The following is a 124,005-nucleotide window of genomic DNA, read 5'->3' as shown; positions in this document are numbered from 1 at the left end:
GCAGCAGGAAATCCATAACTGGGCCTGAGGCAGGGAAAGGGATTTGCAAAGAAAATTCTATTCATGGAGTAGTTCCTTCTGATCGCAGCAAAGAGTCAGCCAAAGACGTCTTGCTCTGTGTTAAAACCCTGCTGTCCTTTCAGAGGCACACACAGACACCCTGCATCATGTCTGCCATTGGACATAGGCGGTGGGGGGAAGGTGGGGGTCACACCCCCCACTCACAAACAGGGCCTGAGCCATCTGAGGGCCCACACTCCAGTGATGGGTAATCCTAGGACATGTGACTCAGGATAAATGCCACCCCTTTTTCTTTTAAAGACATTTTTATTTATCTTATCGTTATCATATAGCAGCGAACATGGCTCATTATTCCTTCGGTGAATGGTTCTGTGAATTTCTACCCATGTACAGGTCCACATAACCACTGCTGGATCAGGTCACGTGACAGCTCCATCACCGCCTCCCTGGCAAAATCTCCCTCCGCCCCCTCTTTGTACTTGAGCCCTCACCCACCCCACTGCCCCAGCCATCAGCACCGTGTGTGTCTGACAAGCGGAAAGGTGGCCTGTAGCCTCCGACGCTGCTTTCTCACTTGTTGTGTTTGGGCGAGAAGCCCACCAGATTCCTGTTCCAGCAGCTTCCGCTTGGTCTGTCTGCTTGGCAGTGTCCCGGGGGATAGACCAGAACTTGCTCCGCTCGCCTCTGGGTCCACTTCATCCTTCGTTCGATCCTCACATGGTGGGCAGAGGAAGAAGGGAAGACCCCTGGACTTTCCATCTCTCTCCCTGAGAGGGTGTGGGCTGGGATCCCGTGGGTAAGCACACCCTGTGACTCGGGGCGCAGACAAACTGAATAGTGACCCTATGAATGGACAACGTGGGGCATTAAAGGGGCTGGGTGCTGCGGGGGCAGAACAGAAAGGGGCAGGAGCGGTGAGCAGTGTGGGCAGGGGCCGAGCTGAGAGATGGAGAAGGAGACGTATGGGCCAAGACTTGCAGGAAGGAGAGGAGCCTCGTGATTTCTGAAGGCTGAGCAGCCTGGCGAGGAGACAAGGATCCCTGCTGGAGCAGTGCTCATGATATAGGATGGCTGGGGGAGGGACATGCCCTCAGGGGCTGGAGTTCAGCCTCCACCTGGGGCCATGATATTTCGAGACATCCTGGGGGGCCAGTTGTGGAAGGGCACCTGAAGTCCGCCAAGGATGTGCTCATGGGGGGAGCAGTCTCCCCGAGTCACACCACAGCTGCACACCACCACCCCCACCAACAGTCCTGACCCAAGACCATTCTGCTGCCAGGGAGGTGGCCTTCCCGTCACACTCTGCCAGAGCACAAGCAGGAAGACACTGGGGCCAGATGTGGCCCTAGAACTGGGGGCTCAGGCTTCGCTGGGCCGAGGTCACAGAGGCCAGAGTCCACAGGCCTCCGGGAGAGCCTTGTTAAGCCCTCTGAAGGCTGGCAGAAGGGCGTTAATCCTCGCCTGTGCCGCTGGCCAGAGTTCCAGATCTCATTAGCATTTACAGAAGTTGAATTAATCCTCCCTTGATAATCTGGTGCTTATTGATTTTCATTTTTAACTCTTATTTGATGAAGACAAATTGTCTTCCAAAGTACAGATTTTCCCAGGGAGGCCAAGGAAGGGGAGATAGGGAACATGGGCATTCAGAGGGCACCAAAGACTCTTGTGGCCAAGTTAGCGGGTCCTGGGAGAAGGACAGGACATCAAAGTGGCCAGAGTCAATTCAACTGAGACAGAGGGGAGCCCCACAGGGGACCCAGAGGCCTAAATCCCTAAGGCCCTGGTTAGGACCACCTGAGCTCGTGGGGGCAGTTCTGATTCATCTTTATCACAAGCAAGTTAAAAACAATGTCAGTAGCCCATGGCCTGCAGAGAGGAGGGGACATTTTGAGAAGCGAACGAAGGGTGACGTACCAAAGACTGGCAGGAGGTGCAGCTCCTAAACCAGGAGCAAGTCTGGCCCAAGACCTTGGGGGTCAGGGGTATGCCCCGTCCCCTTACCTCTCAGGACCTGCCACAATGGAGCTGCCTGTTCTCAAGACCAGAGCCACAGTGGCCACAGCAGCCAGTGCCCCACGGTCAACAATGATGCAGTGGACAGGCTTGGTGCTAGACGATGTGGTTCCAACTAGAGCTCAGGCATGTCCCAGTGGCAGGAGCTGGATGCTTTGCAGGCCACGGGGCCTTGGCTAAGGTGTGTCACGGGTACAGTGAGCTTCCCTGGTGGCTTAGCTGGTAACGAATCCACCTGCAAGGCAGGAGACCTGGGTTCGATCCCTGGGTTAGAAAGATCCCCTGGTAAAGGGAAAGGCTACTCATTCCAGTATTCTGGCCTGGAGAATTCCATGGACTGTATAGTCCATGGGGTTGAAAGAGTTGGACATGACTGAGCGACTTTCAGGTACAGCAGGCGGTGAGGACCTGCACAGGTCAGGTCTCAGCAATTCAGCCACCATCATCTTCTTCCTTTGTTCCTTCATCATCTGCTTCCCTCAGAAGATAAGATTCACTGGGTAGAGAAATTGGTTTAAATTATGATAGTTCAAACTGTTGACTGGACATTTCATCTAAAGTGTTGAAATGTTAGTGGCTCAATAGTGTCTGACTCTTTGCGAACCCATGAACTATATAGCCCACCAGGCTCCTCTGTCCATGAGATTCTTCAGGCAAGAATACTGGAGTGGGTTGCCATTTCCTTCTCTGGGGGACCTTCCTGACCCGGGGATCGAACCCGGGTGTCCTGCATTACAGGCAGATTCTATACTGTCTGAGCCACCAGGGAATCCCCATCTCATCTAAATCAGGTGCCCTTATTCTGCAGAAATATCTGGGGTCCTTGGAATATATATTAAATTCCCAATTCTTACCCACACAGAGCTTGAAAACCAAGGAGGGCTGTTACAAACACTGAGGAAGCAGAAGATGGACTCTCATCCACGTGCATGGCCCAGACTCAGTCCTTCCAGGAGCAGAGGCCAGATGGGAGGATGAAGTCTGCCATCCTGCATCTTCTGCCCAGATGAGGAAACCGGAATTCAGGTGAGCCAGATGACTTGGCCCTGCCTGGACCCGGCTAGGGTTCTAAGCATGCCCATTGCTATTGGCCCAGGGCCCTGGTGGCTGCTCCTCAGCCCGGACATGCAGCGGGAAGACCTCAGTCCAGCAAAGAGGCTGGACCAGAGGCCTCACTGAGTCACCCAGTGGCTGGGCCCCTCGAGACCATGCTCTTGGCTCCAGCTTCTCTGAGTCCACCGACTTGCTTATTAGCACAGATTCCACCTACTCCTCACCTGTGCCCCTCAGCCTTCAGCCCCAGGCCAGGCAGGCTCCAGGGAGGGCAGGACCTTTCTCCACAAGAAAATCATCACCTCTTACTCCTGGTGAGGGGACCAGCTGATGGGGAAGGCTGCTTCAACCCCCCAGTCAAAACAGCTCTGTAAAACGAGCTGTGACAAAATTGTCACATTAGATGTATCTGAATAAAGCCAGCCAGGCAGCTGGCAGAACACAATTTTACATCATTTTGACAGCCTGCATTAAGAAGCTGCAGGCGCCACTGGGAAATTACCTCCAAACTCAGCCCAAATTATAGCCACTGCAGTACGCTCAGCCTTTGAGGGGCGAGAGGCTGCCCAGGACAGGGACAGCAGAGGACAGACATCTTCCTCTCCTGTCCCTCTACACGGCTGGGCGTGGATGGAGCCGTGCTGCCTGGTGGGGAGAAATATGGGAAAAGAGGCCTTAGTGCAGTTTGGGGCATTTAAAACACAAAATACAACTCAGTGAATGTCGAAGCTCTTATTGGCTTGATTCAAAGATTCATGAATCAGCTGCATCCATCTAGCAGACAGAAAGAGGCTCCGAGAAGCAAAATGAAGGACTTCTGCAGGCAGGAGGCAGGGAAGACAGTCACCAGAACACATGTTGGCTGGGGCAAGATCACCCTCCTTTGGGGGTAGGGTGCAAGGGTCCACCCAGCAGACTGCCTCCCGAGTGCTGACCAGGTCACTCCAGATGCACTGGGTCAAGAGTCCACTCCCAGAGAGGCTGAAACGTTAGTGAGGTATGAAGGCTCGGTTTGGTGATGGGGCGTAAGCACAGGAGACTCCACTCCAGGCCTGTCGTCCTGTTTCTGACAGGGGAGACTGTCTTCCTTTCACCTCACCAGGGGCCTCTGGGCTTGCACTTCTGTCTGGTCTCCTAGGTGAGCTGCCCAGTAAACACAGTGGATAAGGGAGGGAAAGAAAGAAGCAAGGAAGGAAGGAGGGAAGAGAGGGAGGGAGGGAGAGTGGGAGTCACCAACATCCAGGAGCAACCAGATTTATTAACTGCTCCAACAGCCTGTGCTTAACGGTCCAGGATGGCCTTCTCCAGAAGTAACCATTCTTACAGGCTTAAAGTCAAGTAAGGGAATCTGTGCGTTTTGTATTTTCCCGAGGGGGAACTCTGATGGCCAGAGCCTTCTGGCCCCTGGAAAGGGGAGGAAGTGACAGCTAGAATCTCAGACTTCCTGTGGATGCCCAGCCTTGAAATGAGGCAGCAGGGTGGGTGGGGTGGGGTGGGGGTGGGAGAGGCAGGCTGGGCCTGGAGAGACTTGGGGAGGGGGGCTGAAGGGTGTGTGGCTCTGAATATTCATGGCACTAATTAAGCAACAGCTAATTGGAAAATGCTGGATTTTATTAAGACCTCAGACTTATATCATTGGAACAGTCACCGACATTGTAACAATCATCTAATGGGCACTTTGGGTTCTTTCCAGAGTTTCTTCCCTCTCTCCCCGGCTGTTAATGTGCAGGAGAGAACTCGGCTGTGAGCAGACTAAGCAGAGGGAGCCGGCTTTATGGCTGGAGAGAAGGCTGGTCCTTCCCCCTCCCCCACCACAGAGTCCTGAGATGCGGGAGGCAGGGAGGTACACAGAAGGAAGAGGTTGTGGGGAGGAGTCCAGACCCAGCGAAACTGTTTGCACTCAGCAGTCAATAAAGATTGGTGCCAATGGTCATACAAAATGGCCTTGGGGTGGAGTCACACTGGACCCAGCCACATCCCTGCCCCTGGGAGGGAGCTTCTCACAGCCAGTGTCAAGCCAAAGCCCAGAAAACAGCTCGGTATTTGGGGCAAACTCCTGTCTACTAGTTTAATTTCCCTACTCTGCAGACAGAAAGAGATGCCGCTCAGAGGGAAACTGTAAAGACAGGGAAGAGTGCCTGTAGCCTCTGGGTGATGCTACATTAGGGATAAGGCACAATTACACCTGCTCTCGGTGACACTCGAGGGGACTGGGCAGTGGAGGAAGCAGCCCAAAGGGCACAGTCCCACAAGCCCCTTCCTGGTCATTTATGAGAGTGTCAGAGCTCAAACTCATTCTGAGGTCACATCACGGGGCTGCTACTGCTGCTGCTAAGTCACTTCAGTCATGTCTGACTGTGCGACCCCATAGATGGCAGCCCACCAGGCTCCCACATCCCTGGGATTCTCCAGGCAAGAACACTGGAGTGGGTTGCCATTTCCTTCTCCAATGCATGAAAGTGAAAAGTGAAAATGAAGTCGTTCAGTCGTGTCCGACTCTTAGCAACCCCATGGACTGCAGCCTACCAGGCTCCTCCATCCATGGGATTCTCCAAGCAAGAACACTGGAGTGTGTTGCCATTTCCTTCTCCAATGCATGAAAGTGAAAAGTGAAAGTGAAGTCGCTCAGTTGTATCTGACTCTTAGCAACCCCATGGACTGCAGCCTACCAGGCTCCTCCATCCATGGGATTTTCCAGGCAAGAGTACTGGAGTGGAGTGCCATTGTAATAAATGTCTAGTTAGAGAACCAAAAATGGACATCAGAGTCAGGGAAAACACCTCAAACACCCTGCAGAGCAGAACAGTCTTGGTCCCCAGCAGCCCTGGCCCCTAACACACAGCGAGCAGCTGAAGGACCCTGAGATGTGAGAGGGCGCGGGGCTGCTCCAAGGACGTTCCCTTAGCCTGCGTGCCGCCAGGGCCCTCATCCACAGCCCCACCGGCCCGGCCCAGCCCAGCCCAGCCCAGCACAGTCCACGGGCCCCTCACACTCGGCCTGCGGGTGAGTCCTCTCAGGGTGGGAGGTCTCCCCTGGCAGGCAGGAAGGCCCTGTGAGGATGAGATGGACCCCAGCTCCCCTCTCAGGCAAGGTGCTCCCAACCAGGGGACAAAGTCAGGCAGGACAGCAAGCGTCTCAGGAAGGACTCTGTGTCTTGTTTTGTTTGTGATCATTTGCTCAGTCATGTCCGACTCTTTGCCACCCTTTGGACTGTATCCTGCCAAGCTCCTCTGTCTTTCAGGCAAGAATACTGGAGAGGGTAAGGGGACTTTTTCACGGGTAAAGGAACACGAGAGGCCTGAATTCTGATAACACCCCATTGGTTTGCTTTAAAAAAAAAAAAAACTGTTAAGAAAAGGTTTCTTTTTATTGACAAGGGAAAATGTTTGTTACATTTAGTCAGAAAAGGCAAGTTGGAGAGCTGCATATTTTTTTTTTTTTTGGTGCAGATTAAAAGTAAATAATACATTCATTTAAGCTTTCTCCCATCTATTTGCTCTTAGGAAACTCTTAATTCTCGTTTGGGAGAAAACTTTTATGTTCGTCCTATGGAATCTAGATTCAAGGCGCTGCTATCTCTGGCTCTCTGCCCAGGTGCCTTCACCCTCTAGAACCAAAGGGAGCTTGTTGGTGAGGACACGGAGCAAAGGGAACCCTCGTGCACTGTGGGTGGGGATGTAAGTTGGTGCAGCCACTGTGGAAAACAGAATGGAGGTTCTTCAGAGAATTGAAAATAAAATCGCTATACAATCCAGCAGTTCCGCTTCTGGGTATTTACCCAAAGAAAACAAAAACACTAACAGGCTTCCCTGGTGGCTCAGCTGATAAAGAATCCACCCGCAGTGAGGGAGACCTGGGTTGGATCCCTGCATTGGGAAAATTCCCTGGAGGAGGGAAAGGTTACCCACACTCCAGTTTTCTGGGCTGGAGAATTCCATGGACTATATAGTCCGTGGGGTCACAAAGAGTCGGACACGACTGAGTGACTTTCACTTCAAAATGAAAAAAAAAAAGTCTGCACATCTATGTCTATTGCAGCATTATTTACAGTAGCCAAGACATGGAAGCAACCTAAATATTCATCTATGGGTGAAAAAATAAAGATGTGGCATATATATGTATACACACACACACAATGGAATATTATTCAGCAATAAAAAGCAGTAAATTTCCCATTTGCAGCAACACAGATGGTCCTTAAGGTCATTATGCTCAGTGAAATGTCAGAGAAAGATAATACTGTGTGATCTCATTTATATATAGAATTGAAAAAAAACAAGTTCATACATTCAGAGAACAGACGTGATTACTAGAGTTGGGGGAAGGGAAGGGGGTGAGGAGTTGTGAAACAGGTAAAGAACATCAAAAGATACAAACTTCCAGTTATAAGTCATGGAGATGTGCAGAATGGCAACTATAGTTAATAACATTATTTTTCATATTTGAAAGTTGCTAAAAGAGTAAATTTTTAAAGTTCTCATCACAGGAAAAAACTTTTTTGTAGTGATGCATGGTGACAGAGGTTAACTAGGCTGGCTGTGTAAACATTTTGCGATGTACACAAATATCAAATCATTATGCTGTACACCTGAAACTAATATAATGTTATACATCAATTATAATTAACTTTGCAAAGGATAACAAATGATGGCTAGATGGGTTGATGGATGGATGGGTATAGAGACCATCATGAATAGGGGTGATTGATGCAGAGACACAGTGCAAGGTGGAGCCTGTGAGGCGCTGAGCTGATGCACAACACTGAACTGACGGGAAAGTAAGGCCTCGCTGCAGTGAGGACTCAGGCTGTAGGCCCAGTAGCAGGTCAGTGACACTGGCCAGGAAATGAGGGCTTTCTCTGCCCCTGAGCCCAGTGCCAGAAAGATAGTTGGGGAGGAGCCCCATCAGAGAAGGCGGCCACCTGGACGGCGCGCAGAGCAGCGGAGCAGCTGCGGCACCTGGCACGGCTGGTGCAGGTCCAGCTCCGGGGGGCACCCAGACCCACATCCACGCCATCCTCACTTCGGGCCTCCACCCAGAGCCAGTGCCCCCGGCCAGCAGGCCGCCTCTGAGAGCCCTATGCAGAGAAAAGCCATTGTTTTCCAAACTTCTTCCTCCGTCCTGCATGTGACCTCACTTCCCTGAGAGGAGGTGGCTTTGTGGGTGCAGGACTGCTAGGAGACCAGCCTCCCTGCAGCCTCGCTCCTGGCCTCCCACCCAGGCTCTGCCGTGGCCATGAACCTGCTCCTGGGCACAGGCAGCCTTGCCCACGGTGGGGCTCGCTGTGACCCCTGAGCAGCAAGGACCTCTGAGTCAGCTGTCCTCCCCTATGCAGCGAGGAGAGCCCCGAGGACAGCCCCGCCCCCGGCTCCTAACCACCCCTCACCCCAATCCCTGCAGTAGGCAGGCATCAAGGGACCCCAGGTACCATGCAGGGGTCCAACATGACATGATGCCCAAAAGGAACTGAGGTGGGGTGGGGTGGGCATGAAGCCATAGCTGGCCCACTTCTCTGTGAGTTGACCATCAACCCTGAAAGGCCTGGGCAGCCTCCTCCAGACTCCCTGAGTCAGAGCAACCCACCCAGGGGGGAGAACAGGGCGGGCAACAGTGCCCAGAAGGGGGCTGTGAGATACAGCTGCCCGTGTCCGCCCCCGCCCCCTGACCCCCTGCGCTGTCCTCCATCTCCCTGGTCTCTTCCTCTGAGTTTTTCACGTGGCAGGTTTTGGCTGCTCACCTCACTGTCTGGCCACCTCCCCACAAGCCTGAGTCACCATGACCCAGCTGCCCCCTCCGGCAGGCTCTGTCCCCACAGCCACCTCTCCCTGGAAGTGACAGCTCTGCTACATCACCGTATGCAGCTCAGGCAGCACTGGCGTCCTTGAAGAACTTCTCTTGCTGCAGTGCACGCATGGCTGTCCCCCACCCTCTGCAGCTCCCTCCAGGCTCTGTGGCCACCCAGCTCATCCACCCACATCCCCAGCATCAGCGGGGAGCCCTGTGTCACCCCAGCCGTGGTGCACCACATGTACAACCTTGGCAAACTTCTGACCCTCCCTGGGGCTGCCCTCTCATCTGTAAAACAGCCGTGATAGTGCATCTTTTTTGGCTAGCCTCATGAGGCTACCAGAAGTGAAATGAGATCGTGTGTAGATTTGCTAAGCATCATTAAAAAATGGTTTTTACTGTATGACAATGCACCCCACATCTGATCACCACCAGGTGGAGTGGGGGCAGTTTTATGCCTCAGGACTGTCACCTCCCACTTTCCCCATGACTTACTCCAACAAACTCAGCTTCAGCATGACTTACCCCAACATGACTTACCCCAACAAGCTCAGCTCCACATGGGTCCCGACCCAGGGGAAGAATATCAGGACCCTACATGACTGTGATGCTTAACTCTGTGTCAACTTGCCTGGGCACAGGATGCCCAGGTATTTGGACAACATTATTTTGGGTGTGTCCGTGACGTGTTCAGATGAGATAAACATGTGAATCTGCAGACTGAGTAAAGCAGATTGCCCTTCCCCTAGGAGTGGGCCTCACCCAATGGAAAACGATTGGTGTCATTACAGGGGCTCTGAAGAGCTCCAGTACCCAACCTTTATGTCTCAGTGCACAGAAGAATTCAGTGAGAGCAGTGTGGTTGATGAGAGCTGATTTATTAGACTAGGGCACTTTTGAGGCTTACAAGTGAACGGGCAAGAAATGCTACCTGCTGAGAACTTACTGAGCTATAGTTTTATAATCCAAGGAAAAGTGGGGAGGGGAGAAGACCTTCTTTGTCTTTCGAGTAGGCGTCATGCTTCCATCATCAACTTCTCCTCCAGGTTGGGCAGGGGAGTTTTCTTGTCTCTACATGGTCAAGCTAGGTCCACAGATTATTATTATTATTATTATTTTATGTATTCAGAGAGCATGTCCCAGGGATCATGAACTCACTGAGCTCATTGGGCAGGATGTAGGTCTCACGTCACCGTTGCTTTTATTGTTTGGGGGCATGTCCTGTGCTTCTGTGGCGTGGTTTTGTTGTTGAGCAAGCCTACTTTCTCCAGTAATCATTAACTTACACGGGTCTCCTGTATTTTTCTACTTACAATTCCCTAGTGGGATTAACTGTTTAATCACCTATTCTGTCTCTTCATTCTGTCTCTACCATTCCTCCCTCCAGGTGTTTACCCTTTTATGCTTAGAAGGGGATAAGGGGTAAAATTCTTTCAGTCATTAGCAGCTTTCAGCTGAGATGGGGCATAGACTGCCTGGGGAAGGAGTGAACACCTGGCTGATTACCCCTTCTCTACTGGGAGAAGCTCCAATACTTTTTCCACCTGATGCAAAGAGCCGACTCATTGGAAAAGACCCTGATTCTGGGAAAGATTGAAAGCAGGAGGAGAAGGGGACAACAGAGGATGAGAAGGTTGGGTGGCATCACTGACTCAGTGGATATGAGTTTGAGCAAGCTCCGGGAGATGGTGAAGAACAGGGAAGCCTGGTGTGTTGCAGTCCATGGGGTCACAAAGAGTTGGACCTGACTGAACAACTGAACAATAGCAACTGTTGGGAGAATTTTAGTCCATGTCATTCTGGCTAGCAGAATCCTTTTAGCTCTCTTAGGTGTTGAGCATTGGAGGATGAGTCTACAAAGCATTATAAATTAAAAGAAATAAAACAGTAAGCCTCAGAAAAGTCATTAGAAGAGATTATAACCAAAATTTTGAAGATCCAAACCATTTCCTTTCCCCAAACAGTTTCCAAGTGTGGAAGAGGATCACTTAAAGCTTCAATCTGTTTGCATTTAGTTAGGCCCAGAAACTCAGTGTTTTATATTTTAGGGTCCATTGAGTCCTTCATCTCAGTTATAGATTTAATCTGTTCCTTCATTCTTCTGTTAATATCATTTGGTGATGAGGGTGGTTTCCTTGTCCCTTGAAACACAGAGTGGCCCCTAATTTAGTTAATAAGTCCCTTTCATTGAAGAACTAGGACAACCAGTCACAAAGAGAGAGCAATGTAGAAACAACCAGCTGTTGATGTTTCGAAAAAGGGGTCTCAGGAAAGTATGCCCTGTCTCTTTCCTGACACTCCCATTACTTGCAATTGTTAAAGTTTTCTTAACAACTTTATTAAGTATAAATATTCTTTAAATATTTCTTACAGTTGTTAACCAATCCTCTGGGTTAAAACCAATAAGTTTGCACCAGTGTATATGAGAAATTCTATCAATTTGCTCGCCATTTCAATGACAACCCGAGGCTCGGCCTTCCTTATATAGAGGCCATTTCTACACAAGGCCACTTCTGGCCTTGGGCCCTGTCAGTCTCCTGATTGTGAAACCGTCAATGGCTAAGGGGCCCCCACCGCTCACTGGCATCTGGGGCATTCCCTCTGCCAATGGCTTGGCTGTTTGCAAAGGACACATCAGTCAGTCTTTCCTCCAGTGTCCCTTCTGTCCACACAGGGCACACTGATTCTGTGTGGGTACCCATGAGCCTTGTGGTCCCCCATGGCCAGATTAGCCCAGAAAGCCTGGGTTCGCCTTTGGTGGTCTCTGAGTGGACGAAGTCATTGCGGTCATTTGAGCCTTTTGTTTGCCTCTCTGAGTGCATTCAGCCTTTTTGGCCATGCCCTTATTATTGAAAATCAAATAAGCAAATTGGAACAAATCGCTCACTGGGGTCTGAGGACCAGCAGTTGTTTTTTGAATTTTGTGCCTGATGTCTGGGGCAGACTGGGCTCTGAAATGTATAACCAAAAGGGCTTGTCCCACGGGGGAGAAGGGATCCACATTCGTTTACTTTTTAAAAACTTCTGTTAATCTCCTTTGGAAAACTACAGGATTTTCATCTTGCCCCTCTTGGACTTCTTTTATTTTTTCCATAATTAACAGGCTCTATTGTGAGCTTTTCTACACCCTCTATTAATCAATCATATGGTCCCATCTACCTCTATCAATAACATTTATCTGGCGATTCCACTGTGGATGTGTGTCAGGAACAGTGTCACTCCCCACCCGGTGCCCCGTATGGTCTTCTTGGGCTGGGCTGCCATTTGGTCTGCACGGGCTCTGGCTGTAACAGCCTCGACTGCAGACTTGGCTTCTGCCTGTGAGACAGCTTTGTTGGGGCAGCCATTTCCAAGGATATAGTAGCTTTCACTGGGGTAAGAGTGATCCAAGAGTTTTCTTCCCGTGTCCTTCCATGTAATTAAGATTTGTACTTACAACTTTAGATGTTATCCCTTCTAAAGCAGTCTCCCAACCAGGTGTTAAAGTCCAAGAAACTGCCACAAAGGAGTCCCCAGCACTGTTGACAGTGAGCAAGGGCTGGTCTGGCTGCAAGTTGGAAGTGATCAGCATTTTTAAGGGTTGGAGTAAGGGAAAGACTGACATCAAGGCTCAGGACATCCTTTGTTGGGCACTTTTAGCAATTAGGGGGAAAGTACCTTAAGTCTTGGAAGTCCATTCCCTTCAGTTTTTTGCGGCATAGTGTACTTAAGAATACCAATAAGAGGTCATTTATCTAGGTGGGACACAGTCCTTCAAATGATTTTTTAAACATATATCCCCTCATTGTAGATTATAAGCATTTGGTCTTTATCCAAAGAGAGATTACAGTGATCAGCTTCAGAAACAAGCTTATAATATCTTCTTAATAACTCAACTAAGTTTTACTATAACAAAAAATAGCCGTTTTGGAAAGTGTTTTAAACAGTAAATATGGACCTCAAGTAACAAAATGAAAATTTCATATTTATTAAAATAATTTTCTCACTGAATTACCCTCACTTTTCCCAAATATAGCCAAATTAAGTTTGATTTGTTTGCCAAATAAGTCTGGTTAATTGATCACATAGGCTTGTATATTTTGTCCAATAAAGAAGATGCCTTGGTCACTAAAAACTGTAAAAGTCTACTCCAAATGAAAAACACATTTTTAACCATTCTTTTTTGTCTGAGAGCATTAGTTTTATAGTCAAGAAAGCTTTAATGCAGTAAATAAAAAAAATGGGATTTATCAGGGAGCCAGAAAGAGCCAAGCGGCTGTCTTGGACCTCCCTGACTGTTTAATTTACAGATTAATTTTTTTAATTTAGGACTGAAACCATAAAACCCAGATTAGGACTTGAACCCAGGGTCTTTTAATTGAGACTGCACACCTGGGTTCAGGACTTGATGAAGTTCAGGTTTTTGATGTCTCATCACAGAAAAAAATCAGCAAGAAACCAAGTGAGGGGTATTTGTTTAGAGAGAAACACATTTCATAGTCAGAGCTGTGGGCCATCTCGAAAGGCAAGAGGCCTTGTGAGAAACACATAGTCTTTTGAGTTTTAATCAGGGATAGAAGAAAAGTCTCAGAATTAAGCTGTTTTCTTGTCAAATAAACTGAGAAGAGAGAATGAATTGTTCTAGTGAATGCAGTAAAAATCTTCTGGAGTTAAAAAGGAAAGAAACAGAACAGAAGCAGATGTAGAGCATAGAAGGAAAACCTCAGAGTGAAAGAGTGTGGATTATGAAATCCTGTAACATTCTACAGCAGCTTGTTTTATCCCTGGCTTGCTGTTGGATGCACACAGCAAAGCCTTTCTATAACCTTTTTACGTTTCTCTGCAGCCAGGACTTGAACCTGGCCAAAGTCACCAGACAGTGAAATTCTTCCTTTTCCTATACCATTTCGCTTGTCTGCTGCACCAGCAATAAGATCCCTTCCCCATCTCCATGCATGTGCATGCTCACTTGCTTCCATCCTGTCCAACTCTTTCTGACCCCATGGACTGTAGCCTGCCAGGCTCCTCTGTCCATGGGATTCTCCAGGTAAGAATACTGGAGTGGGTTGCCATACCCTCCTCCAGGAGATCTTCCTGACCCAGGGATGGAACCTGTGTCTCCTGCATCTCCTGCATTGCAGGCGAATTCTTTACTGCTGAGTCACCAGGGAAATCCCCCTCATCTCCATACCAGCTTTCTGTAGCAACCCATGCCAATTGTCAACGTTCTTCCAATTCCCTGTCTTTAAGCACTCATATCTTTTTGTTCCCTTGGCCTGTCCTAGGCACCCCATCAGAGCTCCAAGGCATTCAGTGTTGATCAGCTTGACTGAAACGGGCTGTCATTGGTGGAGCCTCCTCCCTGAACTCCTGGCCCACGGCATCCCATAGCCCTGCTAGGACCCGTCCCCAGACATTCTTATCTTACCATTGTCTTGCCGCAGTCGCCAGCTAAAACCGATTGGTGTCATTTCAGGGGGGCTCCAAAGAGCTCTGGTATCAGTCTCTTATGTCTCAGCACGGAGAAGAATTCAGCAAGAGCAACATGGTAGATAAGAAGTGATTTATTAGAATAGGACACTTGTGAGGTTTACAAGTGGGTGAGTGAGAAATGCTACGCCCCAAGAACTTACTGGGCTACATTTTTATAATCAAAGGAGAAGTGGGGAGGGAGAGAAGACCTTCTTTGCCTTTCTTGAGTAGACGTCATGTTTCCATCTTCAGCTCCTCCTCCAGGATAAGCAGGGGAGTTATCTTGTTCCTGCATGGTCAAGCTGGGTTCACAATTTACTGTTTTTCATGTGTGCAGAGAGCATGTCCTAGGAATCACTAATTTACTGAGCCCACTGGACAGGATGTGGGTCTCATGCCACGTTGTTTTATTGTTTGGGGGCATGTCTCGTGCTTCCGTGGCATGGTTTTGTTGTTAAGCAGGCCTGCTTAATTTTGTGGTTAAACAAATCTGCTTTCTCGAGTAATCATTAACTTCACAGGGTCTCCCATATTTTTCTACTTACAGTCCCCTAGTGCAATTAACTATTAATCTGTCTCTTCATTCTGTCCCTGTCACAATCAGTTGAAGGGCTGAGCAGAACAAAAGGGATGATCCTCCCGTAAGTTTGAGGCATCTCCCCCCGCCTGACAGCCTTGAGCTGGGACAGTGGTCTTTTCCTCTCTTTGGACTCAAACTAAAACATCAGTTCTTCCTGGGCCTTGAACCTGCTGGCCTTCAGACTGGACCTCACACCCATCAGCTCTCCTGGGTCCAACTGGCTGACTGCAGATCTTGGGACTTGTCAACCTCCATAATTGCATGAGCCAGTTCCATATGATTAATATTCTCCTATACACACATCCTCAGAGAAGGCAATGGCACCCCACTCCAGTACTCTTGCCTGGAAAATCCCATGGACGGAAGAGCCTGGAAGGCTGCAGTCCATGGGGTCGCTGAGGGTCGAACACGACTGAGCGACTTCACTTTCACTTTTCGATTTCATGCATTGGAGAAGGAAATGGCAACCCACTCCAGTGTTCTTGCCTGGAGAATCCCAGGGATGCGGGAGCCTGGTGGGCTGCGGTCTATGGGGTGGCACAGAATCGGACACGACTGAAGCGACTTAGCAGCAGCAGCAGCATACACACATCCTGCTGGTGCTGTTTCTCTGAGAACCCTGATGAACACACTTATATTACCTGATAGGCAGCGTGTGGCAATGGAAATGCCCTGGGGCATTTTCGGTTGTCAGAATGACCTGGGAGATGAGTCACTACTAACAGAGGGCCGATGCTCAATGCCATCTAACAACGTGCTCACTTCACCCCAAATGCCAACAGTACTGCTTTAAGAAGGAGCCATGGTGGATCCATGCCCGCCAACCTCTCCAAGCTCGTCAGCTCCGCCAAAGCCACACTGGCCTCTTTTCTGCTTCTCAAACTGGGCCAGCTTGCTGCTGTCCAGGAATTTTGCCCTGGCTACCTCCTGTGCCTGGAGCCACCTCCCCCACCCCACCCAACTCCACCCCACCCCCAGATGGTTGCCTGGCTCTTCTTTTGTCCTTCATGTATCACCACCAGATCCCACGTGGTCCTTCTGTCACCAAAAAAAGTATGGTATGGCTGCTCGCTGATCAAAACCCAATAAACAGGCCAGGTTGGTGGAGAGGAAAGTTTGCTTTATTTCAGATGCCAGCAACTGGGAGAGGGGGGTCAGACATCTGTCCAAAGGCTGAGTGCCCCCACTCCCCGCCCACTGGCAACCAGTAGGGCAAGAGCTTTTATAGACAGAAGTAAGGGGGCTACATGCAGAAAAACAGCACAGTCAGCTGACAGTCATCTGGTCAGACTGGTGGTCTGACCAGAGTCATCTTGGTCGTTTTAGGTACAGTTAAGCTTCAGTTCCAGGGTCAGTTTGTTTCCATTTCTTTGAGAACAATTTTCAGAATTGTGACAGCTTATGTCATGGATAGAGTCTGGTCATCATGTAGTTAAATTCTTCCACCTAGTGTTTCAGTATCTATAAGACAGCTCACAGGACATGGCTCAGAATATGATCTATAGTCCTTGAGAATGAGCAATAGGTCCTTGACTATGTTTAATGGCTACATTATTATTATTTGGTCTCTTCTGACTACTTTCCTTTGTTTTTATATGTTCTCATTTCCCTGATTAAACTTATTCTTTGACTAAAGGCGAAGGGCAGGTAGAGGACATGGGGAAAGGGCCATAGGGTCTTATTCTATTTCGCCTCCACCTGGATGTGCTCCAGTTCTCTGTTCTACTCACCAGAGCCCTCGGAAATCATCGTGTCCGTCACATCATGCTTCACCGCTGTCCACCCACTTGTGTGGGGGCAGGATTGTCATGTCAGTCTCCCCCATATTCCCAGAACACAGTGGGAGCTCAGTAAGTACTGATTAGACCTAGACTAGGAATTTATAATGAGCCAGACTCTGTGCTTGGCATGTACAATTCAAAGTAGAATAAGGCCTCCCACCCATGGGGGAAGGGAGGGACAGGCTCTGGCTCTCGTTCAGCAAAAGCAATCATGCCCTGGGGGTTCTGGGTGAAGGCCCAGCACCCACATGTTCACTAGGTGTTCACATAGCCAGGTTTTGGCCTCAGCCCACAGGAATGCTGGCGCCCCTTCACCTCCAAGCTGCTTGACTGCAGACACCCCTTGATCTCCTTCTGCTCCCAGAGCCCTCCAGACCCAAGCTGCCTCCAGATGTCAGACCTCACCTGCCCCAGGCCCCCCTCACCTCCCCAGTCTAATGCTGCCCTCTAGGGCCAGTTGTAGGCACAGTGTGGGCTGCACTTTACCCAGCCCTGTACTGTCTAGACCTGGTTTCCCTCAGTCCTCCTCCAGTTCAGGTTTCCAGGACCCCAGCCTACCTTCTGCACAAACCCACTCAGGTCAGACCAGCAGACTACCCACCCAGGACCGGGTGCCAACTGGCCTTTGACCTGGGCCTCACTGGACCCCTGCACATCAGGTTGGCTGAGTCCCAGGGGCACATTGGCAAACCTCTAACCTGACAGATGGCACGTCTAGAAGCCTAGTTCTAGGCTGCGTGTGGACAGATAGATGGCAAAGCAGGACAGATGTAACAATCTTCTGTGCAGACTGCGGCCGACTCCACAGCCAGACACCCACAGATGGGGCTCCAGGTATTGGTTACCTGACTGTAGTCCAACGCAGTCTCCAGAAGTTTTTTGGTAAAAATGTACAGGTTATTGTTGTTCAGTCGCTCAGTCGTGTCTGACTCTGGAAACCATGGACTGCAGCACCCCAGGCTTCCCTGTCCTTCACCGTCTCCCAGAGTTTGCTCAAACTCATGTCGATTGAGTTGATGATGCCATCCAGCCATCTCATCCTCTGTCGTCCCCTTCTCCTCCCACCGTCAATCTTTCCCAGCATCAGGGTCTTTTCCAATGAGTCGGCTCTTCGCAACAGGTGGACAAAGTACTGGAGCTTCAGTTTCAGCCTCAGTCTTTCCAATGAATATTCAGGGTTGATATCCTTTAGGATTGACTGGTTTGATCTCCTTACAGTCCAAGGGATTCTAGCACCACAGTTCTTCTCCTTTATGGTCCAACTCTCACATCCTTAACAAGACTACTGGAAAAACCATAGCTTTGATTATACAGATGTTATTATTAATATGAAAACCTAGAGGCATGGAACAGCAGTATTACCCAGCTCTCATTGTATCGTAAGAACACATCAAACACTAGCCGGGAGCCAGAATAGGGTGCCAGAAAAGAAGGAGGTGCTGAGACAAAGGCTTTTGTTTCCAAATTTCGCCTCGGGTCACCCCTTGGAGAGGTTCTCCTGGGAAGGGAGCACTCCAGGCAGGCGGGGGTCGCCAGGTGTCACTGCCTGTCACAGTCTGCTCTCCAGTGGCAGCAGCAGTGGGAACAATTACCTGTTTCCTTTCGATTGGTTGCATTCATGGTTGAAATTATTCAAAGGGAACTCTGGAAATGTTAAGTGGAGAAAAGCAAGAGGGAAATCAGAAAACCAGCCACTGCTCCCTCCCAGGGCATCTTTTGCTACAGCTGGCTATGGCCTTGCTTAGGGAGAGAACTGCCAAGTATCCTCAGGATTTGAGATTTCTGTTCATTAAAAATAATAGCAGAGGACTTCCTTGGGGGTCCAGTGGTTAAGACTTTGCCTTCCAATGCAGAATCGCAAGCTAAGATTTCACATGCCTCACAGCCAAAAAAAAACAAAATATGAAACAGAAGCAAGATTGTAACAAATTCAATAAAGACTTTAAAAATGGTCCACATCAAAAAAAAAAATCTTAAAAAAATAATATCACATCTGTAAATGCCCCATTTTCCTTCAACTGAGTTTTATTATCTTCTGATAAAGCTCACACAACAGCAATGCACTCTAATAAATAATATAATTTGCAATATAGACTGTAGTCTAACTTTCAAATATTGCATGTTTTCATTTGATCTATAAATTTTTATCGGGGATATTTGACATATTTTTTGATACCACCTGGCAGTGGGGAATAGGGTCCTCACCCGGGCCTCCAATCTTTACTTTTGCCAAGTCCTGCAGAGGGGCCCCCGGGCACCTGGTCAGGCAAGGCTGCTCTCTGCCGCCCAGCTGCCACCCCCAGGCCTGCTCTTCACCCCCAAGCTGAGAGACAGGTGGGCAGGGCTGTGTCTGTCTGTGTCTTGGGCTCAAGGAAGGAACTTTCAGGGCAGGACTAGTCTGTCTAGAAACTGAACTGGGGTAAGGAATTCAGAGGTGGGTGAGAAACCAGAGGCCTGAGCCATTTTATTAATGAAAAATCACCCACTTGTTTACAGAGCTGGGCCCAGCCCCTCAAAGTCTCCCCCTGGGAACTGCAGGTACCTACTTCCTGGCTGTACCTGAGAAGGTGGTGGGATTCTGCTGACAGATCTGGCAGAAACAGGTTGCATTTAGACGCAGCAGCAAGGCAGTCGCCTCCTCTCTGGGTATGTGTCCAGGGGTTCCCTTCTGCCCCCTCCCCAAGGGAGCTGAGCACCAGGACGAGGGCTCAACGGCTTCGGTCAGAACCTTGGGTCTAAGGATCTAAGATGTTTCCTACTTTTACAGCCCATTTATGTCTTTCTAACTGCTATAGTCCTTACCCTCATTTCATTTTTTTTTTTTCAGAAGAGATTTATTTATTTTTCCAGCTTTACTGAGATGTGACTGACTTTAAAGGTTGTGTAAGTCAACTCATCATGTAGTACACTTTGACGACATTACCCCTTGACCCCACTCAGCCACCTGAGTTTCGGGTCCCTCCTGAGCTGCACCAGGTCCAGCCTGTCTGTCTGTTCTTCCTATCATTGAACAAGGCCGGCCAGGCTCCAGAGTGGCCCAGGCAGGCAAGGAGAAAGTGACAGCCACGTCCTGATGGGCAAAGCCACAGGCACCAGTGACCTGAGATGCGGCCCAGATGTCCCTGTCCCCAGGGGCTCCACTTTATCCCTCCCAGCCAGGCCTGAAACCAGAGGAAATACCTTTCAGGACAGACTGTACCTGCAGAGCTGTCAGCAAGAACGCTGCAGGTCTCCAAATGCCCTGTTCGTACACACAGATACTAAAATATAACAGAGGTGTCAGCTTGTTTAAAGCTTCATCTTCTGTAGTTTTCTCAAGTTAAAGGAGCTTTCAGCCACGTCACATCCTCTGGTGATTGCCTGCAAAGGAGGGGTGTAAAACACACACACACACACACACATACACACCAGCGTTGAGGATGGTGGGGTCCGGTGCTTCCCACAGTTCTGCTAAGTCTCCAGCTCTGATGGAGGGACAGATGTTAGAGGGGCTAATGCACAGACCCAGGCTTGCCCCCACCCCCAGTCAATTCCCATGTCCTTCTTTGAATCAGAATAGTTCTTATTCCAAACAGGAAATACAAGTCTTTAGGGCAAATGGGAAGTCAGATCAGCAGAACTCAAGCCACACCCCCAGCATTGTCTTCAGAGCCAGGCCATCAGATTCACGTTCCTCCTCTGACCTGCTGGGTGGCCTGGGCACTCAGCTACTCTGTGCCTCAGGTGTCCTCACTGGAGATGGGAGTCCTCCACATGCCCACAAGAGGAGAGGGACAATGCAGCCTCTCAGAAGGGCACCAGAAGCAGCCCTGAATCTTGGGCCTTATGACCACTCTGAGCACAGCCCACCAACAAGGCACTCATGGGAACTTGACTGTGTCCCTTTGTTAAATGCTTTTTAAAAAGCCTTGGAACACACGGTTTTAAGCCCTATTATCCAAATGAGGGAATAGCAACTTCCAGAGGTTGTGGGGAAACTAGGGTTGCATACACTGTGAGACAGCCAAAGATGGAGTTTGCTTTCAAAAATACAAACCCTGCTTGAAGCTTCTATGGATTCTCGCACCCTGAGATTGAGTCCTGAAGCCATGTGAAGCTGACAAGGCCCCGCTCCAAGCTCGTTCACACCTATCCATGCCACCCTCCTGTCACCCTGCCACACACCTACTGGCACCTCCTCAGGGCCACCTGCCACACCAATGGGCAACTGTGAGAATGAGGAAGAGGTGTCCGCCCTGGGTGGTGCTCGCCATGCGGGCCCTCAGCCTGGAGAGCAGCCTGGATTTGGCTGCCTTGCACCACCTCACTAACCTCCACAACCACAGAAAGTGGCCCCCAAGCTCAAGGATTCCTCACAGATGTTCCTGACCCCTAGGGCTTATAAGCCATGATTTATGTTTTTACATGTTTATATGTTGCTATTTGTCATCGGCCTCTAGATTCAATGAGAACAGGAACTGTACTTGACTTATGCCCCTGGCACATACTAGATACTAAATACATATGAATTACATGAACAACTGAATGAGTGAATGCTTAGATGAACTAGGTCACCTATTAGATTCTGAGATTATCTACCATCAGGATATAAGACTCTGATGAGAGACAGAACAGAGGTCCAGCCCATCTGGACCTTCTCATGGTACTCCCTAATATAAGCTGAATTTCTAGAACAGCTCTACTTCCGCAGGATCATTTCCCCAGTGACGACCACAGTCACTGCCACAGTAGGTGCTGAATACATTTTCATTAAATAAACAAATGTTTCTAGTAAGTGTGGTTTCGAAGCAGTCACATTTCTGTGTTTAAGCCGGAGTCCTATTTCCTTGATCAAATGTTCAGGGGAAAAACATATATTCTGGAAATTATCAGGAAGATCTCTAGAAAATTCACGGTCTGAGCATCAAACATCAGGATATTATACAGGCAAATGTTGCTGTCATGGTCTCTTTACAAATAACAGTAATACAATGAGCACAGTAAGTACAATCTCCAACCCAGTCATCTCCACCATTTCCCGTTGTATGTCCTTGGAAAAGTATCTTCACTGAGCCTCAACTTTCTCACCTGTAGATGTGGAAACAAGGATTTCCTGGGCTTTCCAGGTGACTCGGTGGTAAAGAATCCACCTGCCAACGCTAGAGATGGAGGTTCAGTCCCTGGGTCGGAAAGATTCCCTGGAGAAGGAAATGGCTATCCACTCCAGTATTCTTACCTGGGAAATCCATGGACAAAGGAGCCTGGCTACAGTCCATAGGGTCACAAAGAGTCAGATGTGACTTAGCAACTAAACAACAACAAAAAGGATGCCTACCACCTAGAGGCACTGTGAGCATGATACCAGGTTTCACTTGGCACATGTAAGAAATTATTATTTTAATTACTTAAACAGAGGCATCGTTTCAAAAGGAAGCTGTTTAAAGCTCTGAGAAAGTACTGTACAAAAGTTTTCCCGACATCATTCTATATGTCGACTAAAAATACCGTCATACCCAGAAAGCAGAGTTATTTTATTTGGTGGGAATGTTTAGGATGCTGAGCCTGAGAGATGGCATCTCAATAGCTCTGAGAAAACTGCTCCTAAGAGTCAGGAGAGGGAGTCAGGCTGTCAGTCGCTCATATCTGACTCTTTGTGACCCCATGGACTGCAGCACCCCAGGCTTCCCTGTCCACCACCAACTCCTGGAGCTTGCTCAAACTCAAGTCTGTCAAGTCAGTGATGCCATCCAACCATCTCATCCTCTGTTGTCCCCTTCTTCTCCTGTCTTCAACCTTTCCCAGCATCAAGGTCTTTCCAATGAGTCAGCTCTTTGCATGAGGTGGCCAAAGTATTGGAGTTTCAGCTTCAACATCAGTCCTTCCAATGAACACCCAGGACTGATCTCCTTTAAGATGGACTGGTTGGATCTCCTTGCAGTCCAAGGGACTCTCAAGAGTCTTCTCCAACACCACTGTTCAAAAGCATCAATTCTTCCACACTCAGCTTTCTTTATAGTACAACTCTTACATCCATACATGACTACTGGAAAAACCATAGCTTTGACTAGACGGACCTTTGTTGGCAAAGTAATGTCTCTGCTTTCTAGTATGCTGTCTAGGTTTGTCATAGCTTTTCTTTCAAGGAGCAAGAATCTTTTAATTTCATGGCTGCAGTCACCATCTGCAGTGATATTGGAGTCCTCAAAAATAAAGTCTCTCACTGCTTCCATTGTTTCCCCGTCTATTTGCCATGAAGTGATGGGACCAGATGCCATGATCTTAGTTTTTTGAATGTTGAGTTGTAAGGCAACTTCTTCACTCTCCTCTTTCACTTTCATCAAGAGGCTCTTTAGTTTTTCTTCGCTTTCTGCCGTAAGGGTGGTGTCATTGGCATATCTGAGGTTATTGATATTTCTCCTGGTAATCTTGCTTTCAGCTTGTGCTTCATCCAGCCCAGCATTTCACATGATGTACTCTGCATAGAAGTTAAATAAGCAGGATGACAATATACATCATTGAAGTACTCCTTTGCCAATTTGGAACCAGTTTGTTCTTTCTTGTCCGGTTCTAATTGCTGCTTCTTGATCTGCATACAGATGTCTCAGGAGACAGGAAAGATGGTCTGGTATTCCTATCTCTTGAAAAATTTTCTACAGTTTATCGTGATCCACACAGTCAAAAGCTTTGGCGTAGTCAATGAAGCAGAGTAGATGTTTTTCTGGTATTGTCTTGCTTTTTCGATGATCCAACGAATGTTGGCAATTTGATCTCTGGTTCCTTTGCCTTTTCTAAATCCAGTTTGAACATTTGCAAGTTCTCATTTTATGTACTGTTGAAGCCTGACTTGGAGAATTTTGACCATTACTTTGCTAGCATGTGAGATGAGTGCAATTGTGTGGTAGTTCGAGCATTCTTTGGCATTCCCTTTCTTTGGGATTGGAATGAAAACTGACCTTTTCCAGTCCTGTGGCCACTGCTAACTTTTCCAAATTTGCTGGCATATTGAGTGCAGCACTTTAGCAGCAGCATCTTTTAGGATTTGAGATAGCTCAACTGGAATTCCATCACCTCCACTAGCTTTGTTCTTAGCGATGTTTCCTAAGGCCTACTTGACTGTGCATTCCAGGATGTCTGGCTTTAGGTAAGTGATCACACTATCATGATTATCTGGGTAATGAAGATCTTTTTTTTATAGTTCTTCTGTGTGTTCTTGCCACCTCTTCTTAATATCTTCTGCTTCTGTTAGGTCCATACCATTTTTGTCCTTTATTGTGCCCATCTTTGCATGAAATGTTCCCTTGGTATCTCTAATTTTCTTGAAGAGATCTTTAGTCTTTCCCATTCCTCTACTTCTTTGCATTGATCATTGAGGAAGGCTTTCTTATCTCTCCTTGCTATTCTTTGGAACTCTGCATTCAAATGGGTATATCTTTCCTTTTCTCCTTTGCCTTTAGCTTCTCTTCTTTTCACAGCTATTTGTAAGGCCTCCTCAGAAAACCATTTGGCCTTTTTGCATCTCTTTTTCTTGGGGATGGTCTTGATCACTGCCTCTTGTACAATGTCATGAACCTCCACGCATAGTTCTTCAGGTGGTCTATCAGATCTAATCCCTTGAATCTATTTGTCACTTCCACTGTATAGTCATAAGGGATTTGATTTAGGTCATACCTGAATGGCCTAGTGGTTTTCCATACTTTCTTCAATTTAAGTCTGAATTTTGAAATAAGGAGTTCATGATTTTGCAATAGAAGCCACAGTCAGCTCCTGGTCTTGTTTTTGCTGACTTTATAGAGCTTCTCCCTCTTTGGCCGCAAAGAATATAATCAATCTGATTTTGGTATTGATCATCTGGTGATGTCCATGTTTAGAGTCTTCTCTTGTGTTGTTGGAAGAGGGTGTTTGCTATGACCCTTGGAAAAACTCTGTTATTCTTTGCCCTGCTTCATTTTGTACTCCAAGGCCAAACTTGCCTGTTACTCCAGGTACCTCTTGACTCCCTACTTTTGCATTCTAGTCCACTATGATGGTGTTAGTGTTTTTTTGTGTGTGTTAGTTCTAGAAGGTCTTGTAGGTCTTCATAGAACCATTCAACTTCAGCTTCTTCAGCATTAGTGGTTGGGGCATAGACTTGGATTACCATGATATTGAATGGTTGCATATAACCAGGCTATATACAAGTTTGCAACAAAGGGGGCAGGAAGTTTGAACATCAAATATTATTGTTAAGTAATAAAGAAAGCCAGATATCAAGCTAAGGAATTCAGCATTCTTCTATATATGGGAAGATGCAACCCTCTGTGCTCACTGAATTCATTCTTTTCACGTGTACCTCAGCTGTGCTGTGCTTAGTCACTCAGTCGTGTCCGACTCTTTGCAACCCCATGGACAGTAGCTCTGTCTCCTCTCCCCACCAGTCTCCTCTGTCCTTGGGATTCTCCAGCAAGAATACTGGAGTGGGTTGCCATGCCCTCCTGCAAGGGACCTTCCCAACCTAGGGATCGAACCCAGGTCTCCTGGATTGCAGGTGGATTCTTTACCATTTGAGTCACCAGGGAACCCCAAGAATACTATCTGGGGCCAAATCCTGTTTCTTAATTGTTTACATCCTTAATTCCTTGTTCACCACAAGGAGTGGAAGGTGTGGCAGATGGCTGCTTCTTGCATTACCCCCCAACCACAGCTCCTTAACAATCACTGTGTGTAGGGGAAGGGTAGCGGGAGGGAGGGCAGGTGGCATCTGCTGGATCACAGGCTTTGGGTTACCTTTTGGGAATCCTCATTCACATTTGGAGGCCTAAATCACTGATAGCTGTGACATTTCTTGCCCAAGGATATGGCAGGAAATATTGCATGTGTATACAGAAAAAAGTCAGGAAACTCCTTGAAAGGTGCTGTCCTATTGAGAGTATTCCCTCCTAATGCCACTTCTCCAGCATCACCAATCCAGTTTGAGATGGACTCTGATTGAAATTCCCCCCCAAAAATCTTGGCAACAAGAATGTATATTGCAAAACAAAATGTGTTGCTCTTAAAGTGATTTTGGAGCTTCCGTAATTAGTCTAGCAAGTTCCAAAGATACATTCTGTAGCCGTCATTCAGTATTTGTTTCCTCTGGTAATCTGCCTTTCTTTTAAAATGAATAAATAAATAAAAATAAGCTGGGGAAACCTCTGTTCTGAAGCTGCCTGGACTAGCAGGGCCCCAGTCCCAATGGGCTCCATTTCAGAGGGACCCCCCTCCCACTTGGATCCCACCCTCCATCTTCCTGGCAGGCTGCTCTTGGGTCATTTCTCAGTTCTGGTGGCTGCTGAAACAAGACAGATGCTGCTGTACAAAATAACTCAAGAACATACCAGGGCCTGTTGCTTCCAGCACTTGGAGAATTTGACATTCAAATATGCAAATATTTTATGGCACGGAGAGAAAAAAAGGAGAGAGAAGGAGCTGGAAAGTCACATTTGAAATGAAACACACTAGAAATATAAGCAAACTGGAATTTACACTCTGGACTGTAATTAAACTGGTGTTATTATCAGAGAAGACCTCAGAATTGGCTGTGATCCTCCTGAGCATCTCCTAGGCCTGCGAAGCTACCTGGCTGATCCTCAGCCCCTCCGGGAACAGCGGGGTGGCCCTCATGGAGCCAGGTGCACCTTCTTCTCACCGGTACACAGGGCAGCCGGGAAATGAAAATGCTGTCTTCCTCCATTATCAATAGTCTGATATTTTGGCTTATTTTTAAAAGTAGGAGGTCTTCAGGATGTGGATTAAAACTCTGTCACTCTTCCGAGTCCTCATGAACCCTGAGTAGTCGTCCAGGAGCTGTGGGGGACAAACACAGCAGATCTTATCCTCCAATGGTGGTGTGAAAAGAAAAACACACCGGAAGTCCAAAACCAATCTGGTCACACTGTCAAAGGCTGAGCCATTCTATCAGTCTCAAGACCTCTTAGTGTCCACTTCCTCAAGTGTGTTGCTGCTGCTGCTGCTGCTAAGTCGCTTCAGTCGTGTCTGACTCTGTGTGACCCCATAGATGGCAGCCCACCAGGCTCCCCCGTCCCTGGGATTTTCCAGGCAAGAACACTGGAGTGGGTCGCCATTTCCTTCTCCAATGCATGAAAGTGAAAAGTGAAAATGAAGTCGCTCAGTCATGTCTGACTCTTCGCGACCCCATGGACTGTAGCCCGCCAGGCTCCTCCATCCATGGGATTTTCCAGGCAAGAGTACTGGAGTGGGGTGCCATTGTGTTAGAGGAGCTCTTCTAGAAATTCCGAAGTCACTTCCCAATCTTGGATTCTGTGAATGATAGTAGTGGGAATGTAACCAAGCAGGACCCCATGGGGCTTCCTGGGACAGACCCCTCCCCCCTCATTTCCTCTCTTACTTACTCAGATAACAGTGTCTGCTGCACTTTTCCTGAGCTGTTTTTCAGATGCTAAAACCACCACCAAATGGAAGAAATGAACTTCTTAACAACCAAGAGTTCATAGCCCCCAGGCCTCCCAAAGCTTGAGGATTGATAATGTTAACACCTGTGACTCTGCCCTATAACCTCAAAAACCTCATCATAGTGAAGTGAAAATCACTCAGTCATATCCAACTCTGGAATTCTCCAGCCCAGAATACTGGAGTGGATCACCTTTTCCCTTCTCCAAGGGATCTTCCCAACCTGGCATCAAACCCAGGTCTCCCGCAGTGCAGGCGGATTCTTTACCAGCTGAGCCACCAAGGAAGCCCAAGAATACTGGAGTAGGTAGGTAGCCTATCACTTCTCCAGCAGATCTTCCCGACCCAGGAATCGAACTGGCTCTCTTGCATTGCTGCTGCTGCTAAGTCACTTCAGTCATGTCCGACTCTGTGCGACCCCATGGACAGCAGCCCACCAGGCTCCCCCATCCCTGGGATTCTCCAGGCAAGAACACTGGAATGGATTGCCATTTCCTTCTCTAATGCATGAAAGTGAAAAGTGAAAGTGAAGTCGCTCAGTTGTGTCTGACTCTTAGCGACCCCATGGACTGCAGCCTTCCAGGCTCCTCCGTCCATGGGATTTTCCAGGCAAGAGTACTGGAGTGGGGTGCCATTGCTTTCTCCGCTCTTGCATTGCAGGTGGATTCTTTAGCAACTGAGCTATGAGGGAAGCCCTAATCTCGCAATAAGCCAGTTAGAATTGTGCACAGCTGATACAACCCTGTACCACCCCTCCCTCTCCTGGCTTTAAAAAACCACTTTGCTGTCCACCTTCCAGGAGTTCGAGGGTCTGTGGGTCCTTTAACAGCCTTTCTGGTCTCTGCTGCTGACACTGCACATCCTTGGGACCTGTTGGACACAGGATTTGTGTTTGTTAACAGGAGGCCTGGAAGCAGGCAACACTGCTCTCAGTGATGGTCTTGCATGTCCTTGTTTTGTGAGCCTGGCACGTTGCTTAAGAGAATGGACCCTGTTCTCATCTCCCTCAGTCGTACCCGATTCTTCACAACCCCGGGGACTGTAACCAGCCAGGGTCCTCTGTTCACAGGATTCTCCAGGCAAGAATACTAGGGTGGGTTGCCATTCCCTTCTCCAGGGGATCTTCCCAACCTAGGGACTGAACCCCAGTCTCCAGCATTGGAGGAAGATTCTTTACCATCTGAGCCACCCGGGAAGCCTGTAAATGGGGGTGATAATAGCTTGCCTCTCACAAGGTCGCCATCAAGTTTAAATGCAGCTATATAAGCAGCACACTTGCCATGGAGTAAATTCTGGTTTTAAGACAAGCTGGGACCTGGGCCGTTTGTGAAGTGTTTGCACCTGGACAAACTTCTTCCCAAGCAACAGATACAAAAAAACTATAAGGGACTAAAAATAACTGCATACACAGTCGGGGCAAATTCTCAACAAGATACAGAGAGCCAAAACCCAGCTGCCTCTTCTGAGGTGCCAGGGGCAAAACCAGGGTTCTGTGCCTGATCCCTGCACACGGTACTAACAAGGGGGCAGGCAGACCACCTAATCCTCATGCCAGCATAACCCCTGGAACAATCCTGAACTCCACCCTAATTAAGGGAGCAGCTCACCACCTCAAGGAACAGCAAGGACACCTGTTACTTGTTTTCTCTCTGCTGCAGCAGAGGCCCCTGCTTTATTAAACCTTCCCTGAATTCAGTCCTCTGCCTTCTGATCAATTCCTATTGATTAAAGAGTCCAAGGACCCTGCTTGGTAGCAGTCTTATTTCTTCTTTCTAAGATGGTCTTGTCCTTTCTCATGGGAGGCGAGGAAATCAACTACTGAGAGGAGTGAGAGTTTGCAGCTGGGGACCTGCAACATAGGTCCTGGGGTTTCAAGAAAAGGCCTTGAGAAGGTCCATCCTGGAGTGTCTGGATTACTCCTTGATAAGGTCAGCCCAGGGGAGCTTGGAAAAAGGTTCGGTGAGGTCATTCACAAGTTTTCTGGGAAAAGACTTTATGAGATCAGTCCTCAGGTGTCTGTAATAAGGCTTGATGAGGTCATTCCTGGGTGTCTGGAAAAAGGCTTGATGAGGTCACTACGGGGGTGTTAGGAAATGGCTTGATGAGGTCAGTCCTTGTGTCTGAAACACAGATTGTTGAGGTCATTCCTGTAGCATCTGGAGACTTGATGAAGTCAGTCCTGAGGTGTCTGGAGAAGGCTTGATGAGGTCAATCCTGGGGTGTCTTTTCACGCTTAAGGAGGAAAGTCTTGGGTTGTATGGAACACCCATTGAGGAGGTTAGTCCTGGGGTGTCTAGAGAAAGGTTTGATGAGGTCTATCATGGGGTGTCTGGAAAAAGGCATGATGAGGTCAATACTGGGGTGTCTGAAACACCTCTTGAAGAGGCTGTTTCCTGGTGTATCTGGAAAAAGGTATGAGGTAATTACTGGATGTCAGGAAATGGTTTGATGAGGTCAGTCCTTGTGTCTGAAACACAAATTGATGAGGTCAGTCCTGGGGTGTCTGGAGGAAGGGTTGATGGGATCAGTCCTGGAGTGTTTGGAACATGTTCCAGAGACTGAAACAATAAGCATATATAGTTCCACACAGTTTGTGGAACCCAGGAGGAAGCAGACAGTGGCTCTGCTGGAAGGCCCCTGCTCAGGGTATCTCACGAGGCTGCAGGCAGGTGTCAGCCTGGGCGGTGTCACGGCAGGCTTGACTGGGGCTAGAGGACCCACCTCCAAGTGGCTCAGTCACCCTGGCAAAGTTCCCCAGGTTTCTGGCTGGAGCTTGTCCCGGGGAGACCTCCGCCTGGGGTTGCTCCACATCCTCATGGTGTGGCAGCTGGCTCCAAGCACAAGCCTCGGTTCCTCTGCAGTTTCCAAGTGGGCACCCAGGGGTTGGCAGGAATGACAGTGACAAAGCTCGCCTCCCAAGGTGAGGATAAGCTGCCCAGCAGTGCATCACTCTCTGTCCAGCCACCACAGAGATCAGCCGTGAGCCTGGGCCCCCAGCTCTGCAGGGCAGTGAATCTCAGCCCAGAGATCTCGGTTCTGACTGACCCCCTTTACCCTGAAACTGTAAATGTTAGTCATTCAGTCGTGTCCAACTCTTCACCACCCCATTCCTGGACTGTAGCACACCAGGGCCCTCTGTCCATGGAATTCTCCAGGCAGCAATACTGGACCGTGTTGCCATGCCCTCCTCCAGGGGATCTTCCCAACCCAGGGATCGACCTGGGGTCTCCTGCATTGCAGGCAGATTCTTTACTGTCTGAGTCACCAGCGCTTTACCCTGGTGAGTAATGAAGTCAGGGCCCATGTGCTCAGATGCTTTGTCCCTCGAGGGAGAACCAGGGGCACGGAAGGCTAATTGTAAGGAGGAAGGGCAGCTGGGACCATGGGGTGATGCCATTTGACAGGACAAGGCTGCAGAGACCTCTGACTTTGCACCCCCTCGCGTGAGCGTCTCCCTTGGCTCCAACGTCCTTGAGGGCCCAAGGAAGACAAGGTAGGTGTCGGGATCCCCGCCAGGATACGGCAAATCTGGCCAGGATCACATTATGCAAACAGGGGACCTGCCAGAGGAAGAGTGGAGATGCAGATAAAACAGTTTCCCTGAGCCCTTGGCTCAGCACAAGGACAGCTCACAGACCTGTGTTATTTGCCCGGAGAAGCCCCCCAGCCTCCCCCCACCGTCACTGTAGACTCCTTGGGAGGGGCTTAGCCACTGAGTCCTCCCCTCTCTAGTAACACCCTGCAGCAGAGCCCCAAGCGCACACCTGTTTTCTCGCCGAGGCTGCCATGGCTGGGCTCGTGTGCGGGGACTTTACAGGGCTCTGTTATCAATCCGACTACTGTTCAAGGTGCTCTGGTACTAATAGAAATTTCCCAAAGAGCAACACTTCAGGGAGGATGCTTGGTGGGAGCTGACCACAACCTTCCTCACCTGCTCACTGCCTCCCTCTGTGCCGAGGAGCCCACAGGAGATCTTGGGGATCTTGGCTCCAGGAAAAGCAGAGCTGCTTCAGTGCCCGGGATTCCAGCCCCTAAGGAACTTACTATTTCTCCATCCACAAAACTTGAAGCCCTTCAGAGTTTCTAGGCAAAGCAAAATCTACCTATCTCCAAGGTAAACTCAAGTATCCACTTGTAAGGCCATGCGTCCAGTGTGGCTGGGGTATTTCCACACAGCACTCACAAGGAAAGTTAAACAAATGGGTCAAGGCTGGACAAGTGAAAACAAGTATTTTACATTTTTGAAAACCTATTGAAAGTTCATCAATAGCACTCACGCTCTCTTGAGTCACCTCATGACCTCTTGCTCCATCCATCTCACAAATGACAGACAAGTCAGCGGCAAGATGCTAGAGCCAGAAGGGGTGCATGGCTCTGCACCTCTGTCCTCTAAAAGGAATAGTCTTCAAACATAATTTAGGATATGAGGGAGAAAGCATTTCCTGCTGGAACAGCCAGGGACAGAGTAACCAAATTATATCAGAGTGCAAACATGCTTACCTTGATCTGTGCAAGATATAAATGCTAATGCCTCCTGTTACTTTTTTAAAGTTTGTTCTTTGAGTCCTGTGGATGGTTGCCCATAGCAGGACATCTATCTTTAGACTACTGATTCCTCAAAGACAAGGCTTTGTCTCTAATAACAATTGTCATTTTAAAATATGGGGAGCAAGACTGCCCCTTACTCATCTGTCCTCCCCCTCCACCCCTCACTCCTCAAGTTAAGAGCACCTTGAGCGGGGGCCTATGAGATTTGGCCATAGCTCCAGCAAAAAGGTTGAGGGAAGTGGGTCCTGCTGCCCAGAGACCATGAAACTGCTGATGGAGCCCCTAGCAGTGGTTGGGGGAGGGGAGGCCGCTGCGCGGATGGTAAAATGTTCCAAATAATCAGGAACAGACTGTTCGTAGAAGCAGACTAGAGAAAATATTCATCAGGGACACATGATTAAGTGTTAGAAGAAGTAGATCCTGAAACTGGGATGCAGAGAGCCAGAAGCCACAAAAGCCAAGTTACACTTGTCACCAAGGGCGACAACAGGTTTCAGAGTTCATGTCCTCAAGGAGTGGCGTTTTCTCCACTTTCAGTTCTAGGCACATGGTGGGTGCTCGTGAGACATGTGCATGACAACTACCTGATTCCACAATAAAAGGGTCTAAAGCCAGAAGCATTTGTCCCTTCACTCTCCATCAGGCTGAGTCCCAGGGCGGTCCCCTCAACGAGAGCCTGAGGTGTGCATGGCAGGCTGGCCCCTGCTTGAGTCTCACACCTTCCAGGGGAGTCATGCCCAGCTCTGTATTTCTCCTTGATTGCGCTGCTCTGTGGTATTTTTAGCTTGGCATCTTAGCAGTTTCTCAGATGCTGTTCAAGATGCTCATGGCTACATCTTGAGAACTACATGGTACAAAACTGGGGAGAGCTCTCCCGAGACCCACCCACAGCATCTTTATTCCATAGCTCCACCTATGAGGGTCTCTGTGGGCTTTTTTGTTTTTTGTTTTGCTGCAGAGGGTTGTGGCACACAGGATTTTTAGTTGCAGCATGTGGGCTCTTAGTTGTAACATGTGGGATCTAGTTCCCTGACCAGGGATTGAGCCTGGGTCCCCTGCACTGGGAGCAAGGAGTGTTAACAACTGGACCATCAGGAAGTCCCAGTGGTCTTATGCTAGTTTTCCTCTTTGACAAGCTTGGGTGCCAGAAGCCCAGGCTGGATCTAGCCTATAAATCAACCTGAACTTTGGCAGGAAATAAAAGAGAAAGCTTTTAAAGATATTACCTTTCTGTCATTAGGCAGAGTCAGTTCTCCAAGGGACTAACGAACGACCTTCATTTGACTTTAGGTGGTTAAGCAGCTAGATGGCTTATGAGCAAGGAAGCTCTCTTGTGTTAACCTCAACAAGAGGCCGCAGCAAGGCCCCTGGGAGGGCAGATCTGTCTATTTGACACCCATGGAAAAATACATAAGGGGCTTCCCTGGTGGTCCAGTGGTTAAGAATCTGCCTGCCAATGCAGGGGGCACATGTTCAATCCCTGGTCTGGGAAGATTCTACATGCCGGGGCTACTAAGCCCGTGTGCCACAACTACTGAAGCCCGCATACCCTAGAGAAAGTGCCCCACGACAAGATAAGCCTTCACGATGAGAAGTCCGTGTGCCACAGGAGAGTAGACCCCGCTCACCATAACTAGAGAAAGCCTGTGAGCAGCAATGAAGACCCAGTGCAGCCAAAAAGAATTTTTTAGTATCCTTCACTTTTTTTTTTTAATATTTAAGGGTGGGATCCCTTTTCTATTTACTGAAAAAGTTTAGGAAATATAGCAGCAAACAAATGAAAGTGAGATGGAAAGTCTACTGATATTAGGATGGCGTGTCCTGTCTTAGAGATTTAGAGGTGTCTGGATCATCTTCTGTATGAGCTTAAAAACACTTTCTCGTATAAGAAGTTTAGGAAGAGGAGAGGTGGCTTTAAAGCCATTACACCTAAAGGTAAGGGCAGGTGAACTACAGGTGAATTGGGGTAGGGGGAAGAAATTGAGGAAGCCCTATGTCACCTCTGGATTTCAGATTCTTCTCCTTGTAAAGAAGGAGTCAAGGTAAAAATCATTTAGACCTCTTCCGCCTCTATTAGGATGTCTAAAGGTCTGTAAAAATCAAAGCTATGGATTTTCCAGTAGTCATGTACAGATAGATGTGAGAGTTGGACCATAAAGACGGCTGAGCGCCGAAGACTTGAAGCTTTCAAACTATGGTGCTGGAAAAGACTCCTGAGAGTCCCTTGGACTGCAAGGAGATCCAGTCAGTCAACCCTCAAGAAAATCAATCCTGAATATTCATTGGAAGGACTGATTCTGAAGTGGAAGCTCCGATACTTTGGTCACCTGATGCGAAGAGCCGACTCATTGGAAAAGACCCTGATGCTGGGAAAGAATGAAGGCGAGAGGAGAAGGGGACGACAGAGGATGAGATGGTTGGATGGCATCATCCACTCAATGGACATGAGTTTGAGCAAACTCCTGGAGATGGTAAAGGATAGGAAAGCCTGGCATGCTGCAGTCCATGGGGCATGGTCATGACCACGTTCCTCTCCTGGTGGAAGGAGACATGGCATCATGTGGGGTGAGGGGGACTTGGTGTGACCCTCCCCCTCCAGAATCTGGATGACCTGCTGCTTTTGTTGTTAGAAAGTCTACACATTCTTCTTTGCTCATTTGAACTTGGCAAGGCCGTCTTGTCCCCCATTGCCTCAGCCTCCTGATGCATAGCTGAGTTCACAGAACCATCCAGAAGCCACTGCCTCGGCCCACACACCAAGAAGAGTCACGACATGGTAGAAAGAAAATGAGCCTGGGGTCAATGTTCCAACTCAATTGTGTCACTGCCGACTGGCCCTGGGAAAGGAACAAAAAGAGCCAAGTGATAACAGATGTCAGCCTTCCAGCCATACACACCTTTTGGAGGATTTTTTTTTTTTCCAATGAGTTGGTTTAATTTCAGGTGGTACAGAAATCAGAATAGAACATAGACTTAAGAATACACTTTGGCAGGATTCTGGACTGGGTTTATATGGATCTCATAGCTAAGGTAGAAATGGCTGAGAAGAAATGAAGACAAATGAGCCAGTGTATGATTTTTGTTTTTGTTTTTTTTTTTACGAAAGTTTATTCTTAAATGTACAATAAGTTCCAAGACAAGACTTCATCCTAGCTAGAGGATGCAAAGGGCTGTTATGGCAGGGAATGCCGGTGTTTGCAGAGGAATGGAACTAAGGATCATCACTGTCTTAGGTCCACGGAACAGCTTATTTTTTTGCCAGATTTCTTAATTCCACCTGTGGCCAGGGGGCCTTTCCCCCGGCCTTCACTTTTAGCTCCTCAAGTTTCTTCAGCTCCTCCTTCTGTTTCTGCTTGAATGCCTTATCTTCCTCATCCATCTCCTTGTCTTGCTTCTTGGGCTGCTTCAGGGGCTTCTTCTTGCCACCTTCACAGCCTGGCACCTGCTTCCCCTTCCCCCGGTGATATTTTTATATACAATTTATATTATTTATTTATTTTTGGCTGGACTGGATCTTCGTTGCTGCATGGGCTCTTCTCTAGTGCAGCCTTCTCTCCAGTTATGTTTTGGTGGCTTCTCTTGTCGTGGAGCACAGGCTGTAGGCACACAGTCTTCAGTAGCCACTGCATGTGGGCTTCGGTATTCACAGCACACGATCTTAGCCGCCCAGGGCATGTGGGATATTCCCAGAACCAGGGACCGAAATTGTGTCCCCTGCCTTGCAACATGGATTCTTAACCACTGGACCACCGAGGAAGCCCTCCTGGAAGATTTTAATGAGAGATACTACAACTTATGCTGTGTATGTAGGTCTATGAGGAAATTGGCCTAGGATGCTAAGACTCCTATGTTCTGACAGTTCAAAATTCCAATTCTTTAATAAACTCATGAACTCTGAGACTGGGGTTATAATCGTTTGCAATAAGAAAATCAGTTAATTACTGAAAACTTACTATGTATCACTTTGCTCTTTCCCTTGAAAGACTTGAAATACAGACGGGCTGTGTTTCATAAAATCACTAAAATATACATCCACATATGCCAAGTGACAAATGACGGCACCGTGCAGGCAGAACATCTCCTGGGTCCTGAGGAGGGAGCGATTACCCAGCATGCCTCGGTGACACGTCTGCCCAGCCCAGCCCCCACACGACCTTCACCAGTTTCCATCTCAGCCAGGAGAAGCCAAGCACAATGGATTATTGGGAGGGTGTTTTAAACTCCAGGGTTTATGTCTCAAGGACACAGCAGGTGGTCCCAGACCCTGCCTTCTGTGACAGCATCTCTCCTGCCAGCCCCACAGTACTGGAGCGGTGCTAATGGGGATCCCCACAGTGGCCCCTGGAGAAGGGGCACAACCCAGAGCTGTGTCCATCCTCCTGGGATGGGGAGCACCAGCCACCAGGGGAGAGAGCACCCAGCTGGAACTCAAGTCTTTGCTTGTCCCCAGGTTCCTAAAAGGGAAACTGTCTTCTCAGAATTTTCCTCCATGTTTCAGAGGTGAGGAACCCACAGCTCCAAGAATGACATTCACCCAGGTTTCAAATGCATTAGAGCAGCACCGGGCAGGCAGCACCGCTGGTCGGAGCCATTAACGTCCAGTGTCCGGGAGGACATAGCAGGGACATAGCCCCCCTGCCCAGCCCTGCCATCACCCCCACCCACCCCAAGAATGAGCTTGAATCAAGCACAGCAGACACAGTAGGCTGGGGAGGCGGCTCACAGGGCGGGGGGGAACCTCTCCCTAGGGAGCCAGTTGCTCAGTTTATGTTTTTGGAATAAATCACTGGTGTAATAATAGAAGTGAAGGCACTGGAGTGGAACATCGTGACAGAAAAGCTCCCACTAGCATGTCCATCAGATGTAAGTTTCTTGCCCCAACATCCTCCTGCCCACAGGAGGAGGGGGCCTGCCTGACCAAAAAGGTGAGCCCCCTACTTCCCCTGCAGCCCTATTGCTCCATCCTCACCTGCCTTCCTGGGAGGAGGTCTTAGTGTCGGTGAACCTTATTTGCTCTGTCTGGGGTTTCTAGAGTGGTCTAGGGGGAGAAGGCAGCTCTGGGGCTGGAAAGGACTTGAGAGACCGTCTTATCTAGTCCTCTCGTGTTCCATGAGGTGTAGGTCAGTGACTTGCCCTGGCCCACACCTGTGTCTGACTTTCTTGCCAGGGGAGCCCTTCCCACCATGATAGCCTGCTCCGGGTGAGGAGTGGAGAGATTTCCAGTGGATTCCAGCAGCTGAACACCTGCCTGGTATATGTCCCGTTTGCGTTTTCCCTTCCTGAACGCCCTTCCCCTGGTTGACCCCCCAGGCATCCTCCAGGGATCCAGCCAAGCCCCACCCTCTCTGGGCACCTCCTGCTTCCCAGGTTGATGTAACCATCCGTCTGTTTTGTTTTGAAACTCCTTTGGCCTGGGCCTGTCATGGCCAAACATGGGTCACATCGTGCTGCCGCGAAGCCACCGATTGACTAGGCAGCTTCCTCACTCACCTGACCACTGCTTGGGGCAGAGATCCCGTCACATGTGATGTGCACTCCGCCATCCAGCACGTGGCAAGTGTGCAAGAGATGGTGTCGAGTGTGTGTGGCCGTGTGTGCAGTGGCACTCACATCACCAGCAGGAGCCTGGTCTGCAGATCTGGGTGTTCCTCCCCAGGCAGGAACAGCTGTTCACAGAGCAGCACATGGAGAGAAGTAGGAGGAGGGAGTACACAGGGTCAGGTGCAGGAGTGGTGACAACCACGAATCCCAGTGTCACTAGGAAAGCCATGAGCCCCCTGGAAGCAGGAGACATTCAGGAGACAGGGGAGGCGTGGAGGCCGCAGCAGACACTGCAGGACTCCACTCAGAGCTTTGATTCCCACAGGGTCTGGAGGTTTATCCAGGCATAACACCTCTAAAAGGTCATTCCTCCCAAGTGTGCCCCCAGGATGCATGTAACCCCTGGTGCAAGGCAGGGACATCTGGAAGGGGTCGAGGTTACACAGGGATGCCCCTCTGCTCCCAGAGCTGTGCCACCCGTCATCACCTGAGCCACTGCTGGATGGGATAGGCTCCACAGCTGCAGGAAGGCTCGGGTGTCCAATGACCTGAGCGTAGTCTTGCTCTCCCATCAATGAGCACAAGCTCTTGGTAAACAAACCGTTTCATCTCACGAGGCATCAGCTCCCTCGTCTGGACTCCCAAGTGTGTAATCTGAGTCTACCTGCCCCTCCAGCTTCCCACCAAGCATCATCCTGGGCTCCAATCCAGCCCTGCCACCTGCCTCCCGCCCTTCCACCGGGGTGGGGGAAACTAACATTGCATCTTAAATGCCTTGTGGTCACAGACTCAGCAAAGGTCTGCTTGTGGCCAAGATTCAAAGGAGAATCAAGACCCAGTATGGAAAGTAGAGACTGGACAGGGAGATCCTTCAGCAAGCAGGACGTGTCGGGCTGATGGCCTGGGACTGACAGTGGGGGTGCAGAGACACGCCAGCCCTGCTTCCTGCCCCTTCCTCTGCCCCTATGGGGGAGGGGCCAGGCATTGTGATGACCCCCTTATTCAGACTCTCCCCTTCTCCTTGGCGAGGTGGCAGAAGCAGCTGGTTGACCCCTCATCTCAGAAACCACCTTCCCCCAGAAAAGCCCACCTCAGCTCTGTAAGCCCCCTCCCTTTTCACTCTGTTCTTCCTGTGTTAACAGCTCAATCTATATGCTGATGGCTGTGGTCCGTGCTTTCAATGGCAAGAGGCTGCAGCCCATGCATGGCAAGTGAGGAGGGAAGTTCCTAGGAGAGTTGTCTGTGTGGCTGGTGGAGGCCGGGCATGTATAAGAAGCGGGGCTTTGGGAGCAGAAAAGGACGCTTCATGGGTTGTCAGGCCCCTCCCACCAGTGGGTGCAGGAACCAACCGAGATCTTGGTTACCTGGCTCCCAATTTGATGGTTAAGTGACCCTGACTGTGGAGCTCTTGTGGCTGTGGGAACATTCTGGATGCATCTGTGGCTAGAATTCAGACAAGCCCAAAACCCATTCCTGCCAAGGAGAAAATGGCTTTGACTCTTCCCAAGGTCATAATAAACCCCGGGAAACAGCAGGAAAGCTATGTGTGAGCAGCTCACACCGGCTGAACAGGCGGCTCTTGGCAGAGCCCAGAACGGTCAGGTGGTGGGAGTGGTACCAGGCAGGAGGGAGCCCGTGGACAGCAGGATGGAGGGTGTGTCTCCGGGTGAGCCCCAGCCGAGACCTGGCCCCTTGGGTGCATGTTGTCAGCTGCCAGGCTCACAGGGGCTCTGGGCATGGGTGCCCTGCACAGCTGGAATCACCCTGCGGGCTCTGGGCAATGCATCCTGGAGGTCAAACAAGTGACCTCCCTGACTTGCTTGTTTGCACCTCATGTCAGCCATCCTGTCTTTGCAAGCTGGCTGCTCTTGCTGGTCAAAGATTCTTCCTTCTCCTTTGGGATAAAGAAAAATTGGAAGAGAATTAGACTCACTCTGAAGGCACATGTTTGGTGTCACCCAGCCCGACATGGGGCATTTGACGAACCCTCCAAGGTTTAGGGTCTTGATTATTCTATATTCAGCCCTTCCAAAAGCTTAGTTTTCTGACTTTTTGTCTTTGAGACTCTGAACCCAAAACACAAGGAGCACCATCTCAGTCTCCTTGGACACCCACCAACCAGATCCGTGCACCTTTAGCACCTTCCCAGAGGGGGTCGCCAATAATAAAGCAGCGTCTTTCAGTAAATGTTTATTGTATTTGAGGGTAATTTGCATCACTGAATTACCCATCTTACTGTTCTGTTGTGACCACAGCGTGTGATATCAATCAGGATGTCTTACTTCTCTTCGGAATAGGAGAGAGAAACTGAAGAGAAGTTACTGCTTCTTCATTTAGGGCTGCACCGGTGCTGCCCTGCCCTCTCCCCTCCCAGTCTGGTACCCAGGAATTCTAGTCTCTTCCTATGGATGAGAAAACAGACCTGGGGTTGCCGTGGAGTTGGAGGGAGTGGTCACTGCCCAGAGCTAGTGAGTCCAGACTGGGCTCACATCCCAGGCCCTTAACTAGCCAGCCGGCAGCCTCCCTCAAACACACCCCACTCAGAGCTAGGGGGCACATGGCTGCTTCGCCTGTCCAGGCCCCCAGCTGTGTCCACCCTGGGCTCTGTCCCTAGTTCTCAGAAAAGACTCCAACCTCCTCACATTGGAAAATTAAAGGAAAAAAAAGTCTGATTCAGTCTCAGAAGCTCGTCAGCTTAAGAAGCGCTGCTTTTTAAAGTGCCTCTGAATCACTCACCTTTTCAACCAGCCTCCCCACTCCAGCCTGCGAGTGAGCGGGCAGGTGAGGCGAGAACAGAGCAGCAGCCTCATCCCTGAGTCAGCGATGACTCCCCGGCTTTCTCCTCCACAGCTTAATCACCTCCTGACTGGGTGTGAGGCACTCCCAGCGTCACCTCCTTTGTCTGACCCTCGCCTCCCTGCCATCCGGCCACCAATTTGTCCGCGATGATGGAGCATGCTGTACTTGCCAGCACCCCCAAAAGGAAGCCCGGCAGACAAGTGACTCAGGAATCGGGACCCACCCTCCTCCCCCTCACCATCTGCTCTCAGCACTGCGCCTCTGGGGCAAAAAGAGGGGCCGAGAGATTGCTCCCACAGAAGCCTGCAGATGACGGAGACCCCCACTCCCACTTGCGGATCGGATGGTACCTTGTGTTTCTGCTCAGCAGTGACGAACACAGCGTCCCTGTCATCCTCTGCTAGGATGCCAACAGCCCACGTGGCCTGGGGGTGTTCCAAGCCTCTCACCTCCCTCTCAGGCCCCTCATGAACACCTGCCCGCCCCCCACATGCCACTGAAGTGTGGGGCATCTGGTCTTTTCTGCTCCCTCTGTGGAACCTTCAAAATCCCTCACCTAGACTGTTGACCCAGGCACCTGGTAGCCAGAGACACTGTGCCATCTGCCCGCCCAAGGGTACCACCCAGGGTACCCAGGGGTACCTGACCTGCGGGCATGGGCAATTCTCTGTAGCAGAGGTCAGTCTACAGGGATGTCCCGAGGTCACTTCCTTTGATCTGCATGTAGCCAACAGTGGAGATTGCACAGTGTCCCCCGAGAAAATATGGTGCCCTGTGACTCCTGCTCCTCGGGGACAGGGAAACCCACTGCATCGACTTGGCAGATAGCTCACTTTATCTGTTGTTTCAAAGTTCTCATCTCTAAATGGCAGTGGTGAGTGAACATCCCCGCTGGTCAGTGTGCAGGTTGCTGGGACACTGTAGAGGGTGTGTAGGACACGGGACTCAGGGGCTGGGCACAGGAAACACAGATGGTTTGCACGGCTGACTTCGGGGCAGAGCTGCAAGCCGGGGCAGATGAGAAGGATGGACCATCTAAGGTGGTCAGGAGGGAGACGCCAGCCCCTGTTCCCAAAGGACCCCAGGGGGCACCCCTGAGGGGTCCCTGAGTAGCACGCCTCCTGCCTCCACCTTTCCCCTGTGCTTATCTCCGAAGCCTGGGGATCAACCAGTCCCTGAGATGATTCTGACTCTGAAAGCAAAAGTGTCCATGACTGTGGCTCTTACTCACTGGGGACCTTGGTCTTCTTTGAGAGTTGGATAAAAACTCTAAACTCTTTCTCCAGAAAAACCCACATACACCAAGATACACAAACACATCCTTAGGAGTCTATAGTCAGGAAGGAGCCTGTGGCCACTGAGGCAAAGCGGCCCAGGTTTTCCCTTCCTACCTCATAAGTACCTCGACTCTGCCAGGCACATACTCCCCGCCTCCTCCTAGAACATCCCTGGACACTGCCCCCTCCCCCACTCTAGCCGCCAGTGCAGAAGCTGCAGCGTGGTTGCGATGGCAATGGTGACAGCAGTTGCTAAGGAGCCAGGAGGCCGGGTGGGGGTAGGCGAGTGGGCAGCAGCCCAGCAGGGCAGCCCCCCGTGCAGGTCTTAGCGCCTCGGGCCCTGGAAATGGTGTTCCCAGCTGGCTGCCATGGCAACAGCAGGCTTGGGAAACTATTCATCAGGGTCTGGACAGATTTCTCCAGCTCCCCTTGCTCTTTCTCCTCCCTAAGTGGCTAAATGAGGTGTGGACGGATCCGCCGGGAGTGGACCAGGGCACTGAGGGTCTAGGGCTAGTCGCATGTCCCTCACGGCAGGCTCCTCAGGAGGCTGAGTGGCCAGAGATGGGCCTGAGCCAGCTCCCAAGTGGAGGCCCAAACCCAGAACCATTCCTCTTCCTGGGGCCCTGGCCCCTCCTGCTGGGGAACGCTGGCTCCTGGCTCAAGGAGTTGTCCTGGGAGGGAGACCTACCTGCTGATCCCAGGTGAGCCAGGGTCAGATGGGATGGGTCACTTCCAGCAGGGCTATTCTGAAGATGTGGGGACCATGGAGGGTCAGGCTGATGGGAGGGGTCAAAGATCAGGACTTGATGGCACTGGATCTGATTCAAGTGAAGCAAAGAAGCAGAAGAGGTTCAGGACAGAACAGAAAGGAGCAGAACAGTGCAGTGTCAGGACCACCGGTCACTGGTCTGAAGCACCGTCAAGTCACCTCCACTGGGTGGTGGTTAAATGGTGTGCCTCTCTCAAGCTGTTCTTCCGGGCAGCCTTCCGAATGAACTGGCATCCTCCTTTTCACACAAGGGAGCAGACCTTAGAGAGGTCAAACCCGTTGTCATGCAGCTGGAAAGGAATACAGCTGAGATTTGAACTGGCGTCTGTCTGCCTGCAAATGCATCTCTTACTGATGTGCCTGCAGAGTGGCAGAGGATCCGAGGGCTCTCCAGACAAGGACAAGCCCCTCCTAGCCGGCTCTGGGGTTCAGAGCCCACGTGGCCAAAGTCCCCCCTCACTGTGCATTGATGATGTATGGCTTTAGACCAGCAGTTCCATCTCTCTTGAATTCTGGGATCTAGTATGCTGATCGCTTTGTATCTATGTCTAAAGACACGCATCCGAGAACCTTTGTCCAGGGCTCTGGAGCCTGGCGGTGCCTGGCAGTAACTCTGGGAAGCTCCATAGGAAGAAGACCCTGGTCTGGGATCAGTGGACCCTCCGCTGCCAGGACAGCCTGAGCGTCTAGAGGACATTGCCTTCTCTGCTTTCAGAACCTTGGAGCACCAAGCGAAGTGGTGGGGCTGGCTGGGTTTGTGGGAGGAAGGGAGTGAGCCATGAGAAGCGCCTGCTACGTTCAGATTCTAGCACACGTACTAGAGTCTTGTAGTTGTTGGTGGTATGATTAAGTCTTTACTGGGGACCAGATAGGGCACGCAGGAACCACACAGGGAAGCATGGCCCCCACACTAGCCAAGTCAGGTCTTCAGGGCAGAGCTCTCTGGGACGGGGGTCTGGTGGACTCCTCAGGGCAGAAGCAACCATGGAAAGGAAGGACGGTCTGGTTGAGCTTTAGTGCAGGAGGAAGAACATGGGGGTGGGGGAGGAAATTTGTTGAAGAAAAACGGGAGCTAAAGCTTTAAAGGAAGGATGGGAAGGGAGTTGGGAGGGAGACAAGGGGGCTGTGAAGGCATCTAGAGTGGCCAGAAGGAGAAAGGAAAGGACAGGTGGTTCTGGGGGCAGGGAGGTCCGGCTGCTCTTGAGGGCACCGGCTCCTCACTCCATCTGGTTAGAAGGTCCCACCTGCTGCCCCACAGGGCAGTCTCCAGAAACAGAGGCCCTGGGCAGAAGCGACTGGGCTTCAGGGGCAGAGATCCTCAGGCCCTCAACATGGGAAAGGCAGTCTTCCAGGTTTGGGATTCATCCAGGCACTTGGGCTCAAACATGGCGGTGCCAATCAAGGATGTCATAATCCAGGGAGTCCAGCTAGGTGAGCTTGGCCCCTGCAAGCCAAGGCCTCTTCCCCAGAAAGTCTGAGAAGAACCTCACCTTCTCAGGGATCTCCTTCAAGTAACCGGGCTCCAGTTGCTCAAAGTCGGATCTGTAGCAGATCCTGACGGCGGCGTACATACAGACGTCCATAACCTGGTTCTCCAACACATGCCCAGTACCTTCTCCCCCTCTGTCTCCCCTCATGTCCCTGCGAAGGATGGCATTGCTCTGGCCAAGCTTGTGAACCCATCGATTAAGTACAGTGGATTGGGGAAGTCGAGACCCAGCGTGGACTTTGGGCTCAGCCGCTGGCTTCTGTCACTGTGGGAGAACCTGCATCCTTTCCTCGTTTTCCTCTTGGTCTGAGTGTGTGAACTCCAGGAGCAGGTGGATGGCGGGAGCCAGCCCGCAGGCACCCCAGGAACCCAGGACCACGGCCATCGTGCTGGCTTCTGTGCTAGGAGCTGGGCTGGAGCTTCATTGTTGAATCTTCACTCTAAGTCTTTAAGGTCAGCAGGGTCGCCTATACCGTGGAGTGACGCTCAGAGCTCATGCTGCTGCTGCTGCTAAGTCGCTTCAGTCGTGTCCAACTCTGTGCGACCTCATAGACGGCAGCCCACCGGCTCCGCCATCCCTGGGATTCTCAAGGCAAGAACACTGGAGTAGGTTTCCATTTCCTTCTCCAATGCATGAAAGTGAAGTCGCTCAGTCATGTCTGACTCTTCGCAACCCCATGGACTGCAGCCTACCAGGCTCCTCCGTCCATGGGATTTTCCAGGCAAGAGTACTGGAGTGGGGTGCCATTGCCTTCTCTGCTCAGAACTCAAGGAGGTTGGCAATTTGACGCAGAGCAGCAGGTCTTCAGCCCAGATTCAACTGGCTCCAAGTCTGTCGCTTTCTGACCTCCCACAGGCACTGGCTGTTCCTCGGGCCTGTGGATGCCAGGGAACCCTAATTGAGCCTCTTGGCTGGGGGCCCGCATGCCTCCTTCCTCCTCAGGCCCCTCCACCACACAGCAGATGGGCATCCTGCATCCTCTAGCTGCTTTCCTTTCTCTTCCTGTTCTTCTTACCCTCCTGCTCCATCCAGGCAGACCAGGAGTCACAGCCAACCAGCAGAAGCCACAGCGAGGCTCGTTGGCTCTGTCCCCTCCTCTGACCCCAGCAGGCGGGCAGCCTGGGGTCCTCACCAGGCCTGAGCACAAAGGAGAGTCATCAGAGAAGCCTGGGGACAGGGTGACCCAAAGCTGCAGCCCGTGCCTCCCCAAATTTCCCCCATTTTTCTGCCTCCTGGGGAAGCCGTCATGTCTGCAGGCTGTGCCAGGCTCATGGGGAGCCCTCAGTTTCCCCTCTCTCTGTGGTAGACACCCTCCAAATGACAGAAGCAGACCAAGCTCAGCCGTCTCTGGCGCCATGACTCCTTTTGGAATCATTTCTTAGGGGGCAGTTTGCAGTCCTGGGAAGCTCAAGATTGGGGGTCAGAAGACCTCTGTGCTCTGCCCACTTCTGCCACCAACAGGCTGGGTGATCTTGAGCGTCTGGGCCTTGGCTTCCCCTCCTGTAGCCACTGGACCATCTGGCCCTTCCTAACCTTCTGCACTGTCCTGTGAGCTCTGCAGCTTCTCCACACGTCCCAATCTGGCAATACCTCCACCTCCAGCAGCCAGGGGCCTCTGTCCTACCCAGACCTGCCAACATACAGAACATGCGAGACAGTCATTTTGTTGGTGCTGTGGTTTCTTTCGAGGGGAAGTCAAATTTAAACCATGCCTCAATCAGCACAAAAGCCGGGAGCTGGGCCCTTCCACACAATGGGTTATAAAAACAGCTTGACTCTCCCGCCTTTATTTCCCTCTCTTTGTTCCTGCTCTTTCCCAATCTCCCCATCAAGTGCGTGTATGAGTGCTCAGTCGCTTCAATCATGTCTGACTCTTTGTGACCCTATGAACTGTAGCCCACTGGGCTCCTCTGTCCATGGGATTCTCCAGGCAAGAGTACTGGAGTGGGTTGCAGTGCCCTCCTCCTAGGGGATCTTCCCAACCCAGGGATCAAACCCATATCTCCTGCATTGCAGGCAGATTCTTTACCGCTGAACTACCAGGGAAGACCACCCAGTCAAGTAACCCCTGCTAAGTGGATGTGTCTGCAAGGCTCGGTGAAGCCATGGAACCCAAGACAACGTGCTGTCCTGAGGACTTGCGGTTCCACATGAACACGGCACAGAACTCGGAAGGACCAAGGGTTTCTCGGTGCCTCTGCTGCGTCCCTTACCCACGTTAATTTTATAGCCAGATCATGTTTTCCATACCTGCCTGCTGTCTCATCAAGGCAGGAAATCAGGCTGCTCTCCTGCCGGGGCCTCACCTCCGAACTTGAGTGGGTTGACCTAGTTCCCACATCTCTGGCACCAAGGGCAAAGGGTTTGAAGACTGTGACATGCTGGTCATGCCTGTCCAGGCAGACAACAGGATGCAGATGGAGGTGGTGGAGGCAGTGAGGTTGCCAGCCTCTCCCAAGGCCCCGGGGCATCTGTGGGGCTTCTCTGAGACCTCTCTGAGGCCGGGGGCTGCCTGCTGCCGGTCTCCCCGGCAAACCTGATGCCTCGATGTTCCATACCCGCTTCTCTGGAACTCCATACACGTACCTAGCGCTTACACTCCTGCTTCTGCATTTAATCTTCTCAACAAAGCCATAGGGCAGGGTTTTACTGCTCCTTCCTCACAGACAAGGACCTGAGCTCAGAGGGGCGTATGAGTGCCCCAGACCACTCAACTGGACTCAGCTCTCATAGCACCAGCTGCTGCCTCAGAAACCGCCCTGGGGAGTTGGAGGGGCCCCAGCTCATGGTTCTCCTAAAACTGACATCACCTTTAGCCCCAGGACAGGCGGCCTGGAGCTCGCGAGCCTCAGCTCTGACTCCACCTCCCAAAGCAGCTGGGGGGTCAGCATGGAAGGGGTGCTGATGAAGGGAGCCAGGGGCACAGGTGACCCCCCTACCTGATGGAATCTCTTTGGTGGCATACAGTGTGGGTTTTGAAGGGTTTGTTAGATTTGTTCTTCTTTTCAGGACAGAAGTGAAAGAAACTATAAGGGAAGTTAGGACACTGGCCTAGCAGTCACTCTGAAAACTGAAGAATCACATGCTTGTGGAGGAAAAGTTAGAGGTAGGCTTCTGGGGTGTAACCACCATCTTTAGCTAATTGAGATGGGGGGAGGATCTGGAGGGGGCAGGTTTCGGGAGTCGTCCCCAGAGAAGAGCAGTTCTGTCTGCCCAAGGCCCCACCACGGGCCTCGAGGTGAGTCCGCGTGACTGGGTGCATGTCATGTGGGGGTTGAGTGGACAGCCCCCAGGGGTTCAAAAACGAAGGGTACACGGGGTTCAGCCTGGGAGTTTAGACCGGAGTCAGGAACTCTAGGGAAGGGATGTGATCTACCAGCCCCTGGGCTGTCCAGCCACTTTGAGGCTACACTGATGACACTGTTGCTGAGAGACAGATGCTGGGGAGCTGATGTGGAGGCAGTCAGGGGGCAAAAGGAGGTGAGGAATAGGGAAGATGGAAGAGAAAGGGAGCAAAGGATAGTGGCAGACCCCAAGGATGCAGGGAAAGACGGGCAGGGGCAGAAGAATCAAGCAGAAAAGGAGTCACAAGGCCAGATGATAAAAAAAAAGGCAGAGAAAGGAGCCGGGAACAACGGGGCTGGGGAACCGCGAACCCGTTCCCACCTCCTGTGCAGTGGCCTGGCTGGGTCTGCCTCCCCCTCCTCCTCCTGCTCAGCCTCCCACCCTCCCCAGGAGGGTGGGGTGTGGCTCAGTGTCACACCCCCTCCTCCCTTAACCACCACTCCCCCACGTCTGTCTGGATCTTTCTGTTCACCTGCCACGGTCAAGGGCTGGAACCTGAGCCCATCTGATGCCAGCTGTTTGTCCAGCACTGCTGGTGCCAGAAACTTCCTTCGTTTCTGAACCTCCTACAGGAGTTGGAAGGGGATAACAGGGCAAGTGTGAACGGGCTGTAAATCACAAAGGTTCAGACGCTCGGAGCATACATTTCCAGGACTAAAATCTTCAAATCCCTCCAGGGCAGGGGGGCTGCCCCCGAGGCACAGGACTGTGTGTCTCTGGACGTCATTGTCCTTCTGGTCCCAGGTCGGAAGAGGAGGCACTGAGGGAGTAAGTGCGTCTGTGTGGAAAAGCATACGGCTTCACCAACACTAGCCAGGTGGCTGATCCCGGCCCATGTCCAGAGATAGGGACGCAGATTCACAGGGTGAGAAGCTTTATTCTTTATTCCTGAAGTGGATCTAAGCTTCTAGCACTAGAATGATCCAGGTGGATTTTCAAGGAGCTGCTGAATATGTATGAGAGAGAGAATCTGAACACGAGAAACAGCAGAGGCGCAAGAGGAAGCTGGATGGATGAAGGCCGAGGGGAGGAAGGCCTGGGACCGCGGCACGGACGGACCCGGCCGGACAGAGATGGGAAGCGAGGCAGGAGAAAGGAGGCTCAGGAGGAAGGAAGAAGATTAGAGGCCAAGGGAGCGGGCCAGGAGCCGGCAGAGCGGGCAGATGGAGCGGCACGCGGCGAGGCCTGGCCGCCAAGCCCTGCGGCTTCCGAGGGAAGCAGTCGCTTCCAGGGAGCATGTGGAAGATCCTTGTTGACTCGGGCCCAGCGCGGCCTCCACCAGCAGGAGCAGCCCCAGTCCCCGCCCTGATCTTCCTTTCCGTCCTCCTCCAGGCTCCACCAGCCCCTCATGTGTGAGTCCCGGGGAAGCGGGAAGCCACTGCATCTTACCCGGGAGATGCTGTGTGTGCTGGGGTGTGGAAGCAGGTGGGAGGTGGGGGGAGGGAGCAGTGATTGGGCCATTGGCTAGAGTGGGACGGATCTGGTGGTTGAGGGGAGGCCAGAGTGGGACGGATCTAGTGGTTGAGGGGAGGCCAACCCTAACCCACCCGCCTCGTGCCCACTGGAAGCATCCTGCAGCTTCTCCCTGGCCTCTTGCCCAGACCACCAGATTGCCACAGTCCCCCTCCGCAGGGAGAAGCAGGGTGCACTCCAGGTTCTTGGTCAGAAGAATCCTGGGGCCTCCCTGACCTCATTCTCTCTACTGCTACTCACAGGTCACTCTCATACAGCTGCTGCAGGCAGAGGGCAGTGTCTCCATGGCCCTACCCCAACAAAGCCCCCTGATGGGAAGGAAGCTCAGAAGGACCCAGTGAAGCAGGACTCCCCCCAGCCCCAGACCCTGCCCCACCAAGTCCCAGGCCCCTCACATGCTACCCTCTATCACCCATTTCAACCTCCCTCCCCAAGGGCGGCCAGAACACTGCAGGGACTCCGACGCAGCTCACTGCCCCTAGATCCAAGGTCAAGGGCTCCGGTGGTGGCCCAGACTGGATGAGAGCCAGGCCCCAGGAGGGAAGTGGTGGAGGAGGACTGCGGGGCAGGAATGCAGTGTCGCATGGAGGCGCCCGCGAGAAAGACAGGTACCAGGGAGCCAGATGGGCCAGGCGGGAACAGAAGTTAAGTGGGAAGAGACGGATAAACAGCAGACACGCAGCAGCCAGCCAAGCATATGCTCCACAAACAGGCACCACCAGCACTCAGTTGGTGGGGGGGGAGGGGGCGGAGAGAGTGGCATGGACCTGCGGCAAGGGGATGGTAGGTTTGCTGCGGCTGACTGCTGCCCGGCTCGAACCAGGGGTTGATTCCCCCTCAGAACTATGGAGCAGCCCGTGCGGGCCAAGTCAGGGAGGAGCGCCTGACCACCTGCCCCAGGCATGGTCTCTGGTGGAAGACCCGAGCCCCAGACTTGGACATCTGAAAAGCAAGTTGCCAGCTCTAGGACCCCCAGAGCAGAAATCCCGGGGCCGAAGGGGGATTCAGATGAGTAGCGGAGAAGCAGGCCCGGCCACCCCAGGAAGTCCTGGATCCCTTTGGAGCCAGCTTCCACAAGCCCAGCCCATCCAGGTCAGAGCCCTCAGCCTGGTGATGTCATCCCTTTGAGCCCTGGGAAGGGAGGGGCGGAGCCAGGCTGGAGCTCCGCGACTTGACAGGCTCCACCCCCAGACCAGCTCAGCTTTGGGCCCTGTCTGCCCAGCTCCAGCCAGGCCTCCAGGCCAGCCTCCCTGCAGAAAAAGGCAGGCAGGAGGGTCCCACTCACCCACCCCAGCAGAAGGCTTACCTGCGGCCCTTGTCCATTACATCTGCATCCACCTAGGAGAGCCTGTTTCCTGGCACCCCAGCCTCAGCCTGCCTCTCCCCACAGCAAGTCCAGAAATGTTCGTCTGCTCTGCAAAGTACCAGGTGTCCCAGTGGAATTTCTTCTCTAAATAGTGCTGCGGGAGGCCAACAGCAAGCCAGGCACTACCCTGGGATTGCAGTGCCGAGCTAAAGGAATAAAGACTCTGAGCTGAATCTGGGACTGTTCTGAGCCCTAGGGCCAGACAGCACCCCCACAGGGTGGCCCCGTCGCTGCTCACGTGCTCCTGGGGACAAAAACCTGCTCAAGGCCAGTTGCTGGCCTTCTCTCAAAGCTGACATCAGCCCCAGCACCCTGCCCACCTCTTCTCACTACCCCTGGCTGTACCAGCCACCATGGCTCAGGGCCCTGAGGCAGGCTGGGCAGAATCTGGCCTTCCCACACCAGGCTCAGAGGTCGAGGTGCTGTTGGGGGCTGCCTCGGGGCCACGGAGCTGGAGTGGCACAGAGGCAATAGCAGCCCAGCCCAGTGGGCAGGACTCCTCACGCCACAGGGCCTCTTGTTCTGGACTCAGCTGCTTGGCATGGCCCCAGGACCCAGGGGCTGAAAGGAGCTCTCCCAGGCACAAGCCCTCAGTAGCCTCGGAGCCAGGACCACAGCAACCCACGTGCCAGGACAGATGCTGGGCTCCATGCCAGGCCCTCCTGGCCCTTCTAAGCCCTTGGCTCCATAGCCAGGACCTGTCTGTGGCAGACAAGAGTGAAGACGAGAGTGAAATCAGCAGGAAGGAAGGATGACTAGAAATGAAATTTCTGCTTTGTTCACTGAGCCCTGGACCAGCGGCCCTGGGCAAGCCGGCTCTGGGACCCACTCACGTTGGGAAAATGCTTGGCCGGATCTCGGAATGGACTTCACTTGTGGGACCACCCATGGGTCACGCGTGTCACACTTGCCAGGCTGCTTCCTCGCATATCAGGTTTGGTTCCCGTAACATTGCCATGCAACATTTATCTCATTGCCATGAGATAAAGCAATGTTTTAATGCACTTTATGGATGAGGAAAGTGAGACTGGATTTAAGAGTCTGTTTATTGATGGCCTCACAAGGCACATGAGGTTGCCCAGAGATAAATGAGCAATGGAACTCATTATGAGTGGGCTGAGCAGAGAGCCCAGGCTCCCAGCCTCCTTCCCCATATTCACTGCTTCCCGTCCTCAGCTCCACGGGAAGAGACTCAACAGGAAGATGCTAGGAAAGACCTGTGACCCAGGGATGCTGCTTGAGGAAAGAGGGGGCAGTAGTGGGTGGATTGTTACCCTACCTGGGGCCTGGGACAGAGGGGACTGGGGGCGGGGATGGTGTGAGCACACATGTCATGGCATGTTTTCAAGGTGAGCTGGGAAGGGTGAGCGTGAGAGCTGGAGGTCACTGTGCAGCGTGCACCTCATCCTCTACCTGCGGCAAACTCGAGTCTGGAAGATGCACGTCACAAGGAGGGAGGGACTTCTCCCTGCGTGATGTGAACAGGGCCAGTATTTGGTGAGAAGGAAGTTGTGCAGATGGTTCACGTAAGTGTCCTCTATTAACGCCTATGCATTGGTGTGCACACATGTACCTGTGTGTGAGTGCCGGGGAGCAAGTGTGTAAAGGAATGTAGCTCACCTGAGCCAAGGCACTTCCTGGCGCTGCCACTAAGATGCTGAGTCAGGCACCTCTGTTCTCGGATCCCAGGGACCTCAGGGGGTCTTCCTCCCAGGATGAAAAGATGAAAAGGTGAGTGAATCTGAGCTCTGAGCAGCACCCCCACTCATCCCCCACCTCTGCAGAAGACCTGAGCAGAGGACCTCAGGTTGGTCAGAGCTGATGACATTTAAATTCCAGCCAGGAGTGCTGAGGAGGCCAGGGAAGAGGAAGGAAAAGGTGGCGTGGATTCGGAAGGAGGGACTGGAGTTTGCAGATCTTGTCACTCAGCACCTGGATCCCCTGAGCTCCACTGGGCCAGGAATTCAAAGGTCAGGGTGGTGCCAGGACCTGCCTGTGCCTGGGGCAGCCCAGAGCTGCACCCCCTCAGGGCCTTGGAGCAGTTGGACTGCCCTGCCCTCCTGACTTCCCCAGCAGGTGCCCCAGGCTGAAGGCTAGAACCTCCTCCCTGCAGGGTGCTGGCTGCCCAGGAGGCTGCCCCATTACCACGGAGAAGACCACTCCCCCTCCATCAGTTGGGGATGCATGCATCAGCCCCAGGGAACTGTCAGAACAGGTGGCCTCAGCCTCAGGCCCAGAGCAGAGGGGACTGGTGATAAATCCTAATACCAGCAGCAGGGCAGGGGCAGAAGAGTGACTCATGCAGGAGGAGGGGGGGCCTGTGGGGCCTGAGGGGGTCGGGGTAGCTGAGAGCACAGTTCCCACCAGCCGCCCAAGTCTCCTCCCCAGGGCTTAGGTTCTGGCCCAGGTCCCAGCCCCCCACCTGAGGGCCCTTGCTCCCCATTCCCTCTGTGAAGGATGGACCTGTAGGGGTCACAACAGATATTCTAGACATATCCAAGCTGGAAGGACCCTCAGCTCCATTTCAGAGCCCAGCCCCCTCATTCCACAAATGAGAAACCTGAGACCCCAAAGAAAGTGGGGCTTGGCCAAGGTCATAGAATTCATTAGGCCACCACCAAGATCTATAAGGTGTTAGAAGTTTTTACAAATGGGTTTTCTTTGTTATTAATGTATTTGTTTTTGGCTGTGCTGGGTCTCTGACGCTGCACGTGGGCTTTCTCTAGTTGTGACAAGCAGGAGCCACTCTCTAGTTGCAGTGCACGGGCTTCTCACTGCGGTGGCTTCTCGCTGCGGACAGGTTCTAGGGCGTGCGGGCTTCAGTAGCTGTGGCACACAGGCTTGGTTGCCCCTCAGCATGTGGGAGCTTCCCAGACCAGGAATTGAACCTGTGCCCCCTGCATTGGCAAGCAGATTCTTAACTACTAACTATAGAACTTAGAAACTGGTAGAACTTAGAATTGTTTCTGAAGGCTAGACAGTCTGGGCCCTAATCTGCACTGTGATTAAAATTCAACCGCATGCCTCTCGCTGGGAAACGCTGCGGTGGAGCCATCAGCGCCCGCCACGCAGCTGCCTCCCGCTCTTCAAACGGGGCCCTGTGAGCACAAGGTCCTTGCGTCAGCTTCCTGGGCTTTGTGAGCCCTTCACATCGTAGGCAGACATCTGAGTGTCTGTGCTCTGGACATTTTTCTGGAGAGAAGCTCACAGCTTTAATCGATTTACAAAGAGCTACAGGACGTGAAAGGTTGAGAGTCGTTGGCTAAAAGCATCAGGAATCCGGACTCCAGAGAAATCAGATCTTCGCAACCAGTTGCTAAGCGTCTTTGCAGCATTTACAGACAGAGAGGGGTTGGGCTCCTGTTCCCTGGGTTTGTGCACGTATTTTTTTTTTTCTATGTGAAAGAACTTCAAAGCTGCAGGATCTAAGTTCCTCCAGGGTAAGTTTCTGGCCCTCTTGTTCACTCTGGAAGGGATGCTCAGAGCCTGGGTGGGTGCCTGAGTAGATGAAATGTGATTAATGTCTTGATCTGCCCACCACTACCTGAACTGCAACCATGATAAGAATCACAGTCATACGGAGGCTGTGACTCAGGAATTGCAAGAATTATTTTATGATTCAGTGCTGATTTTTCAGGACCCTTTTTGTCTCCTGTGAAGTACCGATCACCTTGGGGAGATCAAGGCAAATGCAGACCTCCTGACACATTTTGTGAAGCATACCTCTACTGCCCAAGATCTTTGGCAGGGCTGGGGATGAGGGTGGGGGGCTTGCTCCTGCAGACAGGAGGGGAGAGCTTCCTGCAGCAGGGCAGCTATGCCCAGAGTATCTCGGAGCCCAGACCTCAGGCATCTTAGTGCTAAGCTGTAGAGAGAAGACTTCCGAGTGCGGCGAGGACCAGCATGCCCTGCCCAGCCTCAGAACACTGGCTGCAGCCCCCAGCCTCTCTACCTTCCCTGTCCCACTTTGCAGCCTCTGCAGCTCAGCCGCTAAGCCCCCTGGGGATTAAGACACTGGGGGAGGGGGCCAGAGAGCAGTTCATGGTAGGGGGTGAGGCATGAGCTGCATTCCAAGGAGGGAGGACAGAGCTGGGGTCCCAGACCCCCTGTAACCACCTTCCTCAGGCTTGCCTGGGGTCTGGACCCTCCATTGGAGAGCCAAGCTCTGCGCCCTGGCTGCACAGCTGCTGTTTCTGTCTGGGGCTAAAAATAGCTTCCTGTCTGGCCGTGTCCAGCTCAGGCTGGGCCAGAGCTGTGAAGGGGATGTACAGGCAGGAGGGGACAGAAGTGGGCAAGAATCATCCTGCCCAAAGCGGTACAACCCAGGAAAAATGGGAGACACCCCAGGGGAGACCCCCGAGGCGAGACAGGAGACCTCCCCAAAGGGGGCTGGTAAACTCCCTCAAGGGGAGACAGGAGACCCCCAGAGGAGATGGGAGACCCCCCAGGGGAGACTCAAGGGGAGACAGGAGACCCCCCAAAGGGGGATGGGAGACCCCCATAAGGGGAGATGGGAGAACCCCCAAGAAGAGATGGGAGACCCTCCCAAGGGGAGGCTCCCCAAGGACAGATAGGAGACCCCCAAGGGAGATGGGAGACCCCCCCAAGAAGAGATGGGAGACCGCCCCAGGGGGAGATGGGAGACCCCCCAAGGGGAGACAGGAGATGTCCCCAAGAGGGGATGATAGACCCCTCAGGGGGAGACAGGAGACCCCCCAGAGCAGATGGGAGACCCCCCTCAAGGGGAGACAGCTCAAGGGGAGAGGAGACCCCCCAAAGATGAATGGGAGCCCCCCATAAGGGGAGATGGGAGACACCCCCCAGGGAGAGATGGGAGAGCCCCCCAAGGGAGACAGGAAACTCAGGTCCTGCATCTTGACTCTGATGCCCCAGAAACTCCTGAAGGGAAGGGTTGGGTTCCTTGGGGCATGCTTCTTGAGGTGAAGGAGGCGTGGAAAGGCCCAACCAGCTGACCTGGCACTTACGTGCTTGCTAGGTGCCTGCTTCACTATTTGAGGCACCAGAGGCGTAAAAGGGCCTGATGATGCAGGTGGTGGCGGTGGTATTTTCTTTGACAGTCGAAGAAACAAAAGCCCAGAGACAAAATTCACCAAACCCACAGAGCCAGCAGCCCAAATGCAGATCCCACCCAAGCACAGCGAAGTCCGAGCTAGGTAGGGCACCAAGGTCTGGGGAGGAGGACACAGGATCCCAGAGCTGCCCCCAGGAGACCAGCGTTGGGGACCCAGCCCTGACCTCTACGGGCTCATCCTTGACACAGTGCACGTCACGAGGCTCAGAGCTGTTTCCTCAGATTTGCTCTGAATTTTCGGGTAAATCCTCTCTGGCCGCCACCTGAAAAGGCCTGGGGACATGATGCCCAGCCAAGTCCTGGGGTGCTGGGACCCCAGAAGCTCAGAGGGAGGAGGGGTCATGCCCCTGGGGAGAGGCGGGAGGGGCCACTCAGGACTGGATTCCTTTCAGTGCCTGGAATGAAGCTGCTTTGGGCTTCACACACGGGGGTGGAGGTGGAGAGAGGATGGAGGGAAGGACTTCAGGGAAGAGAGAGAGAGGAAGGGAAGGCAGGTGGGGGTGGGCAGGGGGAGAGAAACAATGGCAGAGGCAGTGAGTTCTGGAAGGTGGGCTGCTGTCCATCCAGGCCGCCGTCTGCACCTGAGGAGCCTGGAGGAACCAGGAAAGAAGGCCATCCTGCCCAGCTGACAGCAGCTGAGTTGGGGAGACCTCTCTCGTCAGCAGGAGGCCGCACACGCCCAGCCCCGTGTCCACTAGGTCTGCTCGCCTCGCCTTGTGGAGGCCATGCCACGGTCCCCCAGCAGAGCCACTAATGCAGTTACCAGAGCCGCTCGCAAACCCTGCCCGGTCCCAGCCGGCTCCTCCGCCTGGTGGGCCAGTTCCAGGGACCTGGGTGGGGGGCTGTCTGCCCGCTCCAGCTTTGGAGGCTCCTGCGTGACCACCTGTTCAGGGCGCCCCATTGCAGGGAGGACCAGGAAATGCAGGGGAGTCAGAAGAAGCTGAGCACAGGATGAGGGCAGGGGTCAGGGTGGGGCTTTGCCCGCCAAGCTCCCCAAAGCCCACAGGAACCCCCCCTTGGGGGTGATTTTACCTCTGAGGACAGAGCATGAGACCGAGGGTCTGTGCGAGGATTCCTGCACAACTTAAAGGCGGGATTGCGTGCTTGTGTTTTGTGCGGAATGTGTGTATGTGTGCGTGTGTGTGTGCTCAGTCTGGAAAACTGGTGACTCACTGAAAAAGGGAGCTTTCTGATCCAAAGAGCTTATTTTCAGCTATTTTTATCTCTTCTTGTATCCTGGCCCTTTTCTCCCCTTGTCTTTTTCAGAAGTGGAGGAATTTGGGGGCAGTGAAAGCTGTGTGTGCCCATGTGAGAAGACTGGGCCAAGAGGGCACCCCTGGGGGTACAGAGACAGTGCCCATGGGAGTCCGTGGTGCACAGCAGCCACCCAGCTCTGGTGCGTGCATAGGAACAAGTGTGCGCAGGCCAGAGAGGTCCCTGACCTTCCACTCCCGTGCACCACCACCCCCTCCCACTCCACCGCAGGAAGTCTGATGGGGCTGGGGTGTAACTCTGCGTTTTCACCTTGACCTCTGCCCCCTCTCAGGCCGCAGCCCCTCACACCCACCAGTGGGCACATTCACATGAACATGTGGCCACGGGCACAGTCCTGGGCCCCTGTCTTGGGTGTGGCCCTGGTCCCCGCATCTTCTCTCTTCTCTGCCCAGACAGCCTCACCCCAAACACTGATGTCTTCTCAGGAAGGCCTTCCTCTGCCCTTCCTCTGTCCTGTCAATAGGGAGAAAAAGCTGGGCTTCTCCAGAGACTCACGCAGCCCAGCCCACCCACCACCATAGAGCCCCCTCCCCAACCCAACAGTGGTCCAGATGTCCTGGGTCAGCTTGTGCCCAGTCTTGTGGGCCTGGCCGAGCAGGCCAAGAAAGAGAGGGAGAGGAGGGGTAGGGGGCTCCTGATTGCTCTGCCTTGGGAAACCCCTCTCCCCGCCCTGCACAGAGGCTAGAGTCGCTTCTGGTGAAGGCCTTCCAGCAGGCGCCCTGGGTTCAAATCCTGCCTTAATTCTGGCTCAGCAGCCTGGCCTCCAGTAGGAGACGTTTTGGATTATCTTCCTCTCTTCTCACCCCACACAGAAGGGAAAATCTTTGGCTTTCTTGAAAGATTTGAATCCCTTCCAAGCGGGCGCCTTCTATGCACCTATAAAATGGGGATGTTAATAGGGCCGCCCCACAGGGAGGTTCTGAAGATTAATTCTGGGGAAGGGTGAAACACACACTAACTTATTAGTCATTATTACCAGCCTGATCTGTTGGCGAAGACGGTTCTCAATCGATTGTGCACCAGGGGATGTCTTGCAGTGTCCAGACACATTTTGGTTGGTGAAACCTGCAGGGGAGGAGGAGACTGGCCTCTAGCTGATTGAGACAGGAATGTTGCTAACACTGTACAGAGCACAGGATGCCCCTGTGCAGCGAGCATGCAATTTGAGAGGCAAATTCTACAGAGGCTGGGAACCCCGGGCCAGGAGCTCACCTTCCTCTTGAAGAAAATGAGGTGATGATGAGCTGAAGCAGAGGATGACATAAGGAAATCTAAGTTCAAGAGAGAAAATTCCAGCAAAGTTGCATCATGATCACAGAGCTCAGTTAGGGGCCTGTGGACCTGCAGATCAGAAAGGTGCTGCAAGGGTAGCCTGGGGTGGTGGGGAGGCCAGGGAGGGACCTAGAGAACTGGCCGCGGCTGGGAGGGAGGGCCCGGTCGGGTCAGGGGGTGCTGAAGCTTCTAGTTTGTAGGACTGGGCGGGGAAAGACTATTTAGCCTCCAGGAGTCCTAGTTGGGGCGAAAGTCCCTCTAGCAACCTGGACGTCAGCTGTGTCCCTTCCACACCAGTGTCCTGACTCCTCCCCCAGGACAGAGAGCCCTTCCCCTCCACACCCTGGGGCCCGAGAAGTGGGCATCTGATTTCTTCCCCTTCTCCCTACAGCCTCTTGAATGGATGGAGACAGAGTCCCTCCGCAGACATAAGAGGACGAGAGCTCTGGCCCAGAGGCCAGTGCCCTCTGCAGTTTCCCAGGGACAGGAGCCCATGCCTGCTAGAGACAGAGGGCGGACACGGAGCCTGGGTGGGCTTGATCAGCATGCAGACTGAGCCTCCTTTAGCCCGTTTCCCTGCCCCTTTGCACAGGCTCTGAAGACAAGTTACAGGACATGAGAAGAAACCCCAGGTGGCCTCCCCATCAGCAGGTGAGCGGGTAGAGTCCTGACCAGATGCCAGAGCAGTTTAAGATGTCACTTCATCCAGAGGGCAGAGGACAAGCAGGAGACCAACAGAGGCCCAGTTGGTCCAAGGAGCACTGGGTAAGGACCAGACCAGAGCTCCAGCCCATGCGCCTGGGGCCTGAAGCAGTTTCCTCATCCGCGCTGCATGTGAAATGACCCCTGACTGTCCGGGTTAAGGATGGCGGTAGCACTTCTGCCTGGAACGCTGTATTGAGAAGGATTTTCTGAGGCTGTGGTTAATTCGTGATGCCCGTGGGGAGAGCCAGAGGTTGCTTGTCAATGTCTTGTTACTTCTCTACCATCCTGATGAAGAGCATTTGTCAGGGTTCTTCCAGCTCACAAATCCTACCAGCCTATGATTTCGAAGTTAAAATCTCCAGGCACTGGCTGGAAGCACCGGAAGTCAGAGGAGGAAGAGATGTGAGTGGGTTAGAACCTCAGGGAAGGCTCTGGGGAGGAGGCGGCTCTCCACGAGGCCGTGCGGGTGCCGCGTGCTTGTTGTGCAGGAGGTGGGAGGACATTTATGGGCAAGAAAATGGGGCTGAGCAGAGGCTGTTCACGGTACAGGGAGGAGGAGGCCAGCATCGCTGGAATGCGCTGTCTCTGTCTCGGACAAACGGGATCAGACGTGTGAGGTCGTGGTGGTGCCTGAAAACCAGAACTGACTCCGTGGCAAGACTCAGAACCAGATGCTCCAGCACCGTTATCCCAGGGGCCTCGCCCACACCCCCAGGTGAGCCCCGCCTCTGAAGAAGGGAACACACATCAGGGCCGGGGTGACAGGGAGAGCCAGGGGTTCAGCCAGGCTCAGCTTCTAACATGCAGACGGGACCTCTGCTCTGTGCACCCTGCCCCGCTCACCTCCCCCCACAACCCCCGCCCTTTGCAGGGCGGTGGAGATTCTCTGAGGTCCAGAAGGAGGGAAGGGACAGCTGCATCCCAGGAAGGAAGACTTGCTGGAGGAGACGGACCGCACGACGGCTTCCAGCCAGGGATGCCCGCATGAGCACTGAGGGCCAGGGTCCCGGTTCCTTCCTGCTTCCCCCAAACCCTATCTAGCCTGTTGGATTATGTCCCCGAGCTGCAGAGAAGGCAGGAGGGCCTGGGGACTCTGTGTGACGGTGGAACAGATCCTGGCCTTGCTGTTTGGTGGACACTTCTGTCCTTCTTCCTCCTTCTCCACCTCTCCTATCCCTGCCTCCCCTCCCGGATCTCCCCAGCTTTTGCTCAACAGGACCCAGAAAGTTCTGTTGTGTGTCTCTCACCACTAGGCACCCAGGCAGAAGAGAGGATGGTGTCTTCTCCTCTGGGGCGTGTCCCTCCTCTCCACCTGGGTCTGCCGGCCTGGCTCAGAGCAGCGTGGGAACCCCTGTCCTTCTCACGGCCTCCTTCTCTGATCCCTACCTGGCTCTTTCTCAGCGGGTCCCGCTCATCTCAGGGCCCCTCGAGGTCTTTCCTCTGGCTCTGCCGCCTGGGCTCAAAGTAGGCTCTGGCCCCCGTGAAATTTCCTCGCATGGAGGAAGGGGCCGGAGGTAGCAAGGAGGCTCCTGCAAACCCCCAATCAGCTCTCCCCCCCATGCTCCCTGCCACCCCCAGCTTTCCTCCCCAGCTCTCCCCACCCCCAAGTCTCTTGTCCACAGCATATCTGGCCCCTGCATAGGCCACAGGGCGAGAGTGGCCAATCTCACAGTTAGAACAGTCATCCTCAGCTCCCCATCCCTGTCCCCTGTCCCTTCCTCTCCTGGGGAGTCGCCTCCAAAAAACACCCCTCCTCACTTGCCCACCTTTTCCAGAGCATCCAACCCCCGCACCTGAGGCACAAGAAAGACCACTTTCCTCCAGTAAGGAGTAATGGACAGCAACCCTGGGCCCTCCCGGGGCCCCCAGCTGCCCCCACAGAAGCCAGTGCAAGGCCCTTGACTCCCCCAGCACCCCCAGGGTCCCCAAGCACTGCTTTCTCCCAGGGTCCAGGGCCCGCGTCCCTCCCCGGGCCAAGCCACCAGCACCCAACCCTCCCCACTCTGTTTACACAATCGCTTCAGGCCTTATCTGGGCCCCTGACAGGACTGTGTTGTGATAAGCAAGTGGGCTCTGGTGTCAGAGACAGGAAACTCAAATCTGTATCCCTCAGCCTGGAGACTGAGGCGATAAGACAGCAGCCTGGGAGCTGGCCGTGACCTCACCTGGGGCCTGGGCAGACACAGAGTCAGAGGGCACGGTGCGGGGCGGGGCAGAAGTGGGGGGACTTTCTTCCCCGAGCCCTGCCTGGTGCTGGACTAACAGGAAGGAAAGGAAGGCCTCCCCATGGGGCCTGTGAAGAGACCTAGAACCCTTTCCAGTGGGAACAGATGTCCCAGTGCTATTTCCTCAGTGCGCCGCTGCCTGGCCGGCAAGTAGGAAGGACTGGAGCCAATGGGGGGAAGGTGGGCACCATCCATTCCGGCCCATCGGACCCTGTTGTCTTGTAGAACAGAGGCCCCGTTACATAAGCGCCAGCTGACTTGGTAGAAGCTATGACTAAGAAAACTTTCCAAAGACAGTTGGTGGCCCTCCACCCCCTCCAAGGGGTGAGAACTCCCCCCCACAGAGAGGGGGCAGAGATTAGGGCTCCTCACTAGCTCCCTGGCCCTGACTCATCACACACACAAACACTCCCCAACACTCTTTCCCAAAACGGTTCCCACCCACCCGTCCACCCTCCCACCGGGGCTGGTGACAAAACGAACGCCCCAGAGATCTTGCCAAGTTCTGGGCCAGGCTGAGCCCAGGGAACACGAAATTCCCCATGGAGTAGGAGGCCAGATGCCCACGGAAGCCAATAACGTCCATTCAAGGGACGGCCATCTCCGAACCCCACCAAGTTGGCTGTGTGGTTTCTCAAGTAGCCGGGATAACTCTCCTTCCAAGAAGTTCATATTAGCTTGTAAAGGGGTCTTCAAGACCACCCTTCCCCTTCCCTGCCCTCCTCGTTTACAGAGAGTTACCCATCCATGTTGCAGCCCATGGGGCCACAGAAGAGCAAGCAACAACCACCACCCATCCCCAGCTGGATCCATCTTTTCCATCACCAGTCGTTACCAGGCTCCTGCCATGTGCCATGAACAGTCCGGGCAATGGAGACCTGAAGACCAGTCTTTGCTCAAGGAACTCATCACCACATCGGTGAGACAGGCCAGGAGGCAGCTGCGGCCAAACACTAAGTAGGGAGGTGGGGGGAGAAGGCAGGTTCCAGAAACAGCAGATGCAGGGTGGGACGGGGGGTGGGTTCACGGAAACTTACTGGGAGAAATGACATCTAAGCTGACATGGGCAAAAGAGGGACATCCCGTTTCATTCACTAAGGGTCTGCTCGGCACATAGTGTGGCCAGAGCAGGGCCAGGCGGGCTTCGTGAAGACGAGTCAGGATCATGTCCACCACTGGAGCTGGTCACCTGGCAGGGGACATAAGATGAAAGGAGTCACGTGTGAGGCATCACCCAAGGGAAAGGTCAGTGAGGCCCAGGGCGGGTCCAGGAGAGGACGAAAGGAGGGATGTGCAGCTGGGAAGACCAGGAAAAGCTCCAGGGAAGGAATGGAATTTGGGTTCAAGGTGGGGGTGGATGGAATTTAGAGGTACAGACGAGGGGGGGCACATTGCAAGCCAACCTAATGATACCAGCAAAGTTTAAGAGCCAGTGATGTCTGGGGGACAAGAATAGCAGTGACTGGCAGTACGAAAGATGACCTGATGGTGGTGGGTGTGGCTTGAACACAAATCTAGGGGAGCCTTGTAACAGGTGGTTCAGAATTTAAGGCGAGGCCCAGAAGGGCTAAGGAATTCTCTCGGTGTCACTGAATTAGTAGAAAAGCAATCTGAGTTCAACTTCAGCACTCCTTCCACAGGCCCTAGGCTGAGAGGTGCCCCCTCCCAGGCTTTGGGCCCCTCCCCATGGCCCACTCCCCGCTCCCCTGCCAGAGGGGGGGCTCCCCACTCCTGGCTGGTAGACCCCAGGCTGTCAATGCAGGCTGCCCTGTTCTTAGTCCTGCATTTTTAGATGGGTATGGAAATGCTCTTAAAGAGGGGACAAAAGTCATCTCGAGGCCTGGGTGAAGGACCAGCCCAGCGCAGTCCGGCCTGAAATACCTGGAATTCTCGCAGCTGGCCCGGAGCCTCTTCCTCACCCCATCCAGATTGTGGACCCGTGAGTTTCAGGGTTAACCCTGTTTGGTTCTGTGCCGCGTGCACGTGGGTCCCCAGAACTCCCTGTGAACAGTGGGCCTGGGTTGGAAGCCCCCACTGTGGCGTTAGGGCTGTGATGGTGAGAGCGGCCACGAGGTGGCGCCATGAGCCTGGCGCCCGGCTGGTCCGCTAGCGGCTGACACCTGCTGTCCCGGCGGCGGCGGGGCGGCTGTCCCGAGGCCGCCACGGCGGGTTGGCCGGGGAGAACCAGATCTGGGCTGCTCTCAGCCCCCTCCTCTCCTTTGTCAGCCATCTAGGACCACGCGACTGGTTCTTGCTCAGTGGGAGAACAGCGTGCGGGGCGGGGGGTGCGGTGTGCTGGAGAAGGGAGGTGTGTGTGTCCTTGGAGTTTGAGAGTGGGGGTGGGGCAAGGTCAAAGATGCCTTTTTTCTTAGCCTGATAAGCTTCTTGGAAACAAACGCCAAACCCTGGATATCTGCTGCTGCCACAGATCGGACATTTGAAGGCGCTATCCTGTGAGGGTTTGGATGCGTCTAATAAGCTTCCTCTCTTGATTTTCATCCAGAACCCAGCCTTCCCAAAGTCCACGCTTCGCCCACCTCAGTTTGTTTCTGTGGTTAAATATGCATTTCTACAAATGTCATTTTCCAGACCCCCTCTCAACAGCTTTCTGCAAAACACAGCTCAGACACACATCTGTGCACACAGGTCCGTCCTCCTGCCAGCCCCGAGTCCCCCCCACACACACATACACATCACCCCCACACGCTTCTCACACGGGGCTCCTCACGGAGTTCGTGCACATTATCTCACAGGCATCGCTCTTCGTGGGAAGGTAGATGCGTGCCAGTGTGTGTGCACGTGAATGCACACGTGGACACGCACACTCACACACGCACACACCCTGAGACAGCAGACACAGGGTGATGCTGACCCCCACCCAAGGTGAGCTGCACACCCTTTGACCTTGGGTGGGAGATTTGTTTCCATCTCACACAGGCTGGCTCGGAGCTCAGCACAGGGAGCTGGACCTGGACGTGGAGCAGAAACAGGACGATCTGTCCTCAGCTCTGAGGACAGGGAGTCAGAGTTTGGAATCTTCTGTGAGGTCAGGGTTGAGGGAGACGCGCCTGTGCCCACAGGAGCCAGGAACGGTTGCCTTTGAACTTTGCCTTCGCAGGTCAGCCAACGGTCAGGGAGTTTGTTGATACAAGAACAAAAGTTACACTAGCGTGGAGCTGAAGCTGTGGGTGTTCAAAAAAGGGAAAGACCCGCGAGAGGAGGCAAGGACCAAACCACAGAGGTGGGAGCAGCGGCTGGGGACAGGAAGCCGTCGTCGGAGAACTTGGGAACAAAGACCGTGTTGAAATCTCAGATGAGGAGGGAGGGGATGGAAGCTGAGAGGGGCCGGAGGAGGACCAACCCAGGGCGGGGCGGGGCGGGGCGGCGGTAGGGTTTTGAGAATGTGGGGGCGGGGAGCCTGAGCACCACTATGGCAGCTCAGCTGTTACTTACAAGCACAAGCTCTTCTCAATCCTGATTAACAGGAATTAAGTGGCATATGGCTAATCCTCCCGCTTGCTATTAGTGCTCCCAGCCCTGCAGAGGGACCGGCGGCCCTCCTCAGCCAGGCCCCGGCATTCACACACCAGGGCTTCCAGCCAAGGGGAGGAGGAGGAGGAGGCTGGAAAACTTTCTACCTCCCTGCACAGAATACCCATCCTCTGTACATGTGCCCTTTGCCTTTCCTTCTTCCAAAATTCACTCCTGCCTGTTGTTTTATATAGATCATCACAGAACCGAAGACCGAAGACCCAAGACCCAGTTAGTCTCATGAAAGAACTAGGAAAACAAACCCAGGGAACTGAGAGGATTTAACCCAGGACTGACGACTCGGTGGATGACTCTGGGGTCCTTGCGCCCAGCCCAGCCCAGCCCTGCAAGATGGTGGTTCATCTGCTCCTAGAGGAAGGGAACGAGGAGGGGGATGGGAAGAGGAGGGTGGGGAGAGGACAAAAGAAAAGAGCTGGAAAGATTTGAACTTCTGACCTTGGCTGGGGCAGAGCCAGGATAACGGAGGACCCCAGCCTCCTCCCAGGTGAGTAGGAATCAGACCCTGGGGTGATGAGGATTGGTGTGGAGGAGTGTGCTCCCCGGGACAGTCAGAGGATGGTGAGCAGTCAGGGAAGGGAGGGAAAGTGTGCCTTTCAGGCAAAGCCCCACCCCCAGCCTTAGTGGATCCTGGAGCGAAAGCCAGGAAGCCAGAAGGGGCAGGCTTCGTTCTCCTGCAACAGAAGCCCCTCCCCACCGGGACGGGCTGACTCCCAGGCACTGGGTTCCCTGAGCAGGTGAAGAGTGGCCTGGAGGCTCCAGGCAGCCACCACCGGAGGGAGGAACCGAAGAGGAGGTGGACAGAGCCGGCACCCGCTACTACTCACAGAAAGCACCTTGGTGTCAGACTGAAATGTTTCTTCCCTTTCGGAGTTCACAGTTCAGAAGAAAGACAATTGCATACCATTCACACCTATGTAAATAATGATAAGCTATGGCTCAGTGGGTAAAGAATCTGCCTGCAATGCAAGAGACACAGAAGACTCAGTTTCGATCCCTGGGTCAGAGAGATTCCCTAGAGGAGGAAATGGCAACTCACTCCAGTGTGCTTGCCTAGAGAATCCCCTGCCCAGAGATACCACCAAGATGCTTTGGAACACGGGAGTAAGTGGTTAATTCTGCCCAGGGTGGTGGGGAGGGTAAAGGTAGGACTCACTCCCCTGTTAGAAGGCCTTCCTAACCTCATCTCCTTCCGGATGCATTAGGAAGCTCTCTGCCTGGCACCCAAGGTTCTTTGCAGGGACTCCTTCACCTGCTCAACTGATCTGGAAGCCATGTACTTCTTTTCTTTTAAGGAGCACCCTAAATATTCCAACTCCATGCTCTTAATTCCAAAAGTCTAAATTGAATTTAAACATTTGCTGTTCTCCCTATGCTCTAAGTTTCTTCTAACCATAGGTTTTAATGTTACTAGTGCCTAGTATTTTAGGTTTATTTTTTAAAACTCACACGCTAGGTTATCATTATCATCATCTGTTTTTAGAGCCAGTGCTTACCTGCAGATCGCCTACCTGCTCACCAACGTTTTTGCTCCTCTTTGCTTCTTTCACCCCATGGCTTCCTTCTGGATCGTTCTCTCCTTTTCTTTTAGATCCTCGAGTATTTCTTTCAACACATAAACAGCTGATCAGCTGTCACCTGTTTTTACCCTTACTCCTGAGCCCTCGTTTAGCGGGAGATGGAGTCCTGGACTGTTCTGTCATTTCCTCAGCTCTTTGGAGCAGTTATTTTCTTTTGTTCCAGCCTCTCTTACTGCTGTTGTTCCCTTGTAGATGTCCTGTCTTTTCAGTGTAACTAACCGTGGGATGTTTCTTCTAGTTTTGGGTTCTGATACTTCACCATGTTATGTCTAGCGATGGCCTGTCAGGCTGGGCGACTAAATGAAAGGAGACATTTCTCTCTCCTGGGCACTCACACAGGATACCTCCTCAAACTAAAGATCTGTGTCTTTCATCCATTCTGGGCCTTTCTGAGTCATTGTCTCCTCACTTACTGCTTTTTTCCTTGTTCTTATTTTATTACTCTACAGTTCTTATCCTCTGTTACAAGTCTTAACATCTTTTTCGAATTTTCATGTCTTTACCTCTCTGTGTCTGATCCTGCATAATCTCCTAAGATCTCTCACTTCGTTAATTTTCTTTCAGTCAATTTTTTAAAATTATATTTTATTTATTTGGCTGCCCTGGGTCTTCGGTTGGGCGTGTGGGATATTTGGCTATGGTGTGTGAACTCTTAGCTGTGGCAAGTGGAACCTAGTTCCCAGATCAAGGGTGGAACCCAGGCCTCTTGCATTGGGAGTGCAGGGTCTTAGCCACTGGACCACCAGGGAAGTCCTCAGTCAATTCCATGGAGTTTTTTTTTTTTTCCCCTCCTAAAGGTTTCGTTACTACTAACTATGCAAGTGCATGCGTGCTAAGTCGCTTCAGTCGTGTCTGACTCTTTGCAACCCCATGGACAGTAGCCCCAGGCTCCTCTGTCTAGGCAAGACTACTGGAGTGGGTAGCCATTCCCTCCTCCAGGGGATCTTCCCAACCCAAGGATCAAACCCAGGTTTCTTAGGTCTCCTGCGTTACAGATGGAGTCGTTACCACTGAGGCACCTCGGAAGCCCCTACTAACTCCTTATGTAGCACTTTCTTGTCTGCCTCATCTTTCCAGTGCCCTTGTGTTTCTCTGTGTTTTCTAGCCCTCTTACCTCTGTGCATTTTGTAAGGCAACTTATTTTATTGTCCCTTTTGGATTATTTCATTATCTCAGGGTTCAAGGCTGATTCCCCTGCTGGTCACATGCTGCTTCTGTGTGAGGCGGGCCGTCTCCTCCCAGGACTTGTAAATTATGGTTTGCATCTTTGTGGGGTTGTTCCCTTCGTGGGGGCCTTTGTTCTCTCAGGACACACCAGGAACAGTTGTGGGTTTGCTTCAACTGATTGCTCACGGGTTTCCCCAGTGTGAGAACAATTTTTACATTAATTTGGGGGCTTGGGGATTCCCACACCCTGAGAGATAGTGAAAGTTCACACTCCACACCTGGAAATTTGAGTTTTTCACAGGAAACATTTTTTTTTTTTCCCTTTCCCAGAGCCTACGGCAGAAAATGATGGATGGAGATTTTTCCTAGCCATCCTCCCCCTGTTAGAGCCAGAATTTCAGGTCCAGAGTCCTGCTTCAGACGGGTCCTAGGCCTGACCCCGTCCTCGTGGGTCATGAGCTACTGCCCTGGCTTTGCATACCCTCCTGCCATTCGCTGTGCATTGGCTCCAGTTTGCAGGCTTACTATTTTGGCTTTAAATTCCTTCCTTTTTCTGTCGCTTGAGGATTTCTTCATTTCAAGCTCAATGTACATGTTAATTTTCATGTTATATTTTATTCAGAATCTCCCTGTGTGATGCAGCGGAGCAGTGGAGATCCACACTGGCTCATTCTGTGAGTTACTAGACGCCTAAGGCACAATTATTTTTCCTTCTGTTTCTCCTACGGGACTACAGACTCCTGGAAGAAGGAAACTGTGCCCAAATTATCTCCGGTTCTTCGCTCAGTTCCGGGGACAAACACAGTATGAGAGTGACGTTTGCTGGACTGGATGGATAGTTAAATGATGGAAGGTGATCATCAAAGGTTATGCAGGACTTTTCACATCTCCAGGAAGAGTTCCTCAATCATTCCAAACACACAGGTATTATTTTATTCTGAAAAATCTTTACAGGTGATTCTGTAGCATATGTTATGATTGTGACATCGATGTACCTCAACACTCTTTTTTTTTTTTTTTGCAGCTGGGAAAGACTTTTATTTTATTTTATTTTTTTTTTATTTTTTTGACAGCTTTAATTTTTTAGCACTTTTTTTTTTTTTTGATAAATTTAATGCCTTTTATTGCCATACCTCATTTTACTGTGCTTTGCTTTAGTGAGCTTTATAGATAACATGTTTTTTTTTTTTTCCTTGTTAATTTTCTGTTTAGTTGATCTATCCATAAGTGTGAGTGGGGTATTAAAGTCTCCCACTATTATTGTGTTATTGTTAATTTCTCCTTTCATACTTGTTAGGATTTGTCTTACATACTGCGGTGCTCCCATGTTGGGTAGATATATATTTATAATTGTTATATCTTCTTCTTGGATTGATCCTTTGATCATTATGTAGTGACCTTCTTTGTCTCTTTTCACAGCCTTTGTTTTAAAGTCTAATTTATCTGATACGAGTATTGTGACTCCTGCTTTCTTTTGGTCCCAATTTGCATGGAAAATCTTTTTCCAGCCCTTCACTTTCAGTCTGTATGTGTCCCGTTTTGAGGTGGGTCTCTTGTAGACAACATATGTAGGGGTCTTGTTTTTGTATCCATTCAGCCAGTCTTTGTCTTTTGGTTGGGGCATTCAACCCATTTACGTTTAAGGTAATTACTAATAAGTATGATCCCGTTGCCATTTACTTTATTGTTTTGGGTTTGAGTTTATACACCATTTTTGTGTTTCCTGTCTAGAGAATATCCTTTAGTATTTGTTGGAGAGCTGGTTTGGTGGTGCAGAATTCTCTCAGCTTTTGCTTGTCTGAAAAGCTTTTGATTTCTGCTTCATACTTGAATGAGATCCTTGCTGGGTACAATAATCTGGGCTGTAGGTTATTTTCTTTCATCATTTTAAGTATGTCTTGCCATTCCCTCCTGGCTTGAAGAGTTTCTATTGAAAGATCAGCTGTTATCCTTATGGGAATTCCCTTGTGTGTTATTTGTTGTTTTTCCCTTGCTGCTTTTAATATTTGTTCTTTGTGTTTGATCTTTGTTAATTTGATTAATATGTGTCTTGGGGTGTTTCTCCTTGGGTTTATCCTGTTTGGGACTCTCTGGGTTTCTTGGACTTGGGTGATTATTTCCTTCCCCATTTTAGGGAAGTTTTCAACTATTATCTCCTTAAGTATTTTCTCATGGTCTTTCTTTTTGTCTTCTTCTTCTGGAACCCCTATGATTCGAATGTTGTAGCGTTTAATATTGTCCTGGAGGTCTCTGAGATTGTCCTCATTTCTTTTAATTTGTTTTTCTTTTATCCTCTCTGATTCATTTATTTCTATCATTCTATCTTCTAATTCACTAATCCTATCTTCTGCCTCTGTTATTCTACTATTTGTTGCCTCCAGAGTGTTTTTAATTTCATTTATTGCATTATTCATTATATATTGACTCTTTTTTATTTCTTCTAGGTCCTTGTTAAACCTTTCTTGCATCTTCTCAGTCCTTGTCTCCAGGCTATTTATCTGTGATTCCATTTTAATTTCAAGATTTTGGATCAATTTCACTATCATTATTTGGAATTCTTTATCAGGTAGATTCCCTATCTCTTCCTCTTTTGTTTGGTTTGGTGGGCATTTATCCTGTTCCTTTATCTGCTGGGTATTCCTCCGTCTCTTCATCTTGTTTAAATTGCTGAGTTTGGGAGTCCTTTCTGTATTCTGGCAGTTTGTGGAGTTCTCTTTATTGTGGCGTTTCCTCGCTGTATGTGGGTATGTAGAGGTGGCTTGTCAAGGTTTCCTGGTTAGGGAAGCTTGTGTCGGTGTTCTGGTGGGTGGAGCTGTATTTCTTCTCTTTGTTCAGTCGTGCTATGAGGAGGGAGGGAGGGATGCTGCGAACAAATGACACTGGCGTGCGCTCGCAGTGCCTCAGCCACACTGGGTCTGCCCCCGCTCACGGCGCGTGTAGCCTCCCTGCCCACACTGCTCAGGCTCTAGGTTGTTCCGCCGGGAACAATCCGAGGCTGGCCCTGGGTTGCATGCACCTCCCAGGTCCAAGCCGCTCAGGTTCAGGCACTCAGGTAGTCCTCAGAGGCGCAGACTCAGTTGGGGCTGCGTTTTGTGCTCTTCCCAGGTCCGAGCAGCTCAGGTAATGAGGTGTTTGGTGAGCGCCAATGCTGCGACTTAGCGCCTCCCCGCCACTTGGTTATCTGGGTGTAAAACCGGCGCACCTTCTCAGGCAGATGTTGACCGTCCAGACCCCCAATAAGTTTTAGTTAGCAAAGAAGCCAGTTTTATAGATAATGTCTCTCTGGGGCTGCGATTGCCCCCTTCCGGCTCTGGCTGCCTGTCACCGGAGGGGGAAGGTTTGCAGCCGGCTACCTCTGTTTAGTCCTTTGTTCCGTGCGCGGGCTGGCGGTGTCTTAGGTTAGGGCTGGCTTTTCGCATGGTAGATATCCCACAGTCTGGTTTGCTAGCCCAAATTATTTCGCTCAGATAGTGCTCAGGGTATTCAGGCCAGATTCTTACTCTCAGCGATGCAGCCCGCGCCGCGCCTCCCTGCCCAGCCCCCGCTTGCTAATGGCGGATGCAGGCGTCTGCGCTGCTTCTCCGCTGGAGGAGTTACCGTAGGGCTCGCAATCTGCGAGTTTTAATTGTTTATTTATTTTTTCTCCCTGTTATGTTGCCCTCTGTGCTTCCAAAGCTCGGCACGGATTCAGCAGTGAGAAGGTTTCCTGGTGTTTGGAAACTTCTCTCTTTTTAAGACTCCCTTCCCGGGACGGAACTCCGTCCCTCCCTCTTTTGTCTCTTTTATTGTCTTTAATATTTTTTCCTACCTCCTTTCGAGGAGTTGGGTTGCTTTTCTGGGTGCCTGATGTCCTCTGCCGGCATTCAGAAGTTGTTTTGTGGAATTTACTCGACGTTTAAATGCTCTTTTGATGAATTTGTGGGGGAGAAAGTGTTTTCCCCGTCCTACTCCTCCGCCATCTTGGCGCCTTCCCTACCTCAACACTCTTAACGTGGCCATCAAGCAAGCAGCATGCCGCAGGCCCTCAGAAGACTCGACACAAGGCCAGCACTGACCCGTGGCCTTCCAGCTGGAGGCTGTGGCGTGGAGGTGGTTTGCCGTGATTTCACTCACAGAGAGCACTGTGTGTGTTTGGTGGAGAGCCTTCACCAGGCCTACCTGGGAGAGCAGCTCGGGCTACAGGGACTTGAGAGGAAGAGGCTGCCAAGGCAGCCGAGGCAGGAGACAGATGGACCCCTGGAATTTGTAACCTGTGGACAGCTGCTGCTGCTGCTAAGTCGCTTCAGTCATGTCCAACTCTGTGCAACCCTATGGACAGCAGCCCACCAGGGTCTTCTGTCCATAGGATTCTCTAGGCAAGAATACTGGAGTGGGTTGCCATTTCCTTCTCCCATCTGTGGACAAAGACTCCAGAGAATGACAGGGCAGGGGGAGCTGAGTCCCCTTTCCCAAACCCCTGAGTAGGTAGGGGTGTGCCTGGGAGGGAGTTCGAGGCACACAGGTGCCCGGCAGCAATGGCAAGGCCCTGGTCTCTCTCCAGTGCCTCCAGGAAGTGAACACTGGCAATACAACTCGAGTGAAGAGAAAACTAGCTCTCATTCAGAAGGTTGAGATAAAAATACCTCCAGTCTGTAAACATAGCAGCAGGACAGGTCTCTGGGAGGGAGCGTCCAGGCAACAGGTCCCATCTGCCCTGGTCTTCTCACCCTGGTGTGGCCCTAACTCAGATCACACATGTCTCCAGTCTCGAAACATAGATTAGGAAAAGTTTCTTGCTTTCCCCAGGAGAGTGGAAATATTCTTGAGGCCAAGGGAAGAGAAAGAAAGAGCTAATCTGTTTTATTTCTCGGCAGGTGTCCTTCTGGGAGGCGATGGGGAGTGTTGCTTATCAGCCCCCCATGCCCTATCCCTCTTCTCGCCCAAGCCCTGCTCCTCCACTTACTCAGGGAAGGCGCTGTGGCTGACACCCTGAGCCCTGACCGGGAGCTGGCATCCATCATCCTTAAGGCCCTCATCCTGGGAGAAGCCAATCCCACGTCAGGCTTTCATGTGGGCATGTCACAATTTGGCCTTGGTGGTGGTGGTGGTGTCATGGCTCCCTGTGCGCCAGTGAACAAAGAGGCCCTGGGTGATGCTGACCGCAGGCAGAGGGGAGAGGCTTCCTCTCTCACCCACGGCACATGTGATTCCTTTGCTTAAACACACACCCCACGCTGACACACTCTGGCTTCTGACACTCAGCCTCCTTTAGGTGAAACATGAAAGGCCTGCTAAATAGCTTCTTACAAAGTTTCTATCTAGGAAGCTACTTTAAGCCCAAACTTGGACATTCATATGACCTTTTTCAAGTGAACCAGTACGATGGAGCTGCTGCTGCTAAGTCGCTTCAGTCGTGTCCGACTCTGTGCGACCCCATAGACGGCAGCCCCCCAGGCTCCCCCGTCCCTGGGATTCTCCAGGCAAGAACACTGGAGTGGGTTGCCATTTCCTTCTCCACTGCATGAAAGTGAAAAGTGAAAGTGAAGTCGCTCAGTCGAGTCCGACCCTCAGTGACCCCATGGACTGCAGCCCACCAGGCACCTCCATCCATGGGATTTTCCAGGCAAGAGTACTGGAGTGGGGTGCCATCACGAATGTGCAAATAAACCAAGGAGTACAACTTTGCTTCTTAATCCAACACAAGCAGCATGTCTGATTGTTAGCCCCCAAAACTGTGTTTGCCTCTAGGTGGGTGTGGAACCAAAAGATACAACCAAGCCAGAGAGTGGGAGGAGGAAGGATGTATTACTTTCAGGAAGTAAGGAGAACATGGGGCATCTTTCCCTAAGCAGCTTCTCCCCGAAGAGCAAAATTGGGGAAGTTTTGCACTGAAGGTTACATGCATCTTCATGAAAGGGCTTGAGCAGAGGTGAACTCAGCATAGAATTGGGGCAAAAGTCAGCAGAGTCCAAGCTTGAGTTGATGGCAGCCACGAGAGTCTGCGTCATAACTCTGTCGCTCTCCCTGGTGGGCGCCTGAGTTCCTGCAGAACTCAGAGGCTGTGTGAGATGGTTACGTATTTCCCTTGAAGAGGGACTGGGACTCCTTTTTGTCGCTAAACTGTTGAGTTTTTGTTTGTTTTGCTTTTCATAGAATTTTTTTTTAAGATTTTTTTTTTTTTTGACGTGGACCATTTTTAAAGTTTTTCTTGAATTTGTTACAATATTGTTTGTATTTTATGTTTTGGTGTTTGGTTGCGAGGCATGTGGGACCTAGTTCTCTGACCAGGGACCCAAGCCACTCCTCGTGTATTGGAGGGTGAAGTTTTAGCCCCTGGGCCGCTTGGGAAGTCCTCTGTGCTGTTATTTCTTGGCTCCTTCTCCTTTGTTTCTGCATTCTGTCTCTTCCCTTAAGAGCATTGATTACTGAGACCTGTTCAAGGGCAGGCGCTGTGGCCAAGATTAGATCACAGAAAGGCTCAAGCCAAACACGGCTTCTTTTATGTCTAGAGGAGAAGGGGGCGACAGAGGACGAGATGGCCGGATGGCATCACCGTCTCAATGAACATGAGTTTGAGCAAACTCTGGAAGATAGTGAAGGGCGGGGGAGCCAGGTATGCTGCCGTTCATGGACTGAACAATAACAACAGCAATGCCTGGATTTCTTTCTCCAGGGACCACCTACCCTGTTTACATTGTTAGAGGAAATGTCTGCTACTTGCTGACAAAAAAAATGTTGCCTGTCATTTCAGTAAACAGAGAACGTTGCCCACCAGCAAGCCATCAGCCAGTGCAGCCCACCGGCAGTGAGCCCTGAGAGGAGAGAGGAAAACGGTTCTTAGATTCTAGATATTTAAGGTGCATATCAAAGGCATGATTTCAATGAGCCCAGACTCTTGCATCGTCCCACAAATAGAAAAGCACCACAGTCATTAATTTCAGATGTCCAGTTTGTGTGTGTGTATGTGTATGTGTGAGATTAACACTCATCTCTTGACATTTGATTACATGTGATTTTTTTCAGTAAAAACTTTTATATATCCTGATTCCCCTTAGCTCTCTGAAGCAGTCCCTCAGATTATGAGAGGCTGTTTCCCTGGTTGTATCCTCAGTAAATCCCACCCTCCTGAAAAAAAAAAACAAAACCACCACCACAATTTGCAACTTTTAGGTTGTATGCTTTTCTTTGTTTTTTCAGTCTACATACTGTTTCCTGAGATTATGGGGAGGTGTCCTCCTACTCAAATAAAACTAAGGAAAGACATTGAAGAGAAAGAGAAGATGATAGTTAAGATAAAATGTGAGAAAACAGAGTTGGAAATATTGCAAGAGGGTAGGGCTTGAAGAGAGGGGATCTGGAGCCAGTTACTGTTACTTTTTCAGAATTCAGTCACACTGAAACCGAGCTGGACACTGTGGGGCTCTGGGGCACAAAAGCCTTTCTGTGTCCTCCACTCTCTTGTTTGCAGAAAATAGCTTCAATCAGCTTCCAGGAACCTTCCCTCATTTCTAATGGGCAGGTTCAAACAGTTGCTAATAGAGAAGGGAGGAGATGCAGAGAGGAGGGAGGAGAAGTCAAGGAACAATGGTGCAGCCTTAGGTCAGGTCCTATTTCCTTCTCAAGAGGAAGGTGTTTCACAGCTACTGGAACCCCAGCCAGGTGGGAGAAGTTAACTGTGTGCTGCCCACACGCACTCAGATCCCTGACGGGTTGGATCAAGGTAGATGATGTTGACATCTGATTCAGTTCAGTTCAGTCGCTTAGTTGTGTCCGACTCTTTGCGACCCCACGGACTGTAGCATGTCAGGCTTCCCTGTCCATCACCAACTCCTGGAGTTTGCTCAAACTCATGTCCATCAAGTTGGTGATACCATCCAGCCATCTCATCCTCTGTCATCCCCTTCTCCTCCTGCCTTCAATCTTTCCAGGCTTCACGGTCTTTTCTAATGAGTCATTTCTTCACATCAGGTGGCCAAAGAATTGGAGCTTCAGCTTCAGCATCAGTCCTTCCAATGAACATTCAGGTTTGATTTTCTTTAGGATTGACTGGTTCGATTTCCCTGCAGTCCAAGGGATTCTAAAGAGTCTTCTCCAGCACCACAATTCGAAAGCATCAATTCTTTGGTGCTCAGCCTTCTTTATGATCCAACTCTCTTATCTGTCCATACATGAGCACCTAGTATGCTCAAAATCTTTTCTCACATGATCTTCAAAGTGACAATTTGAGGTGGATATTGTTATCCCTATTTTATAGACAAGGAATCCATGACATAGGGAAGCAACTTTCCCAAGTTTACAAAATCCAAGGTTTTGAATCATTGTCCATCAGATGCCAGAGCCCATGTTCCTCCCTTGGACATGCTGCTTCCAGCATCTCCAGTCTGTTTGAAGGTGAATCTGTTTTTTAACGTAAGTTCACATGCTTGACTCACAGTGAGACCAATCCAACTAGAACACTGAAGTTTGGAACAGAGAAAGGTTTATTGCAGGGACACACAAGGAGACAAGGGGTTTATGCTCTAAAAAACCCTATGCTCCCCAATCATTTTGCAGGAAGAGTTTTTAAAGGCAAAGTTCGGAGTGAGCCCTGCAGTGTGTGTGACTTCCTTCTATTTGGTTGGTGGGGAGATAACAGGGTGATGCCCAGGAACCTTGTGCTCAGCCTGAAATTACCATCCTCTACCTGGGCAAGGGCCCTGGTTCTTGCTGAAGGACTCAAAGGTATGTTGTGCACTACCCGTAAGGAGGAACCAGGGCCCTGCTTTATCGAGGTACTATTGTTTCTTAACTCCTCCTCCTTTGTTTCTGCATCCTCTCTCTTTCCTAGTTAGGAACTGTTTGAACATGCCCTTTGGAATTCAGGGAAGGTCTAGAAGGCTGAAGCCTTTTTCCTGCTCTGGATGAAGAATTTCCCTGCCATATCAGTAAACAAAGGATGTTTCGGCCATCAAGCCTTTAGCCGATGCAGCCTCCCCCTTTCTAAGGGGATTCAGGAGGGAGAAAAACAGGATACTGGCCCTAGATAGTTAAGAGACATATCAAAGGAATGATTTCAATAAGTTGGGACTCTTCCTATATGTAGAAAAGCCCAAAATTCATTAACTTGAGGTATCTGGCTTTTCTTTAATTAACAGTAATCTCCTGATGTTCTGACTATCTGGTCTTTGTTGCAGAAATGGCCTGCCAGAAATATCTGCCCTGGCTCCTCCCTGCCCTCTTTGGAAAGGTCCCTCAGAGCCATCAGAGGCTGCCTCCCAGGCTTAAGTCCTGAGCAAGTCCACCAAATGAAACCTAACTCGGAACTTTAAAGTTGTGCTTCCCCCCGCCTCCCAGTCAACACAACTGACAAGAAACGGGGGACATGGAAAGGCTTTTGTACCTGAGGAAACCCCATTGCATCCTGCTTGGTTTCAAGTCTTGAAGGAAAATTCCACTCCCCGTTTACTATTTGATTTGCACTTTGTGTTGATTTGAAAAGTATTGCAAAGGCTGTTGTTCAAATTTAGCACAAATATATTTCATTCCCTGAGCTCTTTTTTAAAAAAGTTATTTATTTGTTTTTATTTTGGGCTGCGTTAGGCCTTTGCTGCTATGTGAAGGCTTTCTCTAGTTGTATTGCACAGGCTTCTCATTGCAGTGACTTCTCCTGTTGCGGAGCACAGGCTCTAGGGTGCACAGATTCAGTAGTTGTGGTACATGGGTCTAGTTGCCTCATGGCATGTGGGGTCTTCCTGGACCAGTGATCAAACCTGTGTCCAGGTATATTGTCAGGTAGATTCTTAACCACTGGACCACCAGAGAAGCCCCTCCCTAGCTCTTTTAAGACTTGTGTCTCTCCTTAGTAAGCCACCATTAGAAACAAGCATAGTCAGTTGGATAATGTGGTGATAGAAGCATAGACTCCACAGCCCTATTCAGTGAATGCTTCCAGAGCTCTGACACCCTTCTGCACAGGGTCAGAACTCTCGCAAGAACAGTGAAATCATCGGAGGAGATCATCTGACAGCCAAGTGCATCCTACCATGTCACTAGTTAGTCTCCATTTCAGGATTCTATCTCAGCCACTGGTCCCGACATGCAGACTCCATCTGTAGAGGAAAATCAATGTTTTACAATGAGGACCTGCATTCACTCTCCTAGGAATCTCTGCTCCATGTAGAATATTCATTGAGCCTTTCTCTGATCGTGTTGTGAGTTTCCAAAGATTCCCTAAGACTGTTTAATAGACAGAACAATTTCACAGTGAAAACAAAGGAAATTCAGCAGTAGAGAAGAAGCACTGATTCTGAAAACTGCTGTTTTCACAATCAGATACTATGTCATATTTCCTAGGTCACCAAAATGGCAAATATGCCTGAGTGTATAATTAGGACTAAAGGGAATGGCAGAACAGAGAGAGAGCAGAAGGAAAAAAGTCAGTGGGCCTAAGTAGAATTTTACTCTTTTAAATTTCTCTGTTGAGTTTGTTTATGGGACAGAGGCTGCCACTATAAAATAATTTTTATATATTTTTACTTGTGATTTTAGAACATGGTGATCTGGAGCAGAAAGAAGATTTAGGAAAGGAAAGACAATAGAATCATAACAGGTGATTGAGTTGGGTGATTGAGTTATTTTTAAATTTTTATTCTGTCTTTATGGGATTTGAAGGAATATAATTAATTCACACTTAACAAAAGTGTGCACAAAGACTTACAAAGAAAATCACATAGTGATGGCAGCTGAAGCATATCCTTGACAACTTCAATCTAGTTCATGTTTCTTGACATCCATAATTTAGTACATATGTAAATTATATATGTATATGCATACTTATAGACACATTGTTCTACTTTGTAAAAACTAAAATATTAAAATATTAATACTGTAAAAACTAGGATGACTGTGTGAAAAGTGACGTTCCTAAGTTAAACATTTAAAAACATATTAGTTGTTGGAAACTCTGCATTATTTTACTAATAACCATACTAAGAATTTTGTTTTGAGTTTGTTGTTTCCTGGAGCATTAGAGATGTACTATGTTGAATGTAAAATAAGTTATTTCAATCATTTCCCACAGTATTAAATGACACTCAACATCTCCTGCATCCTTGGGTCAATTTCCAGTACATGTAATCCTTCTCTTCATCTTGTGTGCTTGTCCTTCTAAAATTCTTCTCTGTTTTTTCTCCCTAACCTTACCATTTCTCAATATTCAGAAATAAGAGCAAAGAATTATCTTGCTTTTCTGCGCAATAAACTGTCATGCTTATTGAACTAATGGATCAATAAATATACAGCCATGCTTTTGATCTAACAAACTTTTATTTTAGAAATATATCACTTTTATGTACTATATAATGCATGTCTTCCTTGTGTTTTATATAGATTTCAGCACTTTCCCCTCTCATCACATTTAGAATCAGGCCCCAAGGGGCTCATATGGCAAAGAATCTGCTTGCATGAAGGAGACCCGGGTTCGATCCCTGTGTCAGGAAGATCCCCTGGAGAGGGGAATGCCTGGAGAAGTCCGTGGACAGAGGAGGAAAGGTCACAAAGAGTGGACACGACTGAGCGACTAACACTTTAACTTTTCTTTCCAAAAAAGGCACAGGCAAAAATGCTTCTAGGACAACTGGGCTCCAATCTTATTTGTGAAATAAGAACTTCATTTCTCAAATTTTAATGGAGCATTCCTTTCCAGATCTGTAGTGACGGATTCGTTTTATAAATGTGGGAATTAACCCGCCCACTCTTGAACGCGCTCCTTCACCTCCTCGCACCAAATTCTTTGAAAGAGACCCCAGGGGCCCAGTCCAGAGCATCCCTGCCTCCATAGCAACCAGACTCGGGCGTCCCATGCACCATGGCGACGGCTCGCGGCCGTGGTCGCTATGGTGACCGGGGCGGGCGCAGGACCGCGGGCAGGGCGCGTGCGCGGGGAGCGGGCCCGCGGCCCCTCAGCTGCGCTCGACATGGCGCTGAGGCGAAGGCCCTCCCTGGTCCTGCTGCTGTTGCTCGTGCGGGGTGAGTCCGCAGGCCTCCACCAGACGCGGCACGAGGGAACCAGGCGCGGGGAGCGGGTCTGGTGGCGCGGGGGCCCGGGGATCAGGGCTGCCGGGAGCGTCAGGGAAGGGTCTCGGGGGTGAGGGGGTCCGGCTCAGGTCCGGGGTCAGGGATGCGGGGATCCAGGCGTTCGGGCTGAGCGGGGAGCGGTCCTGGAGATTCCGGGTCCCAGGGATGCGGGTCCCGGGCTGGGGGTGCGGGTCTGGGGTTGGGATAGACGCGACAGGTCGGGGAAGCGGTCGGGAGGTGTGGAGGTCGGGAGTGTAGGGGAGTCCCGGGGGCCGAGGGCCCCGGAGTCGGGAGTCCAGATCTGATCTGGAGGTTTGGGTGTAGGGCGTCCCGGGGTGCGGGGTCCGGGCCGGGTCCCGTGGCCCCGAGCTCGGTCCCTCTGCGAACAAAGCCGACTGGTCCCCGGCCCCCTTTGTCCCGCCGGCCCCGAGCCCTGCAGCCCGCCCAGGAGTGGCGCGGGGGCCGCCCGAGCCGGGCGTTGGTCTGTCCCCCGACCCCCGCCCCGGCTGGAGGCCCTGGGCAGCGGAACTGCGGGATCGCAGGCTGGGGGCCGTGGGCGTGCGCTGGGCGCTCGAGACCGCGGTCCCACGTAGTCCTCAACGCAGTGTCCGGAAAGCATACTGAGGAGCAGGGGACACTCAGACCCGGTCCCGGGCGCCGCGCCGGCTTGCCTGGGACATCCGCAGGACTTCCCAGTTCTCCGGGTCACTTTCTTGTCTGCTTACTTGCCATCGTCATCCCATGGTGTTTTCAGAGTGTACACATCAAGGCCCCAAGTGACTGCTGGGGGTGAGGTGGGCGCACTAGGAAAACAAAGGCTCCTGTGTTGAAGGCTCAGTGAGGGGAGTGGTCCTCAGGGGTGGTGAGAACAGTGAGGGTCCCGGCAGAAGCCGGGGAGCAGGACTCTGTGGTGAGGGCTGAGTTCAGGGAATACGTGTCCCATACTGCGCCTGAAAGCGGGTTCCATAAACGTGTGTTTGGGAGAGATGAATGATCAAAGGCTAGCCAGGGGACAAGGGTGTCAGGAATGTCCCCTCCCCGCTTTGTTGGTCACACGGACACTGTCCTATTCACAGACTGGAACAACTCGCCATTGTTGAAAAGATCTGTTCACATCAAAGTTTGCAGTTTTTACTGCAGAAACATTTGGCAGTTTAGTTCAGGAATGAGTTTCAAGTTGGTTTGTTAGTAAAACTAGTGGATGCTAAGGCCTTCACATCAGCTTCGTTTTTTTTTAAATTTTAATTAAACAAAAAAATTTTTTTCTGGCCTAGCCATGCCTCATGGGGGAATCTTAGTCCCTAGACCAGGGATGGAACCTGTACCCTCTGCATTGGGAGTAAGGACCCTTAACCATTGGACCACGAGGGAAATCCCAGTAAACTTATTTTTACTAACTTCTTATTTTGGTTTCCTGGAAATGCATGTTTGTGATTTCCTTGATGTTAAAGATTGGAATTGACCTGTGAAGCATAAGAGGACTAATCAGATTTTGCATAGTAGGATGAATGACAAAGAGTAGAAGTGGTAGGATGTATTAATATGCTCTGAAGGGATGTGGCTGTCATTTTAATAGGGAGCTCTTTTCTATTATTTTGTTTATGCTGTAACTATACGGGAATACCTTGAAAATTATTCGTTCACAGGGCATCACAGCTGCATCTCTTTTATTTTTATGATTACTCTTCTTAATTGCTGTTATTTTTGAGTGATCTCATTAAAAAAATCTGGTTCCTGATATAATACATTCTTTGTTAGTTACCCTTTGCCAACCTCTGTTGTAAAAATTTAATATGTATTCATTTAACGTTGATAACAACTCTTAAGAGGTTGTTCGTATCATTTTGAGTACAGAGAGATTTAGTAACCTGCTCAGGGTGACATCCCTCGCGTGTCAGTTTGGAAATCGTCAACCATTTGTGTTAATCCTTTGTTGTTGTTGTTGTTACTTAAATTGTTCCATTTGACAGTGGAGTTCTTGTTATGGATCATTTTAACCAAATTTTTAAATGTTCAATGCTGTGTGGTTTGCAGATAAAGTATTCTTTTGTTGAGTTGGTGACAGGTGCAATTCCTCTTTGCAAATGTTATGCCACACGTCTTTTTTGAATGATTATGTGGTAATTGCCATTGGGTTTCCAAATCTTCTAATGTCTTAGAGAGATGCTTCATTAGAGGTAAGAGAGTTACAGTTTGTATTCCTGGGCTAAGACAATTTGTTAAAGTTTAGCAAAATCTGAAAATCATGATTTCAGGAAATTTTTGAAATAAGTTCTAAATTTTCCATTTGCATTTGTTTGGACTTCTGAAACATTTTAAAATGACCTCTTCTTTCATGTTGTGTTCAGTCTCTTGAATTAATTATATCTGGTATAATTGTTATCAGACATGTGTGTGCATGTGTGTGTTCAGAAAAACAAGGACCACCTGCCCTGAAACATGCACTGCTTCAGACCAGCTGTTCATTCCCAGAGGGCCTGTTGAAGGCATTTGTTCTGAGCGCTTCAGTCTGGGGAAACTGAGTGGGAAGCTATTAGAGGTACTTAATCATAAGTAATTGCAGCGTTACATCTAGACAGACAGATCACACATGCCACCCCAAGCTCTGGGAAACTTTCTCTTAAGCAGCCTCACAGGGTAGGCTTAAATCATTTCTTTTGAAAGAAACCTGGTGTGTCTTAACACCCACTTTTTGAGATGGCCATATAATGTGACTGTAGAGGCTGTGGATTTAGTACAATCGAGCCAGCAGCTGTTAGAGATGTAATATTAGCAAATTCCTTCCCCACAAATTCTTTGCATTTTTTCACAAGCACAAGTGTGGTAAAACAAAGAGAAGTTTGTGTGTGGATGAAGTCAGGAGGTATGGAGTCTGCTGAATGATACCCTCGTCGTGAAGTTGGACCCTTCTCAAGACGTGTTTGTGATCAGGTGGTGAATGTGATGCTGTTAGGGCCGAGCGCAGATTTCACATCTCTTGTGTCTACTTTCTGGATCCTCATAATATATACAGATAGCTTCAGTGGATTCTAAAGCATTCCTGAAAGAAAGTTTTGGTAAGCACATTCTTTTACACCCAGTTTAGCAAGGACAGTATCCACTGTGGTTCTCTATATGGAGTTCTAAAGCCTTAATTTACTGCATCTTTCTAACACGTCCTGACACACAGAAAGCCTTCTGAGAATTGACCTTTGTTTCTGATGTCTAGGAATGCTGTTTTACTTTGTGTTGGTGTTTGTCTTTAAGGAGTATTTACTATGTGTTGCAGGGTTTCCCTGGTGGCTCAGGGGGTGAAGAATCCCTGGGTCTGGAAGATCCCCTGGAGAAGGAAATGACAACCCACTCCAGTATTCTTGCCTGGGAAATCCCATGGACAGAGGACTCCAGCAGGCTACAATCCATGGGGTCGCAAAAGGGTTGGACACAATTTAGGGACAAAACAACAACCGTGTGTTATGTATTATGTTCCTATGAGTAGTTAATATGAACAGCCGAGATTTCAAAGCTAGTTATGTAGAAGCATAAAACTTGTTAATAGATTGGTAGCAGTTTTAGTCGCTAAGTCATGTCCAACTCTTGCGACCCCATGGACTGTAGCCTGCCAGGCTTCCCTGTCCATGGGATTCTCCAGGCAAGAATACTGGAGTGGATTGCCATTTCCTTCTTTAGGGGATCTTCCCAACCCCCGAATTGAAGCCGGGTCTCCTGCATTGCAGGCAGATTCTTTACAGACTGAACTAGGAGGAAGTCCATTCTTTTTCTCATACCATCTTTCATTTTCAGAGTATCCCAAGGCTTCTGTGACTCAGCTTTCTTTCTGCAGAATATTGCCCACATCAAGCCCTGCCATGTGTGTGTTGTCTGCTTTGCCCAGCTTCACTCAGCTCACAGTGATCCTTCCTGTTTCTAAACAGCAGAGCTTGTAGTCTGTGCAACAGACATTGAGTGTGTGTCTGTAATATGTCCATGGTGCTAGGGGTGCAGACATGAAAAAGGCTCCTCAAGCCAGGATGACTGCCCACCGAATTATGTTGCGCTTTTGTTGTTGGGTATAAATGCATTTTATCTTCTCAATGTTATTAAAAATTCATTGGAAACAGAGGCTGAATTGAATTTCTTTTGTATCTTTCCAGGGATGGCTATAGTAAGTATTGTCTTTGTCACTTAAAATTCAGTTAACATTTCTTAAACACTTCCAGTGCATCCAAGCATTTTTTATGTATCTATCTCGTGACCCCAGAAACTTTTGGAGATTCTTGGTTTTTACCTCAGTAGTTTTTGTGGAAGAATGAGGATGGTATTTCTCGACTTGGTTTACTTTAAATATCTTCTCTCACCCACTCTATGCGGTTATATGATGTTAAGAAGGAAAACATGGGGAAATGCTTGTGAAGTCATTTAAGTGACACAGTCATATACCTTATGATTCCAACAACACAAAACATCTTGGAGGGGATGTTTGGAGGACCTGAAAAGATAATCAAAACTGAAAGATAATCAAAATGTTGATGGGGGTTCTGTTTTTCTTTGGCAGGTCTTATGGCTGATTGTTTTCTACTTTTCCCTTATTTACCTGGCTGATTATTTTATAAGGAATTTTTTTATATGTAATGGAAAAAATTTCATTTGGGGGGTCCTCCAATAACATAGTGGACTTTTAAGTTTGACAGTTGGTAAGGATTTTCTTTTAAAATGGGAAAACAGTTTAATGCGTTAGCCTGTGACTGTGGCTCCTTCTGGCTCCAGAGTTCATGCCAGCTGCAGAGCGAGGAGGAGGGGCAGCCCTGGGGCTCGGTTTGATCAGGCATCCTTTATGACTCATCTGAGAGACTTGCTGTCACCGCTTCTGGGTCGGGGCGCCAGCTGTGGTGTCCTCAGCAAGTGCTTGGTGGGAAGACTGAGAGTGCACTGATGAGAATACCTGCGTCTCCGTTTTTGAACAAACAAGTGAAATCATCCAAGTAGCCGCTTTGGTCTGCCTGTTCTGCACAAGCCCGTGTTTAGAGGATCCCTTCCTCTGTGCCAGTCGGGCAGCTCCTGGGGGGCCAGTTTTCTTTGTCTTGGGTGATAGGAATACCAGGTCAAGTTGACTTCCTTGGGAAACTGACTCTGAAAGATGTTTCCTGAAGTCAGCTGAGAGCTGAAGCTCCCTTATCACGTCTTCCTGCCTGCCACGACTTCCTCCTTGGATGTCTTTCTCTAAGGGAAACTTTTGACGTCTTTTAGAATGAAGTGCAGCTGTCTGGAGGATTACAAATAATGCCACACAACCTAAGACAACTGCCTTTTCTTTCTTTCTTTCTTTTTTTAAAATTTGGTCCCTTGATTCTCGTCTAGAGCATCTCTACAAGGGTGCTGGAGCTTAATCAGCCAAGCCATAATTATTTCACAATCTTGCATTTTCACATCAGCAAAACAGGGACATCTAACATAAGCGCTTGCCCAGACCAGAAGCAGTACATGGCTTAGGTGGTTAACAAACTGAGCAGCCCTTCGGGTAAGTGTTTTACATGTACAGAAGTGAGAGCTCTTAACTCTGGGCTGACCTGGGAGAGGGACATTTCAAGAAGCAGCACCTTTTGGGGTAATTTGCTTGACTTAGTGCAGATTTGGGGGAGTGGAGGTGTTAGGGGCCAGGAAAGTGGAGGAAATGCCACAAGCAGAGGTGTTGGGAATGCATGTGTTGTATTCTGGGACCAGTGAGTTATCATGATGATAACTAAGGACAGCTGCCAGTTATTAGCAGGCTGCGCCAGGCACCGCTGACTGCGCCACCTCACGGGAGTCTTAGTCCATCTCAGCAGTCAGTCCCTATAAGCCTCACTTTGCAGGTGCTGAACCTGACACTTGCGCAGGTTGGTCACCTGGCCCCGGTCACAGCTGGTAAGTCAAGGAGCCAGATCACCAATGGAAGGGAATGTCGCAGAGTAACTAGACTGTGAGACTGAAAAATGCTTTCAATGCCGGGCTGAAAAATGTGGACCTTGTCATGTAGGTTCTAGAAATTCCTATGGCAGTTTGGAGCAGAAAGTGATCAGATCGAATATTTTTAGGTGTGTTGGCCTGATACTGCATTCAAGAAGGCTGGAGAGGGAGAGTCAGTTAGGAAGCTTCCAGAGTAGTTCATGCCCATTCCCCTTAGCGGAAGTCTCTTGAATTCAGTTTTGTTCATATCTGAAAATGTATTTTTACCTTTGTTCTTGAGATATAGATTTATTGGGTGACAGCTGCTTTGACCCAGAGCCTGATCTCCGTGATACTGATGCTGTCTGGCTTCCTTTGCTCCTGTTGTGAAACTGCTCTCAGGTCATCAGCCTGTCTTCCTCCACCTGCTTTAGGGAATCTCGTCTTTTCTTTGGCATGCTGCAATGTTACTACCTGTATTCTCCTTGTTAATTTGTTATAAGTTGTGTATCTGTGAGTTTATATCTTTCTGGAGAATTCTCAGAGAGGGTCAATTCAAACACTGCCTAGCTTCTATTTTCTTAATTCTTTCCTTTTAGAACTCCGATTGGATATATTCAGTCTTTCATCTTCCCAGACTGTTAACCTTTCTGTCATAATTTCATGTTCTTCTTTCTTGTTGCTGCTCTGGGTTATTTATTAAATTTTGTTTTACAACTGTTTCTCTTGCCAACCATGTCTATAATCTGTTTAACCAGTGTATGAAGTGGTTTTTTTTAACCCATTATATTCATTTCAAAAAATTTACCTGGTTCTTTCTATAATCTAGTTTATTTTACTTGCTCATTTTTCATTTCTTTTTTGTTTTTAAACATTTCGCACAAAACTGTTTTATATTCTACATGTGAGACTTCAAATATCTGAAGTTCTCTGGAGTCTAAACCTGATGCTTGTTGTTTCTCGTGACTGTTACTCGTCGTGGCTTGTTTCTCTTTCCTTGTAAACTGATGTCTGGTTGATCGCAATCTATGTAGCTCTGGGATGTGTTTTGTGAGAGAATGTGCTCGTGCTGGGCGGCAGTCGTCTGGGATGGCTTTCAGGGTCCCTGGCATTGTCTGGAAACTTCAGGTTCAGCTCTGCCTTCCTGTTGGCCCAGCTGCACAGTCTCCATGATGACCCTCAGGGTCACGGCCCACCCATCCTATTACTTCTTGGGTTCAGCCTACAGCTGAACTTGTTTACTTGTTTCCCATGAGCCCAGAGGTACAGTAAAAACTACAGTTTGTCTGCATAAGGTCTCACTGGAGTGTAGTTAAACCACTGCTGTAAACAGGAACCCTGGCCTCCTCCTGAAAAACTTAAGTCACACACCATCCTAAACTTTTATATTATGAAGGTAATGCTTCTGTTTTCATTTTTCAAGTGTAAGATGAAGTTAAAATACTGGCTTTTTTGTGGGGGAGGGAGCACATATGCCCCCACGGAGGTTCTGATAGGTTTAGGGGAAGGGGTTGAAGGAGCCTTGCTGAGTGCTGCCAGGATGGGGCTGTAATGTCCTTTAGACACACACACACTCTGCTGCACAGCTGTCATCCCCGTCTGTGGGTGGGTTTATCTGAAGAGCAGTGAGCATCAACGATTCGAGACCCAGCAACTTGAAATTTAGAGAATTACTGCTGTTCCACACTAGACAAGTGTTTGGTGGAGGAGCTCTCCCCTCTCCACAGGGAAGGAGCTTCCCAGATTTTCAGATTCTTGCTGGATGAGGCGAGAGGGATAGCCCACCCCAGGCTATGCTGTGCACTGCCTCCCAGATCCTTTTCTGGGTGGAGGAGGGAGCCCGTGTGGGTGTCAGGCATTCTGGACCCGCTTCCCAGCTTTGCATGTGATTCATTTGGGGACCTTGGGGAAATATTAATTATATTGGTTTTAATCCAAGTCACTTGAAAGTAATTTAAGCAGCATTCCTCTTCCCCTCCCACCAACACATTCACATTTCTGTTGACGGATTCGTTGAATTAGTTTGTTAATTACAAGTGTAAGTGAAAGTTTTGAAAGCCTAATTCATAGAAATGTCTTCATCTTCTGAAAGTTTAGAAGCTTTTAGAGCCAGGAAACCAGTGCAGGATTCAAAAGACACCAGTTCGATCCCTGGGTCAGGAAGGTTCCCTGGAGGAAGGTACGGCAACCCACTTTGGTATTCTTACCTGGAGAATCCCATGGACAGAGGAGTGTGGTGGGCTACAGTCATGCGGTCACAAACAGTTGACATGACTGAAGTGACTTGGTACACACACACACAACCTTGGTTTCAAGCCCTGTTCTACTCTAAGAGGTTAGGACGATTCATCTTTCAGAACCTCAGGTTTTTTGGGGTTTTTTTGTTTTTTAATCTGCTGTGACCTTACTTACTAGATCTAGTATTTTGAGAGTTCCTATGTTTGTTTACCAGGAAGAAAACAGTGGACCACTGTTTGGTTGGGCTGGTGATTACTGTTTGATATCTCGCATCAGATTGTGGAGTTTTCGCTCTGACCACATTCGGTCTCGCTTTCAAGTCCACTGCTGGTGGAACCCCTTCGCCATGAATCTCTGAAGCAGCAGTTCAATAAGAACAAGTGTTCATGTCTTTAATTCACCGGGTGCTGTTTTAGAGTCGTTTATGTTGCAGAGTCGTGAACACTGTAGGAGGTGGTGAAATTCAGGGCCCTTCCCTCCACATGGTACTTTCATGTATATATATGGACATTTTATATGCTGTCTTGGGGGGTGGGTTACAAACCCCAGAAGGTCCCCTCAGGGGGAGCGGCCTGCTCAAGGGCACAGGGCCTGTGTTCTGAGTCGATGCCGACTGTATGCGGGTTTTGGGACCAGCATACATCCAGGAGGGTTATTTTATTGTTTCTTCTTCCCCTTAACTCTATTCCAGCCCAAATTTTCTGTTAGGCTGTGTTACAGATGGTGACTGTTGTTGTGAAACATGTGGTCATAATCTCCGTACGTTGCCAGTTTGCCTCACTCTGTGGTTAGGTCAGAGGGAAGACTTGATTTAGATGGCTGTAGGGACACTTCAGTCTGTGGTTTCTGCAGTGCTTCATCATGTTAGCAGAGCTCCGGGAGGTGTGCAGGATGAGGCCATAGGAAAAGCAGTGAAACCCTCGCTGGGCCCGCCCTTCCATTTCCCTCAGTGTCCTTGTCCGTCTGTCTCTACCATAGGCAGTGGGGACGAGGCAAGAGGCCTAAAGGACACCTCATGACATCGGCTGAGGGATCCGGCCTTCACAGAAGCCAGGACACACACCTTCCTGGTGGCGTGTGGCTAACCCCTACCCCCACCCCCCGCAGCACCCTGAGGCTGGCAGCTTTCCCCAGGAGGACTGTGTTTGTATGTGTGTTGTTTTCCCTTCGGCTCACAGATTTTGCTTTCTGTGCTGTTCTCATCAGGTACACTTTCTACGTGCAGAGTAATGCGGGGTAAATAAAACCTGTTAGGATTTGGTGCTTCTGTCCTCATGAGTGGCTCAGTTTTGACTCTGCCTCTCATGAACCCTTGAGGAAGATGCTTTAACCGGCACTTGGAGGCTTTGACTTGGGATGCCCTGTCCTGGTCCTCCTGCCTGCCCCACCTCTGTGGGGGCTGGGTTCCAGTGGGGAACACCGCCTTTGTGGGGCTCACAGGGTTTGGGCTTGGGGTGACGAAGTCGAGGCACTTGGGTGTCCACACCCGCCCTCTCCATAGAGGAGTTGGGAGTCTTGAGAAATGTAGCGTTTTCCTTTTCTTTTATAAGATTACGGTTATGTCATAAAGAGAAGAATTGATCCTTACAGTGTATTTACTCAATTCAGTTTTATCGGGGAATCATACAATCTGGAACATGGTCTTGGGCTCTGTAAGGCATTTCATCACCAGCTTCTGAGTCACCTTATGTGCTGTGTTTCCGCTTTATCATCATGGCCCATCCACCCCAATGCAGGTCACCCTCTTCCTGTTCAGTCCTGTTCGTTCCCTAGTATCCAGCTCAGCGTACTTCTCCATAAAGCCTTTCTTAGCTCTCTAGCCTAGAGTAATCTCTTGCTTTCTGAATTCACGTTCAGCAGGAAGAACATAAGCTAGAATGAAGCTTGAATCTTAGCGTGTCCAAGTCAACATCCTTAGCCATAAAAGAGTAGAAAAACATATAACTTTGTGGGATTGTTTTGCAGCCCAGTGACTATGTATCATGCTCCTATCAAAGTGTCTGCATGAGTGGTAACAAAAATTATACCAATTAATATAGTAAAATTACAATTACTAGTGTAATTGCATAAGCGCTTAGCAGAGGTTGGGCATAATGATAAGTTCTCAGCATTCGGTTGTAGGGATTTACTGTCAGTGCTAACTGTTGCTGCTGCTGCTGATACTATTACCATGTTGTTGTTTAGTTGCTAAGACCTGTCCTATTCTTTGTGACTCCTTGGACTGTAGCCTGCCAAGTTCCTCTGTCCATGGAATTTCCCAGGCAAGAATACTGGAGGGAGTAGCCATGCCTCTCTCCAGGGGATCTTCCTGACCAAGGGATGAACCCCCATCTTCTGCACTAGCAGGCAGGTTCTTTAACACTGAGCCACCAGGGAAGCCCATAACTATGTTACTGCACTGTGTTTGATCCTCAATTATTCAGAGGCAAATCGAAAGTGAACCTCATCAGGCTTAGGCTTTTGGACTCCACTATTACAAAGAGGCCCCTTTCAAACCCCGAGTTTCATCCTAGCAGTATCCTCAGATTTGCAGAGCTTAGCCGCCTTAGCAGCAATCAGGTAAGAGTGTCTTCTTCTTCCCCTCTGCTGTTCTCCTTACGTCAGGTGGCCTTGCTCTAGCGCAGCACGGAGATGAGTGTCTGTCCTTAGTTTTTGTTTGGGAAAGAGGCAGGGGCTTCACTGGCCATTTTAGATAGGGGCTGACAGAGATTTCTGTTCAAACATATAACAGCCCGGACAGATGAGAAACCATGGCCTCCTTTCCTCCCTTTTTAATATTATGTATTTATATGGCTGTGCTGGGTCTTCGTTCTGGCTTGGAGGATCTTTGTTATGACATCTTTTAGCTGTGGCCTGCGAGCTCTCAGTTGTAGCATGTGGGATCTAGTTCCCTGATCAGGGATGGAACCTGGGACCCCTGCATTGGGAGTGCGGAGTCCTAGCCACTGGACCATCAGGGAAATCCTTGTGTTTCTTAACTTATTTTAAAATAATTGCGAGTCAGAAGACCTGGTTTCCACTTTGATCTCTGATATATTCAGTTTTGAAGCTATACCTGTCTGCTGGTATATCTTAGTGACTGAACAACAGCAGTGTATCTGAGCCCTCTATCTGTGGAGAGGAGATAATATCCACTTTTCAGGGATTTTCCAGAGTTCAGCCGAGACTGTGTGTGCAAGTGGTCTGTACATTATAAAATGCTGTGCAGATGTAAACGGTACCGTTCTCGGCTTTGTTCCCTGTGAGTCCTAGAGTTTCATTAATCTTCTGGTTCTTTAGCCTACAATCCTGATTTAGAGGAACTTTCTCATATTGAAGCTTCCTTGATGGCTTGTTTTGATGAGACAGCAAGTTTTTACACTTATTTTCTCTATATAGGAAAGACATTTCATCTGAAGTACAGATTGGTGTCCTGATTTTTTCTTAAAAAAAAAAACCCAGAAGTCTAGTTTTAAGTTTCAAGATTAAAGAAGAAATTACCTGATTTTCTTGTATTTAAAAAGTGGTTCCACGATGTTTATAGAGAAGATTAGACCTCTTTTGCCTGGGGACATTCATATGCCTGCCCTAGCAAACTTTGAATAATAAAACGTTTCAGTGGAAATTCCAGCATATCTTTAAGTGAAGAAGCTGCCAATATAAATCTGTGTGTTTACATTAAAAATAAGCATCTTTTTAGATGAATAAGTATGAAGAATGGATGAGTTCAGGAGAATGTCATGTGAGTATACAGGCCTTTGTGTCCACAGGAATCCCACGTCCTGAGATGGGGAGCTGGGGTGACCGTGGGAGCGCTAGCTAGGGGCAGGTCCCGGGAAAGTAGGGAGAAAATGAAGAATAGCCCTTGGGGACTCAGCAAGTCACAAGCCTGGGCGAGAGCACATGTCTGGGGCCACAGCTGACCCTCATCCCCAGTGGCCTCTCTGTCGGGGGAGGGAGAGTCAGCACTGCCCTGCTTCCTGGGGCGCCCAGCACTCGGCACGCAGGAGTGCTCCTGGGGACGTCAGCGTGCATGTGTGTGAGATGGTGCACAGCCTGTGTATCTGTGTATTTGTATACACACCACGTTCTTGTTTAGATTGTGGTTGTAGTTTGACTTGGAACCTGCACATCATTTCTAATCCAGAGTGTACAGCTCATTTTAAATTGCTCTCCCCTGTTAAATTTTGCCACATGAGATGGGCCCTGTCACGTACAAGCTATGTTTCTGTTTCTCGAGACCTGTTGTCCTCTTGGGTTCTGAAATCACAGCCGTGTGATAAGGAGGTTTAGGGGAGGAGAGGCTGGGTCCCCGTCACCCTGTGGCTTGGCTCAGGGACCACACTGGACCTGCGTTACAACAGAGGGAAATCGGGTGTGTGGGTGTCCTGGTAATTTGTGGGTCTGCTGCTGCTGCTAAGCCCGACTCTGTGCGACCCCATAGATGGCAGCCCATCAGGCTCTTCTGTCCATGGGATTCTCCAGGCAAGAATACTAGAGTGGGTTGCCATTTCCTTCTCCAATGCATGCATGCATGCTAAGTCAATTCAGTCATGTCCGACTCTGTGCGACCCCATAGACAGCAGCTCACCAGGCCCCTCCATCCACGGGATTCTCCAGGCAAGAATAGTGGAATGGGTTGCCATTTCCTTCTCTGAATTTGTGGGTCTACAGAAGCGAAAAATGACAACCTTCTCCATTGAGATGGATTATTTCAAAAGAACACAGAGATTCCTGCTTTATTGTTTATCTGGAATGAGAACAACGCTTTTTTCCCAAGCTCCAGTTTGCTTTATTTTTTCATTTTACAAATTATTTTTGAAAAAAATCAAATGTATTTAAAGAGTGTGTATATATGCCATGTAATTTATTTTTAAAAAGTTAATATAGTTGGTTTATAATGTTAGTTTCACGTGTACAGCACAGTGATTCAGTTATATATATATCTATTCTTTTTCAGATGCTTTTCCCTTGTAGCTTATTATAAAATATTGAATATAATTCCATGTGCTATACAGTAGGACATCATTGTTTATTTTGTATACCGTTTGCTTTTAATTTGTGATTTAAAAAAATATGTATATTTTATTGAAGTATAATTGACTTACAATGTTTCAGGTGCAGAGCAGGGTGATTCAGTTATACAAATACACATATATAAAAAAAATACACATATATTATTTTTGAAATTATTTTCCATCACAGGTTATTACAAGATATTGACTATAGTTCCCTATGCCATACAGTAAACCTTTGTTGCTTATTGAATATATATTTTTAAATTAGAAATCTAGCATTCTATTCATACTAAGTTAAACAAGCAGAATCAAAATATAATTTTTTTAGTTATGCAAAAATTCATACATTTTCTAAAATATGTATATGTATTTATATATATATACACACACAAAAGCTTTTATACTACACTTGATAAAAATTGAGAAAGAATACCAAAAAAAAATGAAGAGATGGAGAAATTGGAGAACATAAACTAAATGAAATAGGAGCACTGAATATGAAATAGAAAAAGTGAAACAAACTTGATAAAAGTAAAAGATCATCATATAGTCTAGTTGTTTTTAAACATGACTGCTCATTAGGAATCTGGAGCTCCAGAGAAAAAAAGCAATACCTGAGCATTTTTATTCTTCAAAAAATTTTAAGGTAATTCTGATATGCATCTGGATTTTAAAAAGTGATCCCAGACCCCAGACCTGTGTCGCCTCAGACCAAACAACTGCAAGGGATGGAGTGCAAACCCACACATCAGCAGATAATTGGATTAAAGCTTTATTGAGCAAGGCCCTGCCCACCAGAGCAAGACCCAGTTTTTCCCATGCCAGTCCCTCCCATCAAGAAGCTTACACAAGCCTCTTAGCCTCATCCATCAGAGGGCAGACAGAAGAAGCACCATCTCACAGCAGCTAAAACAACAACCATATTACAGAAAGTTAATCACAGTGAAAAAGCAGAAAGGTATGTCCCAGATGAAGGGACAAGATCAAACCCCAGAAAAACAACTAAATGAAGTGGAGATAGGCAACCTTCCAGAAAAAGAATTCAGAATAATGACAGTGAAGATGATTCAGGATCTCAGGAAAAGAATGGAGGCAAAGATTGAGAAGATGCAAGAAATGTTTACCAAAGACCTAGAAGAACTAAAGAACAAACTGAGATGAATAATACACTAGAAGGAATCAATAGCGGAATAACTGAGGCAGAAGAACAGATAAATGACCTGGAGGACAGAATGATGTAAGTCGCTGTCACAGAACAGAATGTAGAAAAAAGAATGAAAAGAAATAAAAACAGCCTAAGAGACCTCTGGCACAACATTAAATGTACCAACATTCACATTATAAGGGTCCCAGAAGGAGAAGAGAGAATGGACCTGAGAAAATATTTGAAGAGAGAGTCGCTGAAAATTTTTCAAACATGGGAAAGGAAATAGTCAACTAAGTCTAGGAAGCACCAAGAGTCCCAAGAAGGATAAACCCAAGGAGGAACGCACTGAGACACATGGTAGTCAAACTGACAAAAATTTAAAAAGATAAAATATTTAAAAAGCAACAAGGAAAAAATGACAAATAACATACAAGGGAACTCCTATCAGGCTATTAGCTGATTTCTCAACAGAAACTCTACAAGCCAGAAGGGAAGGCGAGATTTAAAGTGATGAAAGGGGAGAACCTTCAACCAAGAATACTCTACCCAGCAAGACTCTCCTTCAGATTTGATGGAGCAATCAAAAGCTTTCCAGACAAGCAAAAGTTAAGAGAATCCACCACCAAACCAACTTTACAACAAATGCTAAAGTAACTTCTCTAAGCAGGAAACACAAGAGAAGGAAAAGACCTACAGAAAATAAACCCCAAACAAATAAGAAAACGGTAATGGGATCATACATATCGATTATTACCTTAAATGTAAAGAGATTAAATGCACCAACCAAAAGACATAGACTGGCTGGGTAGATGAAAACATGTGCATTTATACACTTCCACTTACCACATCACTCTGCTTGAGCCCCCTCCCTCAATTGTATGTAATTATTTTGTATTGTTAAGTTAGTCATATTCCCATTACGGCTTGCAATTGTAATTATCTTTTATTTTTTGTCTGGCTATTGATTGTGAAAACTGATAAACATCTTTTACTTATTGTGATTATATAACTATTACTCACTTAATACCATTGTATCATGATTGGTCAACAGAAAAATAATAGAACTCTGTATCAACAAAAGTGAAAGTCATTCAGTTGTGTCCAACTCTTTGCACCCCATGGATTATACAGTCCATGGAATTCTCCAGGCCAGAATACTGAAGTGGGTAGCCTTTCCCTTCTCCAGGGGATCTTCCCAACCCAGGACTCGAACCCATGTCTCCCGCGTTGCAGGCAGATCTTTACCAGCTGAGCCACAAGGGGAGCCCAAGAATACTGGAGTGGGTAGCCTATCCCTTCTCCAGCGGATCTTCCTGACCCAGGAATCAAACCGGAGTCTCCTGCACTGCTGGCAGATTCTTTACCAGCTGAGCTATCAGGGAAGCCCTAAACTAGGATGTAATAGAAAAACCTGTAATCACTTTTTAAAATTAAAAAAAAAAAGAGTAGCAGTTGGATATTTTGTAGAATGTTCCTCAGAGTTTTTCTGATGTCTCCTAATGATTAGACTTGTGTCATAGATTTTAAGGGGGTGGCTGAGCGACTACCACAGAGGTACAGCACCCTTCTTATAATATCACCATGACGTGTCATTGATAATGCTGCCTGGATCTCTGGGTTTAGGTGGTGGCTTCTGGTTTCTACCCTGTGAAGTTACTATTTCTCCTTAACACTGTTTGAGGTTCAGCCAGCTTACCTCAAGGAGAGGGGTGTTAAACTTCACCTCCTACAGGGCAGAATATCAAATAATCTGTGTTCATATGTAAAACCACCACAATAGCTATTAAATATTTGGGGGATCAGATATTCTGAAACTGTCCAAATGTTCTGTTTCTCCTTAAAGTTTTCCCACTAATTTTGGCAACCATCAATGGATCTTGCCGGAAGCAGCTATTACTCTGTTATTCTAAAGATGGTTTTCTGTTTCCCTCATTCATTCTACATTATTAATTGGGATTCTTCCATAAAGAAAGTTCTTTCTGTCCCATCCATTTGCGTATTCATTAGCATATGCATATCATATGGACTCATGGATATTTATTTTATTCTTTGTGTTGTAACACAGTCTGTCATTTATTTTTTGTGCTCAGATCTTCCAGCTTTAGTCTTTGGAAGCTCTTTCAATTTGGCTTCTGGTCCTTTGATGTTTTTGTTTGTTTGTTTTAACACTTCCTCACTTTCTGGCACTACAAGATGTTCCAGGCTTATCTTGTAATATTTTCCCCACCCCAGCCTCAGAATTAGCTATTTCTCCAAGGAATTCTAGTTCCCTTCACCGGGGAATGGTATTTAGAAATCAGGATCTGAGTACTGAGTGTGTTCTTTGTTATGGAGGTGTCAGGACTTCTAGGCTCTTGGAGGACGGGGCTAGGAAGTGTGTGTGTTTTTAGTGACCCGTGTATGCACACACGTTTGTATTTATTTCTGTACTTGTGTACATGAAATAAACATTAGTTTGTATTAGTGCCTCTGACTGATCTAGCGCTACAGAGCTATTTCTGGCTTCCCCCTTGCATATTCATAACTTCTTTTTTTTTCTGACAGTGAAGAATTTGTCTCTCATTATTGATGGTGGCCCTTAGAGTTTTTATTTGTTTAACCCAGTTATATGTGTAAAGTATTTTCAGAGTTGCTCACCTGTACTGCTGTAAGACGTAACTTTATCAACTAGAGTGCAGTGTTTGTGCAACGTTCTTGTCTTAGTAGCCTTGTTATATCCATTCAGAACATATTTTCCAAAGTTATTTCTGTCAATTCCTTTCTTCCCCTCCCCCTTAAGTGAGGTTATTTCGCTCGTAATACAGTTAGTTTCATTTGTCAGTCTGCATCTCATCCTGGTTCCCAGGACATCTTGTATGATATGTATATGTATGTGTGTGTGTATATGTTTGCCTGCATCGGGTCTGAGCTGCGGCACACCAGGTCTTCACTGTGTCACGCAGCTCTTTGATTGCAGCGCGTGGACTCTCCATTTGCAATGCATGGGCCTAGTTCTGTGGCACATGGGATCTCATGGTCAAACCCGTGCCCCAGGCATCGCAAGGTGGATTCTTAACCACTGGAGCAACCAGGGAAGTCCCTGTACTTTTCATTGTTCATGAAATACAAAGTTCATTCTTTGTGGTATACGGTTCTGAAGGGTTTGGTGAACGCTTGGCCACAGATGCGCCATCATAGCACCACACCCTGTTATGTCTATCAGGCAGCCCCTCACCTCTTTTTTAAAATTGAAGTTATTGATTAGAGTAAATGATTTCATGGGTCCTTAGAGTGTATTTTTTTTTTTTTTTTACAAAAATAAAACACGTAATGCTAAAGTCGTTCCTTCAGAGCAGCTTTTGACATGAAATACTCTGCAGGTCAGCCAGGGCTGGAGTCCTTGTTTTGTTAGACTGAAATTGTTAGCAAAACAAGTGAAGAGGACCATGGCTTTACTCGATTTTTGTCCCAGAATGATGGTGTATTTGATGTGGCTTCCCAGGGAAGAATTTCCTCTCTAGACAGACATGTCTGATTTTCCTGTTCCTAGTGGAGCAGGTGAAGACCAGTTAAAAAAATCAGACCAAGGCCACCCCTGCAGATGTTTCAGCAGTCTCTCGTGCCGACCATTGATCTGTATTCCATTTCCTCTTCTATCTACTTTTTTTTTTTTTTTTTACAGTTTTGCACTTTCTCCCTTTTTCTATGTCTATTTTTATGTGCATTTATATAGTAAACTTTATGTATTTTGTCCTGACTGTGCCTCTGTCTCTAAACTCTAGATTTTTCTCTCATACTGCCCTGTTTCTGTCTCCTTACAACTAGCTTTAATGTAAAATTAAAAAAATATATATATTTTTTGCATTGGCTGTATTTATTGAATGTATAATCTGGTCTGAACTTAAAATATAAGTAGATTGAAAGTTTCACTCTTTGTTAAGATAAGAAAAAGCAAATTAAATTGCTTCATAATAATTTGTTTATTCTGTGTATGACTCAGATGCCATCAGTAGGAAATGGTTTTCATACACTGGTGTTAGAGAAGAAATAGAATGTATTCTTCCACCTCAAGTCCAGTGGCATTAAAACCAGTGTGCACAGACCCCTCCTCCCCACCCCAGCACCTCCACCCCCACCCTGGCTGTGCCCTCCTTCCTCTGTCCATCTAGGCTGACCCCCCAGGCTCTGGTTTACCGGGTGGTTTGATGCTGAGGGACATATAGGACCCAGCCATTCCTCCTCCCCCTCGCCAGGTTGCCCCCTTCAGCTTCCTTTAGTGATGGGACTCCTCCCACTGTGACCCTGGAAGGGTTCCCTGGACTGTGTGAACCCCTCTGCCTGAGGAGGGAGGGTGAGGGGAGGGCTCCCTCTAGGGCATTAGCTCTTCAGACACTGTCCAGGTACCACTTGATAGACTTTTCATCTGTTGTGCCCTGGGCTGGTTAGTGGGAGCTGTGGTCAGGAATCTTCTATGGCTTTGGCCTGGAGATGAGTTAAAGGAAATAGCAATCTGAATTGGCGTCAGCAGGGCCTCGCTGACGTCTTGCTGCTTAGCGGAGCCATGGAGCAGGATGTGATAGTGCTGAGGCTCTGTCTAGAGTCACGGGGCTACACGTGCTGTGCCCAATAAATCTGGGATTCAAGACAAGATGCTCTGTGTCCAGGGTGTAAGTCAGGGTCCCCCAGAGAAATGCAGCAAACAGAGTGTGTGTGTGTGTGTGTGTGTGTGTGGCTAGAACAGAATGCATTTCCTTTACATATGTATGTTCTATACACACAGAGAGATTTACTGTTAAGAACTGGCTTGTGTGATTATGGAGGCTGGTGACTTGAAACTCTGCAGGGAAGGCCTGCAGCCTGGAGACCAGGAGGGCTGAGAGTGCCCTCCTGCCTGGGAGACTGGCATTTTTGATTTGTTGGTGCCTCCTGACTGATTGGATGAGCGCTGCCCACACCCCATCCCACACACACACATTAAAGAGGACAGTGCAGTTAAAGTCCACAATTTAATACTAATCACAGGTGGCACTATTGGTAAAGAACCCGCCTCCCAGTGCAGGAGACTTAAGGAATACAGGTTCTATCCCTGGGTCGGGAAGATCCCCTGGAGAAGGGAATGGCAACCCACCTCAGTATTCTTGCCTGGAGCATCCCATGGACAGAGGAACCTCGGGGGCTGTAGTTCATAGGGTCGCAAAGAGTCAGACACAACTGAAGCAACTTAGCACACACACACAACACAAACACTCTCAAGTTAACACTTGGACCATCGCAGTCAGATTTACCTGGAACTCCATGATGCTTGCTTGGTTCTCTTCATACTTGATTTGTAAGGGTCTCTTTGAATAACCATTTAGTTGAGCCAGAGTAACAACAGGCCAGCTTTAACCAGAGCTTCAGCTGCCTGTGTTCTCATCAGAACCGTCTACAGTGTGTCTGGAAAATATCACTGACATGGACCTTCTCCCCCTGCTCTTAAATTCCGTAAAACTTGCTTAAGGAACCGAAGCAATGTTGAAAACGTACTGTGATGGGAGGCCTTCTTCCAGGGACAGGCCCTGCTCACCAGGCACGCAGGCGTGGTCTCGAAGGGCGGATGTGCAGCCTTCTCACTGGAAGGCCTGCACTGCTGTTTATATTTAGCCCGGAGTCCTGGGACCTGCGAGGCGGCTCGCGGTGGAGCCTCTGTGCGCCCGCGCAGCCCCAGGCCCGCTCGCTGGACTGGACGGAATGTCAGCAGCTAAATATAACTCTTTACAGACACACGCAGGCAGGCGAGTCCCGAGTGAGCCAAGCATCCGGCTTTAGTGGAAACATTTTCTAACAGAGTCGCTTTCCCCTCTCAGTTTACAGTAATGAATGTAAACCCAGATCAGTGTGATTTTTCATTGAGAGCTGTCTCTGCAGTTAAGATGGTTGCAGGCACTCAGAAGGCAAAAGGAAGGCCCCCGCCTGGCCTGGCCCAGGAGCCAGCAGGCCTGTCTTGCTATTCAGATTGGTTTTGTTTCCACGGGAGGAGAAGATGGGCAGTTTGCACTTCGCCATCTGATGTGTATGGATGTGGGTTGGGTGGTGCCTTTGGGGTTTCATTTTCCCTCTGTTTCAGACTGCCTCAGGACATAGGCACCAGTGTGGGCTCCGGGGCAAGTGACCAGAGCAGGGCACCGTCTGTGGAGTTGGCTGCCTGCGGCCGAGATGGCCTTACCTCAGCAGCTGTTCCAGCTCACAGTCTACTTTTCTATGACCGTTTTTTATTGTTATCAGTTCCTTCGGCCTGCGGATCCAGAAGCACTTGGTAGCCAGTGATTCTTGAGAAAGCAAAGGGGGGACAAGCCGAGTCCTCATACCCAGCAACAGGCCTGTGCTTCTGGGGACCGGGCTCTGCACTTGGGGTGGCCCTGGTTTGACATGAGGGGCTTGGAGAGACACAGACCCGGGCCCTTCCCAGCCTGCTGAGTTAGAATTTGGGGTATGTCCTCTCGGGCCAAGAAGGTGGAGTAGGACGTGGGCTTTTAAATGGGGCCCCGAAGTAATCCCCCCACAGCCTGCCTGGCGTCAGACCCCCAGGCCTGGGGGTCTTGCAAAACAAAGTAGAAATATGTACTTGCTACTCAGAGTTGTGGCATTGTTCCAGACCAGGAGAGCGACGCAGGCGTCTGGGTGGTGGGGGACGGGGACAGGAGGCTGCAGGACCCAGCGAGACCTCCTCCCTGCCTGCCCGCTCCTCTGCTCCCCAGATTCAGTGTCCTGGCTTCCTGGAAGAAGGAGGGAGCTGCTGGAGACAAGACACCATTGCCATGCCTTCCAGAGGCTTCCTCAAGGCTGTTTCCCTGGCCTCTCGGCTAAGGAAGGTCCTGCAGAACAGAGTAATGTGAGCGGGACTTCAGGGTCTGAATCAGGCTTCCTTCAGCCCCAGATCCGCTTCTCACCTGCTGTTGCTGCTCTCTCTATAAATAAGGGACTATTTGAGCAGTGAAGTAGGGACTGTGCATTGAAACTCCTTGCTTCTGGTTTTGGTTCTGTGCTCATAGATGTGAACCAGCTGGGCGCATGGTCACCCCGCCCCTGACAGAACCTGGGAGGGGGCAGTGCTTTCAGGAGATGCTGGAGCCAACCCACAGGGTGAAACCCCGGCAGCACTCTGGCCTTCCCACCCCTCCTGCTTGGCTCTTTCCTCAGCAGGGTGGGCGTCAGTCCTGTTCTGAGAAAAATCCCAGCGCTTCATTTCTCCTTCTCAGCAGGAGAATGGTCGAGCCACAAGCAGCCCCGACCCCATGCTGGCTGCTGGTGTGTGTCCAGGCCTCACTCCTCCCCCTGCTGACCCTGACATGCGTTCTCCATCTGGCAGCCTCGCCGCCACCCACCACAGTCTCTTAGGAAGAGCACCCGTTTTCCCTTGCAGACCACTGTCTAGAGGGGTGGGGTCCTTATCCTTCCAGAGCTCAGTCTCCTAACCAGATGACACTGGGACTAGACATTGACCTGGCCCTCTGGCTCCTACTCTGCATCTTCTGAGCTGGCACCCCAGCCAAGGGGCAAAGGAGGGTGTCCAAGCGGTGACTCATGCAGTGAAACGCCTCCGTGCCCGCCCCACCATCTCTCTGGCTTATTGAATGGATGGTTGTGACCTGGAGCTCAGAGCACAGGTCTTCACATATTCTTACCTGTGTTGTCAGCTGAGGCCCAGGAAGGTCGTCTCTGGGGATGGCAGATTTTCCTAGAGGCCAAGCAGCCGAAGGACTCTTCATAGGTGGTCAGTGTACCTACTTAATCTTTTCACCTAAGAAAATCAGCTAAAACATTTTGAGACCATGATAACCGATTACAACATTGTTTAAACTCATGGAGAGTCAGGAGCTAGTTTTGAAAGGGATCACCATGCAAATAGCATATTTTGATTTCATCCATTAGCTTCACTCAACTAAACTTCATGAAAATCACCATGTTGTTATTTTTCTTATTTTACTCAAGACTGGAGAAAGCCTTTAATGTTGGGAACCACAGGTTAGATAAACAGCAAATCCAGTGAAGTGAACCCTTGCATGGCTGGTAACTGTACCCAGAATGTCCATGCCATCCTACTGGGAAGTGCCAGGCCAGAGGGAGGAATGGCAGGAAGGCCTATGTGGATCTGGGAGATGATAGAAAGATTAACAGTGACTCCAAGCAAGATAAAATTAAAAAAAAAATTTTTTTTATTGTGATAACATTGATTTATAACATTATATAAACTTCATGTGTACAACATTATACTTCTGTTTCCACTACAGCTGCTCACCACCAAAAGTTTAGTTTCCATCTGTCACTGTACTGCTCACACCTACACCCATCCCCACCCACTCTGTAACCGTTACTCTCTCTTCTTGACCTATCATCCTTTGGTTTGTTCATTTATTTTCTCATTTCCTTTGCTTGCTTTCCTATTTCACCGGTGACTGAAATCACACGGTACTTATCTTTCTCCATCTGACGTTTCACTTGGAATAACAACTCAAGTTTCATCCATGTTGTTGCAAATGGCAAGATTTCATCCTTTGTATAGCGGTGTAATATTCCATCCCACTCGGATTTATACATTCACATTGCCCCCCACCCCCACCCCGCCACACACACCTTTTATCTGTTTTTCCACTGATGGCCACCTAGTTTGTTTCCGTATCTTCGCTACTGTAAATAATGCTGCAGTGAACATTGGTGTGCATATATCTTTTATAGTCAATGTTTTGTTTTCTTCTGATAAATATCCAGGAGTGGAGGAATTGCTCAGTCATATCTAACGTTGAGTAGAACCATTTTTGCATTCCTGGATAAATCCCACTTGTTCGTGGCGTATGATCTCTTCAATGTATTGTTATATTCCGTTTGCTCATACTTTGCTGAGGTTTTTTGCATCTATGTTCCTCAGAGATACCGGCCTGTAATATTCTTTTTGTGTGTCACCTTTGTCTGGTTTTGGTATCGGGGTGATATTGGCCTTGACAAATCAGTTAGGAAGCCTTCCCTCCTCTTCCATTTTGGCGTAGTTTGAGAAAGACAGGTATCAAATCACTGAATGTTTGTTAGGATTTACCAAGGAAGCTGTCTGGTCCCGGACTTTTGTGTTAGGGGAGGTTTTGGTTACAGTTTCAATCTCCTTACTAGTGATGGGTCTATTTGGATTTTCTTTCTTCATGATTCAGTCTTAGAAAGTTGTATAAATTTAAGAATTTGTCCGTTTCCTCTGGGTCGTCCAGTTTGTCAATGTGTAGCTCTTCTCTTACTGTCCCTCACAAATACATACTTAGAGGGAAGGTCCTGAGAGCTCTAGCGTCTTTATTCTGGGGCGAAGAAAGAGAGCGCACTCTGGAAACTCTCCTTTCTCCGGGTTCCTTCTGGCAAAGGTCAGACTGAGAGAAAGCCGTCACCCTGCCATATCTTAAAAGACTTGGTTGTGGAATAGGATGTCTTCTATCCTCTGTGGCTAGTGACTGCAGCCTCCATGAAGGAAAATCTGGCCTCAGATGCAGGCTCTCTGCCGTTTCAGAGCCACATCGTCTCTGACTTGGCTTTTCTTTCTCCTCTCAGGCTGCTTGATCGGGGCTGTGAATCTCAAATCCAGCAACCGAACCCCAGTGGTTCAGGAATTTGAAAGTAAGTACAAGGGAGGCTTGAGGCAAAGGGGCATTACTTGGTGGTCTGGCGGCCGACACAGGACAGGCGCACGGACATGCATGCCCAAGAGGCCCGTCGGCACCCCCGGTGTGCACGCGTGTCAGCGCAGCACGGCTTCGGCGGCTCTCGGCAACTCAGCAGGCTCCCTGCTGGCCACCACCTGGTCCCTGGCGCGTCTGCATTTACATGGCCAAGAGCATTCTGACGTAGAAGCACAGGATGAGGGGGACGTGCACTCTCTTTGCTAATCATCTTCATTGTTTTTCTGGCTAAAATTAAATTTTCTCAGAGTCTGGCGCCAGCTGGATTTTTAATCTACACGACAGACCTAAATAGACATAGCTCGTAGGGTCTGGGTATACAGGTGAACCTGAAATTGTTCCACAATCACAGAGAGTTCTCTCTCCCTTTTTTCTAACCCCTTTCTCATTAGGTGTGGAACTATCTTGTATCATTACGGATTCACAGACAAATGACCCCAGGATTGAATGGAAGAAGATCCAAGATGAACAAACCACCTATGTGTTTTTCGACAACAAGATTCAGGGTATGATCCTGTGGTCCTCTTTGTACAGAAGGCCCTGGCGTGCACTTGCGGCCAAGACTTGGCTCTGCGTGGACCTACATCTGGAGCCGGAATTGGTTTTCTGTCTGTTTTCCTATGGCGAATTCGAGCCTGCAGAAGTGGTGAGGATAGGGGTGGAGCCTCCCTGTAGCTGCCTCTCTGCTTCAGTAAATATCACCTCCTCAGGAGGACTTTAGTTTTCGTGCAGCCATCTCTTTGAGGTATCTAGTGAACGTTCTCTGAGGCCACCTCCCTCTCGTGAGCCATGACTTACAAGTTCAGTGACTTTAGCAGCACCGGGACAGCAGTGACCACTGCATATACCTGGATGCCGATAACACCTCGCAGGAGAGCAAGGCGGGGGTGCAGAGTTGTGTCTGACTCTTTGCAGGGGGTGCTGGGCCAGGAGCATGTGGGGCACAAAGACATGGAAGCATAGGGAGCTTCATGACGTATTCTGCATATAAGTTAAATAAGCAGGGTGACGATGTACAGCCTTGACGTACTCCTTTCCCAATTTGGAACAATATAACTGTGTGTGTTAGGGGTTGTGCAGGGCTTGTGCTTTTGGCGTCATATCTGAGAGATCACTGTCTAGTCCAAGGTCATGTGGTTCACATCTCTTTCTTCCTAAGGGTTTGAGTGTAGCTCGTGCAGTAAGGTGTGTTGTGTATGGTGTGGGCTGCGAGGTCGGGGTCCAGGTCGCTCTTGCACGGGGGTACCCTGTGGTCGCAGCACTGTCTGTGGAATGCTCCTTGTCTTTTGGTGCCGGGTGACTAGTTTTCTCCTTTAACGGGGAAGCCTTAGGGGGAGCCAGGCATCTGCAGGGAGTCCCTCAGTGCCTCTCCTCTCACAGGAGACCTGACCGACCGTGCAGAGCTGCTGGGGAAGACGTCTCTGAAGATCTGGAACGTGACGAGGAAAGACTCGGCCCTTTACCGCTGCGAGGTGGTTGCTCGAAATGACCGCAAGGAAATCGACGAGATCGTCATCGAGTTGACCGTGCAAGGTGGGGGTGCACGCAGGGCAGAGGCCCCTTGCCCTCGGCTCGGCGTCTGCTGGTGGAAAAGACCAGCTTCCTTTTCTTCCAGAGTCACGTCCCTGTGGGTGTGGCAGGACCCACAGGGGCTAGGCAGGGAGGGCTTTTGAGAGCTACAGGTCGGGGGCGTGGAGGGAAGTGGAGCTTCTGCCTCGCCCCTCACAAGCCGGAGGCACTGGAAAGGCTGGGGGTCTTCACGGGGGCTGGGATTCCCGCTGTGGAGCAGCTTTCTCAGTGGACTCGGGTAAAAGCAGGCCTTGCTGCTGGTTCTCACCCCCGCCCACTCTCCTCCCACAGTGAAGCCGGTGGCCCCGGTGTGCAGGGTGCCAAGGGCCGTGCCTGTGGGCAAGGCGGCCACCCTGTCCTGCCAGGAGGGCGAGGGCTTCCCGCGGCCGCACTACAGCTGGTACCGCAATGACGTGCCACTGCCCACAGACTCCAGGGCCAACCCCCGCTTTCGAAACTCCTCTTTCGTCTTAAACCCTGAGACGGGCACTCTGGTAAGAGCTCTGGGAAGAGGTGCGGTATGGGCGTCTGTGCTGTGGGCAGAGCACCTGTGAGCAGACAGGAGACCAGAGCTACAGACCGTAATATCAGGAACCACCACTTCCCCCCAACCCTGCCCTTTATAGACAGGAAAGCCTGTAAGTGGGTGCAGGAGGGCAGGCAGAGCTGAGGGGACAGTGGCCAAGGGGAGTGCAGGGCAGCCTGCCCAGCACCATCTGGAGCAGAGTCGGGAGGCAGTGGGCCTTGCTCACTGGCCACACAATGACATTGCAACATTGTTGGTATGTTCGGGCTGCTCATGGTGTCGTGGGCAAGACTGAGCCACATTGTCATGTTTGGGGACAGCCCCTGGTGGGGAGGTGGGACAGCACTGGGTCTCCCTTCACTCCCGACGCCTGGCAGGTGTTCAGCGCCGTCCACAAGGAGGACTCAGGCCAGTACTACTGCATCGCATCCAACGACGCGGGCTCGGCGCGCTGCGAGGAGCAGGACATGGAAGTGTGTGAGTGTCTGCTGAGCCTCGACCCGGGGGCTGGCGGGCCGGTCACGCTCGCTGGTGCCCTCAGCTCAGTGCCAGCTGCTCTCTGCAGTGCGCACGGGCTCCCTGGAGTCTGCCGGGTCTGGTGGGAGGACCCTCTGAAGGACTGACCCACGGGTTCTCTGCTCAACCCACAGCTTTCACTGAAGTATCCTGAACTCCATTTCTTTGGTAACTGATAGAATCATGGAAACGTAAGGTTGTGTAAGGTCTCTAGGAATTTACCCAGTCTAACTTTTTTGCAGTAAGCGGAAACTAGGGCTCACCCCAGTAATTTATGCTGTTGGGGTGATTCTTCCTCTGGGCTGTCAGGGCTCAGTGGAGGTGGGCAGGGTCCAGGGCCCACCCCAGGTCCCCACAGGGACCCCGTGGAACCGGTCCCCAGGGGACTCCCCAGCTGCTGCCAGATTTGGGGAGCTGCTCTTGGGCAGGAAGAAGATTCCTGGGCTGTGCCCCAGAGTTCCTGACCCGAGAGACGGAGCTTGGAAACTGACGTTATGAAATCAGAATTCAAATGCATCTTTAACCATGTGCTCACATTCAAGAACCCTCTACCAGACAAGGGAGAACTGCAGCAGCTCCCAGCCTGGACAGCGTTGGTCGATACACCCCTGTGTGGTTTCCACTGTGCTTTTATCTGCACAAAGGGTGCAGCCTCAGGCCCCACACTGAAGCTCGAGAGTGCAGCTGAGGGTCTCCTTGAGGGATGGCTGGTGGCTGCAAGGCCATGTTCTTAGCTCCTATTTGCCCTTTTAACGACCACTTGAAGCTAAATAATCAGCAAAGAAAAGCCCTCGAAATTTAGGGGTTTTTCTTCCTTAGGACTCTGGCTCCTAGTTCTGATCTGTAGGGGAACCGTTTCTCAGTAAGAAAGCCCTAGGATGTGCCCCAGAGGCTTGTTACTCCCCAGGGCGCAGGCCATGCTCCGTGGCTGTGGCGGCTGTGGTGCAGCAGGTGGTGTCACAGCCTGTGGGCAGAGCTGCTCCAGGCTGGGGGTGGTATTGGTGGGGGGACAGCATCTTCTCACCCCTCGCTTTCTCCAGATGACCTCAACATTGGCGGCATCATTGGGGGGGTCCTAGTCGTGCTGACCGTCCTGGCCCTCATCACAGGGGGCATCTGCTGTGCCTATAGACGTGGCTACTTCATCAGCCACGACCGGAGCGGGGAAAGGTGAGCCTGTCCTGCGTGAGCAGCGTGCCCTGAGCATTGCTATGGCCTGTCAGGCGTCACCCAGCTCCTCTGCTCTGTTTCAGCTACAAGAACCCAGGGAAGCCAGATGGAGTTAACTACATCAGGACAGATGAGGAGGTAAGGGAGCCTGGAGACGGTGTCTCCACAGGGAAGATGGCATCCCCCCGAAAACCAGGCGGGTCCCCAGGAGATAGATTTGAGTTATGTCCAGCACACGAGCCCCTCAGCATGCCCCCGGCAGTGTGCTCGTGGGGCATTCAGTCCACAGGCCTTGTGGCCATTCCCATCTAAAAGCACATCGAGGGAAGTGGTGGTGTCAGGCTCCTTTCCTACCTGCTGGCCACCCTCTAACCTGCTATGTTGGCCTTTCAGGGTGACTTCAGACACAAGTCCTCGTTCGTGATCTAGATGGTGGCGCGGCAGTGTGCACACACAGACACCTCCACGGGGGACCCTGCCAGGAGCAGCCCCACAAGGGGCGCCAGATGGGGCTAGACACATGCACAAAAGCTTTTGTTTTGGCCAAAGTTGACCGCTACTCCTTTCTTACTTTTTAACAAGCTACACGAATAAAAGAGTTTTCCTGGAGATGGGCAAGTCACCACAAGGCGAGGAAGTGGCCGGGTTCGCGGAGCCAACCCCATGGGGTCTGCCAGCCTCGAGGTGGGCAGCCTGGGCTCAGGAGGCATGGTGACCTGTCCCGTGGTGGGGCCACGCCAGCATGAGCATCCAGGGCTGGCAGCCAGGGTCATGACCCGAGCCTTGGCTGCAGTGACAGGGCTTCACAGTGGCCCCGGGGCCACTTCATCCCCAGGCTTTGCCAAGATAGTCCTGGTGTCCATCTGAGGGATTCTTTTTGGGTCAGCATTTGATAACAGCAGCCCAAATCAGGACAGTAAACAGCTTGTTAGAAGGAGGGATCTTCTTAGCTGTGGGAACCCTGCTCATCCACAGAGGGTCCCAGCATTGGAGAGCCTTCATCTTGTGCTGAATCTGAAATGGTACTGACATGATGTTCTGCTTTTCTATGGGTGTTTATTTTATAAAATTTTACAGTCTAAATTTTTGCTAAAGATGTATTTTGATTATTGAAAATTTCTATTTAAATTGTAAATAAGTTGTCGTACGCCGTTAAATACTGTATCTTTTTTTTTTTTTTAAGTTCAACTTAAACTAGGGAGCCCAAACTGCTCCTGTTCAATTGGAAACACCACTGGTGGCTTAGGAAACCTTTGAGAAAACTCCAGCTGAGTAACCTCATGGTCTATTTGTGTCCGTGCACAAGAGACTCAGGGCTCCTGGGTGACCTTCCCTGGGCCTACCCCCACCCCTACCCCAGGCCCTGAGACACAGGTGCGCTAGCCGCACGCCTGTTCGGAGCGGAGTTGGCTCCTGAGCCTCCAGGCCAGCCCTCATGCCCTCATCCACCTGATGCTGCGACACGGGCCCTGGGCAGAACAGCTCTGACAGTGCCCTTCACCTGCCATGTAGGTCCACCCAGGATAGTGCCAAGGGGGCTGGAAGGGTGGGGTCCAAGGGTGGGTCCTCCGTGTGGTCCCCCAGCCTGGCTTCCCGGAGCCCAAGCTCTGTGGCTGTGCGTGGCTCAGTAAACACAGCAGCTCTGCTGTCAGGCCTTTAAATTCCTTCTACTTACTCATGCGGGCCTCTCTTGTGCCTCAGCTGGTGAAGAATCTGCCTGCAGTGTGGGAGACCTGGGTTCAGTCCCTGGGTTGGGAAGATCCCCTGGAGAGGGGAAAGGCTACCCACTCCAGTATTCTGGCCTGAAAATCCCATGGACTGTATAGTCCATGGGGTCACAAAAAGTTGGACATGACTGAGTGACTTTCACACACACACACACACACACACACACACACACTACTTATGCAGTTCATGGGATGGTCCAGGGCCAAAGGCAGTTTTGAAATCAAGCCTGTCAACCACATTTACATTTGTTTCAAGACAGCAACCTCCGCTGTCCCTCTGCCATGAAGACAGTGCGGGTTCCGTCTCATCTCCCAGGAGGCTGTTGTTCGGGGTCATGAGGCCAGCCTCTAAAGATGGCAGGAAGGGTAGCCAGGCGACGGCCCGACTGACGGTGGGCAAAGCATGAGCCTGGGTCCAAGACAGTTTCCTGACGGTGATGAAGTCTTTGTCCACCCGACCCGCTGCCTGTTTCGAGGGGCGTCAGGAACACCATCCAGAGGCCTTTGTTCCTTGCGAGCAGGCATTCCCAGCCTCAGACACGCCGCTGCATTCACTCCTGACATGAAGCCTTTTGGAGCAGGAGCTTCGCAGAAGGTTGCTCCCACTCATCTGTCACCGGATGGTTTTCACGTAGAAGAACATAGTCATCATGGGGTTAAACGTTCAGGGTCATAATTTTTTATACTTTGGGTTTTTTAATTGAACACTCAAGACTGTGTTGACCTTTCTTTTCTAAGTGGTGTGGACACTGCCATGAGAACTGGTAGCAGCGGAAGACAGCTCTTCATCCTCCTGGGGTAGCATCTTCTCTGAGTTTGTGACTTGAAAGCGCTAGACCTGAGAGGATCCTTCCTTCTCAACTCCTCTCGGCGGAGAGGGAGGCACCCTCTGTCCCGAGGGCAGCTCTGGTGACGGGGTGGCCTTCTTGGACCCTAAAACCTCCACCCCGCTGCCCCGTGCCCTGGCTCTGACAGAGGAGAGGGGAGTGAGTGTGGGTCTGGAAGGTCGCTGCCCGTCACTGTCGACATGCAGACAGAAAAGGAGTCTCGGGAGATTTTAAGGTGTAAATGAGGCAGGAGCCTGGAGGCCGTCCCTGCCGCCATGGCCTTGGTGTGGCTGTGGCTGCGCCTGGTGCCACGGACTTGTGCTACTAACACACCTGCACGTTGGTGTTTGTTAAACCTCATTTATAAAAGCTTCTCAAAAAAAAAGGCAGCAGCTCAGCCTCTTCATTTCCCTCCTTCCTGCTTCGGGTCAGGCACACCCTGGGTTCGAAAGGCTGGACAGAGGTGAGGGCGTGCCCCCAGGGGCCACCCTCTGACCCCGCTGTGCGTACATGCGGAGTATGCCGTGCAGACATGTGCACACATGCCCACTCACACATGGGAAGCTGGGGGTCAGGACAGCATCTACTGTCTCATCCTCCCACCACTCCACACGTGGCACACACAAACAGAAACCCTGTGCTTTTGTTCCTGCAGAACTGGGATGAAACCTGAGCCAGCCCAGTTTCTTTCTGCTCATGCTTGGACAGAGCACACACCTGCCAGTGTTTTAAGGAGACTGGTGGTACAGAGGAATCTAAGGCCCCCTCCACCGCAGGGATAGCCCTAAGTGGATTAGACATAAAGCAGTGCTCCCGTTGCTCTGGTAAAAAACACAGGTTTTCTCTAAGCAGGGACTGCAGTCTATGCTAAGACATCTGCTGTGGGGGAGATAGAAGACCTGAAACAAAGCTTGGGTCCCTTTTCCCTAAGGGAAAAGATTTGGTTGTATTCTTTTCAGACATTCTGTCTGTTTAATGACTACTGATAAAAGCCCTGTGCTAAAAGTACTCAGAGACTGTACTCATGCTTAACCTTTATGCATTTGAAGAATCTTTAAAAAGTTTGACATTTACAAATAACAAAATATAGTCAGGATTTTGACATCAGACATAGGAAGCTATGTACTGACTATAAGGAACTGCTCACAGTGGCAGCTTCCGGGGAGAAGCAGTCAGTTGGGCTTCTAGCAGGCCTGGCGGCACGACTTCTGAACTGGGTTGGAAGGGACTGGCCTGTGAGGGGAAGCATTGGCCCAGGTGAGACCATGTAGCTGATTTCCGAGCTGAATGTGATGGTCCCTGGTGAGGGGAATGGTTGGCAGAAGGTTGGCATAGGCCTTCAGGGAGAGAAGCTGGGAGTACAGGGAGTACAGCTTCCGAGTACTTTTAGCACAGGGCTTTATCAGTAGTCATTTAACAGACAGAATGTCTGAGAAGAATACAACCAAATCTTTTCCCTTAGGGAAAAGGGACCCAAGCTTTGTTTCAGGTCTTCTATCTCCCCCACAGCAGATGTCTTAGAGAAGCTGGGGCAGGTGGAGCATAAGCGGTGTGTGTCCAGCTGCGGATCCCACAGCAGTGCCGGAGCCTGACCTCCCTGCTCCGGCTCCCGTGACCACTTTCTGAGCACCAGCGGTCACAGCCTCAGCAACTTTTCACATAGCACTGACACTATATTAGGCATTATAAGTAACCTAGAGATGATTTAAAGTACTTGAGAGGTGGTGTGGGTTATATGCAAACACTAGGCCACTTTATATGAAGGATTTAAGCACCCATGGATTTTGCTCCTGAGGGGTGTCCTGGAACCAATGCCCTGGTTCACCAAGACATTGGTTCATCACCAAGGGATGATTGTACATGTGCAATGGAATATCCTTCAGCCTTAAAAGTGGAATGATGCTTGTTACATGGATGTACCTTGGAAACCGCACCCGCCCCCCCCTGCAAGAAATAATTCAGACATAGAAGAACAAATACTGTAGGGTCCCGCTTAGTGAGGTCCCTCGAGTAGGCAAATCCAGAGACAGTGGCCTGGAGGTTGCCTGGGGCCAGGTTCTGGAGAAGTAGGAGCTGCTGTTTGCTGGGGACAAAGTGTCTGGGACAGTGAACAAATTGTGGACATGGATGGTGGTGTTGATTGCACATGTGAATGTATTGCCACTGGGGTTATACATGTAAGGGTGGTTAAAATGGTAAATTTTATGTTGTATATGTTGTACCGGGATAAGCAATATTTTTAAATAGTGATGATGGTGAGGATGTGGGAAAAATGCAAAACAGTGGGAATACAAAGACAGGGCCCTCGTGTCATATTCAGTTGTAGGAATCTCCCAAGATAAAAAATGCTACATTTGGTAAAGGGGAAATCTTGACGTCACCCTGACTGACTCTGTCTTCACTAACCTTCAGTCGGGTAGCAGAGCAGACTCCCTGATGCTCATGGTTCGAGAGTCTGAAAGCCAGACCTCAGACAGGACTGCTGAGTGACATGCACTGCAGATTATCCGTGACCACACAAGCATCCCCTTCACACCCTGTGGTCATGAATGCAGTTACACCAGCTGATGTTTTACCTGACATGTTCACTGAAAGAATTCAGGAGGCCTTAAGTAAAAATCATTAAGTATGTATAGTTATTAGGTATATGATTTCTGGTGTATGGGCTTCCCTGGTGGCTCAAACAGTAAAGAATCTGTCTGCTATGCTGGTGTAAATATCAACACTTTTAAAACTTACATCACTTTCTGGCATACCCAGTAGATTCCAAATGCCATACTGATTTGAGGATCATCATTTTAGAAATAGAGTCGTGTTGTCCAATTTATTGTTGGAATAATGATAGATTCACAGGAAGTTTCACAGGTAATACAGAGTGGTCCACGGTACCCCCACTAAGTCTAAAAACAAAACTTTAGAAAGAAAACTTTCCTACAAGGAATTTCTGGTCCAGCCCAACTCTGGAAAACAGCTAGTTTCTCCCCATGCGACAACATACAACAAGGTTTTGTGCTCTTGGCCACTTGTCCCAGAGCAAAGGAAACTGATGTTCATACAAAAGTCTGCACACAAATGGATACAGCAGTTTTATTCATCATAGCCCCTTGCCATGGGTGAGCATTTAAAGTGTGGGCTGGTGGCCACGTGCCCTCTGAGAACTTAACAGACTCAGTTTGGTTTTCTTTTCCAGCTCTGGGGGCTGAACATCCCAGGGGCCCTGTGGAACTTGGCTCTTGTGGGAGATGTTGCATTCACTTGCAGGGAAGTACCTGTGTGGGTTGGAAAGCCTTTGAGGGCCTGGAAATAGGAGGAATGGGACCTTGGGCGGGACCCCCCAGGAGGGAACAGCTCTAGGAACTACCAGGGACTACTTTGTTCCCCGGGTCTGGGGCTTTCGATGCCATCCAGCTTCCCTGGGGCGTGTGTCCTGGTCTGGAGGGACTGGCTTCTGACTTCCTGTCCTCTCCGGATGTATTACTGCTGGTCCCTGGGTCAGAAGAATGGTTTGCAGGTTAGCAAAGGCCTTCAAGTAGAGAAGCTGAGCAACGGTGGGTGCATGTCCAGCTGCGTGTCCACCAGGGCAGTGCCAGAGCCTGGCCTCCCTCCTTGAGCTCCCCTGTAGGACCCGACGGCTGCCCTCACCGCCTTCCAAGCACCAGCGCTCACAGCCTCGGCTCCTCTCCAGCCACCTGTTGTGCCTGAGCCCCACCCCCGCACCCCCCACAGCTCAGAGCCCCCGAATCCCACCCTTTCTCTGCCGTCCCTCCCCTGTCCCCTGAAGATGCTGCCCTGCCCGCTGCCCGCTCCGTTCACTGCCATTCACCCTCCCACCGTGGTCCAACTTGGGCTTTTCATCCCAGCAGCTGTGTAAGCTACTCTGAGAACCTTTGTCTCTGGGAGGGAGACAGGCACCTCCCTCAGGGGAGTTTCAGGGTTTAAATGAGATCATCTGGGTTAAGTCCTCACTTGGTGCTCGGTCAGCACAAGGTGAGTGCTGAGGACACAGAGCCACCACTGCCATGTGCTGGTGGGGCTCCCTCATCACCAAAGGCATCTGTGTCCAAATCCACTTGTGCTCAGAGGGCTCGCCCCTCCACCTGGCTCCACGTGAGAGCAGATGCCAGTGCCCCAGGATGCCCCCACCCCGTCCCCACTACCTCTGTCACCATGCCCACCGCACGGCCAGGCTCCATGCGCCCCCTGCACTGTGACTGAAGGGGTCTAGGGAGAAAACAAAGCATCATCTGCTTAGAAACCAACACAACAGTAATAGCACTGAGCTCGCCAGTGAAGGGTGAGCCGTTAGCATTTATTTAGCAGTTAGTGTAACAGCAGGACCCTACAGGGCCTTCCCAGAACGCACCCCTGCCCCACACCCTCCACCTGCCTTTCGTCCATAGAAAACTTTAGTCAAAGAATAAATGCAATGAGGTAAGAAAACGCAGAAAGTCAACCAAAACAAAATCACAGTTTAGCCATTAAACAAAGTCAAGGACTTTAGCTCCTCCTCAGGTGCTACAGATAATATTCTGAGCCATGTCCTTTGAGCTGTTTTGCAGAGACTGAAACCCCACCAAGTGGAAGAAGTTAACTGTGTACTGCTCACAAGCACCTGGATGGGTTGGAACCAGGTTGAGGATATTGGTTCCTGATTACTTCACCAGTCAGAAGAATGTCTGCAACCTGGTTCCACACACCTCTTGACCCCCTTCCATCACCTGGTCTTTAAAATAGCCCCTGAAAGCCTTTGGGGAATATTTGGTGGAAAGCAGTGAAAAAGTTGGCTTATAACTCAACATTCAGAAAACTAAGATCATGGCATCCGGTCCCATCACTTCATGGCAAATAGATGGGGAAACAATGGAAACAGTGACAGACTATTTCCAGTTCAGTTCTGTTCAGTCTCTCAGTCATGTCTGACTCTTTGCGACCCCGTGAATTGCAGCATGCCAGGCCTCCCTGTCCATCACCAACTCCCAGAGTATACCCATACTCATGTCCATCGAGTCGATGATGCCATCCATCCATCTCATCCTCTGTTGTCCCCTTTTCCTCCTGCCCCCAATCCTTCCCAGCATTAGGGTCTTTTCCAATGAGTCAACTCTTTGCATGAGGTGGCCAAAGTACTGGAGTTTCAGCTTTAGCATCAGTCCTTCCAATGAACACCCAGGACTGATCTCCTTTAGGATGGACTGGTTGGATCTCCTTGCAGTCCAAGGGACTCTCAAGAGTCTTCTCCAACACCACAGTTCAAAAGCATCAATTCTTCGGCGCTCAGCCTTCTTCACAATCCAACTCTCACATCCATACATGACCACTGGAAAAACCATAGCCTTGACTAGACTGACCTTTGTTGGCAAAGTAATGTCTCTGCTTTTGAATATGCTATCTAGGTTGGTCATAACTTTCCTTGCAAGGAGTAAGCATCTTTTAATTTCATGGCTGCAGTCACCATCTGCTGTGATTTTGGAGCTCAAAAAAATAAAGTCTGACACTGTTTCCACTATTTCCCCATCTATTTACCATGAAGTGATGGGACCAGATGCCATGATCTTCATTTTCTGAATGTTGAGCTTTAAGCCAACTTTTTCACTCTTCTCTTTCACTTTCATCAAGAGTGATGAAAGTTCCTCTTCACTTTCTGCCCTAAGGGTGGTGTCATCTGCATATCTGAGGTTATTGATATTTTTCCCGGCAATCTTGATTCCAGCTTGTGCTTCCTCCAGCCCAGCATTTCTCATGATGTACTCTACATATAACTTTATTTTGGGGGGCTCCAAAATTACTGCAGATGGTGACTGTAGCCATGAAACTAAAAGACACTTGTTCCCTGGAAGAAAAGTTATGACCAACCTAGACAGCATATTAAAAAGCAGAGACATTACTTTGCCAACACAGGGCCATCTAGTCAAAGCTATGGCTTTTCCAGTAGTCATGTATAGATGTGAGAGTTGGACTATAAAGAAAGCTGAGCACCGAAGAATTGATGCTTTTGAACTGTGGTGTTGGAGAAGACTTGAGAGTCCCTTGGACTGCAAGGAGATCCAACCAGTCCATCCTAAAGGAGATCAGTCCGGAATATCATTGGAAGGACTGATGCTAAAGCTGAAACTCCAATACTTTGGCCAACTGATGTGAAGAACTGACTCATTTAAAAAGACCCTGATGCTGGGAAAGCCTGAGGGCAGGAGGAAAAGGGATGACAGAGGATGAGAAGGTTGGATGGCATCACCAACTCCATGGACATGAGTTTGAGTAAGCTCCGGGAGTTGGCGATGGACAGGGAAGCCTGGCAGGCTGCAGTCCATGGGGTCACAAAGAGCCAGAAATGACTGAACGACTGAACTAAAAGACTTTGGGGAACATTTGGCAGAAAACAACTAAATTCTGTAAAGCAATTATCCTTCAATTAAAAAAAATCAGGAAAAAAAAAAAAAGCCTTTGGGGCCTCTGAGTCCTTTAAGCACAAGCTGCCTGAACTTCTGGCCAGGTCCTACAATAAATGCTGAACTTTTCTTTCCAGCACCCTGGCATCAATAGGTTAGCTTTTTTTTAAATTGGAGAATAATTGCTTTACAGTGTTGTATTGGTTTCTGCAATACAGCAACATGAATCAACCACAAGTATACCTATGTCCCATCCCTCTTGAACCCCTATCTCACCCCTCTAGGTTGTCACAGAGTACTGAGTTGAGCTCCCAATGTGGCTTTATTGATTCCCCCACTCCCCACCCCTACCCCAGCAGACCCTAGTTTGGTTTGGTAACAGCTGGTGCAGGTACTAAATTAATCTTCACAAATACCAGGGAAGGAGAGTTTAGAACCCCCATTTGACCTAAGTAACCGAGGCTTTACAAGGTTAACCAACTGGCCCACGATACTTAGATGCTCAGTGGTGGACTGAGACACTGGTCCCATGTGTGACTGCAGAGCTCAGCTTTTGGAAAAGACCACCTCAAGGACAGGTAAGCTCTTCGGAAGCCGAGGGGAACCACTGAAGGTTCAAAGACCTGGTAGGTTGCCGGCTTAGTCAAAGTGGTCCTGGAAGGGGCGTGTGGCCGGAAAGACCGGCACCAGAAGGCGCCCCCAGTGCCGAGGCCCGCCCCAGAGAGGACGTGGGTAGTAACACGGCTGTGGGAGAGCAGTCACCAGCAGCTGCAGGGACTGGGGGCACCCACTGCCCTTCATTGACAATGGGCACCCAGGGACAGGGGGGATTATAAAAAATGTAGGTCCCCATGTCTTTCTCTAGAGCAGTTCCATGTCAGATTGTGCTGGGGGTGAGTCCCATGTGCCTCCAGATGCTGGAGCAGGAGACTCCAGCCTTGGGAGGAAGCAGAGGAGGCCAAGGGTTGCTGGAGACCTCCACCTCCAACACCTGCCCTGAGGCCATGCGTCCATGGTGGGGGGAGCAGGTGGAGGTGGGGACTTGAGGGCCTGAGCTTAGTGGGGGCTGCATAGATGAGGGAGGGAGGCCAGGGAACAGAGAGTGTGGCAGAGGATAGAGCCGCAAGTCTCCAGGAAGGCCTACCATCCAGCTTAGTGAGAGGCTGCACTGACTTATATCAAGGGGCCTGTGGGGTGCCAGGGAGGCCTCACTGCAGGGCTGGCCAGCAGTCAGGTGAGGCTCATCACCCTTCAGGGCTGTGTCTCTGCCTCTTTCTCATGCGTCCCAGGCCCCTAGACTCAGGCGGACACCGTCCTGGTTCAGACTGGGGCCTCTCCTTCTTCGGTTGCTTTACTTCTGAGGCCGGCTCTTCCTCAAGGCCCCTCTGCCTGCAGCCCTGGATTGCCACCTCTGGTTGAGCACTCTGCTTATGTTCTAGTTTTCTGTTGATTTGCTGTCTCCCCTGGGGGTTGGCAGGGGGCTCTGCATCCCCTGAGACTCCATCTCTTTGTCCTAGATCTCTGAGTCCCGAACTGTGCTAAATCCACTTAAACATCCTGTGAGGCCTTTCTAAGTCAGCAAAACTGCCTTTAAGGTTTTGTTTTGGATTCCAGGTACAGCTGTTTCCTTCTACTGATGAGATTAACCTCAGAATGCTCTGAGTCCTGTGTGGGGTAGTGATGCTGGTTCAAGTGTGGGCATTGGGATTTGCCCTGTGGGGCAGCCTGGCAGGGACTTGGGCCTGCGTGGCCCCGACTCCCCTTGCCTACTGGCCCCCATGTGGGTGGCACCCTCTCCTGGAACCAGGAAGCCTGTCAAGTCCAGGGGCCATACCTCTTGGACATAAACACAGAAGTAGATGTGAACCATCTGGGTGCATGGTCACCCCGCCCCTGATGGGATCTGGGATGGGGCAGTGCGTTCAGAAAGTGCTGAGCCAACCCACAGGGTAAAACCCCGACAGCACCCAGGCCTTGCCACCCCTCCTGCTTGGCTCTTTCCTCATCAGGCTAGGTGTCAATCCTGTTCTGAGAAAAACCCCAGCGCTTCAGTTCTCCTTCTCAGCAGGAGAATGGTCAAGCCACAAGAGGCCCCGACCTCACTCTTGCTGCTGGTGCGTGTCCAGGCCTCACTCCTCCCCTTACTGACCCTGACATGCGTTCTCCATCTGGCAGCCTCGCCGCTGCCCACCACAGTCTCTTAGGAAGAGCACCCGTTTCCCTTGCAGACCACTGTCTGCAGGGGTGGGGTCCTTGTCCTTCCGGAGCTCAGTCTCCTAACCAGATGACACTGGGACTAGACACTGTGTCATCTGGGACTAGACACTGACCTGGCCCTCTGGCTCCTACTCTGCATCTGCTGAACTGGCGCCCCAGCCAGGGGGCAAAGAAGGGTGTCCAAGCGGTGACTTCGTGCAGTGAAACGCCTCCATGCCCACCCCACCACCATCTCTCTGTCGGCTTCTGGCTAAGGCCGGGCTCTCGGGCCCCGCAGATCCCTGTGTGTAGGATTCTGTCGTCTGTGTCTGAGTGCAGACCTCCTGGCTGGGGGCCTGTAACTCCCTGACTCAGCACCCAGATTCAGCAAAGGCACTGCCGTGTGGTCTGAGACATGCGGTGGAGATGGCTCAGTGACCAATTAGGACCTCAGTCAGCCTTGGTTAGTTCTCCCTGCGGGAAGACCTGTGCCAGACACCACTGCTCATAGCTAGGCGTGTCCATGTGTCACTTGAGTCTTGGCTTTGTCTCTTCCTCCCCAAGTCCTGCTGCTTATACCTTGTCAGCCTTACAGAGAAGGGGTGGGTGCCCATGGTGCTCTAGCAACGTGCTGTGGTCGGCACCATGGAGCCTGGCCCTGACACATCATGGAATAGCCTTGCCTTTAGGGGACCATTTTAGTGTCCTTTAGCATCAGGGAAATAAGTGGTTAGATTGTAGAGGAAGAATTCTGAGACTTTTCCATCATCTGCCACATTTCCTGTCACATGTGCACCACATATAAAACCAGCCACGTTTTAAAAATTCTTTGATGGAGTCGTGGGGACAAGAAGAAACCGTAGAAATACAGTGAGGTGGAAAGAGTGTTGGACTCGGAGTCTCAGGACAAGCTTCACCCTCTGCGAAGGCCAGTCCCTTGCTGCTGCTCCATAGCCTGGAGACACCACTCACCATCACCGTCTTGAAGGGTGAACTGAGGAAGGGGTCAGAGTCATCCTCACCTCTGTCCCCAGCCCTGGCCTGTGCCACCTCTGATGGACTTGGTTTCAAGAATAAGAAAGAATGCCATTGTAATAAGCCATCAAAGCATGATGCCTCTGGAGATATGAATTAAATATTTTTCGAGCAATTAGGCCCCATGGAGAATGGAATGACCACTGCTGCTCCTAGAATAATATGAAGAGGGTCACAGAGGGCAAGAACAGGAAGACAGGCCCGTGATGCTGGCCTGTGCCCTCAGCTCCTAAGCTGGACCTCCTGCCTTGCTGTGTGGGCGGCGTGGCTGGCAGGTTAGTACGAGCTACCTCCAGGCAGAAAGCACATATTGACTCTCACAGTGAGCCAAGTGGTGGTGTTTTTTGCTTGTAAAAATAAAATCAGAGCCTTTTGGGTGTTATTTACAGGAAAAGAAAGAAGAAAGGGGGAAAAACAGATTTCCCTCCTGGGTTTTAGCCTTGGCTCAGCACCAAGCTGATATATTTTTGTAATTATGATCAGCTGGAGAACAGACCACTTTGAGGTCAGGTTTTCTCCTTAACGTAGTTGGAAATGCCATTCTGTAGGGTTTCATAAATCCTTTGTCATCTCTGCTCACTTTCAGAGACGGGCCACCCATGAGTGGACTCCATGTGCATCTTCAGAACTGATCTGACCTCCAGCTGTGTTTAAACACCAGTGAGCCAGAAGACCAACAGCCTTTGCCAGCTGAGTGTGAGCATATGTTGGTGCTCAAAAGTTCAGAATTTCTGCATTTGGTGTAAAGCCAGGAATCATCTTTGATGTTTTCTTTTTTTTTTTTTTTTGCTGCCTCTCAGGCCTCTCCTTTTCAGTTCCTCTTGCTCCCCTTCTTTCCTTCCCTTTTCTTTTTTAGCCTGCCTCACACCCTCCTTTCTCAGACATTGAATTTTCTTGGGATTCTCACTCATACTATTCTATTCATGGTATTCAGGGTTAATATAATTTCTGATCTCAGGGTTAGAGCCATTAAATTGGAAACTTAATGTTCTTGGGCCACTAGAAGGATGTTGGTCCCTATAAACAAAATATAATGATAACAATGATAATAAATGACTGCTCTTCTAAGTGTTTATCATCAATTATTGGTGAAATGGGCTTTCCAGGTGGCTCAGAAGTAAAAATCTGCCTGCCAGCAGGCGAGTCAGATTCAATCCCTGGGTCAAGAAGATCCCTTGGAGAAGGAAATGGCACCCCACTCCAATATTCTTGTCCGGGAAATCCCACGGACAGAGGAGCCTGGTGGGCACAGTCCATGGGGTTGCAAAAGAGTCCGACATGATTTAGTGACTAAACAGTAGTAACAATTGGTGAAATATTCTGATAATATTTTACAGTTGGAAAAAGTGAGGGCTACAAAATCACACTGAGACTCAGTAGGAATATTAAAAATAGTGCCCAGATTTCTTGTTAGCTCATAGCTTTAGCATATGGAATAGATTTGAAAATGAAACTTTTAAGCCCAAGACTCATCAGTCCTCTGTCCTGGACAGATCACCTAGTTCTTCTGGGTTGAAAACACAGTGTCAGTCCCACTTAAAGCAATGAATCCTGGGAAATCATGGAACCCAAACCTGCCAGTTTCCCAATGTACATTTCCCAGAAATGACACCAAAAGAGCAAAGACAGTGAGTGGGACAGTTCTCAGCTTGGATCCTGGCACTCTAGCCAGCTTTGTCATGCTCTGCAGGCTTCTTTCATGATATTTATCACATTGTATTGAAATCATGTCTCTTCTTCACTGGCAGTCAATAACATTTCAAAAAGCCTTGCATCTCAGGTATGATGGTAGGGAATTGGAGGTGCAAAGATACATAAGAATGGATGAAATAATAAAAAAAAGAGCAGCAGTGCTTATTTGGAATGACATCAGGAAGAGGTAGAATAGGAAACTCCAGGCCCTTGTTCCCCAACAGAAACATTGGAGAAGCAAACAGGAGCTGAACCGGCTTTGTAGTCCTGGAAATAGTTGAAAATTCATAGTAACCAAGTAAATGCCTGATCAAGAAAAAAGATATTCATAATGGTAGGAAGCTTCTTAACACGTGAGGGAGCAAAGCAAATCCTGTTTGTAGATGATCATGTCCATTGTTCTTAGCTGCTTGGGGATAGTGAAGGATGGGCATCAGGGGCGTGTCTTAGTCTCCATGACTTGGGATGTGGGTAGGAAAGGCAGCAGGCACTGCTTGTGAGTGCTGCAGGGGGATGCTGCTGCTGCTGCTGCTGCTGCTAAGTCGCTTCAGTCGTGTCCAACTCTGTGCGACCCCATAGACGGCAGCCCACCAGGCTCCCCCGTCCCTGGGATTCTCCAGGCAAGAACACTGGAATGGGTTGCCATTTCCTTCTCCAATGCAGGAAAGTGAAAAGTGAAAGGGAAGTTGCTCAGTCGTGTCCAACTCTTGGCGACCCCACAGACTGCAGCCTAGGAGGCTCCTCCGTCCATGGGAGTTTCCAGGCAAGAGTACTGGAGTGGGTTACCAGTGCCTTCTCCGACAGGGGGATGACAAAGCCTCAATTGCCTGAAAAAGATACTGGTGGAGGTCTATCTACAACAGAGCACTTGAGGCTGAGGAGAGGAGCTGTGGTGAGACAGGGATACTAGGGTGAAAGCAACCATGCTGGATCTCACGCTGATGCCTGCACTCAGAGCAAGCCTAGCTGAAGGGGGAAGGAGGAGAAACGTCCTTCTTTGCAGAGCCAGTTTGCAAAGACTTGGGAGAGGGAGCTCCTCCCTCTCTTCCTCTCCCCTCGTTTTTATTTCAGCTCTTGGCAGTCAAGGGGATCTTAATTTGAAGATGACGTAAAGAAACCTCAGTGATCATCCTCAAAAGGAAATAACGTTTGAGAAAAATGTTTGGAACTCAAGACAAACGGACTCCTCCAGCCCACAACAATAATTTTGAGTACACACAGCAAACCCAGGGTAGGGAGAATTTGATTTCCATAGGAACTGTTTCATAATAGATGTTTAGTTTTCAACAAAAAAGTCACAGCATACAAAAGAAACAGGAGAATGTGGCTCATTCAATGGAGCAAAATGAGTGAATAGAAACTATCCCAGAGAAGGCCCAGATATTGGACTTACTAGACAAAGACTATTATCATTTGTCTTACATATGCTCAGAGCTAAGGGAAGACATGGAAAGGAAATCAGGAGAATTTTTATGAGCAACAAAGTATAAACAAAGAGAAATTATAAAAAGAAATCAAAAAGAAATTCTGGACCTGAAAAGTAAGTAACTGAAATGAAAAATTCACTGGAGTGGATAAACAGCATGTTTGAGCAGGCAAGAGAGTCAGTGAGCTGGATGACAGGAAACTTGACATTATCAAGTCTGGGAGCAGAAAGGAAAAACAATGGGAAAGTGTAAACAGAACCTGTGTCCGTTTGCTAGGATGCCATAACAGCATCAGGCTAAGTGGCTTAAACAACAGAGATGTTTTTCTCACAGTTGTGGAGGGTAGCTATTCAAGACCAAGATGCTGGCAGAGTTGCTTTCTTCTGAGGCTTCTCCTTGGCTTGTATGTGAGCACCTTCTTACTGTGTTTTTGCATGATATTTCCTCTGCACACACATCATCCCTTGTGTTCTAACCTCCTGTTTTCTTAAGAACACTAGTCAGATTGGCCTCACTTTAACTTACCTCTTTACAGACCCTATCTCCACGTATTGTCACATTTTGAAGTGCTGAGGGTGAGGGCTTCAAGATAAGAATTTGGGTTGCAGCGAGATATAGTTCAGCCCATAACAGATCCTAAAGGAATCACGTTGCACCCAAAAGCTTTATTTTAAGCTTTATTTTGAGGATGTGGCTTGTCTACCAAAAGCGTAGGAGCATTCCCTTTTCTCCAGGCACTGTTACCCTGGTATGACATCTCAAACCTCAGAGATTCTTACCTGTTGATATGACTATGTTTCATTTAATCTCAGTTTGAATAGAGAAGCAAAAAATCAGCGGGCCTATTTTTTCAGGTTTCTTCAGGGAGAAAAATGAAACTGTTAGAAGATGAAGTATACACAGCTTATGGACTCTTTGAATCACTAATTGTTTCCAGGAATTTTCTTTTTTTTTTAAGTGTGACTTTTCATTGATAAGAAATAATATAAATAGAAGAAACTTAATTTGAAATGATGGCTTGCTTCTACCTAGAAAATCTGAATACCAAGGAACCAAGGGGAACCACAAAGATCAGGGTGGCAAGCTTTTAAGAACATTTTAGGTTTGCAAATGATAGCTAGTATACTTGTAATTTCAACAATATATTTTTATTCTGATAAAGAATATCCTTTTCCAGAAGGCTTCCAGTGTGGTTGCCTCCTGCTGGAAGCCTGGAATGCTGGAATCAGGCCACGTCCTGGCTTTACAGGACACCAGGCTGCACTGTAAGAAGTTCCTGGCTCTCCCCTGGATCCTGGCCATCACATGGTCAGAGAAGTTGGTGACATTTTTCTTTTGCCTGTTGCAATGGCACGGATTCTTTCAGTTCCCTGGTGTAGGTGCAGTGTGGAGCCCAGCAACGATTTCTTCTTCAAGAAATGTACATCCTATTTCCCACATGAGGGTGAACCCCCTCCAACAATGAGTGATTCTGCCAGTGTGTGACCTGTGCCTCCTGGGAGAGCAGCTTTAAGCTAGTTAAAACCTGACCAAGTTCAGTCTACATGGTGGATTTACACCCCTAAGTCCTGTATACACTGATGATGTATAGATGAGACCATGGGCTTTCTACAATTAGAACATTTACACCTGACCCTGTTCTGTGCACTAGGACTGGAGTCCTGGGTAGGACCTGGCCTGCCTCTGTCCTGGAAAACTCCTTGCCTACGTCTGAATGTCAGTGCTCAGATGTCTGGGGTCTGGAGCTGAGGTGGCTTCTCTGGGCAACGTGCTCTTCTCTGAGGGGGTTCCTTAGCCCTCCTGGGGTCGGGGCTGCAGTGGGCTCTGAGTCTCTCCCCCTGCTAGGTTCACCCTTCCTGGGGCTCATGGAGACTCCTCAGGTGGGCTACATGGTAATTATTCCATTTTTCTAGCACCTTCACATTGAGTAGGGAGGCAGGTTCCCCTGATGAACTGATTGCAGGGCACATGGATCGGGGAAGAAGTCAACGGGCAGCAGGTGAGGCTGCTGCTGTGATCTTCATCAGATTGACTGTTTCTACTCAACAGAAACCAGACCTGCCCCTAGTCTTCCTGCCTTGCACGTGTTGTATTTTCTCAGCATTTCAGTGGGACAAGAAAGGACCACACTTGCCAGACTAAATAGTGTGTTCAACATTATCATGACAGCTGTAAAAGCAGTTAATATCACACAGAACCAAAGGGAAAAGAGGAGGACTTCTCCGGAAAAGTGTGGGGAGAAGGGACCGACCCTGCACTTCTTTCTACCATCCCAGGAGGTTACCACAACCCACTCATTTCTACCTTAAGGACCCAACCAGCGGAAACTGGTGTCCTGTCCAAGGGTCATGCCACCCCAG

At 49.8% G+C, this 124,005-nt stretch overlaps 1 protein-coding gene, 3 long non-coding RNA genes and 1 other non-coding gene across 8 annotated transcripts; 3 read left to right on the top strand and 2 right to left on the bottom strand.

Moving 5' to 3' along the window:
* Positions 1-34,741: 34,741 nt before the first annotated feature.
* On the bottom strand, positions 34,742-50,292 carry LOC133241217 (uncharacterized). 2 transcript variants are annotated; one of them, XR_009734555.1, is made up of 3 exons: positions 49,660-50,292; positions 37,150-44,672; positions 34,742-35,422 (listed from the first exon to the last, which is right to left on the bottom strand). It is a non-coding gene; the product is annotated as an uncharacterized LOC133241217 (long non-coding RNA). The 2 variants fall into 2 exon arrangements; XR_009734554.1 differs by having other exon boundaries at positions 37,150-50,287.
* A 13-nt stretch (positions 50,293-50,305) lies between these two features.
* Positions 50,306-63,639, top strand: LOC133241216 (uncharacterized). Its single transcript, XR_009734553.1, has 3 exons — positions 50,306-58,465; positions 58,613-58,778; positions 58,935-63,639. It is a non-coding gene; the product is annotated as an uncharacterized LOC133241216 (long non-coding RNA).
* Positions 63,640-64,280: 641 nt separating this feature from the next.
* Positions 64,281-77,847, top strand: LOC133241215 (uncharacterized). Of its 2 annotated transcripts, XR_009734552.1 has the most exons (4): positions 64,281-64,941; positions 67,321-67,508; positions 73,315-75,284; positions 75,737-77,847. It is a non-coding gene; the product is annotated as an uncharacterized LOC133241215 (long non-coding RNA). The 2 variants fall into 2 exon arrangements; XR_009734551.1 differs by lacking the exons at positions 73,315-75,284; positions 75,737-77,847 and adding an exon at positions 71,438-72,243.
* A 574-nt stretch (positions 77,848-78,421) lies between these two features.
* Positions 78,422-109,298, top strand: JAM3 (junctional adhesion molecule 3). Of its 2 annotated transcripts, none has more exons than XM_061406436.1 (9): positions 78,422-78,569; positions 102,447-102,512; positions 102,967-103,080; positions 103,955-104,107; positions 104,435-104,637; positions 105,047-105,146; positions 106,226-106,355; positions 106,439-106,493; positions 108,339-109,298. In XM_061406436.1, exons 1-9 carry the CDS (start codon positions 78,437-78,439, stop codon positions 108,366-108,368), a joined length of 984 nt encoding a protein of 327 aa, XP_061262420.1. In that variant the 5' UTR covers positions 78,422-78,436; the 3' UTR covers positions 108,369-109,298. The 2 variants fall into 2 exon arrangements, with proteins under 2 accessions (XP_061262420.1, XP_061262418.1); XM_061406434.1 differs by having other exon boundaries at positions 106,749-109,298.
* On the bottom strand, positions 89,647-89,719 carry TRNAG-CCC (transfer RNA glycine (anticodon CCC)). The gene has a single exon. It is a non-coding gene; the product is annotated as a tRNA-Gly (tRNA).
* Positions 109,299-124,005: the final 14,707 nt, after the last annotated feature.

Source organism: Bos javanicus, chromosome 29, assembly GCF_032452875.1.
Source record: "Bos javanicus breed banteng chromosome 29, ARS-OSU_banteng_1.0, whole genome shotgun sequence".
NCBI lineage: Eukaryota > Metazoa > Chordata > Mammalia > Artiodactyla > Bovidae > Bos > Bos javanicus.
Note: the sequence above shows the minus strand (reverse complement) of the source record. Positions and strands in the feature narration are given on the sequence as shown.

Coding starts and splice junctions, on each gene's coding strand:
- JAM3 (XM_061406434.1), top strand. CDS start 78,437: ATGGTGACCGGGGCGGGCGCAGGACCGCGGGCAGGGCGCGTGCGCGGG. Junction 78,570..102,446: donor GCTGCTGTTGCTCGTGCGGG/GTGAGTCCGCAG, acceptor TTCTCCTCTCAG/GCTGCTTGATCGGGGCTGTG. Junction 103,081..103,954: donor TTTCGACAACAAGATTCAGG/GTATGATCCTGT, acceptor CTCCTCTCACAG/GAGACCTGACCGACCGTGCA.